This window comes from Notechis scutatus, chromosome 2 (assembly GCF_049901735.1).
Source record: "Notechis scutatus isolate UNSWTSFEM ecotype Mainland chromosome 2, rNotScu1.2, whole genome shotgun sequence".
Classification (NCBI taxonomy): domain Eukaryota; kingdom Metazoa; phylum Chordata; class Lepidosauria; order Squamata; family Elapidae; genus Notechis; species Notechis scutatus.
Genome location: NC_142010.1, coordinates 200,510,867 through 200,639,252, shown reverse-complemented (window position 1 = coordinate 200,639,252; position 128,386 = coordinate 200,510,867). Strand labels below are relative to the sequence as shown.

Sequence of the window (128,386 nt, the reverse complement as noted above, 5' to 3'; positions counted from 1 at the left end):
TCCAGTCTGCCTCCAGTTGTTCCGGAGGTTCTGGCCTTGGGAGAAAAGCAAAGCTGCAAGAGTTGTAATAATGTAATGACGGGCATGAATAGGGAAGATCATGTTCAGGGTTATGCAGGATGGCATCTGGAAGCTTGCCTTGTGAGCCAGATATACGCAAGAAATTACAAAACAGGAGAGAAAATATGCCTATCTGATCTGTCAAGGAGTGAGAGATTGTGTTAGAATGACTGCGGGAACAGGGTGCGCCTACTTTAATGAAAAGAAGGCCTAGGGCTGGCAGGATAACAATCTTCCAATATCTGAGGGACTGCCACAAAGAAGAGGTGGTCAACTTATTGTTCAAAGCACTTGAAGGCAGAATAAGAAGCAATGGATGGAAATTAATCAAGGAGAGAACCAACCTAGAACTTAAGAGAAATTTTCTGACTGTTAGAACAATTAATCAGTGGAACGCGTTGCCTCCAGAAATTGTGGTTGTTCCATCACTGAAGGTTTTTAAGAAGAGATTGGACAGCCATTTGTCTGAAATGATACATATACAGCTTCAACAGGGAATTGGACTAGAAGTCTTCCCAAGGTCTCTTACTGAGCAGTTTGTTATTCTGCTGTTATCTACTTCTAAATTCTTGTGGTCTGGGTGTATCTCTTTCAGGGTGTAGCTTCTTTCAGGAAGTACCTCCATTGCTGAAATGCCTACTTTGCTACAAGCAAGTCCATATAAAAGATGTCATAATTCCATTCATTTGGTAGGGGGGGGAAAACCTAGGGTAAAACATACATGGCAGGAGATCTGCCTCCATCACATTCATCTTCTCTGTCTGAAGAATTGTTCCAACTGATATGCCTGATATCAGCTTGCATTATAAATTGGTTGGGTGGGATATCGGAATTTGAGGAGCAGCTGTGAAGGGAAAAACCTTTTTCAATTACTGACATGCTATGCGCTCTTGACTAGACCCTATGAGCATATGACCTTTCTTTAGCTCTTGAGACAGTAAGCCTGATGTAGTCTGCTTCTATAGAAATAGGCAAAGCCTGGAAACACTATATACCTTCCCATTTTGAGAAGATTGTCTCAAAAGCATGGATAGGGTTTATTTGAATGATTTCAAACAGTTCAGTTGGGATACATCAAATGTACATTTCTCAAAATTTAGTTAAAAGCTTGTTTCTGCAGAATCTCTTTAAGATATTCTGACTTGAATGGCTTACCAAGAAGTGTCTTTTGAAAAAATCAGTATTTATGTCACCTAAACACACCAGTTATGTTTCTCTTAAATATCATCAAATGAGGAGTCCTTGGTGCTCTCTGAGCTGGCCTGTTTTCTTACAGACCTTTCATTACCCTAACTATATATAGTGCACTGATGATGTTACCTAGTTAGGGTAATGAAATGCCTGCAAGAAAACAAGCAAGCTCAAAAGAGCGGCAAGGACCCCTCATTTCAACCCTGAACTCCAAATAGTCTCCATTATTGATATCATAAAATATTGTGTTCATGAATCCAGAGAAGACTGTTCCACCATCAACCAAGCCAAAAAGCATCATTGTGCAATTAAGTATTCATATCCCTGTTTAACATGATAAAACAATAAGTGCCTCTCAGGTCCAATTTGTGAAAATGCGTGTCTTCTAGTAGAGTTCCAGGAGATTTGAAATAAGAGACCAAGAATAGTAATATCTAATGATCACTTTTCAAAGTCTATAGTGATAACCAGCCCTAATGTGGGCTCCCAGCTTCAAGCTGATTGTGTAGACACACATTAAAGTGAGAAACTATGCAATTATTCTTCTCAAATACATGGGCAAAGACAGAGTATTTCTCTTGCAAGTCAGAAGAGTCAGTGTGCTGAATGGCCAAGGTGGGGAGGGGGGTAAAAATACAATTGACATTGTTGTCATTTCAATGATGGGGGAAAAATTACTCCATGTCTCCAGTGCATATCTGGATCATATAATTTTAGCCAATAAATCCCTAGCACAATGGAACCTGTGAGGAAGACATCACATTAAGGGACAAGGGTTTCATGTGATCTTGTATTGTCAGTTGCACAGTGCAAGTTACACAAATCCAGCTCATAGTATCCGCCTATCTATTGATTCCTCCAGCACTGGTTTTTCTATGATCTGAGTTGATAAATTAACCCCTTATACTGTAATCTCATTCTATAAAAGTAGTCGTCACCCTCATTTCTTTAAGGACAGAGAGTTATATTTAGTCCAAATAAAAATATAGTCTAAACAAAGAATAACAGGGCCAATAAAATGAATTTACCAACTCTCAGCTGTCTGAGTTCTTCATAATTTTCTGGGAGCCCACCCTTTCAGAAGACTTGGAAGAGAACCCAGCAAAGTTTTTGAAGGCTTTGACCTTGGCATGATTTGAGGACTTGTGTCAGAGGCAAAAAAAAAAAAAAAATCAGAGTCATACATTAGGCTACATTTATGCTGATTTATTGTTCATGACTGTACACAAGAATCCGGTCAACTAACAGTCAGCATTAAATTGGTGCTAGGTAAGAGTCAATGGAATTCAAGAGGGGTTGGACTTAGACCATTTGTGGGAATGTAGCAATTCCGGGCTGATTACTCTCTTGATTCCACTCACAGGCTCTGTCTTTTTTCTACAACTTTTTTGCTATGTGTTCTGTAGTTCCATGGGTATAGCATTTCATAGAGGAATCAGAGACATGAATGTTAGCTGTGCAAGATTTTGTTATTCATCTGAGAGTTGTATAGTAAGATAATAAACCCAGGTCTACTCTTACCTCTTCTGCTTCTTTCCTGGAGCAAGAAGACTCAACTGTTCCAATTTGCATGGGTTCCTGAGAACTGAATTCTGAGAAGGCTATCAAGAGAAGGACTACGGAAAAAGAGAAGGCATAAAAGCGATTCCTTTTGCCATTTCTCTCCTACCTCAATTCTTCCAGTTAGCCATCTGTTACCATGCAACATTGGAGCAGGCCTTTCAAATGATCTTGGATATTTCATCTCATCAGCAAGTCCTTCTCAAAATTCCTAAATCATTCCACTGTTCAGTACATCCCTGGCAAATAACGCTGCTGGCTAAGGTAAACATTGTCCTAAAAGTTGCACAAGTTGCATCATGGCACTCCACATAGTTTATTAATTTTTTTGTAAATGCTGGTGTTGCAATAAAGCTGCAGCAGGGTATTCTGAAGACAGTGGGGTCAGATGTCATCTCTACAAAGAAGGGTAAGGCTTTCTGCCTCTCTTAGGAGAGAGTATAACACTTGCAAGACTGATGTCACCTCTTCACGGTTGCCCAGATCAGGAAACTGTTTCCATGAAAAAATGAGATGTTTTATTGAGAGAGACTATATTAGCAGTATTTATTTAGTTATTTATTTGAATGTATTAGCCACCCAATTCTAATGGTATCTTGAAACTCTGATTGTGTTTTTCCTCTTTCTCTGTTATATCTTAGTGAGACAGGGAAGAGAGAACATGGAACTCTTCCTATTACTATCTACTTTTCCAGAATGCTTTGGCCCTTTTTATTTTTGTTATGGCCTCTGAATAATTCTTTCAAGGCCATCTCCACAGTCTCTCTACCACTGATCATCATTTTTTTTCCCCCTGTTCTCTCTGTATTACTCAGAAATGCTTCAAAAAATAACACAGTAGCCTGGCTCACATATCACACTAAGCAATAATATAGTGCCTCAGCATGTCATCTGAGCCCACTCAAATGACTTAGCATAATGTGTGGCCATTAAAATATAGAAGAAAACTAGAATCCTATGTTTTGTTGCTTAATCTTTGGAACTTTTCTCCCCTTTGTTCAATTTAAAAGGCAGCATGTTTTCAAATTTCATCAAGTTTACTATTCTTTTTACCTAAAATATCTATGTAGAATGCATATTTGTTATATCTGCAACTTACAAACTATTTTAAATGAGTGAAGAAGATTCAGATTGGCACAGTTTGAGTTGTGTATTCAGAAGTATGAATGCAATAACAGCCAAATAACTTGCCAGTATTATAAATTCAGATGTCTACTGATTTCAGAGGTCAAACAGAATATATTAATTAGTTATACAAATGTAAGCTTTACTAGCTGGGATTTAAGGAAGTTGGAAGGATCTTTCTAGCTAGAAACTATATGTATTTAGCTTTTGATAGAGCTTGCATTTCTGTTGTACGTAGGAATATACATACATATACATATATACACACACAAATGATTTCAAAGGATAGTGTTGGCAAAATGCCTTAACTTTGTGGAAATGGCCATTTTCCACCACACTCCAATTATACTGCAATCAGCATATCAAAATTGCCATTTGGTCCAGTGCATTGTCATAATTCTCATTTTTATGGTACTTACATTCCTTAAATAATATTGCCCAGAAAAACATATTCAAGGAATTCTTTGTTCTTCAGTCATGGCACTTCTCAAAACTGTACCACATAATTTAGACTGCTACTAAGGTGACCAACCTATCATGTGTTCCTTAAACGTCAAAGTTATCCTGAATATACATAAAAAGGAATGGAATTTTGATCATATGCCTGTAGTTGCCAACTTTACTTTTTAGCCCGTTTCAGATGATTTTGCAACCTACATTTAAATTATAGAACAGTTTGAATCATGTTCCATTTGAATAAATGCTCAACCCAGTCAGGTCTCTCAAATTTCTCATTTCAGTTTCTCTAATATTAGATTCACGACTGGCCTCCATCCTTGCTTTTGGTAACAGTGTTCTAAATTAAGTTCTGGCTTCTTTAAATGCCTGCTTCTTTATTTCTCCCCTCAATATCAGGGTTACAAACTGAACTTTTGAATTAGTTTTAAGCTTGTTTCCTTTCCTTGCTAATTCACAGGATAATCTCTGAACCTTCCAAATGTGCTTTTAAGTGAGCATGTTATATTTCTCAAATCAAGTAAAATGGCTGAAAGTTTCATTCCTTCTTAAACGATCCATCCTGTTTTTTGTTGTTGTTTTTTAGCTGTTTATTTTAGGCAGGGGAAATCCCGGCCAGCTGATTGCTAGATGGTGATTCACTGAATCAGGGTTTATTGATAATGCAGAGGCTATAATTTTCAGTGATGATAAATGAAGAAAAAATCTAGAATATGCATTGATGCTGGTAGGGAGATCAGAGTATTTTGCTGTTCATTTTGCAAAGCGGATCTTCACTACAGCTGGAATCACTCAGCCTGGGTGGAGGTGGCAACTCTTGAAACTGTATACAGTGGCAAGGTCTCTTGGCTGTTTCTTTTTCTTTTTTCTTTTTTTTTTGGCCAGGAAAAAAAAGGTGTTCCCAATTGTTTAAAAGAAACAGCCAGGAATCCTTGCCACTGTATACAGTTTCTTCTCTACCGTGCTCTTGAAATTGCTCTGTGACCGTGTTATGCTTCTAAACTATAATGTGATTGTTAGGTTTTGGCTTAACATAAAGTATTATGTAGTTCCAGTCACTGTGGTTTGTAAATCTTAGTCTGCTGCAGGGATGAACTCCACCCAGTTTTGGCCTCAAAGCTGCTGAAACTCATTTGAGTAGTTTCCTGCTGCTTTTATGTTGAGAACATAATAAAACTGTGCTGTAAACCCTAAAAGAGTGTGTTTAAAAAAAAACAGCAGCAAAAAATCCTGTAATCTCCAGCAAACCTTTCTAATTTATGATTTAACACAATGCCTAAATCCAGCCACTGAAACTCATTCAGCAAATTATTATTAAACCTTGGTGCACTCCGGTGCAGAGTGTACAGTAAATGTAAGTCTCTTGCACCTGATATTTCTTCTGTTAACATCTTATAATCTCCTCATCCTTTCTCTAGTCTACAAACTCTATACTCTGTGAAGATACTGTAGGCTTCCTAAAAGGGATGAGTTGCACATTTGAAACTACCTCAGAAGCAGAGCAGATCCTTACACAGCCATGCACAAAATCCCAGATTCAGCTTCTGGTTTCTTCCGTTAAAGCTCCTGAATGATTCCAGTTGAAATTCTGTGTTGCCAGTAGGAAGTTAGCACCCACACCTCTCCTAGAAAATTGAAATATCCTAGGAAATATTAAAAAGGCAGAATATTTCCCCTAAAAAGAGTAGAAACTCAAGAGCAGAAACTCACCTCAGAAGCAGAAACTCACCCCCACTTTGTTAATGGATGGGCCATTAAGGCCTGGGCCAGAATACTTTACATAACAAAGATCTCCAGGTAAAGTTATAGCAATTGCCAAAAGCCCTTTTCAGTGCATCATCATCCAGCAAGGCTCAACCAAGCCTGGAACTCGGGACAACCTACAGAGTTGCCCCTGCATGGCCTCATGGGAGTCTGACAACCAATCAGAATACAAGCCCCAATTCAAATCCCAACAAAGGTTATAAAACCCAGGCACTCTCAGCACCTCAGTCTCTTTTTCTTGACTTCTTCCCTCACCTTGAAGCACGTGATCATCCTTCCTTTTCACTCTGGAGCTCCAGGCCATGCGTCCTGTCCACCATTAAACCTTCCAAACAGCCTCCATGTTTCCAGTGTCTTTTTCCCCACTTGGAACTGAACCCAGAAGGATATTTCTTCCAACAGTACTATAGTATAGAACTATAGATGAACCAATTCTGACTCATAAAGACTTGAAATTTTAGGCTTAGACAACTTAGAACTACGCTGACTTCAGTCTGACCTAAGCATAGTACAAAAAATTATCCATTGAAAAAAATTATCCATCCATACCCGTCAATAACTACTTCAACTTCAACCACAACAATACACAAGCACACAATAGATACAAACCACACCAAACTCGATTGCAGGAAATACAACTTCAGCACAGAATGTCAATGCCTGGAATACTCTACCTGACTCTGTGGTTTCTTCCTAAAACCCCCAAAACTTTAACCTTAGACTGTCTACTGTTGACCTCACCCCATTCCTAGGAGATCTTTAAGGGGCATGTATAAGTGCACCAACTTGCCTACCATCCCTGTCCTAATGTTCCCTTTTATTCTTATCCATTTCATGTATTAATAATCATGTTTATACTTATATCTGTTATCTAATACATGCTCAACAAATAAATAAACAAATATAAATAAATAAATCAGCTTCCTATCTGCCTATTACAGATCAAATGTCACAAGTACTACAATCATTTCCTATCAGATAAAACACCTTGCACCCCAAAGTTTTCTAAGTGAAAATTGTAGTCACTGAATATTCCTGCTTAATGGATTGGAGAAGGAATTTTACCCATCTGCCTTTTCTTATACCAGCTCCAACAGAGGACCTTCAGGCACAGCATGGGAGACAATGGTGGGAGATTGGTCAAAATTATCTCATCCTTTGCTGCTTAGGGACCTTCTCTGAATGATTTGAACTCAGGACAGGTAGGGGTTAATTCACCATAAGGTCATCTGTTCCCTCAACATGAATTCTGAATAATTTAACCCCATGAAACCCCCACTAAATCTAATCCTAAATCTAAATGTCTGCATTTTTTATATCTTACTGTATAATTTATAGCCCATCCTCATTTACAAGAAGTTGAATGACTCACGTAGTTACTCCCATTTGTTGAAGTTCTCATCCCTCACTGACCCAGTTAATTATGTGGCACAGAATTTATATGACCGTGTGAATTGCACAATCATATTTGCAAGTCATTGTTTTGCATTGCGCTCACCAAGCGATTACCAAATGTCATATAATGAATCATTAAGGTGATCATCCTTTATGCAGTTACATATGAAGAAGATCTACTCGAGGTAATGGGACTTTCTTCTTCGTAGTCATACGTGGAAGTATTTTGTTACTGGCAAGCGGTCATGTAGAATGCATGCACGTGTCATTTGTTTCATTATTTCTTCATCTCCCCTTCGACGCGTCACTGATGCTTCTATGTTTGAACTTTGGGATGTATCTTCATAAAGCTTTACAAGTGCCCACATTCAGTCTTCTGTCAGCTCCAAAATTATATACTGTAATACATGCAGCTCTTTATCAGGGCCATAGAGTAACTCCAGGGGGGTGGAATGTTCCCCTTTAATCCCCTACATTGCTAAGGTAATACTTTGAAGTTTCTGTCACAATGGAAATTATAATTACAGATCAACTCTGGAGAAATTTGCATTTTCAGCCCATGCTACTATGTGAATTCAACCAAAGAAAACAAAAGCATTGATAAACCTAGCTCATTATGTGCCAGACAATTTTGGGATTTGTAAACTGAAAGATCTGAAGGGCAGCAAATTGGAAATAGATGCACTGAAGTAACTACATCCCAGTAAGCAGTGGTGGGATTCAAATAATTTAACAACCGGTTCTCTGCCCTTCTTATTTCTTCCAACAATCAGTTCACCAAACTGCTCAGAAAATTAACAACCGGTTCTCCCAAACTGGTGCGAACTGGCTGAATCCCACCACTGCCAGTAAGGCTCTCTTATCACAATATCTTCAAAGCAGTACCTGCTGTATTCTTTGCCCATTAAGAAAAATACTTGGGGAGATTTACCAAAGACTTGATACAGTATGGTGGGAGCTTGGTTTAAGGATCAAAATAGATGAAGATCTCACCATAAAGAACACTGAGCAAATCAGAAAATAAAAGGGAAGAAACCCAAGTTAATATCAGTTACAAATTGTTTGGGGCCCAATTGCTTCCAGCCTTTGATGTTGTGGTAAGAGGTTGATATGATGGTGAGAGACACCAGACAATTCTTGTTGCTACAATTAGCCATTTCTAATAAGTAGATGAGTCATCATTGTAATTTGCCCGGTGTGTTGACTGCTAGGGTTGTTTATGGTTTGTGGTATTTCTGAAATAATTCTATGTTTACATGGTTCCAAACTAGTTATTTTATAATTAAAGTCAGCATTAAAATTGATATGGGTTATTTTCAGGAAGCTAGGAATAAAGAGTTGAAATATCCTCTCTTAACACATCAGTGGTTAAAAGCCTTGAGGAATATTCATGCTTGTTAGGAGTACAAAGGGGGATTAATTCAACAAAAGCTTTTGGTTTTGTTTTAATGTTTATTGGATGCTTTGGAAAACGTGCGTTTTGACTGTCAACTTTAATATACAGTAGTCCTTGCTTTGCTATCCTAATTGGAACCAGAATTTCCATTATGAAGTGTTTGTTAGGTGAAATATCATATTGAAATATCATACTGTACAGCAATGGCAGTCTCAGTAAGTCCCAGTTGCAGTCATTCAGCAAGAATCATACCATCATTAGGTGAGGACCTCACACTTCTACTGCCATTCCATGTTTGCCTCTTTCAATTACCCAACACATTTACCAGCAAATTTGGAAAACTCAGCAGTGGCCACAGGATTGGAAAAGGTCAATTTACATTCCAATTTGAAAGAAGGGCAATGCCAAAGAATGTTTAAACTACCGCACCATTACACTCATTTCACCTGCTAGCAAAGTTATGGTCAAAATCCTACAAGCTACGCTCCAGCAGTATGTGGACTGAGAACTACCAGAAGTACAGCCAGGATTTTGAAGAGGCAGTGGAACTAGAGATCAAATTGCCAGTATACGCTGGATCATGGAGAAAGCTAGGGAATTCCAGAAAAACATCTACTTCTGCTTCATTGACTACGTTAAAGCCTTTGATTGTGTGGATCACAACAAATTGTGGCAAGTTCTTAAAGAGATGGGAGTACCATACTATCTTATTTGTCTCTTGAGAAACCTATATGTGGGTCAAGAAGCAACAATGAGAACTGGGCACAGAACCACTGATTAGTTCAAAATTGAGAAAGGAGTTCAGCAAGGCTGTATACTGACTCACTGCCTATGTAGCTTATATGCAGAGCACGTCATGAGAAAGGTGGGGCTAGATGAATCACAGGTTAGAATTAAGGTTGCTGGGAAAAATATCAACAACCTCAGATTTGCAGATGATACCACTCTAATGGCAGAAAGGGAAGAGAAACGAAAGAGCCTCTTGATGTGGGTGAAGAAGGAGAGTGCAAAAGTTGGCTTGAAACTCAACATTAAAGAAAACTAAGATCATGGCATCTGGCCCTCTCAATTCCTGGCAAATAGATGGGGAAGAAATGGAGGTAGTGACAGATTTTATTTTCCTGGGCTCCAAGATCACCACAGATGGGGACCACAGCCAAGAAATTAAAAGACACTTGCTCCTGGGGAGGAAAGCTATGGCAAATCTAGACAGCACACTAAAAAGTAGAAACATCACCCTGCCAACAAAAGCCAAGGCTATGGTTTTCCCAGTTGCAATGTATGGCTGTGAAAGTTGGACCATAAGGAAGACTGAGTGCCAAAGAATTGAGGCCTTTGAACTATGATGCTGGAGAAGAAGTCCCTTACACACACACACACACACACACACACACACACACACACACACACATTCATCAAAATTCAAGGTAAGCTGGACTTTGATTTCTTGTGGGCAGGAAGGGACTTGAAAATGATGGCATGCTTGACTCCTCCCTTGGGTTCAGCTTGGTCATCTCCTACAGCTAAGTTCACCTAACCCCCTGACCCGATTTCTTGCAAAAGGCTACTACCACTGAGTTTAGCATATGGATCTCTAGAGTGATGCTATTCAACAGGACAGGTGCTGTTGCAACAGAGAAGGCACCCTTTCTGGGTCCAACAAGATGACACTGTTTGAAGGTGATCTGGAGCATGTCCTTTTTGCTAGATCTTGTAGGCTGAGCAGAAACAATGGGAAAGAAGTGATCCTGTAAGTAGCATGGCCCCATGCCATATAGGATTTTACGAGCCACAACCAGCATCTTGAATTGCACCCAGCAGAATGCTAGGATCCACTGCAGCCCACAGAGTAGCCATGCTGTATGAATCCAATGAGAAATTGTCTATGCTGCTACAGTGTGGACCAGCTGTCACCTCCGAATGCTTTTCAAGGGCAGGCCTATGTAGAGCATTATACTAATCCAAATGAAAGCTGACTATGCCATGAATCACCATGAGCAAGGTCTCTCAGTCAGGAATTAGCAAAATTGGTGCACAAGGCAAAGCTGTGCAAAGGGTCCCTTAGTCATGGGTGACACCTGTTCAAGCAGCGGGTGCGAGTCCAGGAGGATCTTCAATTTGTGCACCAACTCCAACTGGGACCCCATATTGATGATACTGCACCGTGTGCCAGAAGATTACCTTGACAGTTGTCTCATGCAGACGTTAAATAGTAGGAAGGAGAAGGTAGATCCCTGAAGCACCACACAAAGCGGGGACTTTAGGTTCCCTAAAAATGTTTTCTAAAATACTTCCTCCCACAACCAATCTCTTGAAATGGCCCAGAGGGATACCAGAGATCAAGGAGAGCTAGGATGGATATCCCAGGGTGGATACAAAAACAACAAAATCACAAAAACAGGTGAAGTCCCTTTAACTTCTTCAACTTGGCTTCAAAGCTCCAATTATCATTGACTGGAGGAAAAACTCCCCCACAAACAGTTGTGAAAAGGAAGAAATGTCATTCAAATAAATTATAAATAGAAAAAAACAACATAAACCATACTGAAGCAATTAATGAGACAAGGCAGGATAAGGGCTTGAAGACATCCACAGATATCGAAATACACACACTGGGAAGGACACCAGACTCAGATAAGAACTGAAACACTAGAATTATTTCACGCTTTGCTTCCAGCACTGAGCCATGTACAGTTTGTCCTTATAAACAGTCCTCACAGCTGCAGCCCATGAAGGGGATCAGGGACCTTTCCTCCCCCATAGACCATGCCATTCATGTTTCTGCCTTATCCTCTCCTCCCTGCATGCCCTAGGATGAAGAAGGGATAGGCCTGGGTCTTCCTCTGAATGCCCAGCCAGCCTGTGCCCTTCCCCAGTTTCTTCCACAACCTCCAGAGCCATACACCCACTCCCTGTCCGCTGTTCCTCCTCTCCCTCGAAGTCAGACTCCAACAGGTGCATGACAGATATACTAGCCTCCTCCTGAACCTCTCAGAGGTCATCAAAATGTATTATCAATCCTATCTCAATGCGATAACCAGGCCTGAATCATGACTGAGTGGTCCACATTCTTCCAAGTCCTTCTGGAAGAAGCTGTAAACCAGGGCTATCAAATCCTGGCCCATGGCTGGATGTGTCACATGCTGGCCACGCCTATGCCCGGTTTAGCGAAGAGGAAAAAAGCCCTGATACTCATGTGATGCTGCCATGACAACATGAGTTTGAAACCCCTGCTGCAAACCAACCACCAATTTTGCAAACTTTCCTAAAAAGGGAAGGTTGGACAATGGACAAATATCATTCAGCTCCATTGAGTTCAGTAGATCTTAGGGAAAACAACAACCTCTTTCAAATAGAATCATCCCCTCCTTCAATGATGTCATCACTGCATGGACCCAACCAATTGTCACCTCCTAGGAGACTATCATTAACCCTTGCTGTTAAATTCTAACACCTGGGTTATTTCTCCCCCAAACTATAATCCAGACTCCACCTGCATAGTTTCCAAGAACAGGTAGAACAAAAATTATGGGGTAACCCATAAATTTTTTTTGTTTGCTATGGGTATGATACTTGGAACTGTGACAAATAGGCCTAAAGAGACCTCTTCTAGTCCAACCCTCTATTCAAGCCAGAGCCCACAACATTAACATTGGCAATGAAAAAAGGAAGCTTCCTTTTCAGTCCTTTCGTTGGGAATTCTGGGTTCAATAAACTAAGCATGATAGGTAGTTAAGACAGCCAATTTTTGTTATGGCTTTCAGAGATGTTGTCTTAATAGAGAAGTACCAAGAACAGAGAGGCAAAAAGAAAAGAAGAAGCTTGGCAATCACTGATTTTTGTAATAGATGAATTGCTTCTGGAAGAAAATCTCTCCCCCATTAAATCGCACATCAGATTAAATTGCACTTCAACTAATAATGAATTAATGTCAGAAACATTTGTTGTGGTCATTCTGACATATTAAAATAGGCAACACTATTACCAGCACTGATGAATCACTTATTTTAGCAAACAAATTGGTAACTTCTCATAGGCTGTTCTTCCTTTTCGCCTATTCCACGCCTCCACATGTAATCAGAATTAATGTTGGTTTGTGGCATCATGCATGTTCCCGCTCAACTTATGGATCACAATTATTGACTGGATTTGAAATGGAAGCAGTTAAATAAAATAATCAGAGCTCACAGCTGTGATAAGTAGGGCAAAGCAGCCATGATAGAAATACACCTACAGCTGTAGAATGACAAAGCTTTGACTATAATATTGGATTGTCGGCATATCATATTTGGGTTATACAAATCCAGATAACTCCTAGACGGCAGCAAAATAGTGAAAAATAATTTTGCTAACAAATGGTTATCTAGATTTGTGCAGTCCACACATGGTATCCCTAACAGAGAAGAGGAAGGAGGAACAAAAGGCTGAGGGGCAGTATAATGTAGATTACACTAATTTGCCTGAAAAATATTTAGCAGTGGGTGTACTGATGCATAATCACTAGTAATTTAAAAAGCACAAATTTTGGAGAGCGGAATCGAGACAGTATATTTGTTCAGCATCCAAATCCCTTGGCAGTCAATTTGGGATGGCCACTTTCTGAAGAGAATGCTTTTCTATTCCTTCTTTTAATGTACTGGGCATGAAACTCAAACTCCATTAGTATTTGTTTCTGTTTTTTTTTTTATTGGATCATTCTGAATTTTCATCCAGTCAGCTTTGATAGGCTTAGTTTGGGTGTGCTCCATTAGACCACTGACAAAGACTTTCCTGTCCAAAAACATTTGTCTGATGTTGAAAAATTTGAGTCCAGAATTATTAGAATATTTATTACTAAGATGTCATACATAATCACTAGCCAATACAATAAAAGAGACTGTATAATTCTTTTGGACTGCACACAAGATATTTCCTGTCTTTCTACATATATGAGAGAGATAAAAATACTAATGTATTTGTTTATGAGAACTATCGGCGTACCCAAACTGGAAAGTGACTACATGTAGGTTCTTTGACGGACTTCTCAAATGACTGTGAAAACCTGAGTGATAATTGTTTGGTTATTATTTAAAGTACAAAATCAGGTTGATTTGACTCACTAAGTAATGCTCCTTGGGTGAAGTAGAACTCATAAATATCACAACCTGAGAAGAAAGACACAAGAGAAAGGAAATAAGACACATTAGAAAGGCCAGTTTACATATTTATTTGATTTATATGGCCACTCATTTGACCGAGGAGAGGAGTGGGAAAATGAATAGCTATGAGGGTGTGATGTTTAAGGCTGTTGTGGAAGACAAACCTTTCAGTTACAACTTATTCTGGAACTTCTGTCAAGGGCTTTCTAAGAATAGGATTGAATTGTCTACATCAGAGGTGTCCAATCTTGGCAACTTTAAGACTTCTGGACTTCAACTCCCAGAATTCCCCAGCCAGCAATTCTGGGAATTGAAGTCCACAGATCTTAAAGCTGCTAAGGTTGGACAGCCCTAGTCTATATCATCACCAAGTCATTTTTACTGATGAGTTTATGTTTTACCCCACCTATCCGTGAACTGGTAGAAAAGGATAGTGGTGTGAGATCTTTTGCCATATTACCAATCATACATCCCGCATTGCTTCTGTTTCAAGTCACTGTCATCATCTGATATCTGTCCAAGAAAGTGATAAAATGTATTTTATATACTTTGAGGCAACCCCTGAGTGCTTTTAGCATAAATACCACTTTAAGAATAATTCAGCTAAGGATGACTTAAATCTGCCTCAGCCTTGGTCTGGGAAAAGATGAAGTCAGCCTCGTGGGAAGATGGGGGAAAATGTTGTACATGCAAAGAAAGGTTTGTAATGTTAGGATGGTGTTAATTCGAGGATGACAAGGACTGCATGATATCCTCAAGCATAAAAATATTTGATGTTCAGAAGGTCAGAAGGTCAGAAGTACTACCAAAAAATTAAGTATACTCTTCATTATAGTGCAAATCACTTCTGTTTCAAACTAAAGCTGCCCATAGTCCCTTTATTGAGCTGGGAACCTATAGAAATTGAATGAATAAACTAACTAACTAACCGTGTGGGGAGATAATTTAAAACTTCACTAACAGATACCTTTTCCCAAAGATACCCCTATAAAAGATGATTCCAACAGGCTACCAGAAGTCAGGCTGAATTTTGTCATAATATTGTAGCTAGGAAGTAGCTGTCCCTGATTTCTCTATTCAGCTTAACTCTACAAAAATAGCAATGGCAATAGACTTATATACCACTTCATAGTGCTTTACAGCCCTCTCTGAGTGGTTTACAGAGTCAGCATATTGCCCCTAATGATCTACTTCCTCATTTTACCAATCTCAGAAGTGTGGAAGGCTGCGTCAATCTTAAGCCGGTCAGGATCGAACTGTTGTCAGTCAACAGAATTAGCCTGCAATATTGCATTCTAACCACTGAGCCATCATGGCAAAAAGATGACCCCCCCCCCAAACACCTCAAATTCAAACATTAATAAACCTTGTTACAATTTTGGAGCAATTTTGAATCTCTTTCAATTTTTTTGCCCCCACAGTTTTATAGAATGTGGGATATATGTGAAAGTCACTGAAGAACAAGTCACCATTGTTCTGAGTCTAGGCATCAAATCAGAAATTATTTAACAGCAAAACCCCACATTCTTAGTGACCCTTGCTGAAATTATGAATGAGGGTTTCTTCTTATCATCAGTTCTGTATTTGTGTTAATGAAATTTCATGGGAGGCTTTTTGTTTTAGAATAGAATAGAATTCTTTATTGGCCAAATTTGATTGGACACACAAGGAATTTGTCTTGGTCCAAATGCTCTCAGTGTACATAAAAGAAAAAATACATCCATCAAGAATCATAAGGTACAACACTTAATAATAGTCATAGGGTACAATAAGCAATCAAATCATACTAGGAAACAATAAATATAAATCGTAAGGATACAAGCGACAAAGTTACAGTCATACAATCACAAGTGAGAGGGGATGCGTGATAAGCAGTGATGAGAAAATTAACAGTAATAGTAGTACAGTAATAGTCAACAGTGTTGAGGGAATTGATGGTTTAGCAGAGTGATGGTGTTCGGGGGGGAAATTGTTCTTGTGTCTAGTTTTTCTGGTGTCCAGTGCTCTATAGCATCATTTTGAGGGTAGGAGTTGAAACAGTTTATGTCCGGGATGTGAGGGGTCTGTAAATATTTTCACAGCCCTCTTTTTGACTCGTGCAGTATGCAGGTCCTCTATTGAAGGCAGATTGGTAGTAATTGTTTTTTCTGCAGTCCTAATTACCCTCTGAAGTCTGTGTCTGTCCTGTTGGGCTGCAGAACCAAACCAGACAGTTATAGAGGTGCAGATGACAGACTCAATAATTCCTCTGTAGAACTGTGTCAGCTGCTCCTTGGGCATTGAGCTTTCTTAGTTGGCGCAGAAAGAACATTCCTTGTTGTGCATTTTTGATGATGTTTGGGATAGAATACCTGAATTTTATCTATAATATACTTGACACCGAGTCAGGTTTGGGGCAAACTTATGGTATCAGAGCAGTTTTTTGTTATTACATCATAGAATATGATACATAAGATCACAAAGCCTCATGAAGTGCAGAGGTGGTATTCAGCAGGTTCTGACCAGTTCTGGAGAACCGCTACCAGAAATTTTGAGTAGTTCATAGAACCGGGGCCAGTCAGAGGTGGTAGAAATACCACCTTTGATTGGCCCTGCCCCCATCTATTCTCTGCCTCCCAAGTCCCAGCTGATCGGCTGGGTCTTCTTTTGTTGTCCTGCACAGGAGAACGGAGCTGGAAAGCAGGTTAGTGAGGTGGGGGGGGAATGGGGATTTTACAGTATCCTTCCCCTGCCATGCCCACCAAGCCACACCCACCATGCCCACCAAGCCACACCACGCCCACCAAGCCACGCCCATAGAACCAGTAGTTTAAAAAAATTGAATCCTATCACTGATGACGTGGATAGTAAAGGTCATGCTGAAGAGTAATTACTCTAAAGTAATTTGGAGGCATCTACATTTTTTCTTAAAGTTTATAAAAATCTGTGTTGCTGACACGTTGCCCGAGTTCATATATTCCATTAATTCATAATATGGTTTGGTTCTGGTTTAGTTGTTATATGAATTCAACCTGTTATCATGAGGTAAGGTTAAACATAAAAATCCAACACATTCTCCTTTATTCAATAAACTATGGTTAAACAGTGACGGAGAATTATAGTTCAGCCATTCATTTGCATCATGCTAAAAGGACTGGCTCCTTTTGGAGATTTTTTGGTGTATCGTAAGATTTATTTGTGTGTGTTGTATTATGTTTAATTTGAATACATAGTCATACAGTCCCGATTTTTAAAAAAAACATTGTCATTTAACACCAGTTACAAGTCTTCCTCTGAAACAAAGCCAATTTGGTAAGCATCAGGCAGCAACTAAACCTAACCATTGGGCAGATTTATTCTTTGCATACAAAAGCTCGAAATCTCTCCAGACTTCAGCTGCCTGCAAAGATCTCACTTGAGAGGGAGGTTTTGCTAAGTTAAAGAGTATTCTTTCTACAGCTGCTGCTTCTGCCTCCCTTCAACTTTACAAGTATGACATAGCAACACTTTAATAACAAACAGGTGGGAGTCATGCAAATTATGCTAATTAAAGTCTACCAGGCAGCTGAGCAACTGGTCTTCCCTGGTTCTTTTGTTGTGTATTCTTCTTTCGGGATCCTGCATAGTGACATGAAGTAGCTGGCAAGTTCTTATTTTCCTTATTTCTTTGTAATCCAATGTCTTTGCCACTCAGCTGTAGGCATTCATTGAAATGGCAGTGTCCCAGGAAAGATACATATCCCAGGGGAGAGTCTCAAAGAATCTCAACTATTGACTGAATTAAAAGTGGAAAAACTGCCCAGCCTAGTAGTTTAGGCATGAGACTGAATGCCAATGATCCAAACACAGCCATTCCTACTACGCAGAAAACATAGTTTTCTTTGTGTGGGAATTAAAATGCTTCCCTTTGTTGGTTGCAGAACTCCTGGCAATCGATTTGACTAGATCATCCTAAATTCTAATGTTTATTTATGGGAATTACATTTTATTTATATATTTTATTTTGAGATCACATTTTATCTTCATTAAAAAAATCATACCATATAATTCATCATTGAGTAATTCTTCCTTGCATTCTTTACCCAAATGTTTTAATTAAATGAAAAACTTCTAAAATATTGTTTTTTTAAAAAAGAAAGAAAAAAATATTCTAAAAAACTAATTGTTGTGCCTGTCCTTTTGTGCCTCTTTCCTATTTTTATTTATTCCAACTCCTCCTCCACTTCAGGCATAGGACACTAGTAATTTTTAATTTTCAACCAATTTTTGAATAATCCACAGTAAATGTTTGGTGTAATTAAGATAAGATAAAATAAGATAACATTTGTTGTCATTTTTTACTGTGAGCCTCCTGGCCCACATTAAAAATGAAATTCTGTTGCCTGCTCTCAAAACAAAGTATATATCTATACACACACAAACAAACATAAAAACATACACAAGCACACACATATGGCTCAGCAGTTAAAGATACTGAGCGTGTCAGCTGGAAAGAGGACCTCTCAGGTTTGAGACCCAAGCATTCCTCAACAGGGTGAGTTTCTATTACTTAAGCTCCTGCCCACTTAACAGTTAAAAAACATGCAAATGCAAGTAGATGAATAGGTACCACTTCATTCAGAAGGTAACAACTTCTGTCTGCCTTGGCATATAATCATGCTGGCCGCATGGCCACAAAAATGTCTTCAGACAACCTTGAGTCCTTTGACTAAGAAATGGAGATGAGCATCGCCACCTACAATCAGACATGACCAGATAGGAGAATCTTTATCTTTATCTTTTACGATGTGTGCTACAAAGATTATAATAACTTCTTTAATCTGCTGCTCTCCATATTCTTCAGATATAATTTTCATCATTCCTAGATAGCATAATCAAAGATCATTCAGCACTGGTCCTGTTGGCTATTGGAGATGATAACAACTGTCATCCTTCACAACTGATAAGCAATAGATAAGTCAAAACTGCTTTGTACAGTATATCGGGCCCTGTTTGATATGATGCCTCCTGAATGTGATTTCTTCCTGGTCACTTGAGAGAACTATGCCTTGAGAAGTGAGATCAAAAAGAAATATTTTTAATTTAAGTTCTTATTTATTTTTATTTCAAAAATATTGTGAAGTTTTTAGGATCCTTATCATCTAATAAACCTAGCTTTCATTAAGCTGACCTGCTGAAGTCTCTAGGAAAGAGCATAGGTGAGCTTTTTGTTCCTAATCACGGATGATAATGAGATTTTAATGTGTTTGGAAGGAGGAAGAGCAGAAAGAACATGGTTATTTAAGTAGCTTTTGGCTACTAACAGCATCCAGGGCCTTGCTATGATAGTTTGCATCAGCTCAAACGGCACCAATTTATTCACATATTCAGCACATAAGCTCTCTCTGTATCTCAGGATGACTAAACACACACAAAGCCAGAAGACATTATTTTTCAAAGGGATAATATGAAATAGTTCTCTGAACAAAATGTTCCAAACCTGGGAATCTTAACTGCTTTCATTTGCATGTCACTCTTAGTCCAAAAAATAGGAGCAAATTTGCTTTGATGACAAATGGTACAAATATCTCCAAGGTTAATGGCCAGAAGATAAATGAAATGAAATTGATGTACCTACCACCAGTTATATTTCTGACCATATAAGACAGAAAAAGATACACAAACAAGTTTTCTAACCTGTAGCCAATGAATCCAGAGCCCTTTTAACACTTATTTTAAAGAGTGCAGAGCTATTGCAGGACTGGAACCAATGAGATTTGTCATATTGCCCTTGCACAAGCACACATCCAGACTCTGTACAATTAAAATAATCACATTAAGCACTAATACAATAACCTGTCTATGTAATACAAATCCATATATGTAATACAAGTCACACATATACACACACACAGCAATGCTCCCGTGATACCATCTGTGTCCTGGTGGCAGTGTGATGCAAGCAGTGAAATAATCAGTCTGCTCAGAAATCCCCAAGAAGGAGATTTATCTCTTCTCCCAGCTGCTGCAAAAGAATTAAGATGCAAAAGAAAAGCATTCCTCCAGAACCATTACTCATATAGCTAGAAATCAAAATTTGTGATAGTAATATGTTTCAAAAGAGGAGAAAACTGATTTAAGTGTATAATATGTTGCCCAACAAGATGGTCAATGAATTCAGGTGCAGATAATAGTGGGAGAGAGACAGAGGAAAGACAATTCTCGTGATACTCTAAGGTCTCTCAGATACATTGACTAGAGTAACGCATTGACACACTTTTTGAGAACTAGGCCAGCTTAGATAGTTTTGCCCTTAACCCTTCTGTACCAGTGGAAAGATTTCCATTTGGCTTTCCAAATTTTCAGGATCCTCCAAGATCCCGTTGTCTCTCCCATCTTATTTAACACCTCAGAGAGGCAGTTGGGAAGGATTATGCATGGGTTCATAGCTCCCTGAAATCTATCATCTCCATCTTCTCAGGCTGTTGAGTGGATGGACTTCAATGGCTTCCTGGAGTATCTGAGTTCTTATATTGTTGGCTTTTACTAGTTTGTTACTTGGGATTTTATTGGATCTTTATAAGCTTAAAACTCTTTTTTAAAAGAAAGGATGAGACCAATCTACACACATACATTAAAACAGCATCACTGTCACTCAGGGATAATTATGACTCAATAATTAAACATGTTTATGCGGAGAACCTAGTGTGATCTAGCTGTGGTTAAAATAGTGGCCTAGGGCTAGAGGGAGCTAGGTCCAAGTCTAACTGTAGTCATGGAAGCTCACTGGATGGGTTTGGGCCAGTCATTACCTTCCAATTCATCCTACATTACAAGATCATTGGTGGAGGAGGCAGTACTATAAACATCACATTGAGCTCTGGGAAGAATAGTGGAATACAATTATAACAAATTACGTAAGAGACAAATCCTAATATGTTTAAAAATGAAAACAGATCATTGGGAGGGGAGAATTGCCTGCCTGAAATTCTGGAGAATTGCAAAGAGAATAGAGAACACTGGGCTAGGTAAATAGATAATTTGTACTGGTATCTTCCTGATCCTATTATTCCAAAATTACTATTATGATTTTGAAGCACTCAACATATATAAGCATACACGGCAACAGGGAAGTCATTGGAATTCATTCTGAGATTTAGATAGACACACATATATAAGCATATATTTAGAAAACTACTATGTTACCAATACTTGTTGCAGTCAATAGAAAGTTTGCAAAACCTGACTATCCCTCTGATTCCTTCGAATGAGGCAGAGTTGAGCTGCTGTTTAAAGTCCATTCTGTAAATTGCCCTCTGAAAACAGCTCAGCAGCCTTGCAAAATAAACTCTGCCTCTGCTTTGGTGAGATGTGTGTACTGACATGATGCAATGGGCTTGTAACTCCAATTTCTTGGGAAATACCAAAAATTGTTCGGAGTGGAATTTGTGTCTGAATGTACAGGGGTTTGAATAGCTTCTGAAATAACAGAGACAGAGACTTCAAAAGGAGTTAAGAAAACACACAGCTCTACATTTCTGGTTTTCCTCCATCACTGTCCAACTGCATGGTCACATGGTGACACGAGGTTTTATCTCAGGGGGATTTTCTGTGCACAGAAAAGGAAGCACTAAAACGAACAGGAATGTTGCTCCTTGCATATTGAATTAGGATGACAAAGATAACCAATGAAAACACTGTTTGCTTCATATCTTTGTTTACATGTCAGTTCCAGAGAACAAGATGCCATACAATGTTTTTTTATCAAATCAAATGCACTCAGCTCTTGTCAGTAAGCAAATAGAAGTCTGCCTAGAAGATTCACATAGGCAGTAATGAAGTTCTCTGAAGCAGAGTCAAATAGTAGCAAACTAATATAGGCATTGATTTTATCAGTAGAAAGATATAATGAACTATTGAACTGAATGCTCCAGTATACCATGATTCACACATCCTTTACTCTTTCTCTACTTTTTTATTCATTTTGTTTTGAAAACAAAACAAAACCTGCCCCAACTAAGTAACTTTTTGGCAAATGCTGATGTGGTCATGCACTGAACAGGTCCGTACCGCCTTTAAACTACACACTAACAGAAAAATAATTTGTGAATCAGACCCAATTTCAAGGATAAACTCGTAAAGTAAGTGAATCATCCACTCAAAAATATATTTCCAAAAGCCAAACAAGTCACTAACTTCAAGGCAGACTCAATTGTTAAATACATATTGCCTAATAGTCCTTACTTTTTTAAGAATGCCTGTGATGTATTGCTCTTTCTGATACATTAAATTATTGTTTTGAAAGTGGAAAAAATAGAAATAAGTATTTCAGCAGAAATGCCCTCACATATAAATGTAGCACTGCAACATTTTTATGGAAGAAATCATTTAAGTCACTACATCTTATTTATTTGAAAGATACATGTAGAGAATCATGTGAAATCAGTCTTTGATAAAGAGTTTTACAATCACTAGTAATGGCACATTACATCGCTTTTCAGTGACCACGTCATTCCCAATACTTGTCAAGATCTACAGTGCCTGGTGATCACAACTTAGAGCTGACACACATGCACTTTCTCCTAAAACCTCTGACATATGTAGGACACCAGGTATTGTTTGGGGACTTTATTCTCTTTTCCCGACAGAAAGTTCAAAGAAGTGAGGAAAGACCCTGACAAAATTTCTCTTTTTCATCAACCATTTTGCAACAAAAGTCATATCCCATCCCTTCTCCCAAAATTTTTTAAAAAGTCAATGACAAATCATGATGGGTTTTTGGTTAGTTTTTTCCGCTTAGCAACAATGGTGGGTCCCTATTCAAAGATCGAGACATTGTGTTGATAGATAAAGAAGTCACGGATACCTGAAGCTTTCTCTTTTATCCTTTTGTTCTGCCCTGTACGTGGTTTTTTTTTTTTTGTTATGTCTGCATTCCCTGCTAGACTATTGAGCCATCGTTACAATGTAGAAGAAAGAATTCTGAACCAGGTTCAAACTCTGGAAACAATTATTAAAAGAAAAAAAAACGACTGTTAGTAATGATGATATGGCCTCGTGCTTGACTTTTTTTTCATACTGTTTGAATAAGTTGCTTTGTGGAGTCCTGAACAATCTAGCACAAAACATTCGAGGAACCTTCAGTTACTATGAAAAGTTTGGCTTTTTGTTCCCACACTGCTGTGGGCATATATATGCTGGATTTTACTCTTTATGGATTCATTTGGAATAAACTATATTTAAATAAGCATGGCTGTTTTTTGTTTCACAAATAATTGAGGGCATTATCAAGACCATTTTGCTTGCAAATATATTCTGCTAACAGTTCAGCTGCTTCTCAGAAATACGTCTTGCTAATTTTAGTGGCATTTACTATGTAGTTAGTATGTACAAAATTGCAATTAACAGCACTATGTGGAAATGATTTCACCTCATACAACACAAGAGAAATTATGGTCTGGTTTGCAAGGTTAGTTCTGGGGAAAAGTAATTTTAAGAATCTTTAAATTTTCAACCCAATCTTCTTTTTAAAAGCATTACAGACACTTTCAGATTAAAAACATAATTGCTCACCTTCTCTAAATGCCCAAGTATATAATTCCCATTTACAGTAAATAACTGTAAGTTGGTCTTAGCACTGATTCTTTAATTTTAAACTTTTCGGTACCTCTCACAGGCACCTACAAAACACAGGAAGAAACAAAATTGTGGTTTTACTTGATAAATTATAATGCTGTTTATTTAGTTACACAGTCTATTTTAGACACCTCCAGCAATGAAGAATACACCATTTTCCAGGAAAGTCTGTTCAACTAAGCGCTTACGTGAATGGAAAAATTCTTGATATTCTTGATTTTCCTATCTTATGGGACAATTCTGGCCCATCTTTTATATATGCTCTTCAGATAGTTGAAGATTGCTATCATGCCTTCCCAAGTCTTCTCTTTTCCAAGCTAAATATACGCAATGCCTTCAACATCAGGGCTCTTTATTTTCTCTTCTGAACACACTCCAGTTTATTAATATTTTTGATTGACAGGTATCACACAGGGAAGAAGAAAACCATCTGAAATCAAATCTGGGAACAAAAAAGTTTATTTTGTGATTTTTCTGGCACTATTTCCTTGTCCTGCCATATGCAAAATATCTGCCTTTTTCCACAAACTTGAAAAAAAGTTTGTGCAGCTCTCGAAGAGTATAGCAGAGGTACATAAATATATACCATACAGGAAAAACTATTTGAGTTTTCTAATAAACAACTTTTGAAAGGGTTTTCCCTAAAATGGTCTTAAAATGTTTAAATAAAACACATTGATAATTGATGGGGATATGAGGGAGTTAGTTGGTAGTGCTAAGCCAATTATAGTATTAGATAACTATTTCAGGATTTCTTTAAAACCAAAAAGATAGACCTGATTTAGATTTAGAAATGTATATTCCATGTTCTGTGAACATATGCCCACAGCTAGGAGCAGTGACAATTTTTAATCTTTTATTTTTAGCTCTAAAATTATAAATGCCTCAATGAAAAATTATAGGCCAAATTATGAAGCTGGAATAAAACAAGAATTAGATGTGGCCTAACTAGCTTTCAAAATTACATTCCAAGGATGGATGGATGGATGGATGGATGGATGGATGGATGGATGGATGGACAGACAGATACATATTGTCTGCCTAGCATCTGTGCGATCTGAAATCACACACAATTTATTTCTGATTTCCTTAGAATTTTATTCTGTCATTTCCTAGCTTCATTTTAATTTTTTAATACATGTTTATTCCAAAGCTAAGCAGATATTTAGTGGTTTGGATCCAACATTCTGCTGACAGAAGGTCCTTTCAGGGGGAGGCTAGACAGCCATCTGCTGGAGTCCTTTCATTTGCATTTCTCCAATGAACCATTGCGAGTTAGACTCAACTATTCTATTTTTCTGACTCGATGGCTCCATCAGAAAGATTTTACTACACAAAGGTATCCCACTAATGGATTTTCCATTTCTCCTGAAATTTCTTGGGAATTACAGATTGGAGGTTCTTTCAGGTATGGGAAAGAGGAAGTGTAGAAATCATCTTCCCTTTAATATGTTGGTAAAAGTGTCTTAAGAAGAATGCCTATGTTGGAACCCAACATGTATTTTTAAAACTTTAGTTTTGTAGGATATTTAGTTGTTGTTTTTAAAGTTAGGCTAAAGCAGAAACATAATCTGAACCACCACAGAAATAATTGTCCACCTCTTATGGTTTACTATTGACCAACAGGAAAGGTCTATACAACTCTGTACTATTAAAACAACTGTTCTGCAACCCAGCTCAGCAAATATCTTTATAATATTTATATATTTGCACTTGACAAAAAACATCTATTCTAAACCTTTATGAAGGTTCTGAATAAGAATCAAAGACCTTGATCCAATGTTCCAATGATGACAATGACTTACATTTTAATTCCTTCTTTCCATTTAAATAGCACTCATATCAGTTCAGAAATATTGTTTTGCCTATTGAGATTCCTATTAAGCTGAAACAAAATTAGAAAACAAAAAACTGCCAAGGCCCATACAGCTGTTGTGAGGTGCTCACATAAGAAAGGTAAGTTTTCACACATTTTCTTTTCAGAGATCAGCTGTAATTTCTTCCTACAGAGCTGTCATCTGGCATTCTTACATGTCACAGGTTAATAACACTACTGATTGCTCTTTGGCACATTTGGAATAACTGCTGACAGCATCCAAGCTTTAAAATGTCACCAATGGGGCTGGCATTTCTTTCCTTGTTTTGAAAGCATGGCTTGATGGATGGAATATGACTCAGAGAAATTAAAGACAATGTAGGTTTATTATCTCATCCATTTCATCTTTCTGCCAGATCAAAAACATTCCTTCCAGATTATTCCCTAATGCTTGTCTAGACCATTTTTAAAGACCTTGGAGAGGAGCAACCATCATTTTCTTGGCAGTCTTCTCTACAGCTTTAATGGATATTACTATTATACAGCTCTTCCTTACCACAGTGTCAGTATGGTGCTTCAAAACTCCTAAGTAGTGCTGTCACACACAGTACTGATCTTCATGTCTTGGCTGTGGAATGTGTTATGACTGATGTCATTGTGGTGACATAGTCAAAATGCTGTAGGTCCATATTCAAAAAGCTTCACGAAAAAGCCCATCCTTTTAGCAATAAATATTGTGCTCACTAGGCCTGACACAGAACATTAAATGCAAACATTGAAAAAGAATGCTTACTCACCTGCTTTTTTGCAAATGAAATGTGCATCTGTATCTATGTTAAGTGGGTGCGAATATGAAAGATATTCAAAGCGCTTTGTTTTTAATTGTAGCTCATTTTACTTTTATTGTTTTGAGTAAACTGAGGGGAACTCTGCCCTGATTCAAGGTGATCTAATTAAAAATGTCTTTAAAATGTGTGTTGTTTAAGACATAGGTAGGTATATGACAAAGTATCTTGGAGCTATGAACATTAATATATTTTAACATTCATAGCACCACAATACTTTGGCTTTGTCATGTACTTAATGCTTTAAATATCACACATATTTTTAAGACAACTTTCCAGAAGAGTTTGTCAATTAAGATCCTTAAGAAAGATGGCACTCTTCTCAATACAAGATGGTTTCCCTATAAAGATGGGGGGGGGACAATTCAAATAATAAAAATTGTAAATGGAGCCCTGACCATAGTAAAAGTAAAAGATAGCAGAGGTTTTTGCAAATGCAAGGGGTGGGGAGGAAGGGGAGGCTTCCTTTATTTAGACAGTAAGAGCCACAAAGGTTTTTTGATTAAAGAGTTGGAATGATTCAATTTCCCCATCAGCTATAGAAACTGAGTAACTTTAAGCTAATTGTTTTCTTTCTGACCAACCTATCACACAGGGTTCCTGTTATGGGGAAAAGAGGAGCAAGCACGGTGTTTATTGCCTTGAGTTTCTGCACAGAGGGAAGGATATATATTTAGTAAAAAAAAATAGTGGCTTGGTGGCTCTACCACCAAGAAGATGTGCCTCCAGGCTCCCACCCTCATAACCTCATAAATGAGAAATACATGAAGCAGTTCCTCTGGATGAAAATCTTGTGTGAGCTGGTTTTGGATAAGAAAGGAGATCTTGCAAGTCATGTAGTTTTTGAAGTGTGGGAAAAAATATCCATCTGGTTCATTTCCAAGCTGGGAGAAAGGCACTGGAGGTTGGAGGCTGATTGGAAAGAGGGTCCATTTATCGATGAACAAGATCACATGGATTCTGGTTCTGGTGCAGCTGACCACATGGAGTTGACAGTGAGGGGTTTTTATACCTTCTCTTGGCCTTTGAACTTGAACTTCCTGTTCCTGTGCAAGAACATGTATTCTATTGGCTGTTGTAGGAGTCATAGCTGGCTCTGTATGTTGTCTGAGCTAAGTTTGGTTGAAGTTTGGAGGAGGATGTAATGTTTATTTATTTATATTTATTTATTTGTCAAGCAAGACTTCCTTTGGCAGCTAGGATGCTGTGCTTTGAATCAATTGCAGTTTCCAAATTGCCTTCAAATGTGGCTTCAAGTAAAGAGGGCTGCACTAGTCTAACATAAAATAGTAACCTATATAATAAGCATACTTACCTTTGCATAAAGAAACATAATGCAGAGTAATGTCAAAATTATTAGTCATAAATGTCTTGAGATGTTGCATTCATTCCATCCTTAGTTTTTGACTGTCCCAATGATTCACCCACATGAAGACCATCTTAAATGTGATTGCATCTCATCCCACTTGTGCATGACAGTAAACAGTAGTGTGTCATGCTGTTTTTCCCCAAAATAGATTAAAAAAATGAATAATAGGCTTCAGAACCACAAGTCAGTTTTAAGTTACTCAAACCATAGCCCCACACAACTACTCATATATGGAACAGATGGAATAGGTAACATTTATTTTCTTTTTATGCAATGATATGTAAAAAAAACTTAACAAAAGATAAATATGTCATTTGGCATAGGAAAAAAAAATGTGAATTCCAAGGATGTATATAGCTATTTTTCAAGAATTCAAACATCACAGCGCTCATAAATATCAGTGTACCAGGTGAAATCAAGAACCTGGTGTTCAATCATATAAAACTGTCTCCCAAAGAAGAACAGAGTTGAATAAATACCTTTGGGGGAATAAGGGATAAATTCCAAGTAATATATGAAACAAGCAACTAAACAAAATTGATTGTTCTGTACCTATTGATGGATGATACTGCAATGAATTTAAAATTTCATATATTTTTTCAAACAGGCCAACCTGATCCTAACTTTTTACAAGGTTTGGAACAGCATCCCTCCTAATGAGACTCAAAGACATAAAGACCTTTAGTATGTTCTCCTGGATGAGTGTTTTCCTGGCACTTACGTGCTTGTACTTTGCTGTTTTGGATTGTAATATGTTTTTTGTATATAATGTCTAATGTGAACAACCAGGCCCATATGTGCAGAGTTCCAGATAGCTACTTTATTATGTTCTGCCTCTAATGCAGGAATTTCCCAGTCTGACATATTCCTGGGAACAATTAGAGGAACCAAGGAATTTGGGGGAGGGGGGTGTCCTAGCTTTTTTGCAGTTGCAGTGACTCCAGGCTAGCTCTGTACTTAATTCTTCCTCCCTACCAGGCTGGCTGCTTCTCAACAGCATTGCTTTTTTATTCTTTTTGTTTGTATTGTTGTTATTGCTGATGTATGTCACACTGGATGGGAAGGCTATATAAATAAAATAAATAAATTCAGCAAATGAAGCAAGTTGTGCTGAAATATAAGCAAAGCAGTCTGCTTCCAAAATTGAACACATAAGATAGCATTTAATAATTTACTGTATTACTGTGTTGCAATTCATATTATGTTAATGGAAAGTCAGATATTATCTATGATCAGCAGAAAGTAGGCATTGTAAGTTGTAGCTTAATCCATAGAATCATTCATTCAAAAATCACCCTTATTAAGGCATTTTGTATTACACTTTTTGCACAAAGAACCATCTTCTAAATTTCTAAAATATCAATTAGCAGATAAATTTATTTTTTCTCCATGCATTTTTCACATTGGCTGGCATTGTATTCAAGAAAAATATTAAAACTGCCTGGATAACACAAAATAGGCAATCTAACTAAAGCTAGGCTTTGAGTTATAATCTTTTTTTTCCACATGATTCCATCCAAACAATATTTGAGGTGTAGTAACTAAAATTAGAGAACTAGTTACTGTGTAACAACTCATCTTTGTAAGCTCAAATATATGCACTTTTTTTTCTTGCTCTTAAATTTTTTAATGAAAATTATATAAAAATCGAATGCAGGGGTCATTGCTGGCTTTTTATTATTGAAAAAACATTCTTGTTATGCCACTGTAGAGCAGGGATCCCCAACCTTTTCGACGCCGCGGCCCGGTTCCGGCGTCAGCTGGCACGCCGCCGGTTCCAGCGTCAGCTGGCGCCGCCATCTTTTGACGAAAAATCACTTCCGGTGACGTCACGAGTGATTTTTCGTCAAATAGCGGCGCCATAGCGCTTCTGGTGAGCTTTTCGGGTAGAAATGGCTTTCTACCCGGAAAAGCTCACCAAGCGCTGGCGCCGCCATCTTTTTGACGAAAAATTGCTTTTTTACCAAAAAAGATGGTGGCGCCCAGCAACCAGCGGCCCGGTAAGGCTTGTTCCGCGGCCCGGTGCACGGTCCGCGGACCGGCGGTTGGGGACCCCTGCTGTAAAGAGTATTATATGAACATAGAAGGTTTGGGTGAGGCAAAGCAAAATCCCATCATATGCCATAGTCAGTGGGACCTAGGCATATAGCAAGTATAATTTAATATGACTGAGCCTGATTGTGAACTCAAAGCTTCAAATGCTTGGAGTTAAAAGCTATATGATATTGTTTTGTGCTGCATATTCTTATAGTACTGTATAATATTATGTATTATTACTAAGATTTTGCACACACACATACACACACACACACACACATGTGTATGTGTATGTATAGTATGATAGATGATATTCGCTTTGTTTGGGTATTTTCCACGTCCTGTAGTTGTGCTTTTAAAGTTGTAGCATTGGCAGAATCTCATCTGCCATCATCAGGCTTCTGTATTGAAGCCTGATGATGGCAGATGAGATTCTGCCAAAACGTTGCTACAACTTTAAAAGCACAACTACAATGACGTGGGAAAATACTAACAAAGCTGAATACCATACATGTAAGTACCACGAAAACTTAAGAATATATATATATGTAGGGTGGGATTCAACCGGTGTTACTGGTTCAGTACTTATGTTTTGCGCGCGCATGCGTGTTACTACCGGTTCTGTGTCTGCTGCTCTTCAGAGCTACCAGTGCTATAGAGCCGAGCAGAACCGGTAGCATCTACCCCTGTGTAGATGTATAATATTGTTTATTTTGAAATTTAAAGTGTCTTTTTAATATAACCTGAATTACTTCCAGGGGTAGGATTCAAATTTTTTAACAACCAGTTCTGTGGGTGTGGCTTAGTTGGTAGGCATGGTTTGGTGGTCATGTGACTGGGTGGATGTGGCTTGGTGGTCATGTTATTGGCTGGGCGTGGCCAACTCAATATTACTCACATCAAGGCACGCATCTCCTCGCCTGGCCTCTCATGACTGTGGGGATGCTGCAACAGTTGTAAGTGTGAAAAACGGTCGTAAGTCACTTTTTTCAGTGCCATTGTAACTTTGAATGGTCACTCCACACAAGCAAAGTACCAGCAAAGGAGGGGGGAAAAACTCCAGAGATGTTCCTGAGACAGGAAGTCTAGTCCTGCCAAGAATGTAATAAGGGTTAACAGAGAAGCAGTTTCTGTAAGCAACACCAGAATGTTTCCTTCCTGCCTTCCTTACAGGATTAGGCCAGTAATTTATTCTAACAACCAGTTCTCCGAACAGCTTACCATGTTAACAACTGGTTCTAGTGAATAGGTAGAATCCCACCCCTGATTACTTCTATGCTTGTTATTCTGTATAAGCTTTAGGATACAATAATATTCTGATGAACTGTCAAACGAAATAAGAAACTTCCAACAGCCTTTCTGCACTCAGTGAAAGATAGTTATAACAGTTTGGCTTTGGGGAAGGAATCGTGCATGTCATTTCACTGGAACTTAAGAGAAAGAATTATGCTTTTGGGATTAGCATCACCACCTCCCCTTCTTTCTGCATTTTGCTTTGTTTCAAATAACATTATTAAAAACACAGCATTTGGGAAATGTTCATCGTGTTTTGATCCAAAGGTAAGTGTTCTGAGGCATGTTAAAAAAAAAATGAACCAGAAAACTCTACCAAACCCAGAAGTGTGAAATAACTATGTAATATAAACTTGGTATAAGATATAACAGGGTGAGAAGGTGTGATAATAAACAATACGGGGGAAATATGAAAGGCAGTAATCCATGTTACATGCAGAACAGCTTTTGTTACAGTGAATTGGCTCTCATTTCCTTGTATCTCACAATAAATAATTATAATGACAGGGAAAGTACCTGGTAGCACAGTTGGGTAAGCAAATAATTGCCACCTCACTCATATTGCTGAACTATTATGAGCCACACCAGTGGTGGTATGAAACACACCTGGATTTACATGATTAGATATTATTTATTAAATTGCATGCACTGGGTGGAGCAGATCATATATATTTAGAAATAAAGTTGCACCACTCGAGGGTGGACAAATCTATGTATTTAATAGTAATTGTTTTACTGAAAAATATATGAAATAATTTGATTGAATTATTATATAGCTTGAATCCAAATGAAATGATAATTTTCCATACATAATGCCAAATATGATGATCCAATTCTTAATACTGGGTTAAAAAATATAAAGCACATAATATTCAGAAATATAGAGATGCAATCAGAGAATTCTTCACACAAAAATACACAATCTTTTTAGTATTATTCTAATGAGAAACTAAACAAGGCTGCAAAGAAAATTAATGACACCCTTACAATCAATATTCAAATAATAAATGGACACTAGTGATCAGCATCAGCTTGTGGTATTGGTAAGGAAGTCCTAGTCCGTAGTTTCTGAATTCTACTGTTTGCAGGATGGCAATGCAGGATGGCTTTCTAGAATTCCTTGGTAATACGAGTCATGAATGTCTACAAAATTAAGTTTCAGAGTTTGAAGGTTTTTTTTTAAGACAAAGATTGTTTATTTATTTATTTGATTTGTCAATCACTTACAAGATAATAGATATAAGTATAAACATGAGTAAGAATAAAGGAAATAGGTACTAATAAATGGGGACAATAGGACAGGGACGGTAGGCACGATGGTGCATTTATGCACGCCCCTTACAGACCTCTTAGGAATGGGGTGAGGTCAATAGTGGTTAGTTTGAGGTTAAAGAAGTGGGGGGTTAGAGGATGTAACAACAGAGTCAGGTAGTGCATTCCAGGCATTGACCACTCTGTTGCTGAAGTCGTACTTTCTGCAAACAAGTTTGAAGCAGTTTACATTGAGTTTGTATCTGTTGTGTGCTCCTGTATTGTTGTGGTTGAAGCCGAAGTAGTCATTGACTGGTAGGACATTGTAGCAGATAATTGTGTGCTATGCTTAAGTCTAACCATAGGCAGCGTAGTTCAAGGTTGTCCAAGCCCCAAATCTCAAGCCTGGTGACATAGGGTATTCTGTTGCGAGCAGAGGAGTGTAGTACTCTTCTTGTGAAATACTTCTGGCCTCGCTCGATTGTATTGATGTCTGATATTCAGTGCGGATTCCAGACTGATGAGCTGTATTCGAGTATTGGTCTGGCAAAAGTTTTGTATGCTCTAGTTAGCAATTCGATATTTCCAGAGGAGAAGGTTCGTAAGATTAGATTTACAACTCTTAATGCCTTTTTGGCAACGCTGTTACGGTGAACTCTGGCACTTAGGTCACTTTGGAGTTGATATGAGAACTCCAAGGTCCTTGACAGAGTGAGGATCATCAATGAGGTCATATCCACCTAGTTTGTATTTGGTGTACTGATTTCTTTTACCAATGTGTAGGACAGAGCATTTGCTGGTCGAGATTTGGAGTTGCCAGATGTTTGACCATTCAGACACATAATCAAGGTCACTTTGAAGGATAGTAGCATTGTCAGTGGTGTTGAATAGTTTTACGTCATCCGGAAAGAGGACGCAGTTGCTTATAAGGTGATCACAAAGGTCATTTATATAGAGTATAAAGAGTGTGGGTCCTAGAACAATGCCTTGGGGGACACTGCTGTTAACTGGAGCAGGGTTTGATATAGCGCTCCCTATTTTTACTATTTGTTGACTGTTTGACAGGAACGCAGTAATCCACTTATGGAGGGATCTGGAAACAGTACTTTGTCGTGTACCACTGAATCAAAGGCTTTGCAGAAGTCTGTGTAAATTGCATCTATAGCTTTACCCTGGTCAAGTAGAGTAGTCCATATGTTTTTGCAGTGTAGGAGTTGTAGATTGCAGGAAAAAATTTTCCTGGAACCAAATTGTTTTTTGGAGGGTAGGTTGTTTGACTCTAAGTGGAGAGTGATGAATTGGTTAATTATTGATTCCATGACTTTGCACGTGACACAACACAGTGAGATTGGTCTGTAGTTTTCAACCAGGCTGGGGTCACCTTTTTTGAAGATAGGGATGACTGTAGCTAAGGACCATAGGTTTGGTAAGGAGCTGTTTCTGAATGATATCTCATATATAATGCTTAGGGGTTCCACTATGGCAGAGGAGAGCTTTTTAAAGAAGTATGCACATAATCCATCGGAGCCAATAGATGGGGATGGTTTTAGGTTTCGTAGTGTCTTTTCTACATTATCTTCTGTAAAGTCAATATGTAGTAGGTCATTACAGTTATTGTGGTACAACCAGGAAATGTGGGGCATGAACCATTGCTGTTTACAAAGACTGAACTGAAGAATGTGTTGAAGAGATTGCCTTAACAGCTTCATCAATGTACATATCATCTATAATAAAGGCAGGATATGAATTAATGGGAAGGAGAGAGCTGGGAAATTACTTACCTGTGTATTCCCTTGGTCTTTCCTCCACTACTGAATTAAAATCCTGTCTACCTATCCTTGAAACAGCAAAAAAAAAAAAAATCCTGTAGTAGCATTCTGTTCTGCTCTTTACCAATGCCCTATCCTGCCTCTATCACAACTGTTCTTGGTTACTATCAGAAAACGCCATTTGGATTTGTGAGAATGCCTGTAGTTATGGCTTTCTCTTAGAGCTTTTCTGCCATTTTCCTTCTGTGCTCCACTAGCTAGCAAGGAAAACACCAATCAGTGGAGCATAAATAGGATGGCTCCGACTTCAGCACTCTGTCAAGGCGCTTTGTCCTTCCATTCACACTTCTTCCAGATGTAACAGTATGAAATAAACAAATGGGAAGTTAACACAGTGAGTAAGCTATTATGTAGGTCCTGTAGACCAGGGGTCTTCAAACTTGACAGCTTTAAGACTGGTGGACTTCAATTCCCAGAATTCCTCCTCCAGTCATGTTAGCTCAGGAATCCTGGGAGTTGAAGTCCACAAGCCTTAAACTTGCTAAGTTTGAAGGCTCTTGCTCTAGAGCAAAGAAAATATCTGTACCTCAGGGTTCAAGTATGAAGTCTTTGGTGCTTTCTGAGCTTGGTTGTTTGCTTGCACGGGTTTTATTACCCTACTAGGTAACCTCATCAGTATTAGAAGGGGATGGGGTGTGCAGGGAGAAGATGGAGGCGAATGAGGGCTGTAGGGTCCTTGGTGCTCTCTGAACTTGGTTGCAGACATTTCATTATTAAAGAAGGTAACCTCATTAATGAGATCTGCAACACTGATGATAATCACAATAGATCCAGTTGTTTTCAGCTATATACCAACAGGTGACAAAGCATCTTATTAAAGGAAGATAGTAACTTAAAAGGAAAAATAGTACTTTTATTCCAGGTAGTAACAATTTTAGTTCCATGGATAGTTGAGAGTGAGTTGAAAGCAATTGTATAGGCTAATAGTGAAAACTGTCAAGGCATGATTATGTTGTTAATATGCAAGTCATGATAGGATCTAAGTTTCCTTTGGGGTTTTTCTTTCTTTCTTTTTTTAAATTAGCACAGCAAACTTCAAAGATACTTCCTACATTATGTGAAAAATTCCATAAACCTCAAGTGTCAGACTGTCAGAGGTTTGCTTGGCCTACGATATACCAGATCCTCTGCTTGTACATACATTGACTTCAGCATGAGCTTAAGGGAAGAATATTGCATGTAAAATATTGCAGAGATATTTCAGAGGAATGTTTGCTTCCAGAGGATACAAAATCTCTTTTGACAATCGTGGAAATGAAAACTTGACAGGTACAGGTGCAGCAAAAAATTATACAAATGTGGAACATTGCTTTTGAAAACTATTGAAGTCAAATTATGGGCCAGTCTTTGGTTCTGGATAGTAATTCAGAGCAATTTTTATAGGTTATATTGAAACTTACGAAGAAAAAGTATAAACCTAATATGGGATGCTACCCCTCATAATTTTTGGCATGTTTAAGTTTATTGGGTCTTAAAATAGTTCTAAATTACAAATGTTATCAGAATAATTCTCCATGAACCAGGTTTAAGTAAACAAGTTAGCATATTAGTAATGTATTTATTGCCTAATATCTCTTCCCTTCCCTTCCTTATTTCATAGGTAATGGTTTTCTTTTTACCATCAGAGTCATCTTTATGAAATACCACAATTTTATAACCAAGTATATTTCTGCAACAACCAATGCAATTTCTTCTTTCTTCTCCTTTTCTAATATTGGTAAATTTAAAGGGAAATTGGTAGCTTCCCTCTTCTTCTGATTACATCTAAACACAATTAACATTTTTCTCCTTGTAGAGTTTACAAAATCTGTTCAAAATGTCTAATGTCAAGATTAAATCAATTGCATACATACTAGGAAGCAACAGAGAGCATCATTAGCTAAATCAAACGTAATGGCAGCTTTCCAGACATTAACACAGTTTGTGCCTGTTTCCTAGACTCCATGGAAAGCACTTTCACATCAAGATAGAATGGAACAGTATGTTTTTGCAGTAAAGTCAAGACCATAAATAAACAAGATGCTGTTGGAAATCTTTCCCATCCCCTCAATTGAGGTTTTCCATTTTTCCTGACAGTTCCTTTGTCAGCTTGGTTGCATGAATTGGATATGTCCACTTTAATGAAGGGGTGATATCATAGCAGCAAAACTTGTGTCTTAGTATAAATCCACATCACTATTCAAAATAAAATATAACAAATCATTGATATGTAAAACCATTCTCAAACCCACATGACTTTCATAAGTTACTTCATCAACAAGTTAATGAAAAATTATGATAGATGCATTCTGAAGTGCAACTGTTTAGAACAAATGTTTAAACATATCCATTTTAATTTAGCTGTGAAAAGATAAAGCCAACATTTCAAATTTTAACTTCATAAAAGTACATATTGCTAAGCTATCATAACATTCACAAGCCAGTCTATTTGGTAGATGAAACAAAATATTGATTGGGCTGTGCAACTATCACAAACAAAAGAAATTTAGGTGGTCAGTTAACTAATCTGCCAAATTTGCCAAATTTCTCCTCTAACATCACTGGAAACAGGACCTTTTAGCAATATCTCTTTAACAATACAATTCATTCATATCTCAGGTGCCAAGAAATTTAGTTTCAGATACTGTTCTGTGATGTTCAGTTAATTGCTGCAGTTAATTGCTGCAGAATTTGGCATGCACTATTTTAGTTCTATGTCAGAGCATCATATTTACTATCATTCAGTTATGCCCAATGTATTTTAGTGTATAGTCAAATCCATACAAAGTACGTTGCTAATTATTCTGTAAATTAAATATAAGAAGCAGAGAATCTCCCCAACAATATTGGATTTATCCACAGATGCAGTTCCTTCACTCCTCCAAGTCTGGGTTATCTTTTCTGCAATAACAATTTAATTTACAGCATAAAATATAGATAAGGAACAAGGTCTTTTGATATGGCCCACAGTGAGGGATGCTGGAAGTTGTAGCTCAGCAACACCTGCAGGATTGTAGGCTCATTATTCCTTTATAAAAAGCATGTGTTGTGATACTGCAGTCTTCTACATTTTAGTCTACCTTGAAAAGCCCAAACACAGAAGACTGGTACTCTGCAACAAACATGCTTAAAGATACTGAATCTACAGGTAGTCCTCAACTTACAATCACGATTGAACCCAAAATTTCTGTGGTTAAGTGTGGGACATTTGTTAAGTGAATTTTGCTCCATTTTACGACTTGTCTTGCCACAGTGGTTAAGTGAATCACTACAATTGTTAACTTAGTAACACAGTTGTTTGCTTGTCAGAAAAGTCGCAAAAGTTGATCACATGATCTTGGGACATAGCAACAGTCGTAAGTATGAACCAGTTGCCAAGCGTCTGAATTCTGATCACGTGATCATGGAGTAGCTATAAAGGTTTTAATGGTGAAAAATGGTTGTAAGTCATATTTTTTTAGTGCTGTTGTAACTTTGAGTGGTCACTAAATAAACCACCATTTTAAGTCAAGAACTGCCTGTACTGTGCTTTAGGAATGGCTGAATTCTTGTGCTGTCAGCAGCTTTTAAATTAATGGTCTAGGGAATCCCAGCTAAGATTAAATTCTTTGCTTTCTACTACCTGACTCTTGAATGAATCTGAGTCATATTCAGTGAGAAAGCACAGCCGTAGCAAAATACTTAATTATAATTAAGAAAAGAAACTGCATATGCTGAAAGTTCAAAAGAAAAACAAGGAGATTGAGCAGGGTGCAAGGAATTAAATTGGTCTCTTTTCTCATCTCCTCATTTATATTTTTATTCAGGATACAAGATAGAATCCACACTCTGATATTAAAAAAACACGGATTACAGGTATTGCCAGACTGTTGTCAACTCAGAATACTTCTATCTTTCAACAGATTTACAGAAGGGTAGAAAGCAAGAGCTAATAAAAAGTAGCATATTGCTCTTACCTCTGGTAATTTAAGCTTTGGCATTAAAATATTATACCTTGTGAATGAAAATGTTCATTTCAAACTGACATTCGTATGCAGATAGTCCTTGACAGACAACCACAACTGGGCCCAAAATTGTCATTGTTAAAAGACAATTAAGTGAATTTTGCCTCATTTTACAACCATTCTTGCTTCAGTTAAGTGAATCACTGTAGTTGTTAAGTGAATCATTTGGTCATTACGTGAATCTGGCTTTCCCCATTGACTTTGCTTGTTGGAAGCTGACTGGGAAGATTACAAATGATGATTGGATGATCCCACAGGAGAGTGCAACTGTCATAAATACATGTCAGTTGCCAAGTGTCTGAATTTTGATTGTGTGATCATGGGGATGCTGCAATTATTAAGTGTGAAAAGCAGTCATAAGTCACTTTTTTGGTGCCATCTTACTCTGGACAGTCACCTGAATGAAGTCAAGGATTATCTGTACATTAAAATCACTATTTTCTCTTTTCAGTCAGTGGGTGTTCAAATTTCACTATTTTTTTATTTATTAAGATCTATGATATATATGCTATTTTAAGATACTGTTACACTCATAGGCAAAGGCAAAACACTTGGCTGGTAGCCAGCATTACAAGTATTTTTTTTCCCTGATAAAGGAAGTTACTTTTCTTCTCAACAGATTGGAACAGAATTCCATAGAAACTATCCTATGAAACTTATAGCATCCGCATTAGGTTGCACAATCATGTCAACCTTATTTTATCAGTTCAATTACAAATAGATTGTCAAGCCTATCATATAAAATTCCCTTTAATTATGTTATCACAGCCTGAAAGCTGTAATTTCACATCTACATCCCTGTCACGTTCAAAAGAATCCTGCGGCAACATTCATAGGATACCTTACACTAATCACATTTAATTCTGAGCAGCTGCTATTACCTATTTATTGGTACTTTCATGCTACCAGATTTATGACTATTCAAAAGCCCCAGGAATATAGTTATATGAACCTATTTCATATTTGATCCAAGACCCTAAAGGAGGAAGAGAGAGAGAGAAAGAGACAGAGGCATATTCTGGCACCAGTTAAAGACAAATAGTAATTCTTATCATAACAAGCAAAAAAAAAAAATTTTTTTTTTTCAAGAAGAGGAACTGGTTGATCTCTCAGCTGAGGTGAACAATCTTCCAACCATCCACCTGTCCCATTGCTAAGTCTATTTAAGGAGCCATTGGATGATGGTAGTTGCAAGAGTTTGATGGAAGTAGTCACTCAATGGTCACTTCAGCCAAAATATTGATATTTAATTTGGAAGGAATGACAGGAATTAAAACATTACATTGCATGTTAAGAAAGAAACCAAAATATATACGGGATTTGTATTGTGGCTCACTGTTGCAGTCCAAGTATTATTTTGTTCCTGGATATAGGAAGGTAATAGAATAGGGAAAGGCAATAGAATCTGGAAGGGACCTTGGAGGTCTTCTAGTCCAACCCCTGCTCAAGCAAGAGAACCTATACCATCTCAGACAAGTGACTGTCTAGACTCTTCTTAAAAACCTCCAGTGATGGAGCGCCCACCATTTCTGAAGGCAAGCTGTTCCACTGCTAATTGTCCTCACTGTTAGGAAGTTTCTGCTTAATTCCAGATTGCTTCTCTCTTTGATTAGTTTCCATACATTGTTTCTTGTCCTGCCCTCTGGTGCTTTGGGAGAATAATCTGATCCCCTCTTCTTTGTGGCAACCCCTCAAATACTGGAAAACTGTACTCCTAATTCTTCTTTTATATATATATATATATAGCCAGACCCAAAACCTAGATCATATTCCATTTCTTCTCACTCTTTCAGTTTCCTTCAATGTAATCTAGAGAAAGGAAAAAGCAGAACTTTCCAGAAGTTCTGGAATTTCCCAGCTGCTCCGTCTTGCCTAAGGCTTTAGTTCTCCTGGAAAGATGAATGGAAATAAACCCCGTTTAAATTGGCAGCCTGTCAAGGTCATCATTGAGATCAGTGTTTCTCAACCTTGGCAACTTTAAGAAATAAAAGTTCAACTCCCAGAATTCCCCAGCCAACATTTTTAATAATGAACAAAATTGTAATATATTTTCTGAATTGTAAGCTGCCCAAAATCATTGAGATGGGCAGCCATAGAAATTGAACAAATAAATGAATTCCCACCTAACACCTTTTCTTCACTGTTTATTTACAAGACTAGCCTAGAATAGAAAAACTGGGCATGTTTAGTGCATTTTTAGCAGTAAATACAGTATGGACTTTCAGAGATATACTAACTTTCTACCTTGGATTATACAGCAGTTAACTTACCCAATGGAACCATTAGATGTCAGATGAGTAATAACTTCATTCAGAAGCATATTATGAAAGGCAAACTTGTACTTTGGATCTCTCACTCAAGAAAACCAATGTATTACATGCACAAAGAACACATCTGTTTAGAATGTTTTGGTGTGTTTCATTTTTTAGATTGAATAAAATTGCAAACCCTGAAAACTTTCTCCAACTTCCAAAGACATACAAGCTTAAACTATGGCCACTGCACCAGTTAGCTTACACATCTTTGGAATTTGGATCAAGTAATCTGCACCTGTGAAACTAATTTGGCCCATCAACCACAAAAACAAAGGGTGAATTTATTCTCACTGAAGATTGGAGTTACTCAAATCTTTGAAAGGGGTGCTTTGTAATATAGGGGAGTGCGTGAAGCGCTAGTCCTTGAATCATTACAGCACCTGTGTCATTCCTGGCTGATGCAGCTGCTCTCTAAACTGGTATTAATGTTCAGTGACTTTCTTTGCTAGAAAAAGAAACATAGTGCAAGACATCTGGAGGACAACAGGCTAGGCAAAAGGTACTCTCAATCAGTACATTCAAGTTATTTTGATCAAAGATCACAAACACCCCCCTTCCCAAAGTAAAATAACGTGCAAATACTAACCATATAAGATCTGCCAAAAGAACACATATGAGTGTATTACTCAATACAGTCTAAGGTCATTCATTTGTTGATACTGACAGCAGCTGTGCTCAACTCTGCAACACTACGCATAACAAGAGCGTCCTTGTGTGATAAAAAATAGGTTAACATAAAATTTCTGTTTGACCTGGGTCACACAAAGAACAGAGTCTTCTTTGGCTCTCATTATAAAAGGAACAATGTAGCAACATGTGAAGGATGAATTCAGCTATGCCAAAGGTGCAGAGATAGGATTGGCATGCTACAGGGACTTCACTGAATTTCCCATATAAAAGTGCTGAGGGTGAACTGTCTAAAAGACTTTCTCTGATTATCGTAAATTGCACAAAATGTAGAAAATCTACAGAGGCGCCCTGTGGAGAAACCTTTCCTCCAAAGTGCTCAAGACCATGAGGACTGAAATTGGTCAAAGAAAATGCTACTGTAAGAAATCAAAGAATAGCCCTCGCTTGGTTAAAGATGTGTATCAAAATTGCGTGAAAGGCAGTTCTGCCTCTGCCCTCTTCCTCCCTCCCAGCAATTAAAAAGAATCACTATTTATTCCATTTTTCCTCCTGAGATTGTAAATTGAATTCTTTCTGTCAAATCAATATTCTTTAGCAGCCTAATCTTGCTTTCTGGGTCAAGTTGGGCAACCCTAAAAAGTATGTTTTCAGCCGAGATGATGGAATATGAGCTATATGGAGATACAAAAAGAAAAAGAAAAGAAAAATAGATGAGTAATCATCCAAATTAGATTGGGTATTAATTTTATTTAATGTATATGGTTGCCCATCTCAAAACAATGGCTCTGAGTGGTATAAAACACCAGTCTCCAACCTTTCCGGCTCTGCAGCCTGGTGGCGCCACCAGTGGCGGCAGGGGAGGAGAGAGGATGGTTTCCAGCATAAGTGCACACTCACCTGCTTGCGCAAATACAGCTTTGCGTGTGCACACACTTACCCACCACTTCTGCAAATATGATTCTGTGTGTGCGTGCCGTGCTCACCAGTCATTTCAACAGTCGGTTCCCAACAGGCTGCGGTCCAGCACTGGGCTGCGGCCCAGAGTTTGGGACCCTTGGTGTAAAATATTTTAAAAATGGCTACAAACCATCACTCATGATGCCCAAGGTAAACAAAAGGTTTCAATCGGCAAAAATCACATCTACAATGGATCTCTCTTAACCTTGTCATGCCCATTGGAGTCTGAATCCGGGGAGGAAGACAAACAGCTGACAGGGAGTGGGTGTAGCTGTTGGCTGTGGAGGAAACTGGGGAAGGGCAAAGTCCTGCTGGACAGAGCAGGGGAGAGGTAGAACAAGGGAAAGGGAGTTCAGAGGAAGATCCAGGCCCACTCCCTCTTCATCCTAGCGCACACAGGGAAGAACGGAGAAGAGAGCAACATGGGTTGCGTGGCTTACGGGGGAGGAAAGGGCCCTGATTCCCTTCATTAGCCACAGTTGGGAAGAGAGTTTAAAAGAGCTGCATGCTGAGTGGAGCAAAATCTTGTGTTGACTTTAGTTATGTGTGTTCCTGGCGACTTCTCAACCGTGTCAAAGTCATTGCCGTGCCTTCACATCTGGAATTCTTACTCCTGCTCTTACCTAATTTGCCTTGATTGGATTTAGTTACAGTTTTTGTTGACCATGTTTTGGACTTGATTCTCTGCAGCCAAAGGCTGTTCCTGGGAGAGCCAGAAGGTAACCAGGACAGTGGGGGCAAAGTTGGAGCTAAAAAAGGGACTCCTACTGATTATCTGACTGTGCCAAGCCCTGGGTCATCACACTCCTGGCCAAACATCTGTGGAAACAAAAGGCTAACAAGATTAGGACCACCCAGATTTTGGGGATGGGAAATGTTCCATAGGACAGGCATTGCCATAGAGAAGGTGCAATTCTCAAGTTAAAAAAAATATTGACAGTGTTTGATGGAGGGAGCTTACAGAATGCCTGCTGTTGTAGATTTGGTAGGCCAAACAGAAACAATAGATTGAATATATACCTAGCACAGGCTAGAAAAGTAGCCTACTTCTAAGCCGAGGATGGACAATTAATTTTCCGAAAAACCGGCAGTATTGTGGAAGGTCAAACCAATAGGGCTGTGAGGGTACATAGGCAGACACTCATGAACATTTGTAAATTGGAAAAAAAAAGTGGTCATCTTCAAAAGAAATCTGTGTGTGTAGACAGGGACAGGCAAAGGGCCAGGTGTGGCCTGGGGGGCATAAAGTGCCCGCATTTGCTCTAAGGTATATAGGATTTATAAGTAAAAAGCAGCATTCTTAAATCACACCTAGAAAACTATTAGAATGGAGGGCAGCTTACAATACAGTGTTGGACCCCGTGCAGTTTCCAAAAGCTGTAGTAAAGGAAAAGACCTTGGCAAACCCCCTGATCTCAGCCAGGGGCTCCATGAGATATTAAACAGGATGGGCAAAAGAGTCTTGAAGCACTCCATAAAGCAGTGAGTGTGGGTACCACTTTTCCCACCACCAACAAAGCTACCCCCAATGAAAGGAGCAATATTAACATGGTGCTTCCCACTCTGAATTCTTTAAGCAGACCAGAAGAATATCATGATTGATAGTATCAAAGGCCACAAAGAGATCAAGGAGAGCCCAGGTGAATGAAGTACTTCCCATCCTTAGTCTGCTAAAATCAATTGTAAACCTCCTTTCCCCTCTTTGTAAAGGAATATAAATAAATACAATGAACTCTATAATCTTTATGTATTTATTTTACCACTAATTACAGATTTGGGGAGTTATGTGCCTCTCAAGAGTCAGTTAATTGAAGCAGCCTATAAGCCCCTTAAATAAATTTAAAATTACAATTCTGAGCAGAGATCTTCAGCTTAAAATTAATTTTAAAATTAGATCCTCCAGCTCTGTAAACTAAAGCGTCTAACAACAGCATCTGAAACAAATGTTCTTTTAGTACAGGATTCCATGTTAACAAAGTCTCCTATTCAAGCTGCTTTTTTCTTGTACAGGAAGGATAAAGTTCAAAATGATACAGAAGTAATAGAATTATATAATGAAGCTTTCAAGACAGAGACTAGAAGAACAAAGAAATCTCAATAAGAGCCATTGATCAAGGGAGAGCTTAAGTAAAATCTCTCTACCTGCTACACCCTTATAGAGTATGAAGAGTGATTAGGTAACTTGAATTTATCATGTTATATTGAGCAATAAGCAGTTGCATATAGGTTCATAAAGTGAGCTGCTTCCTATAAAATTTGAATAGCAATACAGGTAGTCCTCAACTTACAATAATTTATTTAGTGACCATTCGAAGTAACAACGGCACTGAAAAATGGGACTTGTGATCATTTTTCATACTTATGAAAAATAAGCACCCCCATGGTTACGTGATCAAAATTTGGATACTTGGCAACCAACCAACTGGCTCATAAGGGTTGCAGAGTCCCAGGGTCATGTGATAATCTTCTGTGAACTTTCGATAAGCACAGTCAGTGGGGAAGCCAGATTCACCTCACAACTGGGTTACTAACATAACTGTAATGATTCACCAAATAATTGTGGCAAGAATAAATAAAATAAAATGATGCAAAGGCCACTTAACAACTGCCTTGCTTGGCAACAGAATTTGGGGTTCAATTGTGGTTGTAAGCCAAGGACCATATGTAGTTAATTAATAAATGCAAGATAAACTATTTGCCGAAACGGGGCGCAGGGGGGGGGGAGAGGGGGGAGGCCAGGGGAAGAGCAGGGGGGCAGGCTCAGGCGGAGCGAGGGAAGCGGGGGGGGGGGGGGGGGGGGGAGGGGGGGAGGGGTCCAGGAAGCCAGAGGCGCCTCGCTAACAAGCATCCGGGGGGGGGGGGGGGGAAGGTGGCCCCCCCAGTTGGAGGAATTTTCAGAAACCGTATTCTACGGTGAAAAAGGTAATTTTAGAAAGTTCAGCCTTAGAAACATGTCTTTTTGAGATCATGAGCAGAACTCATAACTACAGTAGTGGTTACAACATACACTCCAACAATGTACATTTTGATCTTAAATGTTAGAATAATTACAGTAGATCAATCTTTGCCTTATGGTTGAAGCCCAAAGAGAAAAAAATAAGCTATGAAAAAACCTGACTTACAAAAAAAAAATTTTTTTTTAAGTTATAGCTTCACCAATTCCAAGCTATTTTTAAACACCAAGGCAACATTTCTTTTTGACAGCAGAAATCATTGCAATGAATGAAACAAGCAAGAAACAAAAGATAAATCGACAGCTTGAGGAATCGCCTTTGACATTACTTTGTAACTTCTAGCCAACGTGAAAAGCAAATGGTTTATCTAACTATAATCCTATTGATGAGCTTCTAGGAAGAAACAAAGCTGTAATCTAGACAGCTGTTTAAGATAAAGGAAATAGATTGTGCTGCATAACTGATTCGTAGTATTTGTTTCGTTGCTTATGTCATTCTCACTGATGGCGGTAAAACACATTTTGTGCTCTTTGAATTCTGAATGAATGAAAACACAATGGCCTGTGAACATTTATTTGCATCAACTGCAGCCATTCCCAGCATTCCTTGTCTTTACTAGAGTACTGTAACATAAAAAGCTAAAATGATAGGATATAAATTTTTGATAGTACTGATTCTGCTATATAGAATGTTAAAGAAACCATAGAGAATTATTATGTAAAGATGAATAATAATGAAAGGCAAATACCACCACAGATTGTCTATTTACTGAGAAATAATACTTAGCTAAATGCAATCTTTGTGTAAACATATAACAGACTACTGACTTTACAAATTTCAAGTCTGAATATGTTTTCAGGAGAAAATGAGTGGAGCACAAACTCAGGGGGAGGACAGCAATCATAACTATATAATAGCACCTTTTAGTCATTTGGTGACATTTTTGAATCCCAAATCTTTAGGTTTCTAGATTTTACCAATTATTCAATCTGAACATGGACACTACAGAACAGTTCTCATTTGTAGTGACTTCAGCCGGCCTAATCTCTGGAAATGATTTTCTTATCATAATTTAATGAAGGGTGCCCCATTCTGTAAAAATGCCAAATGAGTGAGCGAAAGAGCCACGTATATATCTTAATAGTATGAGCTTACTTAAGTTAAGGAGTGTGGGATTTGTCATTCATTGCAACACTGGGGAGGCCAACACACTGAAAAGGTTGGAATTATTTTGAGACTCTGCAAAATAACCTTGGCACTACTTTCAACTTGCCCCATTTGAGAAAAAGGTCTTGCTTTAAAAAGGAGTTGTATCATGTGATAATGACCACTGCTTTCAAGCCAAGTAGGATAAAAGTCATAGCTTCTAGCCAATCATAAAAGCCAGAAACCAAATGATTTAATAAGACCCATGAGGCTTCCTTTGGGGTAAAGTCAGATAATCCTTTTCATTGTCATGTACTACATATTCATGATAAACCATTTCACTACATCACAAAATATTTTCACAAATACGGTACTAGCACCTCACACACAAAAAATTGCAAAATGGAAATGTTTTTAGTAATATCTAATAATTCTCATTTATCCATACATTACTATAAAGTAACACAGAACAGAAAGAACCAAGATGAGTTAATAATTCATCCATTTACTAGAATGCTCTTTCTCCATCTATGTTTAGGAAGAAAAAGGCATTCATTCCACCTGATGAGAAACCACCATACTAAGCAGTGGTGTTGCACAAGCATCATTCCTAGATTATTTCATAGTAACAGTCCTGTGGATATAGCCAAACCTCCATGAAGGGAAGGGAGCACACAAAGGATTTAGATGCTACAAAATTTGAAATTCTTCAAAGTCACTCATCCAGCTTTCATGCCTAAAGAGGGATTAGAATTCAGCCTCCTGATTTCTAATATGGTATCTTAATTCTGACACCAAACTGGCTCTCTTAATTATAAATTAAGGGTTGAGCTTCCCATTTATTCCTTTCTTCTTAACCTGTAAATGAGAGAACAATGTTGTGTTAACAGAACTCTATAAGCGCTTGACAAGATTTAAATACATTAATTTAAAATACAGTTTAACTAATTGTTAATCTATAGAATAGTTCATAAGCTATTAGATCAATAAAAATGACCATAACTACGTTGGCTACTGAAAAACAAAACCCCACCCACCCCAAATCTGTGGCTTAGCCATCTTTTATTAGGACCATTTTTTAAAAAATGAGATTAAAAATGTGCAGGGTTTTGAGCAACTCAGACTTCTTCACCAGGCCAGAAATCACTTAAAAGAGGGGACGAAGAAGATCTAAAAATTAGGCCGGATAGGCTTACAATTTAAAGGCTTTCCTCATTTTCCTTTGTGGTTCTATTTCCCAATAATCCCAAGGGGAACATGCAACATGTCCGGCTTTGATACGCACAAGCCAACCTTTTGTCTTTTGATTTCAGAGCGCATTCGAAACGCGAAGAAATGGCCCGCTAACGTCGTAACCCCAGGTTAAAAGCGAGCAACACCTCGCCTCCTTGAAGGATCAGCTTTTAATCCTTCCCCTCTCGGCGTGTTTTTTTCAGATCCGAGCCCAACCGGCGTCCCCTCCCCTCCTCCCTTCCTTCCTCCCCAACCCCTCCGCCTCCTCTCGCTTGGCCGCGCTTCAGCTAGCGAGGGGGGCGTGGAAAGGAGAATGACGGTGACGTTGACACTGACTGTGAACTATGAGGAGGCGCTTGCGCCGTCGCTCGTGTACACGTCTCCAGCCCCGCTTTGGCTAACCGCTTTTTTTTTCCCCCGCCCCAATGTGCGCGGGTGGGAGGGGAGGGGAAGGCGAGGGGGGAGGGGAAGAGCGAGGGAGGGCTTGGAATGGTGACGTATCAGGCCGCCCTTCCTCCTTTCTGCTCCTCCCCCTCGCCCATCCTGAGCGACTCCCATCAGGGCACAGCCAGCGCGCCCGCGCCCGTCAGCGCATTAAGAGCCCCGGCGGCCGCCTACTTTTTCTTCACCCGGAGCGACTGGGGCTGCCCGCCCGCCCGCCCGCGCGCTCTCTTCCTCCACGCTCGACGGACGGTTTGTGCGCTCGGGAGGTGGGTACTTTTTCATCAAAGGCCCGGAGGCTCGCGGCAACGGCGGCTTTACCGCCGCCATTATCACCAGCGCGCGACGACGAGGAACCATCTTCGGCCTTCCCCTCTCCCTCCCTTCCTCGCCGTGTCTAGCTCCGCGCAGCGGCACCAGCAACTCCTCCTCCTCCTCCTCCTCCTCCTCTTCTTGGAACAAAGGAAAGAAGCGGCGGCAGCAGCGGCGGCGGCGGTTGCTGCTGCTGCAGCTCCGGGGGACCCTCTTCCCGCTAAAGCCCCAAACAGCGGCGGCGTCCTCCCCGTCTTTCTTTCGGCTCTTCTCTTGCAAGTCGAAGTATCTGGGACGCCGAACGGGGGTGAGTGGCGGAGCAAAAGCCTTTCGTTCCAGGTGCGGAGCGGGCGGAGGGGGGTGGTGGATGGTGGGAGATGAGAAGGGGGCGTCGTTCTCCGTCTCGCCTCCACAGAGGAGCGGGAAGAGGCGGGGGGGCGCTTGGATTACAATGGGGGGGTCTCGCCTTCTGTGTTGCGAGCCGCGAAAACTGAGGACGGGGAGGGGGAGCCTTTTCGCTTTGTTCGGCCAAAGGAGGACGGCGGGGCAGGGGAGGAGGACAAAAGGGCCGCTTGTTTGCGTGGCTTCGGGGCGGGGGGAGGCGGAGGGAGGATGGCGAGAGAAAACTGAGAAAAATATGGTTGCTCTTTCTTTCTCCTCTGCCCGTCGCTCGGTGTCGGCTGGCGAGGAGGCGGGAGAGCAAAGTCGCTGAAAAGGGAGGAGAAGAAGAAGAAGAAGAAGAAAAAGCGGCGGAAAAGGGAAACAAAAGAAACTGGAAGGGAGACAATGGGGATTGCCGGCGGCGCGGGGAGGGAGCGAAAGCCTTCCTCTTCTGCCCTTCCCGCCTTTCTTCTCCCACACCCGCCCCTCACGCTTCCCGGGTCTCTCTTTCTCCTCCGGGCCGAAACGGCCTTTGGGAACCGTCGGGGTGGGCTGGGGAGGTCGTTGGTGCGCGTTGCCCTAGAGCGCGGTTGGGGACGACCGCTTGGTTTTTCCCCGAGCTGGCTCGGCCTTGCCATGACTCAGTAGTTTTCTTTCACGAGGCCCCTCAGGCCTCGGTATATGTTTGTCAGCTGGGTGGATGTGGCTTGGGGAGGGAGGGAGGTGGGGGAAACGGCGGGCCAGAGCGAAGCCCCTGCCTCTTCCCAGCTGCTTTGCCCATCCCCTCCCGGTAGCTCAATCAGGAGAGTCCTCCCAGACCGTCATCGTCGCCTGCCATTTTCTCCCGTCTTTTTTTTCCCTTCCTTTTTTTTTGCGGGGGTCGGCGCGTTTGGCGTCTCGGAGTCCTTGGCGCCCGAGAGCGGCTCCGCTTTTCCTTTTATCTTCTGCCCCCCCCCCCTCCTTCCCCGCCGCCCCTCGAAGCGCTGAATTACTGGCAGCCGCTTCTCCTTTGTTTCATCCGATTTGGCCAGTATCCATTGTGCCACTAAAGAAAAAACAAAACCCTGGCTCCTTGTTTTCTGGTCCTCTTCAGGGTTTTCCTGGAGGCGCCCTTCTTCTTTCCAGGGCCTTCCGAGTTTGAACCCCCAAAGCGCCTTGTTGCTTTGCAAAGTTAAATGCGTGCCGACGAGCTGGGCAGTTGTGTGCCATAAGTGATGCAATTTCTGTGGGTGTAATACTGCATTAGTAATCACGGGTTTTCCTCTCTTTACCTAAGAAGTTCCACGTTTTGTTTTTCCGATGTTAAGCAATCCATCGAGGGCTGTTGAGTGAGTTCACTCCATCACTTCCTTGTGATAAGAGTAACTTTTTACACCACTTTTTGTTGTACTGAATTTTTAAACATGGGATATGCAACTCTTCCTTTCATACTACTACTATCCCATTCTGTCTGGTGGAGTTTTAGAACAAGTATTGATGGGAGTTCCTGTAGACAATTGAAAGTTAGGTTGAACAAAGAGCATGCTTGTTTTACAATGTGTCACCTTTAGTTGGACAGCAGGAACCAAACTTAGAAAAAAAAATAAAGCAGCCATCTGATTTTTGTAGCCCATGTATGTAGGGAGGGCAGAACAATTGCTTATGCCACTGTAACTAAATTGGTTTGACAAATTATCTAATTATTGGCCTTACCCATTTTTTTTCCTTTTAACTATTTTACTGTTTTAATTTTGTGAGCTGCACTGGAACTAGGCAGCTTTTGAGATAAAAATAGAAGCTGATTTCAGAGGCCCCTGTTGACAGGGTTTTATCTGAGCTTCTAGCTCAGCTTGTCACATTGCAGCCTTGTGACAAGCGGAAGCTAATGCGCTCCCCCATGTGACCTTAGCTTCTGGGGAAAAACTAAAGCTAGAGGACACAGATGAGGTGGTATTAGAAACCAGCATTCTAGTTAGACTAAAGGTATAAAGCATATTCAATAACATGAGATTATAAATTCCAAGCCAAGTGCTACTTGGAAGCTATCTGGAAATCAAAACTCTATTTCATTTAGCATCAGTTTTTAACTTTTATTTCATTGCCCCATTCCCCATTTTTTGAATATTTGTCCTTTTGTTTTTATAATTTGAACTGAAATGGCATCATATGGAAGGAGGCTATGTTTTTACAAAGATGCAGTACTAAATATATTGGATTGAGTAGGCTAGTATTAAGTTACTTGGTATCTATTGTGCTTAATTTAAATTGTGTCAATTTTAGATCTGATTTACACAGATTACATTTTGTAAGTAGACAGTTTCATGGATTGTTTAGAACTACAGCCTGAATGTTTTAACAGTGGTTGGAAATCTATTTGTAAAGAAGGAAATCTTCTTTGGAAGGCTAATAGATATTTTCTTCCACTATTTTCAAACATGTATTTTAAAATATGTATATTTTGATATACTGAGTGTCTTTGCCTTTTTTAGTTACTTGGGGCAAGGATAAATGTAACTTGTCAAGTTTTGTTTTGAACTTCTAATAAGAGTGAAAATAGCTATAAGAAAGCAAACTTCATACCTATATATACACATAATAGCCTTATCTTCCAGATTTTATATCATATCTCACATTCCCTATTCATAAATGGTACAGAAATGTTAATAAACAATATTAGTCTTGCAAAACATTTCATTTTGTTTATAGGATTGTGGCAGTGTTTTTGTTAATGCAGTGCTGAAGCTAAAAGCAGGACTGTGCATCATAGTATTATTTGCATAAACTCCACTCTTCCTTCCCAATTCAGTATAAACTTATATAAAAGCAATCTGAAGTTCATTTAGTAGCTCAGGAACTTTGGACTTCAGTAAACAACATAACTGTCAGTTGAATATGCAATTAGAGGCAGATCTAGGTGAATATGCCATATGGGTAAGCTATATGCACCTGCACATTCCTCTTATTTTCATTTTTTTAGGATACAAGCAGAATTCCCATTTATAGAAAAAGAATTTCTTGGGTGAGGGCTGAACTGGGAATGACTTTAGGCTGAAAGAATCAATGACAAGCAGATTATTTTCTTTTAGCTTAACTCACAGCTTTAACAATTGAGAGTACCTAGTAATTTCTCCATCCTGCCTTTGGACAGAAAAGATGGAAGATTGTTTATTCTTCACAACTTATAGTTTTCAAATGTATACATTTTCACCAGTCCTGTCTCATCCCTGTTTATGATGATCTGCCATTTCAAGATGATATACATTCTACATTTATGCAGAAGGCTAATTGTGCCATGCTGGCATCTGTAATAGCAGTTGTATGTGAATTATGAATGTAGAGCATCTCCTAATTAGATATCCTTTTGCTCTGTTTACAGCACAAGATGGCTCAGGAAACCAACCAGACCCCAGGACCCATGCTGTGTAGCACAGGATGTGGATTTTATGGGAATCCTAGAACTAATGGAATGTGTTCCGTATGCTATAAAGAACATCTTCAGAGACAGCAAAATAGTGGCCGAATCAGTCCAATGGGTATGTTTTGGAGCAACAAAAATGAAATACTAGATGTCAATACAGTACATTTCAGAAATGGCTGGAATGAATATTACACCATGCCTTTCCAAACTTTGAAATATTGTTAAATCTGGATTCATTCCCTATTGTAGAAAGACCTGGAAGCATTTAATAACAACCATTTTATTTGCTTAAACATTCTAATGTATTTGTTATATTCCTTTTTTACTACCCAGGAACATCAGGTGGTTCCAATAACCCTACCTCAGATTCTGCATCTGTACAGAGAGCAGATACTAGTTTAAACAACTGTGAAGGTGCTGCTGGCAGCACATCAGAGAAATCAAGGTAAAACAAAGCTGTTAAATAAAATTGAGCTTGAAATTACTTAGAATGTTTTTGTTCTATAATTGTATTAGATTCTGCTATAGTTAATTAATAGAGGTAATACTTAGTCTATTTTTGCAGTTAATCTGAGAATTATAATGATGAAACGTTTATAATAATATCTTGGATGACTATAAGAATAGATTTTAAGGTCATTTGTTAATAATTTGTTATCGGAATTTATTATCAATGGGTTCAGTAATTCAGTTACCAAAAAGAGCTGAAGTTGTTAAAAATCTTAGCTTTATAAAAATTCCAGTCTTCGTAATAGCACTAACAAATTGCTTTCATTTTACTGAATGCAAGCAGAAATGTGCCTGCTGCCGCCTTGCCTGTAACACAGCAAATGACAGAAATGAGCATTTCAAGAGAGGAGAAAATAATTCCGAAAACAGAGACAACAGAGCCAGGTATGCCTCTTTGAAAGTGACTTCAGTGCAGTTAGTACAGTGGGACCTGGCACGTTTAAACATCTATAATCAAGGAAGAAAACTATAATATTTGATATTTGAACACTTCTTACACAGTTAGCCCAGCTATGAGGCAGCAATCTGGTGGTGGATTTCATAAAGCTAAGTAAAGTAGGACTTGGTTAGGACTTGGATGAGAGGCACCAGGAAATCCCAGGGTTGTAGCCTAGAGCAGTGGTCCCCAACCTTTTTTATGCCGTGGCCCGGTACCGGCATCAGCTGGGCGCCGCGGCCCGGTACCGGCATCAGCTGGGCACCGCCATCTTGTTTTGATGAAAAAGTGCTTCCGGTGAGCTCACCGAAAGCACTTTTTCATCAAAACAAGATGGCGGCGCCCAGCAAACCAGCGGCCCGGTAGGATTTGTTCCACGGACCGGTACCGGTCCACGGACCGGTGGTTGGGGACCCCTGGCCTAGAGTATCAAGTCCAAAGGGGTGGGTATGGGGGGGAGGGGTTATTGGAAGAAAGGGGTGAACCACTTGCAAATAGTTGAAGAATATATTGTCACGGGGTCACGTTCAGTTCAAAGGAAACTTTATTTTTACCTTACATATTTAAGGAAAAAAGCATGCATGAAACTACCACAATGTTATTCTTAAATCATTGAATTTTCTTCCTATAAAAATGCTTAAAATTGCTAATAAATTCAGTAGTCAAAATACACCAAGAACCCCATGCAAAATGCTTACTGTGTGTTAGAACTGAGTACATCTACTACTATAGTTACATTACAAATTTTGACAAGTTTTAAAAGGTCATTTGTAATATCAGCAAACTTATATTCAATCATACATATGTATTCATTTTCATATCCACACTCTGCTCTTTAATCAGTTTTTTAAGTGGGTCATCAAATGTTTTTATCAAAGCTCATTTTAATAATTCATTCTTTATCATCATCATGGTAAATAGTATTTTTAGAGTAAACTTTCTGCAGCAAATGTTTTATTTAATGTATGGTGTAAAAAAACCTTTTTAAATGCATTAAATTGAATATAGCTTAAAGGGAAAGTATTGGAATAACTTGATGCAGAAACTTTAGCTAGAAATTCAATAATGGGAAGAAATTTCTTGACTGTTTAAATAGTGTTTTGAAGGAATCTTATAATATGGGAACGTTTCACATAACATTAGATATGGTAGAAGGGGAAACATCTACATAAAAATATAGATATATTTCAGTATAGGCAAAATCTATACAGGTAGTCCTTGAAACGTGACTTATTGCAGCATTCCCGTGGACCTATAATCAAAATTCAGATGCCTGGCAACTGACTCATGTTTATGACAGTTGCAATTTCCTGGGCTTTGCAGCTTTCTTATAAGGAAAGTCAATGGGGAAGCCAGATTCACTTAACAGTTTTACTAACATAACAGCTGCAGTGATTCACTTAACTATGGCAAGAAAGGTCTTACCATAGGGCAAAATTCACAACTGTCTCACTTAACAACAGAAATTTGGGGCTTGATTGTGGTTGGAAGTTGAGGACCTGTATTCAAAAGTCCACAAAAAGTATATTCTGAGCCTTTTCCTTTTCTCAAGTTCTGAAAATTAGCACTTTATATGGTTACTTGGCATAAGTGGAAGATAAAGTGAGAAATATATTTAGGCTTTTTACTTGAACATTAATACCAATATGTTTCTTAAAAATAAAGAAATCCTTCGATAATAGCAGCTTGTTTATAACAATATTTTAAGATAATCAATGCATTCATAATTATGGCCTATGCAATCTATTTTAGATATAAAACAGTTTTATGGGCAAACAAGTTAGATATAAATTTAATTAACTCACTTTATATCTGTAAATAAAGGTTAATTAAAATTTGCACACACCCCATGTTCAAATTTTTCCTCCATAGATTATAACTTACACACCAACTGGAATTGTTTGTGCATTAGATGTTTTGCATGAATTATGTATTGATATAACTTACCACCTTGTTTATATTCGTTAATATTAAATGGATGGTTAATGTGGACATACTTATTTTATTCATTTGAACTTTGTACTCTCCCAGTACTTCGAATTATAATTCTCACGATTTCTTAGCACTATTTGTGCTAGTTGAGTCATATTTTTCTGCAATATTTTGTTCTTACATATTTAATAATTGAAACATCTAAAGAGTTTTCCCAATAGTGTCATCCTTGGTGCACTTTATCATAAGGTGAATTAGAGTTGGATATGAGACAAAGTAACTTTGAGGTAAAAAGCAGCTCACATGCATACCTATTGACAATGTTATTCATTCTTGCGGCCTTTCTTAAAAAGGAAATAAATTTTTTAATACCCAATCCTGTCCTAGCTCAAAATTTTAGAATGATTTGACATAACTTTATATAATTATGTGTGAAACATTTCTACATCATTAAAAGCTATTACAATGACAGCACAGTGGCTGTTTTAATTCAACATTTAAATTATATTGGTATATGTCACCCTGTGGACGTTTAATGCATATTTCAGTTAGCTTAATAAAATGAACTTTCTGTTATGTAGGCAATACCATAAGTGAAGGAGATAATTGATCTCTGTCTGGAAAGTGGCAGAGGAGTCTCTAGTTTATCCGTACAATTGATTATAGGCCTGCACTCATCCTAGCTTTATATTGAAACGATAGCAACATCTCTATAACATACATACACATTTTGAGGTGCCTTTCTGTTTATTCTGAACGAGTGTAAGCAATTGCAACTGCTATGTGAAACAGTGATGGAGGAAAAAGCTACTTCAAAGCATTTTCAGTAAAAATATTTTTCTAAAAAGGTGGCATAAGTAGAAATTAAAATGCTGTAATGACTAATAAATAGCATTGTATGTCTGAGAACTAGAAAAATGTTAGCTTTCCAAATAACAGATCATAGAGTCCCTCCATTATTGGATGTCCTGATTGGGGTTGATAGAAGTTGGAGTTAAATAATATTTGAAGGATTCTCCACACCTGTTTCCTCATCCCCCAGCATGTATTGCTAGACTGCAGAATTCTGAATCCACTGGTTAAGTCATTGCCAGCAAATGTCATGGTTCTGAATCTTGGTGCCTTTGATAAAGCTCAGTGTTGGAAAAAGTTCTTCTATTTCCAAAGTAGTTGTACTTATTTATTACACAATTGTTTCAAATTGTTCAAAGTATTAAAACAACTCATTATATAAATATTCCTCAAGATAGTTTTAAAAAAAGAAATGGGAAAGAGGAGAAAAACAACAAGACTGGCTGTACACCCAATATGTTCAAGAATGTTTTTCACCAAATAATTTTTATTGAATTAATTGTTTCAATATTAACATTGTCCATGAAACAACTACAGTAAATGTTCCACTGCTTCAGATCAGTCGTTTCTTGATATGACAAAGATAGATGGGGGTATTGGTTTCAGGGTGCTATCTTGCTATTGCCCAAATAAAAACAAATGGTGAAGAGGAGCGGGTGGTTCTTAATATCTGAGTTCAAGGAACTCGGAAGCATTCTGTTTTTTTCCCCTGGATCATGTTGATCTGACTATTCCATGGATGGTCTGGCTATTTTCTACAAGTTAATTATTTGAGTGGGAAGCAGTTTATGGTGTTCTAAGCATAATCCAGATTGAAAAACAATTCCCAAATCTTCGCAGTTTAATTGTGGATTTTTAATCCTCTTTTTTGCAGTTTAATAGTAATTGAATTAAAACCACAACAATAAAGCACCACTCTTGCATCAACAGGCAGGAAAATTCAACTACATAGGTAATAGTTGCACAAGCAACTGCAAAACAGTTAACTTATTCTGAATATAGAGACAGCACCCTGTCTGACCTAAACAAGTAATTAGTGCTCAATAATAGCAGTTTCATCCTATGTTTAGGTAATCACTTTTTCCTTTCATTCCTGCATCACACATCTGATAGCATGGATGAAACTGGTCCTGCTACAGTACTTGGTAATACATATTTTGCTAAAATAATAGAAAATAATAGAAAAGTTTTAGCACTCAAAACAACATAATTTTAATAGCCAAGTTTTGCTTAGGGGGCAAAAAATTCAGAACATTTTTGTTTCAGTCTCAAAGTTCTGGGACACTGGAATGCTGGAAACTTTCATTTCAAGTTCAATCAAACAAATAGGGATATTTTGTATGTCCTATTTAACAATGGAGCATGTGAAATGAAGATGATGGAGATGAAAGTTCAGAATAAAGCAGAAATGTATATTTAACCAATTTCTGTTGTTCTTTTAGTGGTTACCCAACCAAGTCCTTCAGTTACTCAACCTAATACATCTCAGAATGAAGAGAAAACACCTGAAATGCCCAAACCAAAGAAGAACAGATGTTTTATGTGCAGAAAGAAGGTTGGACTTACAGGTAAGATACTGAAGTTCGTTTTGTCCAGCTCCTTGCTTTAAAATAATGTATTTGGGAAACATTTAAAAGTCTTTCAAACAAGACAAACATTCTTAGAGGTTAGATGTATTGCTTAGAAAGATAATGCCATAGTTATAAGATTTCACCATAATTTACTTCAAGGTACTATTTCTATGTTTCAGGATTTGACTGCCGATGTGGAAATCTGTTTTGTGGACTTCACCGTTATTCTGACAAGCACAACTGCCCATATGATTACAAAGCAGAAGCTGCAGCAAAAATCAGGAAAGAGAATCCAGTTGTTGTGGCTGAAAAAATCCAGAGAATATAAACTAACCTACTTGGTGCAAAGACTGACTTCCCTTGTTTTTATTTTAAAATATCCTAGGAAAACGTTAAAGAGCAGATGCATGGCCATTTTCCTTTGATGTTCTCCAGAGTTTTACTTTAGTTTGTCTTATTGATTGATATTTTAGAATATTGTGGGTGTTACAGGCAGAATTGGATAGATACAGCCCTTTAAAATGTATACATGCTTTCCCCCAAATGAATGAAAGAGTAAGACCTGCATTGGAAAACAGACATGCGCAAAGGACAGAGTTGTCTAGTTCACATGTGCCAAACAGATGCATAAAATCTGCATGTTTGCAGCAGATTTGCCTTTTGGGATTGTTGATAGAGGTATATCATCTTTGGATAGTGCTAATGTGCCTGTTTGATTAAATGATACACCAAGAAAAATGAGTCTACTTTTACCATAGTTAACCGTAATCATCTTTAATTTCCACACTTCATTGTTTTAAGGTTGAACTGCAGAGGAGCCAGTTTCTAAATGGAAATGGGTGTTCAGGTGCCATAAACTGCAGTTTAAGATTACCTCCTATAGGATGTAATCTTTGGAAGTGATAAAAATTGTTCAACTGTTAAAAACTAGTTCCTGAAGGAAACTTCAGAATTTTATGAACTAACCTACAACAAAAGACTTGTCTGCTTCTTACTCTTAAGTAGCTAAATACATTGTGTAGCACAATGCAACAAGAATTGATTTCAGTTTACAAATAAAGACTACATTTTTGATAAAAGTTATTCACAGCAGCTCTTTCAAATAAGCACCTGCATCTGATGAACCTAGTTTGCAAATGTATTCAAGCCTTTTAAGTTTTTCATATGCATCTTAAGTTGAATGTGTTCTGGTTTGAAAAGAAGGTTAGCCTTTTAATTTTCTATAGTTTCCAAATGTAGTGAGATTGCACCCTTTTGCATGGAGAAATCATACCCAATATGGCTGCTGTACACTTAAGTGGTACCTGGAACCACTCTGAGGGGCTGCTTTTATCATTTTAATAGTATTTGGGTGTAGGACTGTAGTGTTCTTGGGTGTATTGCATGGGCTGCATTATCTACAGCATTGTACAATAACAACTCTAGAAAAGGCAGTATACTTCACTGATGCTTGTCTGGTAATATCACTTCTGTGTTATAATGGAAGGGTTTTTTGTGATGTATGAAACTTGTGTTTTTTATATAAACAAGTACAGTTTAGAGTAGTATAGTGGTAATGCCTGTTCTCATTTGTAAATAGTTGTGTATACATAGGGCACTACTTCTGATTTCTATTGCAGTGTTCAGTCTTAGTTTTCTTCATTAAAAGCATCAGGTCTTTGCTTTAAATTTTGTCCTCAGTTGAGTTATTAGATAAACAAATGTGTACAGATAGTTCATATTTATGTATTGCACATAATCATGCTACCCAGCATCTATGCTATATTGTATTATGTAAATAATAAAATCATGTACAGAGGGATATAGTTCCTTTTGTGATGGTTCATTGGCATGGAAACTAATTGAATAACGAATGCTCTGCTGGTGGGGAAGAGGTGGTCGCAATTTATTCAAGCTTTATTGGTTTCTAATTTGGGGATTTAACTATAATAGTATATATGTTTCTCTCGCTGAATTTTTAAATTATTGTTTCCACTTTCAAAGATGATCTAGTCAGGTGAGCAAAGCCTATAAGCAGGAATATATAGATACCTGATAGAAATTCAAAAACAGCTGTATCAGTATGACTGAAAGGGGAAATGCCTTACTTTCTACCTACTTATCCAGTTGGCAGTTTTCTAGTTGACAGTTTGCACATAATTCTCTAGCCATAATTGCAGCCCTTGATGATTCACTAACTATGGATGTAACTATTTTGTAGCTTGGTTAATTCCTGATGATTTGAACAAAGAAATGGAAAGGCAATTTATACTGTATGTAATGTTAATATATTTTTAAAAATATATTGCCTACTATGCACACTATTGTTTTGCATTTATATAAATTAGATTTATTTTAAGTTCAAATTGCAAAGAAAAGATCTTTTTTCTGTTCCAGTTTTACACAAATCACAGGCTCCATTTAGTAATCCCATGAGTCAAAATTCCTTCTGGAAATGAAGATTTACTATACTGATGAAATGCATTTTGACTTGGAGGGTATTTGATATAAACAGCAATTAATGTTAGGTGTTAAAAAGTGATAGAAACTTGTAAAAAGGCTGAATCCTTCTAATTTCATTGTGGCTTTGTCAAAGAAAGAGGGGGGAAGTGTCTTTAGTATTATACAAATATAGACTTCTGTTTGGAATAATGAAGTCACTGGGCAATTTATGATGAGCCTATTAGCCCTCTAGTATTGAAAAATTGCTGCAGAGAGTTTATATTGGTGAAAGCATTATATAACACATCAGCATGCTTTTTCTTTTCTGAAGTCAGAAAATCTTTGAAGGAACTTTTGAGTATCAAATCTAAGAAAATAACCTTAGCATTTGAGTTTTCAGTGTTCTGAGAAAAAGAAAGAAAGCAGCGCATGCTTCAAAAATGATGTGTAAGCAGAGCTTCCTATTGGCTCATAAGATGTGCAATATCTGTTTATTATTATTTCATTCAATCCTATCTGATTCTTGGAGATTGCCTGGACAAGTCCCTGCAGTTTTCTTTGGCATTTTTTTTTTCAGAAGTGGTTTGCCATTGCTTGCTTCCTAGGCTGAGAACATGATCAGCCCAAAGTCGCCAAGCTGGCTTTGTCCCCAAGACCTGAACTAGGGCTTCTAGTTTCTAGCCCAATACCTATACAAAATTTGCAAATGATAAAAGTTACCCAAGAAAAGCTTTTATACCTGGTACCAATATTTTGGAAATGCTACCCCTTAAAGATAAAATGTACTGTTGGAGTGCAAAAGTTTCATGAATTTCCAGTTGATTATTCTGCTTTACTATTTCACTTATTTCCAGAGAGATAATTGTAACTTAGTATATCTGATGAAGTAGACTAATGTATGTAGAAAAACAGAAATACTTGGGGTTTTAGTATCTTTTGATGTAAAAAGCTGATTTGTGAAATAGGGAAATATAAGGAGTTGAACTTTAAAAGCTAATTATCCTTTAAAATTACAAGTAATCCTCGACTCCATTTAGTGACTGTTCAAAGTTACAATGACGCTGAAAAAGGTAACGACCATTTTTCACACTTATGACCATTGCAACATCCCTATGGACACGTAATTAAAATTCAGGTGCTTGGCAATCGATTCATATTTATGGTTGCAGTGTCCCGGGGTCAGGCGATAATTTTTTCGACCTGACAAGCAAAGTCAACCATGTTACTAATTTGATAACTGCAATGATTCACTCAACAACTGTGGCAAGAAAGGTCATAAAAACGAGGCAAAACTTAGCAACATAAATCTTGGGCTCAATTGTGGTCATGTCAAGGACTACCTGTATTATTTGGATTTTAATTTCTACAATGGAAAAAAGTGACAATAGCTGATTGGTGGAGCACATCTTTTATTTCAATGGATTCAAATACAAGGTACATTCTTGTTTATTCAACGCTGGAACACTAAGGATATATTTCTCAAAATGAAAACAGAACTTTTCTAGTTACCAAGAAGTGAAAGACAAGATTATTTTCTTCTCTGATAAATTACCTAACTGCACTTTCAAACCAAAGTACAAACTAAACTATTTCCTTCAAAAACTAGTTCTTTGAATTTTGCAATGTTCCAATATAAAGCAGAGAATGTGTATTAGAACAGTACACACAAAAGCTGAAGAGAGTGCAGAATTGTTTGCAAAAATGCATCCCACCCAGCCAACCTCTATTAAAAAATTGACATGTATTTTAAATACTGTATATTCTTAATTTTTAAAAATTCAAATGTACGTAAAGCAGATAATGCATACTAAATTACAACGTGTACTTTGTATAAAGTAAGACATAATGAACTGCTTGAAATAGTTTAGGGAATCCTTCCAGAGAGAAAGAAAGAAAACCAATTCTTTGATCCTATTGAAAAAGATTCATAATTGTCAACTTGAATATCTTAAGATTGTATATTTTCATATTTAATCTGACATGGAATTCCTTTTTAACTTTCATTTCAGCATCTTTTAGCAACAAAAATTGATGAACATGATTTTGAAAATCACAAAATTTTAATTTTGACTATTTGTATGGACTGCATTTAGCAGCTCCTTGCATCATAGAAATGGGTATCTAAAATCTTTCCCGATTCCATTTGTTAATTTTCCTAGTTATATTGTATCTTTTAGCAGTGGCAGGATGCAACCACCTTGCTATAGCATGCTTTTACATTTAGCAGAAAATCCAGTAAGTTTTAGAAATCAAAATCACATGTCTACTTGTACTTACTAATTTTAAAGATCACGTTTCTGTAATTAGTGCTGAACTTTTAGTAGCTTACTGCTAAAATTAGCATTTTGTTGTTCGATTTTTTGCATATCTAAAAATTATACCAGTTAAATACCTCAGCAGGGATGGTTTATTAAGGATGTTTTAATTAAAGCTTAGTTATGCATCTGTCTTGCTTGTGCCACTGTAGTTTGAGAACTAGAATTATCAGTAGAGTGTAACACTTTAGTAACAGTCACAGATAATTTATTTTGTTTCTCATTTTCTCCACATATCTATGCTCCCTTAGTCTGGCTCAAATTTAGCAACTTCTGAAAAGCCATAGGTTGCCCATTCCCTTAAAATAATCTACATGAGTCTCATAGCATCTCATTCATGTATAGGTAGATGTTCTACCTTACTCTCAAGTAAGAGTTCTGTTGAATGACTTCCTAATAGATGCTGGGTTTTATGACTGGAAATTAACCAGGACATATGTTTGTAAAGAGTAAGCTTCAGTATTCCAAATAACTTTATCCTAGATTGTAATCCTGAGAGCAGAAATTATCAAAATTGTTACCCACTTCCTAAAGCTAAGGGCATGCAGCAATCAGCTATTTCAATCGAGATTCATATCAGAATCAACTCATTGTCTGGATCCAGAACCAAACTTGCAAAAGCAGGATGCCTTAAATGTGAGGGAAAGACTAATTACTGCAAATGTTTGTTATTGTTTTTAAGTGGAATGGTTTGGAATAATCATGCAAAGTACAGCTTTATACGAATATGGGGTTTATTAACTTCACTGTAGTCTTTGTAATGTTCTGTGTTTTGTAACCTATTCAAATGTTCCAAAGCTGAAGATTTTGCCTTGCTTGTTCCATGCACTATATAAAACTAATCACTTTTCAGCTGTGCCTAAAATGGCAAGAGGTTTACAATTACAATTTACAATTCTAGTAAATGTGTCCTCCGTGTCTTCCACCTCAAAGAACTTGGAGATTCTTCCCTGTTTGCTAAAGGAGAAATAAACTGTCTTGTTTCAATATACTATCTAATTTGACCATAGGTGAGGTAAGTCATCTCCATTCTGGTGCCTTCAATCATTCTACACCCCATGATGCCAAAGCTATAGCAAATTCACACAAAGAAACCTTAACACTGGAGTTACAGAACTGTTCCTTTCTTCTCTTCGCAACCCCAAAAGACAACTGGTCAATATCTTTTTACATGGCTGTGAGCACAAAGAGTTATGCATATTTCCAGCTTAAATGCTTTCAGCCATTCTAGTGTCCCTGTATTCAAAATAACAGCTAGAGCACCCAGAGAGAAAATGGCTACAGAAAGCCCAACAAGTATAAACATATGTATGCTTCCTTTGTAGTCTGACCTATCGAATCTAAGAGTTTCTTATGCCCAGGTAAGTATGCAGGAACAGCAAAACAGGTATGGAAACTGCTCTTCCAGGTCTAATTCCAGTTGTCCAGTGGGAATGTTTAATGGTGTTGCAACGTGAAGGATAATGGTTTAAAAGGGAAGTCCTTTTCACTGCACATTATAATTTCCATCCTAGTTTACTTACCAGTAGTGGGTTATAATTGCACTTGCTAAATTTAAAAAAAGTCAAATGAGTTATCTCAATTGCTATACTCTGGTGTCCCCCCACCAATGATAATAAAAGAAAGTCAACCAGCAATTTTGCTTGTATTCATGAATTTTATGTATGCCTTACAGACTAAGAATTCTTTGGGATCCAATGATTAATGCAAAGGAAGTGCCTGCAGACTGGTCAATTGTGCAAGTGTTCCCTAACAGTACAATCAGGAAATTACAGCAGTTTGGCCCACTACGAGATCAAGAAACAAAAGACACCTGGAGGAAAAGCTGACAAAAGAGTATATATATCTAAATATGGATGTGACCCAAGGAAGAGCAGCAAAGCATCAAGACTTATTCTTGCCACCCAGCCCTGCTTAAGCCAATCCAGACTGATCTGGGAAGGATGGGTAGAAGACTCGGCCTCTATGAGAAACTTGCAACGCATATGGAAGATAAAATTTATATTCAGCCTTAATTGGAATCTTGCTGGACAAATTCTTGACGGATAATAAAAACCATATGTTAACTGAAAGCCATTTGATTCTGTTGATCCTGAGGAAATAGATCAGATTCTTTGTTGGTTCTGCCATATACAGATTACATCCTGGTTCTCATTGGTGAAAGCTACCTGGAAGATAAAAAGAGACTGGATAAGGATGGTGGTTAATGCATGTGATGCATTAACCTGCATGTGATGACCCAGGGTGGGATACAAAACAAATACAGTCACAGAAAACAGGTGAAGTCCCTTTTATTCCTTCACTTTGCTTCCAACTCCGAATATCCTTGACTGAAGACAAAAGACTCCCACACAAACAGTTACAAGAAGGAAAAAAACAACAAACCAGGCAAGATAAGGCTGGAAGACATCCACAGATAACAGAACACACACTGGGAAGAGAGGAACCACTAGAGATATTTCCATGCTTTGTTCCCAGCATTCGCCCATATGCATGTCCGTCCTCTTATTCAGTTCTCACAGCTGCAGCCCATGAAGACGATCAAGGCCCTCTCCTCCTGAGTAGACCACGTCTCTCCCTTATCCTCTCCTCCCTGCGTGCCCTAGGATGGAGAGGGGATGTGCCTGGGTACTCCTCTGACTGTTCAGCTTGCCTCTGCCCTTCCCCAGCCTCCTCCACAACCTCTGGAGCCACACTTCCACTCCCTGTCGGCTGTTCCTCCTCTCCCTCAGAGTCAGTCTCCACCAGGGGCATGACACTGCCTTGAAAGAGGAAGACAAGTCTCAAGCTAACTGTATTTTTATTACAAGTAGTACTCAATTTGTTTAGTGATCATTCAAAGCTACAACGACACAGAAGAAAATGATTTATGATTGTTTCTCACACAGTCATTGCCGCATCCTCATGGTCACATGATAAAAATTTGGATATTTGGCCACTGGCATGTATGATGGTTGCAGTATCCCAGGGTCATGCGATCACCTTTTGCAAACTTCTGACAAGCAAAGTCAATGGGGAAGCCAGATTGTTCCTAAGTTAACAACTGCAGTGATTCACTTAACTGTGGCACGAAAGGTGATAAAATGGGGCAAAACTCCCTTAACAAATGTCTTGCTTAGCAACTTAAATTTTGGTCTCCACTGTGAGCTATAAGTCAAGGACTTATCTGTATTGGTTATCTCCAACCTCCCATTGGCATGGGACAGAGACTACATTAATCCGTCCTGTAGATCAGCGGTCGCCAACCAGTGGGCCGCAGCCCACTGGTAGGCCGTAAGAAAAATTTGGTGGGCCGCAGAGAAATCTCACCTCTAGAGCACCCCCCCAAAGCAATTAATCCAGGCTGCTCAGAAACACAAGGCTGCTCAGCTCACATGGCCCACGGGAACCCTCCCCGTCCACCCACTCCTTACCCGGCAAACTTGGCTGCTAAGTTGCTATTTTTCCTTTTTCCAACCATCATCTGTTCTGGAGGAAGCAGGAAATGGTTGGATTTCTTGCTTTCTAGCTAAGCAACCTCCCTTAGGACTGAAGGTTTGTTTGCAAGCAAATTCAGTGCAGACTCACAGCAAGCAAATTTGAGAGACTGGGCTAGCCGATGGCAGATAGATAGATCTCTGAATGAATCTGTGATTCTGTGAGCAACTCAATCTGCCTGCCTGCTTTGCCTGATTTGGGGTAAAAGTTGCTCTTTTTTTAAATAAAAAATTCAATATTTACATGCATGGTGTGTTGTGAGTTAATTTTGTGAGTTTGCTTGCAAGCAAATTTTATGTGACAGACTGAGCTAGCCAATGACAGATAGATAGATTTCTGGATGAATCTGTGATTCTGTAAGCAACTCAATCTGCCTGCCTGCTTTGCCTGATTTTGGGTAAAAGTTGCTCTTTTTTATAAAAAATCCAATATTTATATAAGTATTTATAATATTTACATACAAGCCATGCTCAGCCAGTCACATGACCATCAAGCCACACCCACAAATTAGGCCATGCCCACAGAACCAGTTAGTGGTCCCTGGGATCCAAAATTATGAGTTTGGTGGTCCCTGAGGTCCAAAAGGTTGGTGACCCCTGCTGTAGATGATCTATGCTACAGTCCAGTTACATGGTGTGACACTTCTTTTACTATGCCCCTATTCTTATGATGCCTGCATTCCTCCATCCAGATAATGCTGTAAAGCACTGTGGGATGGTATATAAGTGTAAGTGCTATTGCTATTGCTAATATTGGGCTTTATATAGAAGTATAATTAGATTTTTTTCCAATATAATTGCTGGGGCGGATTGATACAAGCATGGCTGAAAAATTTTACTTATTCCCCAGGAAGACAGCTAAAGTTCTGGCAAAGTGTATCTGTCATTAATGATTTGCATAACCCCAGCAGGTTTCATTCATTTCTGGAGTAGGTTAATAATAAGCTCTACACTGATGTTTCTGTTTAATCATTTAAGGATAGTCCTACATCAAATAATCGTTACACATTTTTTCTTGCAGTGTTCAAGAATTATCCCAGAAGGATAATACAGATACAGTATATTGCAAGTGTAGTGATTTTCAAGAGGAAGTAGAGTTGCTCTGTCCTTTTAAAGTTTTTGTATTTGTGATTTTTTTTTCAGTAATTATTGAAAAATGCTATCTTGCCTTTATTCAGAAAATGCTGTTTGTGATTATACAGGTATGCTATTGTTCCTATTTTGGGCAACAAAGGTTACTTAATCAGATAGCTTGAATTATGTACTCTGCAGACAAGTTGAAGAAAAAAAGATGAGGGGACTCAAGGCTAAAAGATGTGAAGAATAGTCTAGTTTAATGAAAAGAAGGACTAGGGATGACCTGGTTGCAGTGTTCCAATATCTAAGGGGCTGATACAAGGAAGAGGGGGCCAAGCTATTCCCCCAAGCACCTGAAAGCAGGGCAAGAAGCAATGGATGGAAACGAAGCAACCTAGAACTAAGGGGAAATTTCCTGGCAGAACAATTAATCAGTGGAATGGTTGTGGGTGCTCCAACAGGGAGGTTTTAAAGAAGAAATTGGATGACCATTTGTCTGAAATGGTATAGGGTCTCCTGCTTGAGTAGGGGGTTGGCTAGAAGACCTCCAAGGTCCCTTCCAACTCTGTTATTTTGTAGTTGTTGGAGTGGCTTATTTGAGTATTCTGACTCTTGTAGTGACATTTTGGTTATTATAAATAGGTCCTTAGTATTATTACAGAAGAAATCAAAGGATATGTAGTGTTTTTTTAAATATAGCCTATTGACAAATATTCTCATAAGTTGTAGAGTGTGTGGTTTTATTGCAGTTCAAAAGCCAAAATTCTTTGACTTCTTTCAGTAGTTCTGCTGAATTTCCTTAGTTTGACATGGTGAAGATCTGGAGAAAAGAGTGCCATCTTCTGATGGAAGAGCGCTATAACATATCAAAATATCCACATTTGCCTTTCAGACAGAACCACTTCTTCAACGAAAGAGACATGCTTTATTCTTTATATCATTTGATGGGTCTCTCAGGATAGAACGTATGGGAAGGACAAGAAGAGGAACTATGTGGACTTCTTCACCTAAAAAAAAATTATCAAGTAAATTTTATGGTTATATTCATGATTTATAAAGATTTCAGACTGAAACAAATGTGGATTTAGAAAGCTAAATGCATCCTAGAACGTATCTGAGGAAAACAAAATGTTTTGTACTATACTTGTGAATGAGACAGACAGTTTGGTATAGTGCAGGGGTGTCCAACCTTGGCAACTTTAAGATTTATGGACTTCCAACTCCCAGAATTTCCCAACCAGCCAATTCTGGAAGTTGGAAGTTCACAAGTCTTAAAAGTTGTCAAGGTTGGACATCCCCTGATGTAGTAGCTAAAGTACCAGGTTAGAAACTACTTTAGGTATAAAGGCAGTTCTTCTTTCTCAGCCCCAGAAAGGAGACCGTGGCCAGCCACTTCTGAAAACTTGCCAAGAAAATGACAGAGATCTGACCCAGCAAAACACCAGGAGACAACAAGGACTCGAAGATAGACACACAAATAGTCACAAATACCATTAACATTTCAGGAACTTTATTTTCTTTTATTAAAACAACAAATCATTTTTAAAATGGGGAATAAGAATTTGCAAGGAAAGGTTTGCATGAATACATTTCAAGGTGAAAGATGCTTTCTAGTCTGAAATGTTCTGGTTATTTGATGGTGGGGGGGAATATATCACCATTTTTAAAATTCTTCATATTCAACTGCTTACATGAATAGTGGAAGACTATTCTCAGGACAGGGGTGGTATGCTGCCGGTTCACACCGGTTCTAGCAATCCGGTAGTGCCGGTCAGCAGTTGGCCCCATCCACCCCGCCCTTTCCTGTCCTATATTTCCTTTGTAGTTCAGCTGATAGGTGCGGGCGCACCTCAGCTGTTTTACTCAACAGTGCTGACAGGTAAGTTTTCATGCTTAAAATTGCCCATTATAGAATGTTCCCCACGCATGCGCCCACAGAACCGGTAGTAAAATATTTTGAATTCCACCACTTTCCAAGAGTAAATCAAGGAGGCGTTGAAGAGAGAAAAACCTGTTGAAACTAAGCAGAGAAGAGCTGGCTAATATAAAACACCAGTTGGGCAAAAGGGAACTTGGAAAGAGCAAAAGCATTGTAATGAGAAGATTCCACCAGCAAATGCACCTCACTAGAATAAAATAAAAATAGGAATAGGAATAGAAATAGAAATAATAGAAATAGGAATAGGAATAGAATAGAATAGAATTCTTTATTGGCCAAGTGTGATTGGACACACAAGAAATGTAGAGTTAAGTAGGGCTTCAGGACTATTATCTGCACTGCTTTACTTTTAATGGCAGTTTTTTTTCTTTTTTGCAGTGGTTTGTCATTGCCCTTTTCCTGGGGTTGAGAGAAAGTTACCGGCCCAGAATCACTCAGTTGGCTTCATACCTAAGGCAAGACTAGAATTCTTGGTCTTCTGGGCTTACCTGAGTGCCTTAACTACTATGCTGTCTTACTAACTGATATTCGTATGTGTTTCAGTATTTTATTCAGTATTTACTTGTATTCCAGGAAATAGCTTGGCCTGTTAAGGAAAACAGGTAGTTGATGACGTGACGTATGATTTAAAACGAGAGTGAGCAACTCATAGGCTGACAAGGATGTGTGGCTCCCAAGCTTCAGGGGTGTCCAACCTTGGCAACTTTAAGACTTGTGGACTTCAACTCCCAGAATTCCCCAGCCAGCATGCTCTAGAAAATGTGTTCTCGAATATTGTCAACAATCTGCCAAGAAATGATTGTGTGATTTTTCTACTGGACTAGAGGAACTAATTGGATATTGTCTGTGAGTGGTTGAATAGGCCTAATTCATTCCCTTCCTAATCAAAGAAAAATATGTCAGCATGCCTTTCTCAAAATGTTGCACATTGCAGGGATGTCACCAGGTTACAGTTCTCTCATTTGTGGCCCTTAGCAACCTCCCTGAAATATATCAAAAAACCAAGCCACTCTCCCTCTCTTTCAGCCATCCCCCCCAAAAAAAATCCCTTGATTTGAGAGAATCAAAAGGAGAGAGATTACACGTTTGGATCTATTTTGAGATATTTAAATGTGATATTCTTTTCAGTAATACAGTAATTTGAATATGAATATGGGAGGTTGTGTTGTACAAAACAGATTAGAACATTTCACTAGCTAACTCTGGAAACGTTTTATAGACTCTATTATTTCATTGCCTGTGCAGCATCCTTAACCTTGTATTGATTGAGGTCACATATCTCCACGTTTTATGGTGGCTGGAGATATGTATAAAAGCTGTTCCTTTAGGAATTCAAGTATTGTAATGGATTCTATGAGTGTAATATGAATAGATTTGATTCAAATGAATAGATCCAAATTATGTGTCTGCTTCAGAAAATAAAACTATTCAGACAAAAAGAAAGCCACACGGCTGCTTTTTTTTTTTAGGTTAATGTTTATATGCCAAAGTACTGGCTATTATTTTTCATATATGCTGGAAAGTGGCTCATTCCAGTCTTTTCTCTAATCCGTGTGCTGTCATCCAAAGCTGAGTTGTGGAAATAAATTCATGAAAAGGGCATTTGCTCTGAATTCATCAAAAGGGTTGTATTCCTGCTGATTGTAAAAGACTCTGACAGCAAAGAGCCAGTTTCTAGTGTTTCCTTCCCAGAGGGAATGGTGCAACACCAACACGATTTGAATCTATTTTTGTAAAAAAAAAAAATTGTAAAAAAAGAAACCCAACTTAATTCTCAAGGAGATGGTAAACAAGCTATTTTCAAGACAGGTGAGCAGATGTTGCTTTTTACCGATGGTTGGTTTGTGGAGGTTTAAAAATATTTCATGAGATTATTGCTCTGTATTTTCCACTGAATATGGCTAAAGGGTTTAAGGTATTGATAAAGGAGAATATTTATAGCTCAGGGTTGAAAGGAGTGGTCCTTGGTGCTCCCTGAGCTTGGTGATTTTCTTGCAGACGTTTCATTACCCAAACTAGGTAACATCATCAGTGCTAGTAGGGAATAGGGATTGACCTCTTGATTTAAGATATTGCTGTTCTACAATAGTCAATAGATTTATTTCCAAATTTCTATTGGTATGGAAGCTTGTAAATTAGTTCAAATACTTTTTTTTCTTCTTCAGACTGGCATGCCATGGGGGCCATTTTTCTGTGGTTTGTAGGATTGGATTCTTTTGGATAAAATTTCACTAGAAGAGGAATATCCTCGTCACTGGTGGTAGCACTAGATCCTAAACTGGTGAATGTTATTCTTTCTCTCTTCACCCTTTTTATCCAGCATGTAGCTGACAGACAGGCTCTTTGTAAGATCCCTGCAATGATTACTTGTAGAAGGGAAATTAAACTGAGAGCAACAGAGACTCTGACATAGAAGGATGGAGCTGGACTCTATATTAATGCAATCCTGTGTATATTAACTTAAATATATTTTCCATTTACAGCTTTCTGTTCAGTTCAGAGTTTGCTTGTTAACAACATTCACGAGCCTCCCCGATCCATACAAACATTGGGCAGCGAACAATTTCAAAATGTAAACATTAAATGTAAACATCTATGACAAGAAACTACCAACAATGGCCTTCCAAGCACAGCCAAGGAATCAAAGCCTGATGAAATAATACAACTTTACCTCATTTCCAAAAAGCAAGAGGGTTGTTTAGGCTAGGCTGAGAGATTTACTTGAGGTCATTATGAGCTGTGTGTCACCTGACAGAAAACAGGCCTGGTGTGACATTTTGTCCCCAATGGTAATCCTCTCTTGCCCCTAATAACAAAGCACAGTGCCAGGGCAATGAATGAGAAAGCTTAACAGATTTTGTACACCTTAAAACAGCCCCTGGATGATGCCAGCATAAATGGGGGGGGCAGCTAAGGAGAAGTTAGGGTTTTAATTAAATTAATAGTAGTTTAGGATTAACAGTAGTTTAGGATTAACAGTTAAAGCTCATATCATTTCGTTTCTACACTCTGAACATTCATTCCAAAGCACGTTTCAAAGCAGCTGTTTTAAAGCAGGGTTCTCCAAACCTGGCAACTTTAAACCTAGAGGACTTCAACTCCCAAAGTTGCCAAGGTTGGAGATTCGTTTTAAAGGATGTGCACAGCCTTGACGACTAGACAACAAGCCTTATGCAAAGATGTATTTTTCCCTCAGTTTGAGTGGTTTGGTTTATTTGAGAACTTCAATGGATGTGTTCCTCCAGAGTCAATCAGCAGATTATGGTTTTTCCACTTCCTTCAAAATTTTTAAGAAATGAACCAATGTAAACATAGTAAACATATCTTCTTTATTCCGTTAAACAAGCACAGAGGGGCTCATTTATAATTACTGACAATCAAGCCATTGGAATACACAGCAACACATTATTTTGGGGAGGAGGGGTTGTACTTCTCACCTTGAAAGTATACAGTCAGAAAAATAAAAATCTGGTAAGATTAATTCACATTATTTATTTTTTCATCAACCAAAAGCTGTACAATAAAATTATAGCACTCTTCATGCCAAGCACTCTTCATACCAAGATTGAAAAGTGGTGAAAAAGAGAAAACCATCTGCAGGAGGTGTAGGGAAAGAGGCGGGGCTTCAATTCAGACTCCAACCGCCACCTTGCCCATTTTGACCCCGCCTACCCTGATGCTGCTGAGGCCAACTTCTTTCCTACACATTCCTGCTGACATTAGCAACAAATAAATCCAAGCGGCTTTCCAAATCTATTAGTGATATGATAATGCTATACTTTTATAAACAGATAACATTTAAAGGATCATACTTTTAGTCGCATTGATTTGAGGACCAGACAAAACAAGAGATGAGAAATGTACTTGAATGGTTTTAGGTTGTGATGGAAATCAATACATGACAGGCAATATCAACAGCATGACATAGTATCCTGGTAATTGGTTTTTCCAAAGAGTATAAATGAGAATGTTTACTCCTTCACTTCTACTCCAAACACATACTTCTTTTCACACTAAGAACAAAGTCCATCCAACTGGGCAATTGGACTTGTATGTGATGCTAATCTATCGCTTATTCGGTTTGTCAGAAAAAATGAATTTGTATATTTGTAAAGAAGACTTGAAAGTTTTGTTCTGTCTTAAATTGTTTATTATTAAATTTTCCAAGCTTTTTCCTCTTTTCTTTATTCCTCCATTTCAATTTTATATGACTTCATCAACACATATGTATAAATATATTTTTAGTTTAATATAATTAAATAGTATATTATTGATACAGTATATATTATTTACTCTGTAGTATATATTAAAATAATATAAAGACAATTTTTAGCATATCTTATGAATGAGGCCTGTAATAGGTTAACAGATCATGTTAAGCCATGGTTTAACCATCATATTTCATGGCTAGCTCTCTAACATGCTGATACTCATAAACTTTGTCTATAAAACTAAATCAAGTCTAACTTCTTAGTGCAACAAATATAGTTCTGTGAAATATTATATTTCTCCTTCCTTGACTTCCAATGCATATTTGACTTATTTTTTTTTTATCAGCAGGAATAAAAGTTTATTTTTGGCATAAATGCAGAGGTTAGACCATTTTTTCCTCCTTTATTGTGCAAAAAAATGCACAGACTTACTATTTTGAAAAAATAAAATAGATAAGTGAATAAAGTGCGGTTCCTTTCCTGAGTTGCCCTAGCCTTCTGTTTTGTAAATATTGTAAAGCATGCATATTAAAGCTAAGTCAACATTTTATACTGCTGAAATCCAACTGCCACACCAAAATCATTCAACTAACTCTACAAAGCACAAATTATATTCATCCTCATTAATATTTTCAAACAGAAGGTTAATAAATGGTACAGTAAGATGGAAATTCAGATAATTTCAATTTGTCATTCAAAATGCTTCTTGCTCACAAAACAGACATTTGGGCTTCTCTTTTCTCCCAAGTAAATTTCCAAGGCTCTTTTTCCGACTGCCCCAACCTTTTCAGCTAAACTTCGTGCTGAGAGGGAACAAAGAGGTGAATGAAGAAGGCATCCCACGTGCTGAGAGATGGTTGACAGTTTTCAACAAGCTTTCCAAAACATTTAGATACATATCCCTTTAAAAAGTGTTCTATTTTATTTATACAATTATGAACAAAAGTTTATTTCCCACTGAGAATCTCTCAGAGGCCACCGCTGCACAATGGAATTCTCCTAAAATTATCTTCCCCAAAACTAAAATACCAATAATGATTCTAAAAGGCATACATTCCTCCAAAGGTGTTTTGTGCAAACCTATCATATTTATATACCTGTCATCTCTATTTGCAAAGTAAAAAAACAATATTTTTAACATTATCTACTGAGTATTTATCCTACGTACTTCATATACATAGGAATAGTGCAGTTATACAAATATTAAGAGATCAGGTTCTAAAACAAAAGCCCCCTTTTACATATTGATTTGATTGTCCTGATTGCTTTGAACTGTAGGGTAAGAATGAATTTACAATTTGAACAAACACTTCCAATTAGATTGCACCCAATTGACCCCTATCAGTAAAATATCAAGGCTACAGCCTTGATCTCACTTTTTCTCACTTGAAATGCATGCATAATGAATCCATCATATTAATCCAAATTTAAATTAGCCATATAACAGCTTTGCATTATGTGTGAACAAAGCCATCCTGGATGACATAAACTATGAACACGGGATCTGACTCTTCTTTTGATATCCTCCTTCATAGCCACATTCATATCCTCATTTATATCCTCCTCATATTTGCAGTTAAGCAATCTGCACTCTAGGTGGACAAATCACAAATGTATGAGTATAAAGGTGGTGAAAGTTTCAGAAGACATGTCACTCCCCAGAGGAGAAAAACCAGATTTTTCCATTCCTGATCGGGCAACCCTGCCAAGATCACGTGATGTCTATTCAAGCAGGAAAGTTGTAGAAAATGGACACCATCCAAAACAAGTATGTTTTGTTTCTAAGTCATTGAGAGTAATCATAATATATTCACAAATAAGATCCCTAAATTCTCATCAGATACATTTTTAGGATTTGGGTTTTTATATTTGAAGAGAGGAAATACATTCTGCAACCATCTCTGGATATTCTTATTAAGGTGTAGGTGAAAAGATTGATTCCAAATGCAAGTTCACTTCTTTATTTTAAAAACTGAGGCTGCTTCCTGTCCTGCTCAAACGAGATAGATTTTTGGCATATATTTTGTTCTGTGTCACTGCCAAGTTGACAACCTTTCTTGCGCATATCAGAAACATACTAAATAAAATCAGCATAACAACAAGGCACTGCATTTCTACCCAGTTTTTCCAAACCAAACAATAACTAGTTGAGCATTTTTCAAAATGGGAATCCAATTTACACAGAGCTTGAAAATGGAACCACCAGTTTACCAGCCACATATACACCCTCGATATTTCTGTCATCACCTGAAAATAAAAAGACGAATGAGTATTTCCTTAGTATGCATTCACTACTACTAACTTCTGCAAATTTTCTTAAATGATAAACATATAATTCTGAACTTTATTTATAAACATGCATAGTTCACATTCTTCCAAAAACTTGAGTTTGATTCTATTTTCTCTGCTGGATATCTATGATCTGCTTTTTTTTTTTTCATTCTTCCTGCTTTTTAAAATGTAAGCTAGCCAGGATTGCTTGGAGTTGGACAGCTTTTAAATAATATAAATAAGTTACAATAAAATGGAAAACTACCCATAGTAAGGCTGAGTTCCAGAGTATATGTTTGTAGCAGATTCTTCAGATGCAATTCTGTCCCAGTGATTTTTAATGAAGCTTGTGGAGTGGGATTTGAAGTACTGAAGGATACCCAGAATTAAGCATTCTCTGACCATCTGCTTTTACCCAGAAGTATGTTCCATTGTTTCTCCCCACCCCCACGAGTCCTCACATCAGAAGTGAGATTTTATAGTTAAAGACATAGTTTGGTGCCATTATGCACAGTTCATATCCAGACTCAGTTCACATACAGAATTCTGAACTCATTCAAGCAATCTTATCATCTCCTAACTATGCTCCTGCATAGATAAACCAGAAAATCCTGGACATAATTGCAGGGACTTTCATAATGGCAGGAAATATAGCCATAGTGCTATACTTTGGAATGTTTGATTCTATTAAGCTTGGGTTAGCCATAACAAGAATTCCCATGTTGGCTGCAACAAGGCTAAAAGACACCAGATTGGGGAAAGCTGCTCTGAATACATTAAATATTTTAGAAGACATACTGGATTCAGTTCAAAGGCAATATAAAGGAAAACGGTGGTTTGTACAAGAAGACATAAGTGAGAATCATCCATAATATTCCTTTCAACTTCAATGGCAATATATATCCTATGAAACACAATATGCCAAGAATTCAAAGAAAAAACAAAATAAGTTGTCTTGAATCTGTAAATTCATCTTGTCCCAGCATTTTGTACTGCACAGAAATCAACTCTTTTTACAAGTGATTTAAAAAAAACATTTCCATAATGGAAGAATTAGTGCTCAATGTGAGTGATAACATTTCATTATACAATAAAGCTAATAAGCATTAATATTTTAACAATTTTTTAACAGTAAAGGGGAATACGTTAACTGTAGAAGAAAAAAACTACGTTGCAATCATATGAAACCATCTGTATAAATTATAACTGGTATACGTACCGAGATACAGGAATTTTTCAATTATATCCTAGGATGTAGGGGAAAAAGGGAAATATTCAAAATGTAGTTCTTTTTTATTGTATAAGTAGATAATAAAATATTAATAATTTGTAAAATTTAACAAACATGCTATCACAAAAAGAAAAACTCAAATACAGTATGAATCCAAGATTACCCAGCACTGTAAAATATTGAAGAACTAGAATAAAGTCTCTTCTGATGCAAATTATTTTTCAATAAATATTTTCATTTCTTTTTTTGTTTATATTGCCAGGGTATCCTATTCCTTTCTTTTAACGGAATCTTTGAATTTTCAGGGTGAGGACCCCCATCAAAAGACCTGTTCCATGAAGTGAACTGATATTGATTCAGTTTAATTGTTGCATTTTTCTAGGAATCTTCTGAGATTGTTGATTTAATCAATTAACTGTTAGAGCTGATATTTTTTCATAAGTAAAACACTTTTTTAACTTCACAAAAAAATACTACCCAATACACTGCTGGTGAAGAAAAAGGGATTGGCAAGTGAGCTGTTTGGTCAAATGGAGTCAAATGTGGGTTTCCTCGGTCTCACTTCAACATGTCTGTTAGAATTAATTTTTTTCTCAAAAAATCAAGGTTTTTAAAAAATATACATTTATGGCTTGTGAGGGAAAAGATTATGAGCTTCTCCAAGTATTTTTATATAAATTCAGCATCAACCCATCTAAACGTTTAAGAGGTAGGAGTGATCTCACAAAAACTGTATACTTGGAGTTTCAGAAACCCTCAAAAATTTTCAGCAAACAACAATTCCAACAGTGAGATCATGATCACAAGTTAAGAAAAGGAAACAAAGAGTTGGAATCAACACATTTTAGAGACTGTATTAGAGACATGCAAAATGGGATCACCAGGGATCAACATCAGGATTGGCACTTTTTAACTTGGTAATAAATGGTGTGAAATTCTGAGAACTAGAGATGCAACAAATTTAACCTTTGAGTCCAACTGTAAGAAAGTGCAATAATAAGAAAGTGCAATAAGAAAGTGCAATAATAAGAAAGTGCAATAATTCCAACAGTGCTTTTTCAAATGAATGAATTGGCTTTTAGGTAGCAAATGCTGTGAAAGCAAATCAAGTGGAAAATGTTCCACATTTCTTCTTAAAACAAACATATTAATATGATTTGAGCTGACTGCAACTGATAAAGATAACAGGGAAGTGAGAAAGTCAATCCAGTAGATTGTTACTATTAAAAAAAAGGAAAGTAACGTTCATGCCAGCAATCATTAGGAAAGTAATGAAAAATTGGAATGCCAATAATTTTGTATCAAAATAATACAAGAGTTCTGACATAAAATCTATCACATGTCCGCCAAATATATTGTAGATCTGGAAAAGATGCAAAACAAGATCCAAAATGATCAACTTTTAAGAAAAATTTGCAGCTTTTCTGGTGCTTCAACTTAGATTAAACAGCAGTAAAAAGAGATAAGATAGAGATAATAGAATCCTGGATGGTGTGAAAAATATAGACCAAGATTTCTTTTTCTTTCACAATGTTAGAACTTGGAACTATTCATTCAAAGTAAATGGAGGGAGGACCAGTAAAAGGAGCTACTTTGTTTACCTTTCCAAAGGTAAATTATGGAATTTGTTATGAGCTAATGCAATGATTGCCCTTAATTTAGCAATTAATTTTAAAAAGATATTAGATACATTTATGGAAAATTCTGCTGTAAGCTAAGCACTAGTCTTGATTAACTACCTCTTAAACTACCAGATGCACACCATAGATATCAGCTTCTAGGAAATAACAACGGAAAAGGAATATCACATCTTCATGTTTATGACCTTCCTGTTATATCTGTTTGATTGCTGTGTGACAGAGGATGCTGAGCTGGATGGATTGTTGCCTGACCAAGCAAGACTTATATTTTTATGAAGCAACCAGAAAACTCACTAGGCTTGAGTGATACTTGTGAGGCAGTCAAATTCAGGAACAAGAATTATCAGGGTTTCTGTGATGGTCTACACTGCTAGTAGGGTAAAAGTAGATAACCTTAAAAAACTGTTGAAGGAATTGTCTAGATCAGTGTTTTGCAACCTTGGCAATTTTAAGATTCTGGGAATTGAAGTCCACCCATCATAAAGTTGCCAAGATTGAGAAACATTGCTTAGATCAACTTATACTTTAAGATACAGTTACTCTGAGTCTATTTCTCATGCTTCTCCTCCCCATCTGCATGGCTGAGGTGTCTCTCTTGCATTTGTTTCCTTCTTGCCTGTTCCCAGGGCCTGCGAGACATTCCATCAAATGTGGATTCCTCCATACATATGCAACGTACTTCAGTTATGCAGTATTTGATTACCTCAATATGGTCAGAAGCAAACAGATCAAAAGGACTATCTGAAGCTTTGGCGTTGATCAGCAGTGCATCAAATTCCTTGCCAACTTCAAAATTTCCAATTATATGATTTAATCCTAAAGCTATAAATAAAAAAAAACACAAATCTCTTTATTTATACACCATGAAATTAAGTAGAAGTGATTATTTTTGAAATCAATAGAAAGGACCCAACAATACATTTGTGTTTGTGTTCTTTGTTGCAATTCTGTTATGACTATAATTCCAGTCTAAATAAAAGAAGAAGAGAAAATGACTCAAATTCTTTAAAATAAAATAAAATTTGATGACCAAAAAAAGAATGAACATTCATCATGGAATTGATCCAGCATCAATTCGGAGAAGTACTTTTTTTAAATTCTAATTTTTAGTAACTTAGTACTGAAATAAACTCTCAGAGTGCCTTTCTATGGTGCTTTTCCTAATCTTTAATATAGTTTCCACATTAAACAGCAGGGGGCAGTAGAATATCAATAGCCACATGCCTGTCAAACTTTAATAAGAGAAGCAGAAGAGGATCAAAATAAATTTATGGATATATAGACCATAAAATTATCTATTTCAAACTAGGAAAAGGAGTTTCAGGGGAACAAATTTGAATCCCAGCCATAGAAGAAGGAAAAACTTAATGTGTTAAATCCTTGTAGTATGTGAAAATATCGTTCAAATATTTTAAACATTTTAAACTTATTTATAGAGCTCAACAAATGAGAATCCTGTTTGTTCATTCATATAGATTTATATTCTCCCTTATTTCATAGCATATTGGATCAGCGCTAAGTCATCTCCAATCTTCCGCACAAAATAGTCATGTGAGAAGGAGAAATAGGAAATGATCCAAAATCACCCTTTGAATCTTCAAGAGTAAAAATAACACTGAGCAGAGCTCACCTTGGTCCGCATTCAGCACTATATGTACCACACCACATGGGGACACACATATTTTAGCAGTTTGGGTAACAATGTCGCATTAAGCTATAGAGAGTTAGTATTTTTAATTTTGTCTTATTTGATGTCTGAACTTGTTGTTTTTTTTACAAATCATGAGTGAGAAAACTATGGTTATACATACAGGGTGCATTTGGTCAGTATAATGAAGTGATTAGGATGTAAGATACGTTAAGGTCTAAATGAAAAGTTTATTCCAAGCCAGACTAGAATAATTTCTGTGTTTTAGGGATAGTCAATTAAAAAGAAGAGAATTACCTTGACTTCCTGCAAGAGTTGCTAGTCGGAATGCCTCCTTCAGAGTTAAGCCTTTTTCATCTGTTTCACTATTAAGGTGAAGGACTTCAGATACCACAATCGTATTTCTGATAGCATCAAGCATGGAAACAGAATAACCACCAGCAACATCTAACAATAGGGCAGAATATTGCAATCAATCTGGAAGGCTTATGCATTAGATGGAAACAGGAGTTTCATTAAATATGCAGGCAGATGCTTATGATTACAACATAGGTATGATCTCATCCAAGCTTTTTATCATGCTGGCAACTTAAATCTATCTTCCAGGAATTCACTATGTACAGGAGGATGTCCAGGCTCTAGGTCAGAGGTGCACAAAGTGTGGCCAAAGGTCAGATATAGCGTGCCAGCCTATATCTGGGCCTCCCAAAGCTTGAATGGTGAGACAAAAAGTTTACGTTTTTTTTACATTTTATTTGATTTGTCAATCGCTTACAAGATACAGGTATAAGAATAAATATAGTTTTGAATACATGAGATAGATACTTATAAGAAAAAACAACAACAATAGGACAGGGACGATAGGCACGATTGATGCACTTATGCACCAATTCTCCCTGTTTTGCAGTGAAGAGTTCAGAAACAAAAGAGATCTTCTTAAACCACCCATTTCACCTCCTGAATCTTCTCCTTCAAAAGAAGCCCAGCCTCCACCCACTTATGAGGGACAGGCCTGGTGATGCCAGTAAGGTGACAGAAGTTGAGCATTTTTGCCACAGGCCATTCCAGTTCAGGATGGACAGTGGTACTGCTATAGCTATAATCTCAAGGATAAAGCCAAGACTCTGTACCACAACTGCTCCTCAGGGGATGGATCCTCAGACAAATGATAAACACCTGAGATGATATGGCGTGATGGGGCTGATGTTTATAAATATTTGATAATCAGGCAGGGGTTGAATGGGACCGTAGATGGTTGCAGCTGCTTGGTTTATTATGTTTTATTTATTCATCATATTTATATAGCTGCCATCTCACAATCAAGTGACTTTGGGAAGTTGTATAAATATATAAAATGTGTACTGTAAAGATATTTTTATAAGACAGTTATACCCTTTCCTAAGCAGCTGTCAGAAAAAGTTCCATTTTATTTATATAATTCCATTTTATTCATGAAATATTTCACATTCCTATTGATATATCTTTTTACATAAGTTTGAATAGTGGTAATTTCAAATGGTCACTGAGTGAGTCGTCAGTAAGCAAGGATTGTCTGTATTCCCTATGCATTGTGAGCTTATATATGTGGATCATCTCTTTTTTAACCTTTTAAAACAATACCTGAAAGAAAACACATAATAAATCACTAACCTGTGCCTAATCCAAGTTTTACATTGTGGTTCAGAATCTTCCTTGTGTTTAAAAGGCCACTCTTTAATCTAGATTTGAAATAGAAGAATGAAAAGATATCATTTTTATAAGTAAAAAAAATTGATGCAGCAGATGTGTTGATGCATTAAAAGCTGTTCACAAAGTGCTAGAACAAGATGTAAAACAAGCCTTGCCATTGATTTAAGTATAACTTCATAAGTGTTATTGCTATGAGCATATTCCACATTAACTAAACTATGCTACATTTAATGCAGCTGAAAAAGATTCAGTATGCAAACCTAATGAGAATATAGTACCTCAATACTGTTCGTTAAAATATTTTCAACCTTCTGTGTGACCTGGAAAAAAGATGTGGCTGCTTTAAGAAGCACATTAATTTTAATTGCCGGATCTCTTAAATTAATGCCATTCAGACTGCCACATAAGTCTGAAAAAAAGGCATGGCTGCTTTAATTTTTAAATCTGTTGGGATCTGTTTGTGCCCAGGTGTTTGCCTGGCTAGTGGTGTGGAGATTTTTTTGTTTGTGAGTGCAGATCCCCCCTCATACCTCCAGCTCAAACACACCCCAACCAGGCACCCAGATGAAACCTAGCTTCCTAGCAAATAATAGCCGTCCATTTACTCGGAGCCAAGCTGCACTAAAAGCCTCCAATACAGGAACTCAATGTTGCCAGCCAATCAAGACACACACAAAAAAGCCACAAAACAGACAGAAGATATTAGAAATACCAATCAAGCAGAACACAGCAAACTCCAAGACCAATAAACACAGACCAAGACTTCCAACCAATCAGGATGAAGAAAAAACCATTCTAGCACAGCAGTAGGCTAGCCCCAAATTTAAAACTGAAACAACTGTAAAAGTCTGACTCACAGATGAACACAATACAGAAGCCTGATGATGGCAGATGAGATTCTGCCGAAACGTTGCTACAACTTTAAAAGCACAACTATAATGACGTGGGAAAATACCCGAACAAAGCTGAATGACACACACACACACACACACACACACATATATATATATACTTAATTATTTTATAAGATATATATATATCTTAAAGATTTGTAGAATTTAAGTCAATCAAGTCAATTTTTGAATAAAGTACTTGTAATATCAAACATGGAGACCAGAACACCCCCACCCAGACCCGGCACCTATATGAGGGCACAGAGGTCTGTAACTGATAATTAGATCAGTTTAACTGCACTTATTGAGTGTGGAATCCAGCAGTTCAAGTCCTCTATCATCCAGTGGACTGGTGGTAGGGACCTCCCCTTTCCAGGTCCCCAAGAAGGAAAACCTTGTTGGGTAACTTGCCTCACAGACAGTAACAATTACTCAGCATATTTAACCACGCGGCCTTTAAAATGGTGGCCGCCTTGTGGCAGAATGAAAATGAAAGCAGCTATCACTGCCCGGCCTGCTGAAAGCAAAACCACTCAGCGGGAAGGCGCAGGGGCTAATTCCCTGCCCTGAGGTGTTCTGCGGGGAAAGCCTCGTAATAAAAAGGAAAAAAGGCTGCACTTTTAAATGGAAGTTTCAAACCTGGAAGGGACAGAGCGTTTACTCAGCCGTCTGGGAGATCGGAGAGATAAGCCTCCTTGTTTGGAAGTTTAAGGCAGCGTGTCTCTGAAACGAGAGGCTTTTAGCCTCAGGGCAGATTGGAAAGATAAGCCTTCCCGTTTATGAAGCTTTAGCCTCAGGAGGCTGGAACATAAAAACAAAACAAAAAACCAAGTGAAATGACTTTTGGAGGTTCCCAGGGGGGTGGTTGGTGACAGAAACTATGGTTTTACCTGACCTGAGAAATAAATCAACTAAATCAGCTAAATCGCCAGTGTTCTGTTCTGACCAGAGAAACAATAACACAACCTGTCTGAAGAAAGGCTGAGCTAAAACTGGGGACGCTAAGGAGGAGTCTAGTGGAGGAGGAGGAGTGTCCTCAAGTTTAAGCCCAGCCTTCCTAGAAGGGACTGAAGCATCTTCCCATCACTGTATGCTCTGAACAGCTCATGAGAGAAACTCATTTCTTGAAAGTGTTATTACTTTGTGACACTGTATTACTCACGATATGTTTGAATTAGGACAATGTATAATGGCAGCTCCTCTACGTTTAAATATGTCCAGCTCTTCATCAGAGAGATAGCAGCCATGAGCCATTATAGTCTAAAAGTAAACACAGTAATATTACCTTTACTTATTTGAATTATTTCATTTTGATAATTCAGGTTTTAAAACAACAATTTTAGGATCTATTGCAAAAATCACTACAGCAATAACCTGTAATGCACCAATATTGCCCAACAATTTTAGTAAAATTTTCAGTTTCCCAATTCCTTACTGAAAGGCAATTAAAGTGGCATCCATTTAGGGTTACTAGTTAAATGCTTATATTTAATGCAGTTCCTTCAGATGTTCACATCTGCAGATAAAGTAAATAAACATTCATCTTAATAGGTCCTACGGTATAACCCTTGACAACCACTGCTTACTTCTATGGTAGCAATACACAATGAGCTTAGTGGGAGTTCCTTCTGAACATGAATGTGCTATTGATATATTGGAAATTTTCATGCAATTCTTATAATATCATGTGAAAACTGGGAGCAGTTACAATATTAAAGTTGTGAGCTTAACATAATAGAACAAGGCTAGATTACAAGGAAAAATATAGGAAGCTTAAAAAAAGGAAAGAGCATCCTTTTTTTAAAAAAAATCTAAAATTGGTCTACTATGTATTTTAAATGCATTTTTATAAATGGTAGCTAATATATATAAAACATTTAACATTTTGTCAGCTACCAAGCTATTTGTCTTGTCGGGTAAGCACAAATGAACTAAATACAGGCAAAGTACAGAACAATACAAACTCAAGGTTAACCGCACCAAACTTGACTGCAGAAAATACGACATCAGCAACAAAGTGGTCAATGTTTGGGATACTCTACCTGACTCTGTGGTTTCTTCCCCAAACCCCAAAAACTTTAACCTTAGACTGTCTACTATTGACCTCACCCCCTTCCTAAGAGGCCTGTAGGGGGCATGCATAAGCGCACCAATCGTGTCTACCGTCCCTGTCCTATTGGTTTTTTAAATTTTTCTTATAAGTATCTATCTCATGTATTAAAAACTATATTTATTCTTATACCTGTATCTTGTAAGCGATTGACAAATCAAATAAACACTTAAAATACTTAAATATATTTTATATGTTCATCCAACTGCCAAAGGGATAGAACTTTCTATAACCCTTTGCCACTACCTAGTAATCATCTGAACTTATGAACCCAGAGCTGAATGGTAAATAGCTTCTTGAAATAAACATTGGGTTTTTTTAAAGTTTGTTTTTCTAACAAAACTAATTTATACACAAGTTTTAAGATCTTTATAAAAATAATGAGATAAAGAAAGGTCAGAACACAAAAAACTAAGCAATGCCCTTTTGTTAGCTTGATCAACATTGATTCTACTTCAGCAGTAACTCAACACTTGTAACTCCAAAAGCAGCATTACTCAAAATATTTTCATGATTGGTAAAAATAACAAACCTTGTTTGTAAGCAGCTTATTTTTATCATATAGCTCTGTATAATGTTGATAATGTGGAAATGTGCTTTCTATAAGTCTGACCTCCCCTTTAGACTCACTTATGTGGCTCTGTAAGATGGGAGAAATACAGAGAAAGTGGTCAGTATTTCACAATAATATGAATGTTTCCATACATGCAAGCTATTGAAGCTATTCAATACAAAGCACTTACAAAGTTACATATTTAATGAAAACAATATTTATAAAACTTCATAGCAAGTAAAGTGTTATTGGCAGTTTTAGGGTAAATTAAATTATTATTTGAGAACTTTTTTAGACAAACAATGCAAAAAAAAATTAAAAACAGAAGAGAAATATTTTGCTTTAACAGATTTTAAAACCCTTACAAAAATTAATGATATAAAGAACTATGGTAGCATTGTATGAAGCAAAGCTGCTTAGTCTAGGCCGCATTTTGAAAAGTTGGAATATTGAATTTTAGATGTTTAATATGAAAAAAGAGCTGATGGAGCTCCCTCCATAGCTGAGAACAGTATTTTAAAGAGAGATAATATAGACAGCATAGAAGAAGCCTGAATAATATTGGGCTCCTTCAATGCATAGCAGAATAGTGCTGTGTTTATTCAAGTTTTAAAATATTTCTTCCACGTAATTTTCAATTGGCGCACACCAATATTTATAATGTAACTTAATCCTGGGAAACAACATTGAAGTAGGTCAGCAGGAAGTCTTTTCAATTTACAGTAAGTGATGATTTAGGAAAGCAACAGTTGAAATTCATGACTCATACTTTACAGAGAAAAAAAGACTACACGTTATAATTAAAGACTGAAACAAATGGATATTGAAATGCAGTGACTTGTGATTTAAGGGATGTAAGAGCAGTACAGGATCATAACAACAACCTATATAGTCCAGTTGCCATCATAGCAATGCCCCTCTTTATCCGTTGACTTCATATCTGTGTCTTCCTTAGCTACTTGCATATTTTCAGTATGGCAAATTATTGCCTTGTGTTGAGTGAAACATGATAGCTATTTAAAAATGCAAGGATTCCTATCAAGTAAAAATATTTCATTAATAAAATTTAATTGCACCGTTCCAATACTCTATCGGGTTTGTTTGTTTGTTTGTTTTAGGATAGAATGCACATTTGATTGAGTACAGGTAGTTCTCAACTTATAACACATCTCCCCAGAATGTATTTAATTATTTAATTAATTTTATTTGCCTGCCCATCTCATATCCAACAATATAAAACATTGAAAAACATTAAAAATCATCCATTATAAAAACACAGCAGATAAAAACATTAACAGATAAAATCAAGGAGAAAAGATGGCAAAGAAGGGAAGCCAGAATTTTCCCACTGGCTCCCCAAGCCATCTGGTAGAGCCAGGTCTTGAGGCTCTTTCAGAAGGGTGAGAACCAATCTCATTTCAGGCAATAAGATGTTCCAGAGGGCAGGAGCCACAGAAGAGAAGTGCAGGATCCTGCCAGCCAAAATTCCTTGGCTAACAGGATCCGCAGTATGCCCCCTTTGCCAACACTAGTAGGTCAATCCCATCAGGATGAGGCAGTTCCTCAGATAGACTAGACCCATGCCATGCAGGGCTTCCAAGGTGATGATCAACACCTTGAATGCACCTGGAAGTACATTGGGAACTAGTGCAGCTCACGAAACAGTGGTGTAATATGAGCCACTCCAGGGGCCCTAAGAACTGCCTGCACCACTGCATTCTGCACCAGCTGTAGCTTTCGAATGCTATTCAAGCGTAGCTTATGATCTAGTTTTGAAATTCCAATGGCTGCTAACATACTGTGGTCACATGTTCACATTCTGGGTGCATTTAAGGCTGTTTGCATGGCCCTGCAGTCACATGACCATGATTTATGATTTTGGGGGTGGGTGGGTAAGAAATTAGCTTTTACTTTTGATTTCTGGCAAAAAAAAAAAAAAAAAGCCCAGTGAGTACAACGGGTTCACTTAACCACGACCCTGTTCACTTAATGACTACAGCATTCATTTAATAACTATGGCATTTGCTTAATGATTGGTGCAAAGATGTCATAAAATTGGGTCTGGTCAAATGTTGACTTACTTAACGCCTGGCAATTGAGCCACACCTTGGTGTTTTCAAGGCCCAGACGCCAAAAGTCAATTTAACCCCATCAACTATTTGAGATTACAAAAACAAATGCCAAGTCAGATTGAGAAAAGGATGTATGTGTGTGTGTTCCAGGAAAGGTAAAAGTAATGTAAAAGTACAGATGAGGAAGTCAAGATGACATCTGCAAATTGGCAGCTATTACAAGCAGGCAAGAGGATTTTCATTCAACCGCCAGTACCACAACCAATGGTGAGCAGCCTATCCTGATAGGAGTCCTGCCTGGACCTTTACCTGGAGCTCAGAGATTAGGAACAATCACACTGAAAAGCAACTCATCCCAACTAGAATAAAAATGTCTGGGAAAACGCAAAAAGATTGTGTGTTACTTTAAAGACTTTGAGAGTTTTGCTTGGACTGAATATTAAAAGATTGAGCATAAAGGTCTCATCATTAAAGACATTCACGTGGCAACATCGCCTTTCAAGATCCTGGGGGTAGGGGGAGTGACAATACAGAGCAAGAGCTTGTTGTTGGGGAAGGTGTGTATCGTAATAAAGAATTCTGTATAGATCTGCTCTGCTGTGGTGTGTGCAATTGTTGGAGAGCAAAGAGCCAGTTTCTTTATATTAATAATGAGCTGTTATTTCATAGACTCAACTATGTTTTTCTCAAAGAACCACAAAGTGAACGTTGAATTGTGTTCTTTGAAGTTCTCTCATGTTTTGTTGCATGAAAGAAAAGAATTAATAATTAATTAATTAATAATAATTAAGGAACCACTTTGGCTTAGCAGTTAGGTCTCAAGGTAGAAGCCAGGACACCGTGAGTTGCAGTCCCACCTTAGGCAAACAAACCAGCTGTGTAACCTTCGGACAATCTCAGTCTCTTGGCCCAACTCACCTCACAGGGTTGTTGTTGTGGGGAGAGCAGGAGGAAGAAGGACTTATTTGCTGCCTTGACTTATTTATAAAAAAAGTAATCAAGGCAGGAAATAAAAATAAATAACTCCATTCCCAGCTTACCCAATCCATGAAACTATAACAGTACAAATTTAAAAGCGATATGAATCACAACCTGATAGTAATGAATTCCCATTTCCCACAAGTTAAATGTCAACATAATAGCAATACACCAGTCCTAAGCTCTCGCATGTGGTTTATTTTTCTCAAAGGAAATGTCAGTGGCTGATTGACTCATCAGAGTGCTTTTGAAAGAGATCTATTCTACCTAAAAGATAGGCTAATGGAAAAACAAGGAAAAGGGAGCAACACAATGGTATCTAGCATCAAAATAGTCTTCTCAAATTACCTAGAATAGTTTTCTGTTCTCATCTCAAGGCCAGCTTACAAATACAATGGTCTTCAAATGCTGCATCTGAATAGATTCATGCCACTGACTTTAATGTAGGCAGTAGCGTGTATAGTAAAAACACAAGACAACTGCAGCAAAATCTTTCTGGGTGATTCTCCTAAAAAGGTAACCTGCTTCCAGGACAGAGACATGTGGACTGCAGGGAGGCTGAGAGGCAGAGCAGCCTGCTCTTCTCAACTTGATCACTGGAGCTTCCAGAAGGAGAACTAAAAAAATATAAGTGAATGAGAGGAAGCCCACTGTAACTACATAGCCAAAAAGGCATTAAGAGTTGTTAACCTAATTCTGAGTAGCTTTTTCTCTGATAATATCACACTACTAACTAGAGCATACAAAACATTTGCTAGACCAATACTCGAATACAGCTCATCAGTCTGGCATCCGCATTACATAATGGATATTAATACAGTTGAGAAAGTCCAGAAATATTTCACAAGAAGAGTTCTCCACTCCTCTACTCATAGCAGAATACCTTATGCCACCAGACTTGAAATTCTACACCTAGAAAACATAGAACTATGCCACCTTTGGTCCGATCTAAGTATAGTATATAAAATCAGACATTGCAATGACTTACCTGTCAATGAATACTTCAGCTTCAACCATAACAATACAAGAGCACACAATAGATACAAACTTAAGGTAAACCGAACCAAACTTGATTGCAGGAAATACGACTTCAGCAACAGAGTGGTCAATGTCTGGAATACATTACCTGACTCTGTGGTTTCTTCCCCAAACCCCAAAAACTTTAACCTTAGACTGTCTACTATTGACCTCACCCCTTTCCTAAGAGGTCTGTAGTGCATAAGTGCACCAACGTGCCTACCATCCCTGTCCTATTGGCTTTTTTTTTATTCTTACCCATTTCATGTATTCATAACCATGCTTATACTTATACCTGTTATCTAATACTTGCTTGACAAGTAAAATAAATAAATAAATAAATAAATAAATAAATAAATAAATAAAAGGAGTGTGTGGGAGTGTTGTGGCCTTTCAGCTGCCAGCACAGACTTGTTTGAATAGAGAAAAGACAGTATATACATCTACTTGTGACTGGAAAGCCCTTGTGGACTTTTTCTGTAAAAAAATGAAGTTATGATTGAAGGTTTGAAGATTAGATAGGGCCAGAAGTGGTATTCAGCAGGTTCTGACTAGTTCTGAAAAAACGGTAGCGGAAATTTTGAGTAGTCTGGAGAACCGGCAAATATCACTTCTGACTGGAGATTTTACAGTAGCCTTCCCCTGCCATGCCCACCAAGCCACAGCCACAGAACAGGTAGTAAATTTTTTTGAATCCCATCATTGGATAGGGCACATTATAAAAAGAGAGAGAGAGAGACAATTTAACTTTAGAGAGAGAGTATTAGTACTATGAAAACTGCTGGATGAAGAACATTTTAGTAAATACAATAGCAAAAGGTTTACCTGTATATGAATATCATGAGTCTCTGCCAGATTACCAAGGCTACTAAGTAACTCCTCTGTACAAGATAGCCCAAAACGGGGTGTTACTATAGGAAGTATTCTTGGATACTAGGGATATTCAAGTAATAGAACAAATAGACAATAATTATGTGAGCACAACGGCATTTTAAGCTATACCTGTTGCTGCATATGTATCATGTATTAAACCATTATTAAAAGAGGCTTTACGATCATTTTCAACCCCATTATTATGAAAAAATAATGTAACCTAGCAAAATAGTGATTATCACTAGTAAAAATAAAGCACCAAGTGTATGCAAATTCAGGCTTTAATTAATAATTATATATAGTGTGATATTTGATTCTAGAAAGTCTGTTAATTCATACATAGCACAAAATCAATATGTATATAAAACAGTTATTATTTTTATATATTTATAATGATAACTAAATGCAATCTAAAAGATATACTGTGGGAAGTTACCTAGAAAATGAGTTAAATAAATAAGGCAGAATTGCTATTTGGGGAAAGCACCAGTGATGAATACTTTCCCATCTCTCTATCAAAACAAAATATCCACATAACAAGCCTGTGAAATTAGCCACTGATATGGCCTATTTCATAAAAATGGTTTATAAAAGAGACAATGAAATTAACCTTCACTACATTCACTGAAATTCGTGTTCTTAAGTTCAGAATTCATTCCCGCCAAAAATTGTGATTGTAACTGAAGCAACTCTTTGACTGTCATTGTGGCTACTTTTTTGTTAAAGATAAAGTTTTCTATCTCCTCTCATCACCTGTGGCCCATCCTTTGATCTACACCCCAACATTACCCCAACATTTTAGAAGTCAATCTGAAAATGAGAAGAAAGCTATGTAACGTGAAAGAAAATATTGGTTCCTGGGGGCCGTACGGAGTCCCACACACAAAAAAAGAAATTGGATTGGAACTGAAGAATAAAATATAAAGACCAGGATAAAACTATAGCTGTATAGTGTTCACATGTAATTAAATGTAGCTGATGTTTAATAATGTTCTCCTTCTAATAGATTAGAACTTTCCGTTTGATTTTCACTTTTGGCAGAGCTTTAAAAACTAACGCAATACCTTCTGTAGACTGATACCATTCTAGGCAAAACATGAGACATCCTGTTGTCCTATCTGAATGAGCGCTTATAATCCATGACTTATAGCAGTATAGGAACAGGAGTTCAATATAAAACATCTAGGCAGTACATGGTTTCATATTGCAAGATCATTTTGTTGCATAAAAAACCTAAACATAAGATATAAAGTAATTATATATACTGTTCTGTTGAAGAAAACTCAGCTTACTTACTTTTTTCCCCAGTATTCCTTGAACAAATCTGAAAAGATCAAAAAAGGGAATTAGAAAAAGATGTATAAATGAATGTGCAAGTCTGCTGATCAACCATGAAATCAATTATTATTTCAATTTGATATGCTTCACAAGGGTCTTGACTACAACTTCCAGAATTCCCTGTTACTTTAATTCCCAATTATATCCAAGGGATGCCATATTTGGAAAGACTGCAGGAAATCAACACTTCCCGTGGCAGTTAATGAGGCTGTACAAATGTGCACCAGCTAAAGATTTTGATCTTAAATGTGCACAAGCTGTTGATAATTAACAGTAGACAACTGGTTATTACTATGTTTCCTGTGACAACTAAATAGATAACATACAAAATCAAGTGAAACCATAATTGTATGTTATAGTTATGGGCATATTTTTTAGAAAGTAAAACTGTATCAGCTCTGTATCAGAAAACTGAAGTGTTCTATTTTGATAAGCGGCATTTTGTATGGCATAAATAAGTTTCATCGACAATAGCACACAATAGATACAAACTCAAGGTTAACCGCACCAAACTTGATTGCAGGAAATACGACTTCAGCAACAGAGTGGTCAATGTCTGGAATACTCTACCCGACTCTGTAGTTTCTTCCCCAAACCCCAAAAACTTTAACCTTAGACTGTCTACTATTGACCTCACCCTTTCCTAAGAGGTCTGTAGGGGCGTGCATAAAGCGCACCAACGTGCCTACCGTCCCTGTCCTATTGTTTCTCTTATTCTTCTTTTATTTTTCTTATATATACCCATTTCATGTATTCACAACTATGTATACACTTATACTTATTATCTTGTAAACAATTGGCAAATCAAATAAATAAATAAAATAAATAAATAAATACCCTGAAAATGTGGATTCTAATTTCACATCTTTCCTACATTTACTTAATTGATACTATCTCTCTCCCCGCCACAGCTTTTTTAGTAATATTTATCTGCTTTTGAACAATACAGAGATACAAGCTTTGTTCTTAAAATCTTAAAATAGATCAGGTGGGTTCCACAATTATTGCATTGGAATGTCTAATATAATTCTTGAGGTAATTCAGAACTTTGCTCTTTCTAAACTAATTAGAGGTGCCTACAAACATTTCTGGTTATAATGCAGGCTATTTAAAATGTGGCTACTGAAGTCATGCTTCTGTGCAATGCATAAAAATATTTCATTACAACCTACCTAGAAAAATATGTGAACTGGTTTCTTGGCAGAGCATATGGGAGCTTGGTGGTCCTGGCCCCCACAGTATAAACACAGACCATTTCTGCCCCTTTGTGCCTTTTCTGTCAGATGAGGGTGAGAATCCCTGATCTACATGAGCTCCTCTGGAGATCTTTTCTCAAGGCTAGGTAAGGACAGCTATGCTTGACAAAGATGTTTGCTAGTTCAGTGGGCAGAGATGCTTGTTAGCTCAAGCTCTAGTTTTTGCTGTTTTGTTTTGCTGAGTTATAAGACACAGTTGAATTACTTCCTGCATGTCTTGTTAGCTCATCCAGAATTTCATCTGCCAACCTTTCCTGAAACTGATTGATAAGTTCTGCTTCATCCAGGCCAGATCTTGGGAGATTAGCTGGAAAGCTCTTACATAATCACCCTTGTTTCAGTTCTCAAATTTTGTCAATGTGTTGTCACAGGGTCAGAATAAATGGGTTTAGATCTGTTAGTTAAATTCAGCAGACATCGAGAAAGGGGCTCTGTTGTGTTAACAATGGTGTGGCCTAGTAGTAACAATTCCAGAATAAACCCACCTTGATGTCTGTTGGAAAATCCTCCCCATGCATGTTCATATATAGATTGAAATGTGCCCCACCGGTAAGAAACTGATACAGCATCCCATGAGACTTTTGTAGACAGGCAATAGGAAATTTTCTACAAGAGTGGGGAGTGGTTGCTGCTAAAGTCACTGCTTATGTTGACTAGACTTGTAATGTTTGCATTTGGGCTGTGAGTAAAGCAAGCTGCTGAGTCAGCTGGGTGTTCCCAATGGCAATTTCTCTATGCTGTTTATTTTTCTCAGTGTGGCTGTTAGTTAAAGTTTCACTCCAAAGTCAGCTCAGGGCTAATGAGACTGGAAATAAACTGTTCTGCTTCTGATTTCAAATACTGACCCACACAAAGTTGTGGTGGTAATTCACAGTCTACTCAAAGTAAAAGAGATAACTACAACCAAAGCATACAAGTCAAAACAGAGTGTTTGACAAATGAAGAGTGAAGAACACTCCAAAACCATTCCAAGGTTCCAAGAGCTGGGTGAGGATTGTCAGTCAGTCCAGAGATCAGAATTTTGTGGGAAGAATCCATGTGAATTGTCATGCAAGAGCCAGAAACTAGACTATTGTTTCCAGCAAAGAAATGTGTGTCAGGGCTGGGTCTTAAATCAAGCTGCAGTCAGCTGCCATTATTCAAGAGATTTGTCCCTTTCTTGGCAGCCCCTCTGCTTTGCAACCCCTTGGGGGGCTCTGGGAGGCCTTAAATCATTCTTATCACATATATTCCACCATAACTTATTAGTTTTCAAGTTCCCAGCAAATAGCACAAAGTATTTTCCAATGGAATGCCAATGCAGTGTTAATCTTTCTAAAATCTTTGAAGACATAAATATGTTTCAGGCTTGGGAATCAGGTAGATAGTGGGATATGGTTATGGTTAAAGTTATTGTAGAGATTTATCTTGTCTGCCTTCATAGGGTTTTTATGCTGTTTTATTATTTATTCGGATTGTGCTTTTATATATTGTTAGCTGCTTGGAATTACTAAGGCAAGGTGGGTGACTATATCCAATGAATCGATCGATCGATTGATCAATCAAGCTACACAGAAGTTGAAGAGGAGGAGGATGTTTCTTCACATGAACAGAAATATATGACTATGTTTATATATACATAATCAGCCAGTGCTATCTGAAATACATTGTAAGCAACCAAAATTGCTTAAGAAGGGCAGCCCTATAAATAAATAAATATCTTTAATACTTGAACTTTCATAAAAGTGTAGCATTGTTCTGCTTATACCTTTATGTTATCCACACATGAGCTTTGAGTTCAGTTCAATGACCTTCAAGATGTTAGAAAAGTTATGTGCCCACAAATGTGTTATATAAGAGCTGTGGTGGTGCAGTGGTTAGAATGCAGTATTGCAGACTAACTGCATTCTACTGCCAGCAGTTCCATCCTGATCAGCTCAAGGTTGGCTCAGCCTGTCATCCTTTTGAGGTCAGTAAAATGAGAACCTAGATTGTTGGGAGCAATATGCTGATTCTGTAAAATATTTAGACAGGGCTGAAAGCACTATGAAGCAGTATATAAGTGTTATTGCTGTTGCTATTGCTACATCAATACAGGCATTAGTTTCTCTATAGTTGCTTTTCTTCTTTTTTTCAAAAAATTTGGTAACATTTTTGAGAAAACCCCAAATACTGTGAAATTATTCCTACTGTGGTAGGAGCCTATTAGAAACATTTAAATAGAAACAGATGCCACATGTTAGTCTTTGCTTTAATTTTTGGTAATCCATGTCCTCTTTCTTTCATCATTCTTTAAAAATGTTGTTAATATGGTTCTGCATTATATCCTACAACACCTTGAATCTCCAAATACCTATGCAAGGGTCCTCTTTGTAGACTTCAGTTCAGCATTCAATACCATCAGTCCAGACATACTTTTAAATAAATTAAACCAACTAGTGGTACCTGAACACACTTGCAAGTGGATCATAAGCTTCCTAACAGACAGGAAGCAGCAGGTGAAGCTAGGCAGAATCACATCTGATACCTGTACAATTAGCACAGGGCCCCCCCCCCCAAGGCTGTGTGCTTTCTCCACTTCTCTCCTCCCTATATACCAATTACTGCATCTCAGGCGATCCATCTGTTAAAATATTGAAGATTGCTGATGACACAACAGTGATTGGTCTCATTTGAGACAACGGCGAATCCGCATACAGACAGGAGGTTATACAACTTGCCTTGTGGTGTAACTGGAACAAACTGGAACTGAACACGCTCAAAACCAAAGAAATGGTGGTAGACTTTAGAAGAAACCCTCCCATACTACCACTTCTTACAATACTGGACAACACAGTATCAAGAGTAGAGACCTTCAAATTTCTAGGTTCTATTATATCACATGACCTAAAATGGACACCTAACATCAAAGACATCATCAAAAAAGCACAACAAAGAATGTTCTTTCTGCGCCAACTCAGAAAGCTCAAACTGCCCAAGGAGCTGCTGATACAGTTCTATAGAGGAATCATTGAGTCTGTCATCTGCACCTCTATAACTGTCTGGTTTGGTTCTGCAACCCAACAGGACAGACACAGACTTCAGAGGATAATTAGGACTGCAGAAAAAACAATTACTACCAACTTGCCTTCAATTGAGGACCTGTATACTGCATGAATCAAAAAGAGGGCTGTGAAAATATTTACAGACCCCTCATATCCCGGACATAAACTGTTTCAACTCTTTCCCTCAAAATGATGCTATAGAGCAGTGGTTCCCGAAGTGGGCGGTACCGCCCCTGGGGGCGGTGGGATGCCTTAGGGGGTGCTAAGAGGCAAGGGGGCTGGCAGGGGGCTCTAAGAGACGGCGGGGGGCATTCGAGGTGCCAGCCCTGCAGGTTCACTCATTGACTGTAGCACCGCTCCAGATCTGGCGCCTCCAATGCGGAAGCGGTGGCACGTTATGTGCCGCCACAGCCTTGTTCGATGTGCCACCTCCTTGCCACCTCTTAGCGCCCCTCTGCTAGCCCCCTTGGAGATGCTAAGAGGCGGCAAGGGGGCATTTGAGACGCCGGTCCTGCAGGTTCATCCATTGACTGTAGCATCACTCCAGAGCCGGCGCCTCCAATGCGGAAGCGGTGGCACGTTATGTGCCACCATGGCAGCGTTCAATGCACCATCCCCCTGCCACCTCTTAGTGTCCCCAAGGGGGCCAGCAGAGGGGTGCTAAGAGGCAGCAGTTTCACCCATTGAGGCGCCGGCTCCGGAGCAGTGCTACAGTCAGTGGGTGAACCTGCAGGGCCGGTGCCTCGAACGCCCCCCTGTCACCTCTTAGCATCCCCAAGTGGGCCAGTAGAAGGGCGCTAAGAGGTGGCAGGGGGTGAACGCGGCCATGGCAGCATGTAACGTGTGCCACCGCTTCCGCATTGGAGGCGCCGGCTCCGGAGTGGTGCTAGTCAATGGGTGAACCTGCAGGACCGGCGCCTCGAACGCCCCCCTGCTGCCTCTTAGCCCCCCTCTGCCAGCCCCCTTGGGGATGCTAAGAGGCGGCAGGGGGCGTTCGAGGCGCTGGCCCTGCAGGTTCACCCATTGACTGTAGTAATGCTCCAGAACCAGTGCCTCGAATGCAGCAGCACATTTGGAAAAGCCACTGCCACCGCTTTCCCAAAGTGCTGCTGCAGTCGCATTCTGTCTGTCTGTCCATCGTCCGTCCGTCCGTCCATCCATCCATCCATCCAAAAGGTCTGTCTATTTGCCTGCCTGCTTGCCTGCCTGCCTGCCTGCCTGTCTGTCTCTCTCTCTCTCTCTCTCCATCCATCCATCCATCCATCCATGTTCGAAGTGCCGGCCCCGCAGGCACATTGGGAAAGTAGAGCAAAGCCAGTCTGAGAGGGAGGGAGGGAGGGAAGAAGGGAGGGAGAGAGAGAGGGAGAGAGAGAGAGAGAGAGAGACCTGATGCATCAGATTGAATGAGGCCTAGTTTAGACTGAGGCCCTTTTCCACATTGAAAAATCTTTGCCAGCACATTGAAACCTCTTTGGCTTCTATTAAAGGTTTTGTGGACAAAACATGGTCAAGACTATCAGGAAGTTCTCACATTTTGTTAAGGCTTTAAACAGGATCCATTGGACCAGATCTCCACCCTAAAAATTACTTTTCCCCAATGTATTACAGTGCCAATTCTGAAGAAGGCAAAACTGGTAAATTACAAGAAGAACAAACACACACACACACACTACCCTTCTACCCCTGCTGGAGCAGGTGATTGGACTGGAATAGATATCTCATTATCTTTCTCCCCCCTCCCTCCCTCCTTCTTTATTTCTTTTTCTTTCTGTCCCTTCCTTCCACCACCCCTCTTTCTTTGTCCCTTTTTCTTTCTTTCCCTTTTCTCTTTATTTTCTTTCCCTCTTTCTTTTCTCTCTCTCTCTCCCTCTCTCAGGCTCATCCCTTTGGATCAGGGGTCGCCAAACTTTTGGACCTCAGGGACCATCAAACTCATAATTTTAAATCCCAGAGACCACTAATATGAATTTTGACTGACGGTGGCTTTCTGGCGTTGGTAGGAGAGAGAGAGAGAGAGAGATCTGATCCAACCTCTCTCTCTCCCTCTCTCTCTCACACACAGGCAGGGGTGGGATTTAGACCCCTGATCTAAAGCTGTCAAAATTCCAAAAACTGGTCAAGTAGCTCTGGGGAGGCCAGTCATAAATTAGAACACTTGCTAAACAACTGGTCATTAAGTGAGGACCACTTGTATTTGGTTTGCCAGTCACCTGGCCATGCCCACCCAGTCACTGACTAGCAAGCCACGCCCACCCAGTCATGTGACCAGCAAACCACACCCTCAAATTAGGCCACACCCACAGAAATTTGAATCTCACCCCTGGGTGGGGGGCACTGAGGATGAGTTTGTAGCACCAAGGGGGCAGTGGACCGAAAAGTTTGGGAACCACTGATATAGAGCATTGCACACCAGAACAACTAAACACAAGAACAGTTTTTTCCCGAAAGCCATCACTCTGCTAAACAAATAATTCCCTCAACACTGTTCAACTATTTACAAAGTGTACACTACTATTACTGTTAATCTTCTCATCACTCCTTATCACCCATCCCCTCCCACTTGTGACTGTATGACTGTAACTTTGTCGCTTGTTTCCTTACGATTTATATTGACTGTTTCCTAGTATGATTTGATTGCTTATTGTACCCTATGACTATCATTAAGTGTTGTACCTTATGATTCTTGACTCTTGATGAATGTATCTTTTCTTTTATGTGTACTGAGAGTATTTGCACCAAGACAAATTCCTTGTGTATCCAATCACACTTGGCCAATAAAAAGTATTCTATTCTATACAGGAAGAACTACCTGGCTCACCTTTCAGTTTCCTCAATTGATTCTTTGGTGGCCTCCTTGTATTCTGGGAAGCTTTCATTGATATCCATGCAAACTTTACCCACAAATGCCCTCTGGCCAAATTTATCTACAAGATAAGAAGGAGAACAAGATTAAGAATAATTTTCTTGATCCTCATTTTCAACAAGTCTTTTTTTTAATGCCAATAAATTCTGACATTACAACATACCACACAATTCCAGGCACTCATTTGGAATGGAATAGTATAGAAAGAGTTCCATGCAATTCATGATTATTTCTCTGTGTAATTTGTATCCTTTAGCCACACCATTATTACAGTCCCACCACCACCCAAAAGCATTTACAAAATATAGGATATAACATAATATAGTTACCATTGTGAGATGTGAGTTATAAGTTCCTTAGTTAAAACTTATTTCATCTATACACAGTGTAGATTCTTTTAGAGGAATTGAAAGCAAAACGAAGTATTTCAAACATTGAAAAAAATGCTATATAAGTAGTAGGAAGTAAATAAAAATAACAGTAGAAAAATGCATATTTTATGGAAATATTTTCTCATAAGGATGAAAACAATAAACTTAATTGGGATTTGTTGGTTTGTTTTTGGTGATTAGATGAAATTATGTTAGCTTTTGTTACGCAGCTTTCACAGACTAAGAGCAAAGAATAACTATTTTCATATCTAGTTGGGAAGCTTCCCAGATTTATTCACTGCCGTTGAAGCAGAACGTACAGCTTGAATGAGTTATGACTCCAGAAAATAAATCTGGGTTCCACTAACCCAGAAACCAAATACAAAATAGTCATGTGGGCACACAGACATATACTAACAAAAAAATATATATATGATGCCTCATACACTTAGTCCAGGAATTTGAAATCAAAAGTAGTCCTTCCTTCATGTGTTCTTTTACTGGCAACTAATTTGAGAAGGAAATACATTTTAATTATTGTTATTATTAGATAATTGCACTTCAGAAAGGCTTACCAATCTACTTTTAATCACTGACCAATAAATCCCAATTTATTTTCTGCTAGCCCATTCTAAAAGTTCTTGACAATCTTTCAGTCTTACCTATAATGTCAGCCAGAAGCAAAGCAGCATCTGTGTGAATTGTGGCAAAATAGCAAGCTGTAGTTGTACCATTCTTGAGTGTTCGCCTCTATAGAGAAAAAAAACCCACACAATTTATTTGTTTCAGGAAAGAATAATGCACTGAATAATGCTACCATTTTCTTAAAAAAACCTGTCATATCTATATAATCAAGGACAACTGGCAGGACAAAAATATTATTATAGACATTACAGAAAAAATACCTTTATTATACTACCTCATGTCATCTAATTTTTAAAAAGTCTTAGTGGTGTATTAACATTATCTAACGTGTCCTAGGGTTCTATCTTTCCTTGGCGGGCATGTTTCTTCCCTTCTGTCTCTTGAGAACTACTAAGGATTCAATTATGGCCTTCAGCAAACAAAGCAGAAACTATTATTCTTTTTCCTGTACAAAGATTTAGTTCAAATTATGCAAAACAAATATGCTGTTTCTTGCCTCCAGGTTAGCATATTGTTAAGCATTATAATTTATTCAATAAATCACAGTGAAACAAATCCACTGTGCAAATATAGCCAGTGATAAATCAGAATAGCTGGTTTATCTCTGTTTAATCTGAATGACTAATATGTAGGTGCATACAGTTATAGACTCCCATTTTATTTTTTTCCTTTGTACAACTGTGTTAATTTGTCCTAATTTTTTCCTGAAATTTATGTTTTTACAAATCATATCATCTTATATCTTGTTTTTTCATATAATGAAGGATTTGATTTCGCAGAGAAAATAGAAGAAAAGCAAAAAGAGTGTATATTAAAGGGAAGCAGAGTGATAGGATTGGTCGTTTTTATATTGATTATAGAACTAAGACTACGTCGTACTTAAAGGACACTACGCAGCTAAACTGTGACTCCATTTCTAACCTCTCATTAATCTAATCTATTCAAAGTTGGCTCCCTTTTTAAAATCTCACAAATTTCAAAGAGAAAAAAAGCTGCATGCCCCGTTTCAGCATTGAGATTAGTTGCACTTAAAAATGGCTAGATCATGAGCAGAGATTAAAAATGATGCATGCATCTAATAAGTGTTTCATAAAGTATTTTATCAAAACAACAGTATTATATTTACTTAGCCTTTCCTGTTTTATAAAACAGGTGTAATAACTAGGAAATCATCCATATGTATTTAAAGAGTTGAAAACTACTCCATGCAAAACTAATTGTATAAAAATTGATGTCCAGCTGCATAAACATGTATTCATTAAGGCTAGGCAGCATTTTGTATTTAATTCTTCAAAGCTGTTTCAGAAATGGCATGGTATGAGCTCTTTAAAGGAAGCATGCTTTTCCCCCAGAATTCTACAGTTGATCTTTGCCGCTATTTTAAAGAGCTGCAGATGGATGCAGTGTCCGTTCTGCAGTGCTTTCCTGAAATCAAGTCCAAATAATTACTCAACTTTTTATATCTTTCTGACTTCAGTGGGACTTCTTCCAAACAACCGAGTTTTGCATTTTATTTTATTTTATTCATCAAATTTATATGCCATTCATCTTACAAACTAAGTGACTCTGAGTGGTTTACAAATCAACACCGTAAAATCCTACAGAAATAGACAAAGTTGAAAAGATGGAAAGAGCACTCTCAAGCCACCAACCACCCCCAGGTTGCGTACCACTCTTGGGTATCGTGGCTAGTTTACAGAGCCAGATCTTAATGTTCTTCCAAAAACCCGGAAAGTGGAGGCCTATTTTAAAGCAATTTTAAGCTTTATCTGCTTATGTTTTAATTATCTAGGACAATTAAACATAGAGGTTTAATTATTCCAGCTTTGGAATAATGTTTATTATACTGTATATTCCAATTGTTCCTGTTTATTGATGTTGAACATGTTGAACCATAAGGAATCAGGAAGAAGAATTTTTTTCTTTGTATGTTTGTATTGAATTAGAAATGAAGAATTCAGAAGAAGAGATAAAGGATTATCAAATTATTATATAAAATTCAGCATAACCTTTCCCAAATAATCTTTTGTATATATAATTGTAAAACATAATAATAGTAGGGAAAGAACCCCAAGATATTTATGGCGATAAGGAAGAGGTACGATAGATGGGACAAACTGACAAGCAGACAGACAGATCTGTCTTACCACAGCTCTAGTGTACACTTCTTCAGCAAAATCAATTTTTTTGAATTCAGCCTCTACTGGATAAGTGGTTTTTTCCAACCATTTCAAAAGAGTCATATTTCCTCGTATCCCTGTAAAGGAATACTGTGGGGCATGGATATGGGCATCAACCAAACCTGGCATGAAGAATTCACTGGGAAAGAAAAAGTATGAGAAACAAGCACATCAACTTTCCAATGTTATTATTTGCATTTTATTAAATCCAGTGATTTCAGTAACAGTGATATTAACATCATATATTCATGATGATGTAATCACACAAATGTTGCAGTTACATACAGTACACTATTACATCATCATGATGTCTGACACAAGTGTGTATTTGTGTTATATTATCATGTATCATTTTCTTCTGCTTCTTCAGAGCCCCTAATCAAATCTCACCTGGATGTCTTACTATGCTTGTGGAATAATCTTAGCTTGAAATCAGAGCACCTGAAGCAGAGGTGGTATTCAGCCAGTTCTGACCAGTTCTGGAGAACCGGTAGCAGACATTTTGAGTAGTTCAGAGAACCGGCAAATACCACCTCTGATTGGCCCCGCCCCCATCTATTCTCTGCCTCCCGAGTCCCAGCTGATCAGCTGGGACTCCTTTTGTTGCCCTGCACAGGAGAACGGAGCTGGAAAGCAAGTTAGTGGGGTGGGGTGGGGAAGGAATGGGGATTTTACAGTATCCTTCCCCTGCCACACCCACCAAGCTACACCCACAGAACCGGTAGTAAAAAAAATTGAATACCACCACTGACCTGAAGACCATATATATATATAGATATATATATATATCATAGCTGGTTAGAAAACAGTAGCCTACGGGTGTCCAACCTTGGAAACTTTAAGACCTGTGGAGTTCAACTCCCTGGATTTCCAAGCCAACTAGCTGGGGAATTTTGGAAGTTGAAATCCATAAGTCTTAAAGCTGCAGAGATTGGATGCCCCTGCAGTAGTCTGAGTGCATCAGGGTGGTTTCAAGTTGAAAAAGAGGCTCTTAGCCAGGAAACAATAGACCTGTATTGTAAGCCTTTCTTATAATTCAGCCTTTCTGGTTAATTTTGCTCCCAGAAGCAGTGGATAATGAGAAGTCATAGCAACGATGCTGACTTGGCAAATTTTGGATGTTTAAGTGAAGTATTTGGGAGGGGGGGTAGTTTTGCTTCTGCCATTGTTTAGTTCATTGTTATCATTTATGTATATTGTATTTTTTGAGTATCTGGTGCTAATTGATCAGAACACCAGAAAATCTTAAACTATTTATCATGGTTTTATAAATCATATAATAATTCTATATGATTTATCTTCTGGTGGCTTTTTATAAACAATTATTAAGAAATCTTATCCAGAAGTCATGCTATCTAAAATGTACTGAAGGACACCCAGTGTTTCTTGTGTAACTTCCTTGTTCTTTGTTCTTTCTTTACAGGGCATATCAAGGTGTTTATTTTAAAAAGCTGTTCACTGCTAATGAAGTGAAAGTCATTGCAAACATAAATAAGCTGTCATAGAGGCTACATGGATTATGCCCAAAATAAACCGCTTCAATCAAAACGGATGACTTGCACAGTATTTAAGAATTTATTGCAATTATGTTCAGAATTATTATGTACTAGTTTTAGCCCTCTTGAATCCTGCAGTGTAATCATCTGGGTCAGAGTTTCTCAACCTTGGCTACTTTAAGATGGGAGGATTTCAGTTCCCATAATTCCTCTGACCACCATCCATCCATTTTAAAGTTGCTGAGATTGAGAAACGCTGGTCTAGGATTTGCCTAAAATTGTGCTTTCCAGTGGCAAGTTACACTCTGCTCAGTCTGCTGATAGAAGCAATTGTAGTTTGTAGTAGGGCAGCTGAAGAACTTGTCAATACTGTGCAGTAAACTGGGAAATCTCATTGATTTAACATGAGTGAGTAGTAAAAAATAATTGTTGATTGGTTGACATAGTCGACAGACATCCTGGCATTCTCTGCCCACAAAAATGGACAAGACATTTTGATATAAAATACAGAGAAGGAATGAAAGATCTGGATAATTTTTGGTTCAAACATCAAGTCACGCTCAGATAATAACATTTTTCTTGAAAGGAATCTTTGGTATCATAGTTAAATACGAAGTATTTCAAATTATAATTTCTTGTGCAGTAAGATTGTGGCAATTGTAATATCAAGACTTCATAATCCATACTGGCAGGCAGACTGTGCCCATCATAGGATAATTCCTTAAGTTACATAATACTGAACCAGCTGCCTGAAAAAGGTTTATTTTTGTTACACCATATATTTTGTATATTATTGTCAACATTGCATCTTATGTGATTCATGAACATTCCAGCAAATATTCTGGAATGAATGGTCAATGTCTCAGTGGAACATGTTTTTCTTAAGCTTATTTAAAGCAGGAGCGGCTTAAGCTGTAAGATAAATGTTCTTTATGTCTTTCCATGTACAGTAGCTGCGATAAACTCCAAGCTGACATCAATACTGTATTAGTGTGTGTCTGTATGTGTGTGTATGTGAGAGAGAGAGAGTTTATTACTGTACATTTATACAGTGTTTAATATAAATTTTTATCGATTGTTTGAACAGTTTCTCTTAAGTGCAAATTGTTATGAGATTTTTTTGTGTGCAATGCATTACACAAATAGTTTAAATAGATAATCAAATGATACAACTGATAAATAATAGAGTTGCACACAGTTTGCAAATTATTCAGACGTGTTTCAGATTCCCCATCAGCAGAGCCTCCCTCTAATGTTCATAAATATAATTATAGGTTGAAGCTTTAAAAAAAGATGTGGCTGCTTTAATGAGTTGTGTGACTTTTCCCCCCAAGACCAAACAATGTCCAAAACATTTCTGCAATAGCTTCAAAGCCTGTACAACTCTTATTAAGTTAGAAAGCCATAAAATATTAATAAATTGGAATGGCTCATGGCAAAGGAAGGGAAAGGAAGTTACATAAATGGATTTATTTTTGTCAGCCAAGTAAAAAAGGACAAGAACAAACAAGAATCAACAGAAATAATCTTACAACGTCTCAGGACATTTAAGATTTAAATTCTTGCATGGTGATCCTCTTCTAACACAATAAAAACAATTGTAGTGGTGCATAGTATTTCATTAATCCTATTTGGCTTTGTCCTTAGCTTCTTTGCTATTACTGTATATCTAAACTGGTGCTACCAGTTGTTCTGCTTTTAGTCAACTAGATTTATAGCCACAATTTGTTCTTGAAAAAAATACAGACAAATAATTTGTTGAGAATGTAACATAGAACAAATGCATACTTATTACTGAGCTCTTGTATATCAGATGCTTTAAATCCCCACTTCTTCACTAGTTTGTCTTGTCCATCAGCTGGTTCAAAAAATGCGATCTAAGAAAATGGTAAAAGAATGAAATATATACATTATATCATTCTGTATGCAAGACAATTTAGCAAATATTTATTCTATGTTTTATTTTTGTTAATGATAAAAATTAATTCATATGAAATGTTTCATACTACTGTTTTTTTAAAAATAGGCAGTTGGATGACAAATCAATTGGACCATTCTTCATTGTGGCACAAATCAGTCCATTTTCTTTGCGCTTGCAGCTTCTAGATACATTAAAAAATATGCTCACTTTTCTACTATTTTACTGCTTTTAGGACATCTACCAATGGTAAAAGATCAGAAGATCAGTGTAAGCATTTCTTGTAGACATAGCCAGCAGTTCAAATTCACAGATACAGTAACAGTGATGAATTAAATATCTTGTGATGTTCTATAGATCAGTAACAGCTTATTGTTTGTGTCAGTGTATAGAAACATTCTGAAAGAAAATATTCTACTGTATATTTGAATACAAAAGAAACTGTACAAGTAATTTCTGTAACTGTGGAGTATTTCATGTGTTTTAGAGATGTCCTCCCTCCAACACCTGGGGAGAGCTACCTAAATATTCTGCGCCAGCTGTTTAACTCCATAGAAATATTCTCTGCCACCATAAACATTTGCATCCCATTATTGTTTGGGATTTCTTTAACCATGGCTATTTTAATTTTCTTTACTGTGCAAGCTGCCAAGAACCTGGACAACTCAATCATTCTATTAGTAATACATAGAGATTCAAAAATTCATATCATGTGTATGAGATGGGCAGCTGATAAATTTACTAAATAAATACAATATCACCCTTTAATCACCCAATATCACCCAATATCACCCTTCCCCCACCCTTTTCCTTCTTCCAATTTTCTTTGTGGTTTTTTTTTCTCTTCCTACATGTTGTGCGTGTAATATATTACCTTATCTTGGGACTTTGAAACCAGACAATAAAGAACTTACAGTAGTTAACTTTTAGGAGCCATGAATTTACTTGCTGGTTTCATTGCATAGTATTAACAGGAATGCCTACTCTTCCTTTACTGAACATTTCTACCGATTCTGCCTCTCAGCCTGTAAAGCCAGCCTGCTTTTTCTCCTTTCCTCAGCCCTTCCTTTCCTATTCCTTTTCCTACCCTCCTTTCCTATGTAATAGTGATGGCTGGACATTTTGTTTAAACAAAATTACTAATTACAAAAATTTCTAATTACTGTAATCAGAAGTTTCCAATTGGAAATCCAGACAACTTTGCTGGTGTTTTAAAGAGCAGGGGAGATACATATGTGATATTGCAATTAAGATACATATAACTTTTCTGCATTATATTTAATATTATAAAGAATGCTGCATTAGGGCATTGTCTGAAATGTAATTTAATTCCCAGGCATCTTTGTATAATACCATACTATTTTAATGTAAACTGTGATCATTTCAGGCTTCCCAACTTGGGCTTAGATTTAAGTTTCATGACAATTCCTGCTTAGCTTGACATCTTGGCTTGTCTTAGTTGAAAACTCAAGACATGGATCAGTTAAATCAGAATCTTCATTGGAAAAAAAAGAATGAAGCCTCATATAATGGATCATTTCTACCTGTAAGTGCAAAGATGTAAATGATGTTGATATACTCAAGTCTTTAAATTTGAGGTTTGTTCTTCCCATCATTCTGATTTAATAGATATTTGGAGCAAACCTTGCTTGCTTGAAAACAAGAGACTGTTTTATGTTTATGAAATGACCATCTGACTCTAGTTCGTTCATCCTCAACCTCAAGCCTTACAAAACTTTTGCAGAGATCAAGGTGAGCAAATGTTGGTTGCATGTTTGGCAGTTAGAATATGGAATCTAAATATCGATTGATTACTTTTCTGCTATCCTTCTCAAGCACGAATATGTTAAAATGGCTTTCTTACATGGTGGTTTGCAAAATACACTGTATTAATAATAATGTATTAATTGATGTAAAGAAAGATAACAGGAATTCCTGCTGTAGACTAGTGGTCGCCAACCGGTGGGCCATGGAAAATTTTTGGTGGGCCACAGAAGAAATGGCCCCCCAAAGCAATTAATCTGGGACACGCAGTTCTCTTGCATCCCAGCTCTTCGAGGGACCCCAGAGTCAGGTCCCTGAGATGCATTCATCAACCATCTCCCACACACGGCGGCAGCAACAACAGTTTTGTAGGTCTCAGTGAAAGAGTTAGTTTGGTTTCATCTCCTTTCCTCCCCTGGTAATGCGAGAGATGCTTTCTCTCTCTCTCTCTCTCGCCCAACTTCCCCACTCCCAAATAATCACTGGCTGTGGCTGGGTTTGGCAGCGAAGTGCTAAAGCGAGTGAAGTGCCCCCAGGGACACCTTTCCTTGCCTGTCTCTAGGTGAGGCTGGAAGAGCACCCCCCCCCAGCTTTTCCTCGGCTGCAGATCTGAGCTCTCTCAATCCTCCACCTGGCATCTGAAAGGCTCTTCTGTCTCTTTGGAAGGTGCAGGTAGGGGGAAGCTTCCAGCCTGGAATGTTTTATTTTGTTATCATTAAGCATTTATGTTTTTGTTATAATTAAATAAGTGTGTGTGTGTGTGTGTGTGTGTGTGTGTGTGTATAATTTTTATATTAAATATAAATTTTATATATATGTGTGTGTGTGTGTGTTTTGTGTGTGTGTGTGTTTTAAGTTTTATGGTACTTACATGTATGGCATTCAACTTTGTTCGGGTATTTTCCCACGTCATTGTAGTTGTGCTTTTAAAGTTGTAGCAACGTTTCGGCAGAATCTCATCTGCCATCATCAGGCTTCTGTATACCAGATGAACACTATACAGAAGCCTGATGATGGCAGATGAGATTCTGCCAAACGCTGCTAAACTTTAAAAGCACAACTACAATGACGTGGGAAAATACCAGACAAAGCTGAATGCCATATATATATATATATATATATATATATATATATATATATATATATATATATATATATATATATATATATATATCTTTGTTATTGGTTTTCTCCCACGTAAAATTGGAAGTATCTAGGTGACGTTTCGATGAAGTCTCATTCATCATCTTCAGGCTTGTGTCTTCGGCTTTGTGCTTCTCGGAGTAAGTTTGTGCTTCTCAGAGTTTGTGCTTCTCGGAGTAAGTTACTCCGAGAAGCACAAAGCTGAAGACACAAGCCTGAAGATGATGAATGAGACTTCATCGAAACGTCACCTAGATACTTCCAATTTTATGTGGGAGAAAACCCAAATAACCAAAGATCCACATACAAATACCCGCGAAAACGTCAGAAAACATATATATATATATATATATATGTTATATAAATATAATATAAATTTATATTTAATAATATATATATATTAAATATATTAGCTTTTTTTAAAAATCGTATTAGTGGTCCTCAGGATTTAAAAGTATCAATTTGGTGGGCCCTGGGATCCAAAAGGTTGGCGAGCCCTGCTGTAGACCATAGACAGGCCAATCTGAAGAGCTGTCACCTCCAGAAGTGACTATATAATTGTCACCCAGATAAACTCTGGGGATTGTGTGTAACTTTAGATTTCTGCTGCTCTCCTTCAAGGTATAACATACCATTGCAATGAATGACCTAAAAACTAAAAATAAAAGGAAAAGAAGAGCTTCTTTTTTAAAGTTCTTATCTGTTTACTTAGTTATTAATCATTAAATGCTGTGTACACATCAGCATCTATATATATATTATTCCTTTTATCATTATTATCACTTATTATTCCCCTCTTTTGGATTACTTTTATTCTTCCACTCCAGAGCTGATAGTCGATCTTTCTCTTTCTCCCTGTTTGTGCTCTTCCTCCTCTCGCTGCCTCTTTGGATGGGATATGGCATAATCTGTTTATCTTGATCGATCAGTTCAAGATACTTCATTTGGAATTCATTTGATTCATCTATTTAATTATAGATTTTTTTTCTTCCCATGTAGACTGAATTCTAATCCGAAGGGGAATATCAAGATATAAATTATCCCGTATTTTCTAAGGTAGTTTTAAGTGGACCTCTTTTCTGCAGAATTTCAGATGCTAAATCTTAAAATATTTGGACTCTCTTTCACTACAATGTAAATATTCTCATTGTTTTAGCCTTTGGATTGATAGCTTTTTTAACATAATAAACTTAAAACTTATTGTCTTGATTTTTTTTTATCACCAGATGATTATAGTGCCCTGAAGGGGGCACACTTTCCATGTCCTGAGGTCTAATGTTAATATCTAGGAATAAATCATTTAGTAATTTACTGCAAAAATATAATGTATTCTGATTGTCATATAACTGTGTAATAGTTTTAGCTTTACTGATGCAATGATGCTTGGCATCCAGATTTCATAATCTCACATTAAGTCTTCAAAATTTCTTATTGTTAGATTAGTTGCAACTAAATTCCTTTCAGTCAAATGGTTTATTTGCACTATCAGCAATAATTCTTATAGCAAAGAACAACTTGGAAATGTCTTCCTGTTTCATTAGTTCTGACCAGTCATTAGATACATTTTTTTTAACTTAGCAAATTGTTTGGGTGGTGAAAAAGAGGCAGATTCATTACCCTTTTTGTGCTGTAAAACTTTCATTTCTATGATAAATTGTATCTCCTATTCTTCTAAATAGCATTGCCAAGTGAAGTATCCTAAAGGAGGATATTTACATTATATATTTTAACTTTTTGTATTTTATGTATCTAGTTTTATTTATTTCATTGAAAGCCACGCAGAGTCACATATGTGAGATGAGTGGCTATAAATCAAATAATATGACATAATTCCACATGAGCATGTAATTATATAACTTACACATACATTCATACCTTTTGATAAGAAATTAATATAATCCTGTAGTGCAGAGATGTTGAAGTAAACAGGAGGAAAAATTAATACTCTGATTAAATACAAATTTCATAACTGGAAAAAGTGAAATAAAGATAAACATATAGCACCAGATGGTAACTGTTGAAAGCAGGACTGTTGTCATGGAAGACAAGCTGCCAATGCTATATTTATAGCACAGCATTTTTGTATTAATGTTATTATGGAACAGCATATAGTACAATAATGTATTTATTATGCAAATATCATTTGATGAAGAAAGCAAACGGATATGGCCCACAAAGACTAGAATTGCTAAAAACAAATTGCAAAGATTGGTCAATAGAATCAGTTTTGCTTCTTTTGTTTATCAGCAATGTTTAATAAGTATACATTAATCAGATTATAAGGCAAACCAATATACATATACACATCATCTGATTTTTCAAATGTTCATCCATTGATGTATCACAGTAAACCTATTCCACTGAAAAAACATGCCTGATGCAAGATCATAAAATAACATTTCTGCTACTATACCAGTTGACTGTTCAAGAGCCAGTTGCGTTGCATTATTCCCAAACTGCTGAACTTGAATGACTTATAAGATTGTGTAAGATAAAGATAAATAAACTGAAACAAAGTTAATTATAAACTACCTAAAATATACATGTGTTGTGCAGACAAAGGCATATATCTCTGGAATGGAAAAGGTAGCAGGCACTCTAAAGTAAGGATTTCAGACTAGGATAGTGACAGAAGTATAAAAGTCTAATTTTAAATTATACTTAGACTGATGAAAAGATGGACAGGGAAAGGACATGTTGGAGGAACCTAGAGAAAGGTGTAACTTACATCATAAGAAGGTGACTTTATTTCACTATACCTATATCTTCCAAATAATATGTTCTATTGAAAGATATTATATCAACATCAGTGCCTTACTGGTGTATATTTGAATTTTTTAAAATAGTAATAATATCAATTCAATAATATTGATTCAGATTGATCCAATTATTATAAATTGCCTTAAATGAAAAGCCTTCCTTTATCTTCCAAGCCTGATGACTGATTGATTAGTGTCCATGTGCCTCACAGCTGTCTAGAGAGGCAAGCATCCATGGCATTGCAACAAATACAGTTCCAGGCGGCTCCCATGCCTCTCAATTCAGCATAAATGACAGTCGTTCACACATCCATCAGTCCCGCAGCCCCAACTATGTGTCGGGCTCCAAGCGAGTGCCATACATGAGTAAATTCCCAGGGGCCGACACCAAGACTTTTCCAACTGTCACAAGGAAAGTATTCTTCAATAAGATATCCCATCCATATACACAGAAGTTAGGTTCAACACACTGAATAAATCTAAAGTGCAGTTTGTCTTGGTTTAGTATGATGTACTATATGTACCAGAGTATTCAGCAGGTTCTGACCAGTTCTGGAGAACCGGTAGCAGAAATTTTGAGTAGTTCAGAGAACCAGAAAATACCACCTCTCACCGACCCCACCCCCATCTATTCTCTGCCTCCCGAGTCCCAGCTGATTGGCTGGGTCTTCTTTTGTTGCCCTGCACAGAAGAACAGAGCTGGAAAGCAGGTTAGTGGGGCGGGAAGAGAATGGAGATTTTACAGTGTCCTTCCCCTGTCATGCCCATCAAGCCACACCTACCAAGCCACACCCACAGAATCAGTAGTAAAAAAATTGAATCCCACCACTAATATGTACCCATGTACTCACACAATTTTAGAAAACATTAAGAATATGATGGAACATTGTGTGAACCTTGCCACAGTTGTTTCAGATTATTTATCTGCAAAAAGTTAAAAGGCAGACAAATATTCAGTTCACTGAAAATGAATGTGTTCTTATATAGTACAAGTAGTCCTTGACTTATACCCCCAATGGGAACCACTGAATCATGCCCAATTTTATGACCATTTTTGCCATGGTTGTTAAGCAAAAAAACACATAGCCATTAAGCGAATCCAGCTTTCCTCCTTTGACTTTGTCAGAAGCCAGTTTGAAAAGTTATGAATGGCTATCACATGACCCCAGGACACTGCAACAAATACATGCTGATTGCCCAATTTGTATCATGTGACCATGAAGAAGCTGCAACAGTCATAAGTGCAAGGATGGTCATAAGCACGTGCTGCTGAATAGTTACTAAATGAATGGTTGTAATTCAAATACTATCTTTACATACCAGTAGCTAAGTTTTCAAAGAAGGTTTCAAAGAAGAAAAACAGAGATTGTAAAAGTCAAAATTAATTATTCATATATCTCCTTTTTAATAGCATTGCCGAATAAATGTTCTTGTATTTTCACTTTTATGGCCATTTGTATTCTTGTGAAGAACTCAGAGCAACATAGCTATGGCTGAATATATGCCAAATATTAACTGAATTAAAAGAACAATCACATCGGGCTGTGTCCATCCTTCAAAAAAAGATACGAAAGATGCAGCCTTTTACTCCAGCTAAATGTGCATGAATAGTGCAGAAGCGTCCCCCTGTTTGTCTTGTGGGTGCCTCTGTGTGGATGTACAGGGAGCCACTTCACTTTACACATAGAGAGACAGCCAGGAGCAACTTCTGCATGAACCTTCAAAAGGATGAGATTTGAAATGAGGTGCTTCTACTTTTCAAAGAATTTGTATAGGCATACTAAAACAAAATATTAATTATTTTTTGGTTTGACTATTTCTTCCAAAGCATCACTGAACTCCGTGAGATAAAACAAGAGATACCAGTTTTTCAGACACTCATCCCTATTAAGTAGGTATTTTCCATTCTGGCTCCAAGCCTAAAAGTCATTGCTATTAACTGCTTTAAGCAATCATTATTGTGCTAGTTCTGATAAGCCTGCACGTTGCCTAATTGTACATTGCCTAACTGAATTATTGATTCTTTCTATGCCTCCTTTCTAATAGTACATCTACAACCATTACAAGTAATAGGAGTGTCAGCTTGGAAGCTATTTTTCTTTGAGGCTTCTGGGCATTCAGTGCCTGGGAATTTGGGAGAGGGGATTTCAAGGAGCAGTGGAAGATTAGCCACAACATTCCTTTCTCAGAAAGTCAAGGACATGTCACCCTGCATCTGGAGGGGAATGGCTGGGAGTAGTCTCCAGTTAAAATGAAGTAACAATTGGACCATGTTATGAATGAGTGCAGGGATTTTTTGTTTTCTTTGAGCTAGGAAAAACCTGGAATTCTCAGATTGGGGTTTTCCCCAGATGTGCCAATATGACATCTCTAATAAAATGGATCTTTGGGAACAAGATATTCTTGGAGACTTTTTCTTTGGAGGTTGTTACTTGGAATGCTGATGAGGAAGGAAATAAGTCATCTAATTTTTGTTCTTAATTGGGGATGCTGATGAAAATCTGGGCAGTATCCCATCATGTCCCACTCAATAACCCAGCCTTTTATTTTCCCCTCTTTGGAGTATTAGAACGTTAGACTTTACCTTGTCTTAAGATTGTTTCTGAGAATAATTGCATATATTTGTTTAAAGAAACCTTAAAAATATAAAAAAATATCTGTTTAACAATCTTCTAAAAGCAAGAGTGGGGCCCAATCACAGCTCCCAAAGGAGCATGTTTTATAGCCCAGGAATGGAACAGGAGAAGCCCATCTGCCTGCCATTTACTGGAAGGTGGTCTCACTGGAACTTTTCAAAAACCAATCTTCCCCCTGTAGAGTCCTTGGTGCTCTTTGAATTTGGTTGTTTGCTTACAGGTATTTCGTTACCCAGCTACGTAACATCATCAGTGCAAATGAGTGTGGGGTTTGCTCCCTTACTAGTACCTAGGATACACCCTGAGCTACATGCAGTATATTCTCTAGAACCAATCATCTCCTTCTTTTTATACCTTTCACATAGCCTTGTCTCCATGTTCTGGGCAGCAACCAGATATGTCAAATGATAATTTTCAAAAGAGAGTGGAAGATAATGAGTCATCAAACATAAAGCAAAAAAAATCAGCAAATTTCTGTCAGATTATCACTTTTCCCATGTCATTTTTATCACTATTTCATTGGAACTGATAGCTGCATGGCACTCCTCTCAGGATTGTTCTAAAACCAAAGTCCACTGAATTCTCTCCTCAACTATAGCTTAGTAAGCAGAATAATATATAACTGTATAAAAAATGTGAGAGAAGACTAGCTCAACAACTTGTTAACAGAAAGATGGCTCCTTTTCTCCCCTACTATACACAAAAGCTGATGGAGCTACAACTTGTCTGTTATAACTTGTGCTCTATGTATGAGAAAGCAGTAAGTTGTTTAAGATGTTCTGTTGACTCTGTCTTCAATAAAAGAAAACATAGCTCTGTCTTCAATAGAAGAAAATTGGTCAAAAAGTTTCAAGTATACTAAAAGAATACAACTGCTAACCAAAACCATCTGCTAGAGCAGAGGCCTCCAACCTTGGCAACTTTAAGACTTGTGGACTTCAACTCCCAGCAAAGCTGGTTGAGGGTATTGTTAGGAATATAAGTCACCTAACAGGTATTTGGGTTAGAAATATATAAACCAGGATAAACATTTTAGTACTATGTCTTTAAGAGATTGCAAAAACTGCAGTTGGGTGTGGTTTTTCAAACAGCCATAAAATGGAGCCAGAAACCTGGATTGTCTTAGTCTTAGTCTCAGAAGAGTGTGTGTCTGAGTGAGAATCTCTTGTTTCCTTCTGTTGGAAAGTATTGCCGTTTCTCCATTTCTTCTAATTGACTGATATTCCTGGATTTGATGTAAGTTTGTTACTGAACTATTTTTTGACACTGGACTTTGATATTTGGATTATCCCTGGATTGAAAAACTGACTGATTTACCTGTGAATGACTTTTGGACTGCTTATCTTGAACTTTGCTTAAACTTTCTGGAAGTAAAAACCTACATTTACTGTACAGTGTATCTGTGTACTGTGTATGTATTATTCAAACACTTCTCTTAGATACGTCTCCCTGTATGCGCTCATTCTCCTAACGGGGAATTACCTCAACACTGGTTATGGGCCTAGACCATACCAGGCTCAGATAACTGAGAGTTAGTGTGAATGCACAGTACTGTATACAGACAGCTGTTTACTGTTTAATTGTGGTTTACTATCCTGATAAAGATGGCACAAGTCACTTCAACAAGTCTATCACTGATAACCCGGTTGGATGGAACAAACTATGTTTCCTGGTCTATGAAGTGCAGTCTACTTCTGCGTAGAGAAGGTTTATGGAATGTAGTTCAAGACCCACTGGATGTAAATGCTTGGGATCCAGAAAATGAGGATGCCAAGAAGCTTGCTCACTTTAACCAGAACAACGAATGAGCTCTTTGTATAATTGGACTAACACTGAATGACCCCAGGAGCTAGTCCATATTCGTGGAGAAGAGTCTGCTGCTAGGTGTTGGGAGAATTTGAAGAGGATTTATGTTCGTGAAGTGTAGGTGCACACATACATCTTACACGTAAATTGTTTAGAGCACATCTTCTGAAAGGTGGAGATATGTTAGCTCATTTAAACTTCATGAAAAGAACTTTACAAGAGCTACATGAAAAAGAACTGATATTTTCAGAGCTGCATCAAGTTTACGTCATTCTTTCCTCATTGGATGAAAGTTATGATGATTATGTATCTTCACTGGAAGTCCTGACCAGAGATAAACTGACATTGACTGACATAACCGGAAGATTGTTAGAAGAAGCAAGAAGACGGCTGGGAGTTGAACAGAGGTGCTATTCGACCGGTTCGCACCTATTCGGGTGAACCGGTAGCGGTTATTTGGCATAGGTCACCGAACTGGTGGCAATCCCTGGCTGACCACGCCCCCAACCCGGTCACCCTGTCGCTCACTTGCGATCGCTCTCCTAGCTTTCCTTTCCCCAGGGAAAAGGAAGAAAGTCATGGAGGCTGCAAGTATCACTTTCCCCGTGGGAGTAAAGTGCCTGGAGTGAGAAAGAGTGCGGTCTGACAGAGGGGGTGGGGTGAATCAGCCTTGGAGCACTTTTGCAATGTAAAAGAATCCACTCAAGCCTTGGAAAAATTTAAAGGAGCTGCTTCCAAAATGCTTGTCTGTTAAGTACTCTGTGTGTGTGAGAGAGAGGGGGGGAGGAGAGAGGAAGGTAGAGAAAGAAAGAAAAAATAGGAAGAGAGAGATAAAACACTTAGAAGGGACCTTGGGGTGAACTATTAACTACTATTATTTTTAATTGTTCCATTATTTATCATGTGCTAATATTTTACACTGTCCCTACACCTAGAGTGATTTTTCTGTGTTTCTTTTGCCCAGGGCTACCACATATTTTTCAGGGTTTACATGCATTCAATGTCAATAGTCCAGAGCATAAAATACACATGTGTTTAACAAGGGTTGAAAGGGACTTTGGAGGTCTTCTAGTCCAACAACCCCCAGCTCAGGCAAGAAAACCGAGGATGCCAAACTCTGAGTAGAGATCCTGGGAAAGGTGTCAGAATAACAGAATAACACTTAGAAGGGACCTTGGGGTGAACCCTGTACCATTTCAGAGAAATGGCTGTCCAGTCTTTTCTTAAAAACTCCCAGTGGTTGAGCACCCAGAACTTCTGGAGACAGGCAGTTCCACTGGTTAATTGTTCTCACTGTGAGGAAGTTTCTCCTTAGTTTTAGGTTGCTTCTCTCTGTTCAGTTTCCATCCATTGCTTCTTGTTTGCATTCTGCTTCTTTGGAAAACATTGTCCCCCTTTCTTTGTGGCAGCCCCTTAAAAGCCTATCACACTCTTGAGTAAAGCATGTGAGCCATTTCCTCCTTTCAGTGGTCCATGAAAGTACATCTATAGTATAGTAATAAAGTCAAAAAAGGTAAACAACATTTTTACAGAACTATAGATAAGTTGAGGCTGGGTGACAAGGAATGGCTGGGAGGGGAGGGGCCAGGTGAGGCACCCCTTGATGTGAGTGACATTGAGTTGGTCACGCCCGCCCAGTCACATGACCACCAAGCCATGCCCAGCAAATAAGCCACACACACAGAACCAATAGTAAAAAAATTTGAATTCCACCACTGGAGTTGAAGTCCACAAGTCTAAAAGTTGCCAAGGTTAGAGACCCCTGTGGTAGAGTACAAAAATAGCCTAGCAATTTCCCTTCTGTGGCCACCACAATATTGGTAGAGCCAAAATTTGGAATCAGTGTTGGCTCTTATGGGATGGAAGGAATATCATAGGACAAAACAGTTGCCTAAACCATTGCAAACAGGTAAGGCACCCATTCATCCTTTATACCTCTTGCTATTTCTCCTTTATACCTCTTGCTATTTCTCAAAATGGGCCACAATCCAAACCATTATTGAATGGGACCTTGGCACCTTTATCAAAGCCTAGCTGATATAAGCTGTATACTGTAATCTAACTGCGTGACTGCTTCTTATTTTATGAGAAAAACTGCCACATCATAAAGTAACTATTGCAAGAGGCATAGGGAGCAAAGGAAATATGTGGTACTACAGCAAAAATGGAAGGAGTTAAATTAAATGATCTGCAAAATCAAGAGCCACCAAGTAGATGTGGTTGCCATGCCAAACACATTCATATATTAGTCACTGCAGTCATCTGTTCTCTACACACATACACATATTTGAAAGTGTATGAGCTTGCACAATAATATGCTTCATTAAGCTTTTAACTATATACCACAATGAATATGGAACATATAATTACACTTCTTGTTAAATGAGCATCTAATTAGACTAGAGTTGTTGGCATCTAATGATATATAGAGCCAGATGGCTAAAGTATCAAAGCTTGGAAGCTTTGTTTAATACTGCTTATCTAATAGTTAAACAAATATTTGACTTTGCTGATTTTGAACCAAAAAATGGGAATAGGTGAAATAGTGGGGGGAAATGCACCTGAAACACTTTCTTCAGGATTTCATACTATAAAGTAATATTAAACATGATGTTAATGTAATATCTTAAAGTAATCTGGTGAGCTGAACAAGAGGATCAGCACTGAGCACTGTCCTGAAATATCTAGTCATTTATTTTCCAATAGTCTCGACATTTTTATAGTTCTTTATTTTCCAGTGCAAATGATGCAAGTTCTCAACACTCCCCATACTAATTTATTCCTCACAATATACAAACCCATCATGATGTTTTCTAGGAAAGGGGCGCAGATGACTTTTTAACCTGACCGAATATAAATTAATTCCTGTTAGATATATTCATAAGCGCAGAATTTCTCTTCTATGTTGACAGATAAAGAACCGGCTCCGGGAACAGCAGTATTTATTATTTATTTCTATCGTGTTTTCTTGCCCTGCTTGATGATGGCCAGCACTGAAAACACTCGGTGTGACCCTTTCAAACAAACAAACAAAAAGTGAGGGGGAAGGGCAGAGTATTTTGATGGGATATCTCTATCAGGTCTCCTTTATAGTTGGCATAATTTGCGCAGCTTGCTAAACTGCCATTTACAGGCGGGAAGAGATTTTTCATGTATTGGAGACCACCGGCTTTCTATCAATAACATCTCTCCATCTTCTCATCCCTATTTCTGTTCTGTTCCGATCATTTACAGCTATTCTGAGGAGCCCGAAAACTAGCTCTCCCTGCTTGGAAAATGGATTGGATTAAACCCAATTTCACTTTTTTTCCCCTTCTTCACAGTTGTTACATAAGTTGTGTGAATCACGACAACCACCCGCCTTTCCTCCTCCTCCTCCTCCTCCTTCTTCTTCTATCTCGGGGTTTCTACAACCGCCGGGGTTTTCATGCCAACCGGCGGGGTAGGGGGGAAACGGGTAAAAAATATCACTTCCCCCCCCCCTGCCCGCAAACTTCTCCCTCGGTCCCAACCTCGGTCGCCTTTTCCCCTTCGCAGCCCCTCACCTCCGCCTGGGCGCGGCACGCGGGAACCCTCGCCGCGCCGAGCTCATTCTTCGCCCCCTCCCCTCCCCCCGCCGTGCCAAAAAGGGCAGCGGCAGCGAGTCGGGAGCCCTCGTGCTGCCCTTCCCTCCTTTCGCCCCTTTCCCAAGCTCACCTTCCCGCTCTCTTCTACACCCAACAGGTGGCCTTGCAGGATGACCATCGGCGAGGTGCAGGTGGAGTGGACGAAGGTCCCTCTGAAAATGTGCGCGAGCGGCGCTGCCCGCGGGGGGTCCATGGCGCGCGCCTCTTGGCGGGATGGGCGCAGGCGGCCGACTTTGGGGGGGGGGGCTGTAATAAAAAGGCGGGGAGGGGAGAACGGTTCAGCTCGCCGTTGAAGAGGGAGGCTGCGATTGCGGGAGCTCCCAGCAGTTGGTCCCGGCGTGCCAGGAGCAGAGCCCACAGCGCTGTCACCAACTCTCCTCCCCTATTTTAAGGACTCTCCTCTTTAGGGGTGTGATTACAACCAACTCAGGTTGCTCCCTCAGCCCCATACAGGGGAGGCTTCTTTTGGCCCGCCTGCCGCCTTCTCCTCAGCCCGTCCTGAAGGCAGCAAAATTGCGATCGGCTGAGAGAAATTGATACGAAGCAATTAAGGCTCATCCTGGCAAGGAGATGGAAGCGGCCGAGCTCAGCCGACCGCAGCACGTCCTTGCCCAGAAGGTGAAGAGAAGGTTGATGGCCAAAATTAGATTCAAAACAAAATACTTTGATCAGAGTAATAATCCCAGTAATAATCCCAGTAATAATCTAATAAAAGTATCCTGAGTGGGTGGCTAGCACCTATATGTACTTCTGAGCTGGTGAGGTACAATAAGACACATCTTGAAAGGCAGTTTCTGGAGCAGTGTTTCTGAACCTTGGAAGTTTTAAGATATGTGAACTTAAAATCCCAGAATTCCCTAGCCAGCCACGCTAGGAATTCTGGGAGTTGGTCCAAACATGTTGCCAAGGTTGAGAAACACTGTTCTAGATCAGTTAAAGTCCACACATCTTAAAGCGGGCAAGGCTGAAACCCTAATTCTAACGAATAGTTTCCATGGGCTGAGAAATCTTTGAAAATCCTTGATTTAATTCATACTTTACTAAAAAAAAAAAAAAAAAAAAAAGCATTGTGAGAAGCCCTTAATTGACCAAAGCTAAGGTGAGTATTAGGCTTAATATTTGTGATCCCATTTAATGATGGCCAGAAGGTGTGACTTGGAATCAGAAAGGAATAAATGATGAAAAGGATGAGTTAGATGAAAGAAAGAACATAATGGTAAAATGAAGAGAAAGGGTAGTAGATCAGTTTGAAATTAGCCCAGTCTTTTGGAATAGAGATAGTGAAAACATACAGCGGTGTAAAGGTATAAATTTAATGATAAATAAATAGTTGACATTCATCTTCAAAATTGACATTCATCTTCAAAAGTACTGAGCCATCTCGAGCCCATTCTGAGTAGTTGTTCTTCTATTCCAATCTAACAACATCCCAGCTCCAATGTATACCCAAGTATACCCAGGCCCACCAATGGCTGGTTGCTGCTTTGTATTTCATCTTACTATATTTTACCTGATTAATAATTTCTTTTCCTTTTCTTCCAACTGACCCATTCTAGTGACTCATTCACTGAGTCCAAGTGAGATGTACTGGTTATTGCATTTTCCCCACCTTTGTTCCATTTTTAGACGTGCCAATGAGTAACCTTTTGGGCAGCATGAATGAAGCATACTATTCCTTCTTTCCTATCTTGTGTACTATTATAAAGGTAGGTCCATACACAGGTACTAATTTGGCTACCAATTAAGCAATAACATTGCAATCAATGTAACTTCTTTGTTTCTATCAGCTAGAATCATCAGTTCTTCGTTGCTGCAAACTTTCTGTGGACCTAGGAAAGAAGGAGCAGCATATTCTCTTTGAATTAATCTTTGTAGTAACAGTGATGATACAAAATTGTATCACCTCTGCTACATAAGCTGCACTGGGTTCTAGTTTCTTTCTAGATACAATTAAAGACTTTAAAGTCCTATATGACACAAAACCATGTTATCTGTAGGACAGCCTTTCCCTAAGGACATCTATCCATCCCTGGTGAGATGGTGGCACAAGGGTTAGAATATACAGGCAAACTTTGCCCACAGCCTGGAGTTTAATCCAGACAAGCCTCAAGGTTGAGTCAGCCTTCCATCCTTCCAAGGTCTGTAAAATGAGGAGCCATATTGTTGGGAAAAATATTCTGACACTATAAACCACTCAGAGAATGCCGTAAAGCTCTGTGAAGCAGTATATAAGTCTAAAGACTATTGCTATCCTACCAGGTTAGATAGGGTGGGCATGCTCTTAGTCACTCCCCTTAAGCATTGCTACCTTATGGAAACTAGGAAACATGCCTTTCCTGAGGCATCCTTTGTCCTGTGGAATACTCCTTTCTCAGGTGCTTGGCAGACCACTACCATCCTAGTCTTCTGAAAAGCAACGAGTTGACTGCATGTCAGAAGCTCCCTTTGGCACAGGGTTTTTATTTTTAATGTGTTTTGTGTTTATAGTTTTAATCTATTTTTACATCATTTTAATTCTTGATTTGGAGCTGCCCAGGGTTTGGTATAAGCTTGGTATAAGATGGGCAGCTATATAAATGTTTTAAATAAATAAATAAAGATATCTGCATACTCCACATAGTTGGGTCAATATCTATCTTTGGTGTTGTCTTTGGAGTAACAATTAGAAAAAGATGGATGCATTTGTAATAAGGGCTGGTATGTTGTTGTTGTTTTGAAAAATCCCTCTGTTAATGCAATTTAGGATTGGTTTTTCTGGCTACTGACACACTGCTTAACTGACTTTGTTAGCTTTCAATCTATGTAGGTTTAAGTGCTGGTTTTGACAGTTCTTCATTCTTTGGAGTATTGATTACCTTACTGGTGATACAGCACTTAATGAAATAACACATTCCCTTGATTTTACTAAATTAGTTGACTGCCTATGTAGGTAGCAGCACAGCTGATCTTCATTGCTAAGTGTTCTTGATTAGTTGCCAAGAAAATTGCATAGATTTTAGGGCATGTCAAATTTTTCAAATTTCAATTTCCAAACATTAGGAGTGCTCAAATGTTGTGACATGCCTTGGGAATTGTAAAGATATTTTGATTATTTTAATATAATTTAGATGTGCTTAGTAAGTACCGTGTTTCTCATATAATAAGGCCGGGTCTTATTTTTTTTTGAACCCTGAAAAAATGGCTAGGGCGTCTTTTCGGGGGTGACTTAATTTCCCCCCCCCCTTGCATCTTTGGGTGGGCGGGCGGCGATGGCTTGGATGTTGACCTCAGCGTTGGTGGGGCACTTCGTATCGGGGTCAATGCAGGCAGCACCATATCCAGGTGTGCAACAAAAGTACTTCCTAATGGCAAGCCCCCCCACCATTCCCCCCCATTTCGCACGTTTTAATATAGGCCTTAATTTGGGGGGAGGGGTTTAATTTCATTTCATGCCTATAAAACATGCTGGGACTTCCTATTGGGGGAGGCCGTATTGTTGGAGAAACAGGGTAACTCTATAAATATCATAACTTTTTTAACATTTTTTTTGTTTCATAGATATGTACTTTAATTCACTAGAAGCTAAACTGCAATTTGGAAAAATATTTACTTTTAAATTAACTCATAAAATTACAGAGACACATGTCCATGTGAGAATTTGGTTTAATTAAGGGAAAGAACTAAGATTTTGAATAATAAGTGCTGTTCAAGATTTATTGGCACTTTTCCTAGAATAAAAAAACTACCAGGGATATGTTGGATACTTGAAAAATTATCTAGAAATGAAGTCGTTTGAGGACATGGTATGGATTCTTTTTTCCTTCTGTTCAATCATGTCTAATTCTCAGAGACTTCCTGGACAAGTTTCTGCAGATTTCTTGATAAGGTTTTTCAGAAATGGTTTGTCTTCCTTCCTAAGGCTGAGAGAAAACGAGTGGCCCAAAGTCTAGACCTCATGGTCTCTTGGTTTCTAGCCTGATGCTTAAACCGCTGGCTCTCTCATGGTATGGATATAATATGTTAAAACAGAGCTTTCTTTCTTATTTTATGTAATATGCTGCTACAACACATCATTTACTTAGATATGGTTCTGGGTTTATAATGGGTAAATGGGTATGAGTAATATACTTTCACAAGAACTCCATAATCCTGAACAATGGTTTTCATTATGGGTATTCCTATGCATTGCACATTTTAAATGAAATGGACATCCTTAGTTTTAATAATTAATGCCTGCAGATTATAGACTGGCTGGCTCCTGTGGTATTGCATAAATTACTCTTGGTCAAATGCATTCTGAACCCTATTATCTTCTTTAAGACATATACCTGGAACTTAGTTTAAAGTTTTCAATTTGCCCTGTAATAAGATTCATAAAAACTGTTATGGTGTTATTTTTATGTGTTATAATCTGTTTGAAATACCAGTAAAGGTTTCCATCATTGATTAGATTACCAAGAAGCAGATTACATCTGCCAGTAAGGCTTTATCTATGAAGAAAAACTTTAAATTGACCAATCTAGAGATCCATTGGCAAAGCAATCTACTTCTGAAAAGTTCAAAATAAATTTGCTTCTGTCTTTTTCCCCCTTTTAATGTAGGTTTAAAGCAATTAGAAATGCAGAACTTGCTCATGATGTAATCAATATCTTCGTTCTGACTTTGTTCTTAAGTTCACGTTCACAGTCACAATCCCTGGTAATAGTTACGTAAAAGATGATAAAAGCTTCCTAAGCTTCCTATCTTGCTAAATTCTTTTGTCTTGCATGATCTTGTCTAGACTCTCTCAATATTGATTTGGCAAAAGTCTGATTCAGAATTTAATTTGTTTTCTAGACGGTTTATTGTTCTCTTTATATTTCATCACTTTTGTTGTACTATGGAGTATAATTCCTATGTCAGCTGTTCGTCTGAGGTTGAGGGGGTGAACGATAAGATATCAACTCACTCGTGTAGCTTCAGTGAAGTTTTTTATTCATCTCCCACACCAGAACAACAGGTAACAACAATCAAATTATGTTTAAAGTCAGCTCTGGGTTTCATTGCAACCCAGAGCTGTATTTATACATGTTATACTTTGTATAACAACATAATTACTATAACCACCTTCCGGCCGCCTTCGTTGCCTAACATCCGGCATCCTTAAATTAAAGAAACATGGTAACTGCACCTTTCCCCTGCTCGATGAGTCCATGTACTCCCATTTGACTCGTATCATTATTACAACATCACCCCCTTGACATCCAGCCATGAATCATTATTATTGCACCACTCCTTGTCAGGAAGCCGATGTCAGTTATTTGAAGAATATTCATCATGACGTCCATGTGGTAACACAAGGCAAATAAAAGACTATGGTTGCATCACATCCTGGCTGTCTCGGCTCCAGTCCGTTCTTTATTGGAGTCGTGACATCCTATTTCCAGACCTAGTGTCATCCATCCACCATCCACCATCCATCCAGTCATTCATTCAATTTATGTATCCACCCATTTAACATATGTGACTTGGTGGCTTATAAAATTAAAAACACAAAGAACAATGCAAAAAACCACAGAACCTCCCCCCCCCACCAAAAAACTTCACAAAAACATTAAAACAATAAAAACTTTACAAATATAATCAGCAAGGACAGCACAGTCAATTCACTAAGAATATTGTTACTTTATGGGCTCCACACCACCACTACCTCATCACAAGGCCAGGAGGCAAAGCCATGTCTTCGTCTTCTTTCAAAAGGCCAACAAGGTTGAGGCCACTATGACCACAGGGGGAATGTAGCTTCATAGGGTAGGTGCCATGGGTGAAAAGTTTTCCCTCCTGGGGCCTATCAGATGAAGTCTTCTATGGTGGAGATCTGCAGACCAAAAACGCCTTTGGGGTTTTTTCTTACACTCATTTAAATCCTGACACTTAAAGATCTCGGTTTATAACTCTACCTTGTAAAACACCCAGGAAATTCTGATCTTTTTTATCAAATCAATACTAGTTAGTGTTCTTGAATGTAGCCAAATGTTACTATATTGCTTATTAAAGTTGATATGCCTTGATAGTCCACTATTGAAACCCACTACCAATTGTAATGTTCTTACCCTGGTTTGCTTTATTTTATTTTTAATGTGGCGTATTTTTATTTATTTTTTTATTATTTACAAAATTCCACAAGCCTCTCATCTTACAACAAAGTAACTCTGGGTATCTTATCATGATAAATGGTATGTGGCCATAATAAAATTTTCCCCTCTCATTTTTTTTTCTTGATCTGAAGCCTATTTGCTTTTGGGTCCAATTCAAAGAGTTGATGGATACAGTACTTATAAATTCCTACAGCTTGATTCTTGTAAATACTAAAGAACAGTGTTTTTCAGCCTTGGTGACTTTCAGATGTGTGAACTTCAACTCCCAGAATTCCCCAGCTAGCCATATGGCCAAGGTTGAAAAACACTGCTATAAGATATTTAATAGTATTATACTCTCTTTCTTTCATGTTCTATTTCAGCACTCTGTGTAGTTTCTATTTACACTGCAGCCTTTTTGCTGCTTGTAATTGCTGCTTATTTACAGAGTTATTTTGCACTTCCTTGTTTCTGTGATATTGCTTTCAGATGCATTCTGTTCTGTTCTGTTTCTAAGGATGTTACATGTCAGACCAGCCTGCTCCAAGGTAGCGATCTCCAAATTGATGAGGCTGCCAAAGCTACTTCTTAGACTGTTTGATCACAGTATGGGCTAGAAGTTCTGGAAATTGCAGTTCCCCACACGTCTAAAGGATTACTGGTGGGAGAAAATTTTTGTTTTTTAGATATTATATCCTGCCTTTATTACAGATAGTCCTCGACTTACGATATTTCGTTTAGTGACCATTACAAAGGCACTGAAAAAAGTGACTTATGACCATTTTTCACACTTTATGACCATTGCAACATCCCCATGGTCACATGATCAAAACTCAGATGGTTGGCAACTGGTTCATATTTATGACAGTTGCAGAGTCCCAGGGTCATGTGATCAGTTTTTGCGACCTTCCAACAAGCGAAGTGAATGGGGAAGCCAGATTCATCTAACAACCATGTTACAACTGAACAATTGCAATGATTCACTTAACAACAGTAGCAAGTCATAAAATGAGGCAAAACTCACTTAATAAATGTTTCACTTAGCAACATAAATTTTGGGCTCAGTTGCAGTCGTAAGTCAAGGACTACCTTGGCTTATTTTTATAAGTAACTCAAGGAAGGTGGTGAAGATATCTAATACTCCTTCCTCCTCCTATTTTTCCCACAAGCCTGTGAGGTGACTTGGGTAAGACAGAATGACTATGCCAAAGTTACCCAGTCAGCTTTCATGCCTAAAATGGGAATAGAACTCCTTGGTTCTAGCCTGGTGCCTTAACTACTGAACCAGTGTTTTCAACGTTAGAAACTTTAAGATGTCTGGACTTCAATTTCTAGTATTCTCCAACCACCAAGCTGGCTGAGGAATTTGGGAGTTGAAGTCTACACATCTTAAAAAGGCGCTCTGGTGGTGCAGTGGTTAAAGTGCAGTATTGCAGGCAAACTCTGCCCGCAGTCTGGAGTTTGATCCTGGAGGGACTCAACATCCTTCCGAAGTTGGTAAAGAAAGGATCCAGATTGCTTACATTGTAAACAGCACAGAGAGTGCTGTAAAGTGCTACAGGGCAGTATATAATTCTAAATGCTGTTGTTATTAAAATTGCCAAAGTTGAGAAGCAATGCACTAGAAAGTGGCTTATTTTCATAATAATGCAGTCCTATGAAGTATATTCATTAATAACTGTCACTATTTTCCATCAAGTTCAAAAAGTTTATTTCCACCTCAGTGTACATAAACATGACCAAACGCAATCAGACTCCTAAAGAAAATATTTTCAGGATATTATAATAAGAAAACAATATTATATTATATATTTCTTTGTTCTGTCATTCTCACAGGCTGCAGTAAGAAAGAATTCCCTGGTTCAAATTACTTTCAGATAGGGAAAGAATCCATTTTAAACAGAGATGCAGAAAGTACCATAATGATTAAAAAGAGGTCATTAAAATTATACAGAGAGCAATCTGGGCTTGGGCGTCAGGAACAATGCATAGGGTTTCTATAACCAATTTGGATTTGTTCCAATGCAATTAATTCTCTTTCTTTTTAACAGACTTCTCTACTTGCATTTCCTTCTACTCTGTAGTACTTCAATTTTCATACTTCTATCATCATAGTTACTGCCATAGGGAGTATTATGCAAATTGAAATCTAAAGGGAAATAGTATGGGATTTATGAAAATTCAAGTCTAAAGCATCTGGAGGGAACCTACCCATTAATGCAGGTAGTCCTCGACTTACGACCACAATTGAGCCCAAAATTTCTGTTGTTAAGTGAGACATTTGTTAAGTGAGTTTTGCCCCATTTTGCAATCTTTTTCACCGTAGCTGTTGATCAGTTGCTAAATGAATCTGGCTTCCCCTTTGACTTTGCTTGTCAGAAGATCACCAAATGAGTGATCACATGACCCTGTGAAACTGCAACAGTCACAAGTATGAACCAATTGCCAAGCATCTGAATTTTGATCCCATGACCATTGGGAGGCTGCAAAGGTCGTAACTGTGAAAAATGTTCATAAGTCACTTTTTTCAGTGCTGTTGTAACTTTGAGTGATCACTTGGAGTGATCTGCTGTAAGTCAAGAACCGGCTATATTGAGGATGATTATCTAGAGTGTAGTTTTCTTACACACTTGTGAATTGATATATTTTATTACAGAAACTTAAACAATGAAAAATACTCCTCACAAGGAGGGAAAATGAATGACACCTAATTCTTCATTTATTGCTCTCTTGCCAGAATAGGCTGGTTATTTTGGAAGGCAGATATAATTAACAGTTCACTCTGTCAGCCGTTCATTCATCTCAATGCACCTTTTTCTTCTAAAGTATACTTTTCCATCTTATATTGCCTCAAGATCTTCTATTCATTTCAGATAGTGCACTTCAGTTCGTTGCCGCCAACCCCAGTAGTGAATTGGCAACTTCACTGAGGCAGGGACAGTCCTTCAATAGGTGCCATAAGTTATTTTGGTAATTGTTGGACTTTTAAAAAGAGGGAAAAATAGTAGCTGAAGTAAGAAAAATAAGTCAGTTCAGACCATCAACTTTTTATTAACAAGGAAATGGCTTTAAATAAGGCATTATTACAACATTCCCGATAAAGCTTTCAACGTCATTACAGACCAGCTGTCATTTGGAAGGAATATTTATTTTAAAGCTCATTGTGCCTTTAAATATACATATTTTGATGCTTTGATTTTCCATGCATAAATTCATTTTAACTTTTTGTATGTAGAGTATATGCATACTGGTCCAGCAGCACCTATCTATATGCTACTAAAACTCTTGTGTCTATTTGTTTGTAATCTTCAGTTGGGAGAAATTGGAAGGTATAAGGCATCATTTAGGTACTTAAAATGGGCTAACTTAGAGAATGCCAGGACCCATGATGACTTCTGTGGTAATAAAATTTGGGGATTTTATTTGGCTGCTTCAGTGCCCCTGCTGAGGTGCCATGGTCCACATTCCAAGGCTTCCTGACACCTTCCCACAAGGAAACTCAATGGAAAAACCAACAGGAAGTTGGAAGTTGCTCTCACTCTCATTGATTTTTTTTTTACTGCCCATTTAGGTAAGGAAATCTCTCTGAACAAAGACCCAGAGGGTCATGGATTGTTTAGTATTTTGATGAAATTAACTTTACATTTAATTGTCCTATTTCTTTAGAGCAGAAGTGTCAAACTCACGTCATCATGGCGGCATCACTTGACATATTGGGACTTTTTTCACCTTCGCTAAACTGGGCGTGGCCAGCATGTGATGCAACCGGCCCACGGGCCCGGGGTTTGACAACCCTGGTTTAGAGTGTCTTGATCTCCTGTATATTGGATGCATCTATTCATATGTTCTGTAAACATGTCTCCAACAAACTGTAGAAGCAGCAG

The 128,386-nt window shown here is 38.0% G+C and overlaps 2 protein-coding genes and 2 long non-coding RNA genes across 6 annotated transcripts; 1 reads left to right on the top strand and 3 right to left on the bottom strand.

Moving 5' to 3' along the window:
• Positions 1 to 22,929: 22,929 nt before the first annotated feature.
• LOC148132470 (uncharacterized) lies at positions 22,930 to 24,202 on the bottom strand. Its single transcript, XR_015747346.1, has 3 exons — positions 23,868 to 24,202; positions 23,617 to 23,723; positions 22,930 to 23,043 (listed from the first exon to the last, which is right to left on the bottom strand). It is a non-coding gene; the product is annotated as an uncharacterized LOC148132470 (long non-coding RNA).
• A 22,387-nt stretch (positions 24,203 to 46,589) lies between these two features.
• On the bottom strand, positions 46,590 to 47,727 carry LOC148132469 (uncharacterized). Its single transcript, XR_015748040.1, has 2 exons — positions 47,301 to 47,727; positions 46,590 to 46,962 (listed from the first exon to the last, which is right to left on the bottom strand). It is a non-coding gene; the product is annotated as an uncharacterized LOC148132469 (long non-coding RNA).
• A 104-nt stretch (positions 47,728 to 47,831) lies between these two features.
• On the top strand, positions 47,832 to 58,970 carry ZFAND5 (zinc finger AN1-type containing 5). 3 transcript variants are annotated; one of them, XM_026675252.2, is made up of 6 exons: positions 47,832 to 48,397; positions 51,827 to 51,983; positions 52,202 to 52,313; positions 52,662 to 52,762; positions 57,041 to 57,166; positions 57,349 to 58,970. In XM_026675252.2, the coding sequence occupies exons 2-6, from the start codon at positions 51,833 to 51,835 to the stop codon at positions 57,495 to 57,497; spliced, it is 639 nt and encodes a 212-aa protein (XP_026531037.1). In that variant the 5' UTR covers positions 47,832 to 48,397; positions 51,827 to 51,832; the 3' UTR covers positions 57,498 to 58,970. The 3 variants fall into 3 exon arrangements, with proteins under 3 accessions (XP_026531037.1, XP_087813938.1, XP_026531046.1); XM_087957812.1 differs by having other exon boundaries at positions 47,855 to 48,047; XM_026675261.2 differs by having other exon boundaries at positions 47,882 to 48,429.
• A 12,735-nt stretch (positions 58,971 to 71,705) lies between these two features.
• Positions 71,706 to 118,762, bottom strand: GDA (guanine deaminase). The gene is made up of 14 exons (XM_026675273.2): positions 118,478 to 118,762; positions 104,544 to 104,632; positions 101,227 to 101,398; positions 99,097 to 99,184; positions 98,019 to 98,124; positions 90,880 to 90,907; positions 89,536 to 89,643; positions 84,623 to 84,730; positions 83,143 to 83,240; positions 81,049 to 81,116; positions 79,696 to 79,845; positions 78,454 to 78,572; positions 76,099 to 76,126; positions 71,706 to 74,855 (listed from the first exon to the last, which is right to left on the bottom strand). The coding sequence occupies exons 1-14, from the start codon at positions 118,598 to 118,600 to the stop codon at positions 74,785 to 74,787; spliced, it is 1,356 nt and encodes a 451-aa protein (XP_026531058.1). The 5' UTR covers positions 118,601 to 118,762; the 3' UTR covers positions 71,706 to 74,784.
• Between the last annotated feature and the right edge of the window lie 9,624 nt (positions 118,763 to 128,386).

Bases quoted from the DNA above. Each gene is read 5' to 3' on its own strand.
- ZFAND5 (XM_026675252.2), top strand. From the start codon at position 51,833: ATGGCTCAGGAAACCAACCAGACCCCAGGACCCATGCTGTGTAGCACA. The intron at 51,984-52,201 runs GTATGTTTTGGA...TTTACTACCCAG, and splicing joins TGGCCGAATCAGTCCAATGG to GAACATCAGGTGGTTCCAAT. The intron at 57,167-57,348 runs GTAAGATACTGA...TCTATGTTTCAG, and splicing joins AAAGAAGGTTGGACTTACAG to GATTTGACTGCCGATGTGGA.
- GDA (XM_026675273.2), bottom strand. From the start codon at position 118,600: ATGGACCCCCCGCGGGCAGCGCCGCTCGCGCACATTTTCAGAGGGACC. The intron at 99,185-101,226 runs GTAAGACAGATC...TTTTCTCTATAG, and splicing joins AAGTGTACACTAGAGCTGTG to AGGCGAACACTCAAGAATGG. The intron at 98,125-99,096 runs GTAAGACTGAAA...CTTATCTTGTAG, and splicing joins GCTTCTGGCTGACATTATAG to ATAAATTTGGCCAGAGGGCA.